At 48.8% G+C, this 133,827-nt stretch overlaps 2 protein-coding genes across 3 annotated transcripts; one reads left to right on the forward strand and one right to left on the reverse strand.

The window, feature by feature from the left end:
* Positions 1-10,902: 10,902 nt before the first annotated feature.
* DTL (denticleless E3 ubiquitin protein ligase homolog) lies at positions 10,903-41,278 on the reverse strand. Of its 2 annotated transcripts, none has more exons than XM_037495631.2 (16): positions 41,136-41,278; positions 36,453-36,578; positions 35,645-35,743; positions 34,668-34,729; positions 34,462-34,582; positions 30,311-30,376; positions 29,122-29,234; positions 28,149-28,222; positions 26,775-26,878; positions 26,366-26,470; positions 23,982-24,094; positions 18,872-18,961; positions 16,522-16,654; positions 13,358-14,190; positions 11,984-12,094; positions 10,903-11,889 (listed from the first exon to the last, which is right to left on the reverse strand). In XM_037495631.2, the coding sequence occupies exons 1-15, from the start codon at positions 41,221-41,223 to the stop codon at positions 11,996-11,998; spliced, it is 2,226 nt and encodes a 741-aa protein (XP_037351528.1). In that variant the 5' UTR covers positions 41,224-41,278; the 3' UTR covers positions 10,903-11,889; positions 11,984-11,995. The 2 variants fall into 2 exon arrangements, with proteins under 2 accessions (XP_037351528.1, XP_054545977.1); XM_054690002.1 differs by lacking the exon at positions 41,136-41,278 and adding an exon at positions 37,731-37,799.
* A 265-nt stretch (positions 41,279-41,543) lies between these two features.
* On the forward strand, positions 41,544-85,333 carry INTS7 (integrator complex subunit 7). The gene is made up of 20 exons (XM_037497571.2): positions 41,544-41,729; positions 43,096-43,225; positions 43,995-44,141; positions 48,770-48,907; positions 50,382-50,428; positions 50,603-50,802; positions 51,459-51,581; positions 58,162-58,279; positions 63,439-63,573; positions 64,988-65,085; positions 66,216-66,455; positions 67,982-68,119; positions 68,823-69,029; positions 72,301-72,495; positions 73,044-73,147; positions 73,577-73,645; positions 74,625-74,757; positions 76,824-76,922; positions 79,292-79,477; positions 82,077-85,333. The coding sequence occupies exons 1-20, from the start codon at positions 41,636-41,638 to the stop codon at positions 82,359-82,361; spliced, it is 2,886 nt and encodes a 961-aa protein (XP_037353468.1). The 5' UTR covers positions 41,544-41,635; the 3' UTR covers positions 82,362-85,333.
* Positions 85,334-133,827: the final 48,494 nt, after the last annotated feature.

Genomic DNA, 133,827 nt, shown 5'->3' on the forward strand with positions numbered 1-133,827 from the left:
CGAGGGTCCCACATGGGGCGCAGACCTCTCCTGCCGCCCGCTGCTCCCCTCAGCAGTGTGCTTCGGTCCTTCTGCCTGTTCTGCTCCCCGCTCTGACTCTGGTGAATTCTCTCACCCTCCCGCGCTGCTGACTGTACCCAGTGCACGTATAAATAAATAAATCTTAAAAAAAAAAAAAAGAAGAAGAAGAAAGCAAATTCCCTCCCGATGGACTTGCTACTCCGAGTGCTTGGAGCTCCCCAGGGAGAGCATTCTGCTGGCCCAGGAAGGCTGAGGAAGCCCCACTGGGCAGTCAGCAAGGCAGGCCTGGAGTCATATTTATTCATGGAGACTGGCATAGCTGGGCTGGTGATAGGCAGCAGGTAGTGGTCCTGGCGCCGGGGTGCAGCAATCTCTTCCCAGCCGCAGCCCTCTGCTTCCTTCCAGGAAAATTGATTGATTGGTTTTTCATTCTGACTCAAAGGCTAGAGGCCCAAGTGGGGCCTAAGCAGGACCCGGCCCTGCGGGAATTCTGCTCCCATCTTGGGAAGGACTCACTCCATGAAGTACGTGGGCCCTGAAACATATTGCTTGAGGAGGACAGGGCTGTGGTGGCCACCCGGCCCTCGGGACGCCTATCTTTGTGGGGCCTCCCCCATTAAAAATACTTAAAAGGTGGGTACAATCCAGGCTGGGTTTATTACTATGTATCCATTAATATGATGTTCTTTTTGTCTTTCTGGCTTTAGAAGAAATTGAAATTAGAACGTTGCCGCCGGTCCCTCAAATATTATGGGCCCTCAGCACTGTCTGTGGTAGCAATGGATACGTGACCCGTATCCATTTTTGAGGCCATTTTTGAGCCTGTAAGCGCATGCGTTGCATGTGTGAGCATTAGATCTAGGACATGATTTGCAATCAATCCTGTTATGGACTCGGATATGATTGAGGCGACCGCAGAAATCCAGGTGAGCTGAAGGAATAAGGTTTAAGGAACTAGGCCCCTCTTTTGATAGTTACCTGCACCCTTTCCTTCTACCGACCCGGATGAATGTCCAGCTGCGATGTGTGTCCACCTTGTCAGAGGCCCGTTATCCAGCTTCTGGATCTTGATGCCTTGGCCCTCTGGAGGCAGTGCGGGTATGCAAACAGGTGACGAGGAGGGACACGACCTGGACTGGGACTGACCTGGACTTCCCATCTGTACCGGGCCCGGGCCTGGCTGGCATTATCGCACAGCAACACACATCCTTCTGCTGGGGACTCCCCAAAACATTTGTCAGTGGGAGCAGAACTATTTGTAGTTTTAAGCACAAAACATTTCATCTTCCCACTAACCTTGCACTCAGCTGCCTTCTCTATCGAGGAGAGTTGTGTCCATTTTCCGAAGTCCAGGAAGCATCTGTTGAGTCATTTTAGCCGGAGGGGCTGGCAGACTCGCGGTAAAGTGCCAGGTGGTACATATTTTAAGCTTTGCAGGTGTCGGGTGCAAAAGAGAGCAGCATCCTGTTACCCCTCTGGGTTTTTCTTGGGCTGGACACGTCATCAAAATAGCATCAACTGGGTTAGCAAAGGGAAAACAGTCAATTTAATCATATCCATACAGAGAACTCACAGGGTGTAAGTTCTATTTTTTTTTTTTTTATAGAGGCATGTTTTATTTATTTATTTGTTTGTTTTTTGTTTATAAAAGCACTGGGTACAGTCAGAAGCGCAGGAGGGTGAGAGAATTCACCAGAGCCAGAGCGGGGAGCAGAGCAGGCAGAAGGACCGAAGCACACTGCTGAGGGGAGCAGCGGGCGCTACAGGAGAGGTCTGCGCGCCATGTGGGACCCTCCTCCGGTGGCCGGGGAGCAGCCGGGGATGGAACCGGCGCTGCAGAGGCCACGGGCAGCTTCGCAACCCAGCGCTCAACCGCTGCGCCACTGGGGAGGCCAGGGTGTAAGTTCTAAGAACAATGGAGTAGAATAGGAATAGTCTGTGTTTTGAGACCTGGAGTATGGAAGACAGAGGGGGAGACTTCATGTGACAGACACGGAGGGGGTGACCTCATCCAACACTCATGAAAGTAAAGATGAGATTTGCAGAGAGGACACATTCACTGATCAACTTGGACCTGGGTGCTTCTAGGTTATTAAAGGGTGGTCAGTGGCCGCCTGGACTAGGAAAAGGGCCAAAAAGCTCAGGATTTCTACTTCGACTAGGGGAGAGGGGAAGGACTTAGGCAAGTACAAAAGCTACTCCTAGCCTTCAAGGGCTTCCCTGCTCTCACCCCAAAATCACCTGCATTCTTTAAGTAACGGGGACAGACCTCCTGAGGCCATGACTGACCGCCAGTCTCCATACCAAGATGACAAAGTCCTACTGAGGAAACACACCTGGGCTATGCCAGTAAGTAAAATTTTCCACAAAATGAAACATGCAATCTGAGTGCTGATAAACTGTGGCGGCACCCCAAAGCCACACTTCCCCTGGTCACCTCCTCCCAAGTCCTCTGCTACACAGACTCTGGGGGTGGAAGGGCAGCTCCCTTACACAATGAGGTATCAGCCAACCCCGGCAAGTAGACAGTGCCTGTGCTCTGGGACTCAGCTTCCTGGATGTCCCCTTGGGGAACTCTGCTGCCCTGGTGGAAGAAGCCCAGGCTCAACTGCTGGAGAGAGGCCGAGAATGAGATGCCACAGGGAGAGGGTGCCAGAGGGCCTTGGGGCTCCAGCCTCCTTGTAGTGTGTCAGACCCTCTTGGGTGGTCCCCTCACCATGGAGCCCGGATGCAGCCCATCCAGCCAGCCAGCCTGCAGCCAGCGGAGCCGCCCTACCGATGGGCCCAGGCTAGAGTCGTGAGCAAAGAAGTAGTTGTTTGAAGTCACTAAGCCGTGGCTGTGGTTCGCAACGCAACGCTGGATACTGACAAACACACTAATTACAATGTGGACTTGTGCGCGCACGTACACGGAATCCAGCTGAGAAGCCACGTGACGGTGCCTGCAGATCAAAGACTCACACCAGCAAACGATGCCCAAAGAGGAGAGCAGGCCAGGTGGAATGAAACCATCACGGATGTGGTCAGCCCGAGCGCAGGCAGGATTTGCGCGTGTGAAAAGGAGAAAGCTGAGCAAGGGCTCGCCTGCCAGTCTCTTGGGCCCACTTGTCTTGACAGAAGACTCTGCGGGCTGCACACCCCCTGCTGACTGACAGGCGATGGGCCTCCAGGACCAGGGACGTCTGCAGCATCCTGGCATGTGGCTGCGACACCCCCACTCCTCTCAGAACACACATGGAGGTGGACCTGCTCCACAGGCTCCGAGCCAGCCTTGATGGGAAGACTATTATTATCACTTTGGGGAGCATCTCAGTCCAGATCATTGGGTCGCTGGCAGGAGCTTCGCTATAGGAGGAATGGGCAGGGACAGCTGGGCCCGGACTTTTCACTTTATAAACTGGCCAAGTGCTGAGGCTCAGGGTCCTCTTATCTACCCTAGCCTCTCTTGTTTACTGACATGGTCTGTTTCTCCTTTCTCCACTATCTCATCTTCTCCATTTCTGCTTTTTGTTTCCCTGATGGCAACACTGTCGGCTAATCCAGCACTGAGAATAACCACATAAGACTGCTACTGACTGTCCATGCTCCTGCAATCCCCACCAGAGTGTGAGATGCCCGCAGCAAAGATTGCTTCTGTTCAGCGCTGTGTCCTCAGTGCTGGCATAGTGGCCGGGGGCACAGAATGGGATGAGTGAAAGTGCAATGACCTAGAGACCCAGGAACACGCCGGTCACAAGCCCAGGCAGAGTTGAAAATGATTGGCCCAACTCTCCCCCACATTCTGTGCTGACCACCATGCTCGTACATAGTCCACATAATACGTGTTAACATACTTCCATGTGTTCCAGATATTACTTATACTTGAATGAGTTCCATGTGATTCCTCTCCACCCCTGCTCATAAAATGTGCACACAACATGGGGATCAAGACCATGACCCTAGAGTCAGAGTCTTATGCTCTACCCACAGAGCTAGCAGGGCGACACATTCCAAGGGGCTTGCTGAGTCTCTAAGTAAAGATGAGTGAATTCACAATTGAAGAGGCATTTTCCCCCAAGATGTTAAAATGTCCATATTACCCAAGATAATTTACAGATTCAATGTAATCACTATCAAAATTTCAATGGCATTTTTCAAAGAAATAGGAAAAAAACCCTGAAATTTGTACATAACCACAAAAGATCCTGACTAGCAAAAGGAATGTTGAGAAAGAACAATGCTGGTAGCATTACATGTCCTAACATTAAACTATATGACAAAGGTATAGTAATCCAAACAGTATGGTACTGTCATAAAACCACACAATAGACCAATGGAACAGAATAGAAAGCCTAGAAGTAAACTCGCACCTTTATGGTTAACTAGTGCACCACAAGAGCCTAGAATATACAATGGAAAAATAGCCACTTCAATCAGTGATGTTGGGAAAACTGAAAAGCCACATGCAAAACAATGATGCTAGACCACTATCTTACACCATACACAAAAAATTTACTCAAAATGGATGAAAGACTCAACTCAAAAGTGAGACATGAAGCCATATTCCTCCTAGAAGACATGGGAGCTCCTCATGGAGCTTGGTCTTGGCAATGACTTTTTTGGATTTCACACTAAAAGCAAACATGACGACAATAAAAAACATTTGGGGCTACAACAAACTAAAAAGCAGGAGAAGGAGCAGACCATGGTCATCCTGGCCCAGAGGTGACTTTTGCTCTCCCAGGACGGAGTTCCAGGCATGGTAAAGTCAGGACAGGAAGAGGCCTACAGGTGAGTGAAAGGGGGTAAGATAGTGGGAGAAAGAGGACAAGGAACAGGAGTGAGCACGTGGGGATATGCAGAGTAGAGTCAGAATAGGGCCTGGAGGTACTTAAAAGCTGGTTCTGCCTGCAGTGATTATGGGACCTTAGAGCAAACACCCCTGTAACCAACCAACCAGATCAGGAAATCTTTGTGTTCTTTCCCAGATGTCTTCTAAGTAGTCACCTTTGGCCTTTTGCCCCTGTGGATATGTCCTGCAACCTTAGTTCAATATGACCTGTTTTTCCAACTCTCGCTGTGCATGGCATCACACTGCTGCATTCCTCTGCTGCTTTTGCTTGACATTCTGGTCTCTTCCCCTGTCCTTTGGAACCAGGTCATTCCTTTCATTTCAGGTTGCATAGTGTTTTGAGTGTCTTGGGTTATCCATCCTACAGTGGATGGACACTGTCTATCTCAGCCTGTGGCTAGTGTAAACTCTGCTGATCTGGACCTGTACCCATGCCCAGGTCCCTCCAGTGTTCCTGGGGGCCAGGGTGGCCTTTTAGAGTCCGAGATGCTTCCAGATCTCCAATCTGTATGGGCCAGACGTTCCTCCTATGCCTTTATTCTTGCTTCTCTAACTTTAGATCATGTTTGTCATTCTTGTGTTCCTGTAAGCGTATCAGTGCTATCCCTAACATCTAGCCCTGCATACCACAGGGCAGGCATATTTTAGTCATGTTTTTGCATATCCTTATGATTCACAATACTCTGGCAGGGTTTCCAGGAGGGACAAGGATCAGACAGCTCTCTAGAGGAGGGTGGCCATAAGTATGTCTCAGCTCCCATGAGGTGACGTGGCATTGGTCTTGAGGAGTTGCACCTGCAGTCAAGTAGCTCTGACTCTGGAGAGTGAGCTGCCTAAGCCAAGAAGTACAGTACCATATCTGGTGACACACAGGGAGCCTGCAGGATAGGAGGATCAGAAGCTGGGGTTTTGAAGACTAGGCATGGTTTCTAGTCCAGCAGCCCCTCCTGTACTGTAAGCCACTCTTCCACTCCCACCCTATCAATGTGTTTCACTTGTCTGCTTATCAACTCCTTGGCGAAGACTTGGTTTCTGGAGTCCTGGCCTCTCCCTCCCATGCAACGCTATGTGCACCCAATGAGGCTTCCGAGGAAGCAGAAATTTCCAAGCCGACATTAACTGGTGGGCCGAAGGCCACTCCAGCATAGATGTACCATGTTCACTGGCTTTGAACTTTCAGTCACACTTAGTGTAATTATCTTCTTTTCAAATCATTCTTAGAAAATTGTACTGTAGATGATGGGGAAATGGCGGAAGAGAAACTAGTTAGAGCGGAGCTGGACAGCCACCCAGTGACGCAGCCAGCAGCATGTGCTAACTTCAGGTAACACTGTGAGGCCATGTGGCTTACTGGTAATTGGTTATCTCAGTAACATGTCTGGTAAATAGTGCTAGCTAGAGGGAAGGGCTCACCTGCATGACTTTTAGGCCCTGAAAAGTAAGGCTGTTAACGAAGCCCTTGCTATCTTTGCTTGAATTAGTAACTTTGGCATCAGCCCACGTGGGCGGCAGGGTGGGGCTGGCCGAGCAGAGGTGTGATGCCAGCTCCTTGTGAGAGAAGGCCACACTGGCTACGTACCCACGAACAGGAGAGCAGGGTCTGAAAAGGACTGCAGCATAATTCGGTGCCCAGAGGTCAGCTGAAACCTCAGTGTCGGTCCTTCCACAAGTTTCAAAACTCATGGCTGGAATGTTGGCAACCACGTGACAACGGCAACAAGTATTATGCACGAAAAGGAGTCTGGGGAGGACACATCAAGTGAGGATGCTAGAGCTACACAACCTCCTCTACCTGATGCTGGAATCTTGCATCCTGCAATATCAGAGCTACGGAGAGCAAGGGGGCCGGTGATGTGTGCTTTTATCTGCCTGCTCCCTGGACAGCGAAACCACTAGCCTAACAAGTGACCAGATGTGGCTTGAAAAGCAGCCAGCAGCAGCTTCCTCCCAGGAGAGTCCCTCAGACAACGTGCAACGTTGGTGGCTGTGGCCAGGAAAGGGGAGGGTTGGCTTTGCCCAGGATCAGGTTGCCCAAGGTTAGTCTCTCCAGTGGCTGAGGCCACGTGGAGTGATTTCCACATGTGTAGCAGAGACCTGGATCTAAACACCTGGGGAGATGAGGCTTTTTCCAGAAGGTGGCCTTTAAGGACCACCACTCTCGTGGAGTGGGAAGTTGACTTCAGCCTTCCTGCTGTTAGCAAATACAGCTGCTAACCTCTGCCTCCCATCTTGAGAATCCCAGCTAGCAGTGGTTGTTCAGTAAACATTAACTGTCACATGTCAGGCACTGTCCTAAGAACTATAGGCCTGCAGCACAGGTGAGCAAATGCATTCGGAGAAGTTAAGGCACTTGCTTAAGGACACACAGGCAGTAGGCTCTGGAGATCGTTTTCAACTATTTTTAAGACTTGTGGGAACCAGAATACATGCACAAGGACGTGTTCTACCCCTAGAAGCTAAAGGCGTTCTCGGAGGCCAGTGGGAAGTCCGTGTCTCCATGCGCAACAGCTGCTCGGTGGCCTCAGCAATCCGGCCCTTGTGGTTCCCTCTAATGCTGCTGTTAGCCTGCTCCAGGGCCACAGGGTGTCTCCCGGCACGGAAAGAAAGGGCGAGCTCTGCCAACCACGTGCCTCCCGCAGGGCGTGGCACACTGGTGAACCCCATACCCTCCAAAGGCATTTTAAAACATGCTATCATATTCCACCAGTGGTTTGAACACAAACGCAGTTAGGATGTCAAAACAGAGAAGGGTATGTGGCAAGTCAGGGGGATTACAGTCAAATGGGGGATAAATGGGACATTAAACCTTTGAAGTTCAAACTAGAGACCCTGGTTATTTATTCTGGAGATCTTCCCTGGCTAAGCAGGCAAGTGGGAGGATGAGTGGGGGTGGACATCTAAGCTGTGATACAGCCCCTCACCTGTGTGTACCTGCTGGGATGGGGTACGCATCCTGATCCCAACAAGCTGCTGATGTGCACAGGTAAATTTTTTTAAGGGCTGAATCTACCTTGCCTCTTTCCTACAAGCCCACACTTCTGAGCATGTGCTTGGGAATGAAAGGCCTCCCCATTGCAGCGAGCAGAATGGGCCCTGTAAGCTAGTTTGCACTCCTGGGCAACAGATACAACGACGAGTTACGCTCACCCATGTGCACAGCCTGGGGCTTCCAACCGGAGTTGAGGAACACATGCTCAGCTTCTGTCACTCCCGAGAACTTAGGGAGGAGCTGGCTTCTTTGTGACCTGGGCCACCCAAACCCAAGCAGGAAAAGCCTCTCAGAGGAGCGGCTCAGCTCCTGACCGAATGCTGAGGAGCCCACCACAGCCCTTGGGTGGCATTCAGGGCAGAAGCCCCCAGAGCTTCAACCTTTCTCCAGCCTCCTCACCGGCCTCCCTCTAACACTCAGCAGTTATGCACCTGCAGCTCCTTTGGCTCTGGGCGGGTGCTGTGAGACCTCTGGCTTCCTTAAAGCAGCTTGATGGAAGCAGAACAAAGGACCTAAGAGCAGCGGTTGTTGCTGCGGAGGATCTGAGAAGCCACTGACTGCAGAACTGATACGTGACCTCCAGAACTGACAAGTGACCTCCAGAAGGTCATGGCCAAGGTTTTTTTTCCCCATTGCCCAGAACATTTTATTTCTGTACATTACCAGTTGTGACGTTTTGTCACCAGCTATGATGTAAATGCTGCTAGTACTGTTATCCAAATGGCATGACCAACTCCTGTCCACAACTCACTTCTATAATCGCAATAGAATTTTCATGATTTACACAGATGTCAGGTTTAACAGTGAGATGTTGTCAAGCATCCTTAATACCCATTTTTCAGCTAGCAATGCAGATGTGAAAAGTTTAGAACTTCTAAGTCTCCAAAGGAAGTTTACAAACGTACTTATAAAAACTGTTTCAGTGAGATTTTTCAGAAACATCTTCCATGTCCACATTTCGTCTTCTTCTTCTTCTTCTTTTTTTTTTTAAAGATTTATTTATTTATACAAGCACTGGGTACAGTCAGAAGCACCGGAGGGTGACAGAATTCACCAGAGTCAGAGTGGAGAGCCAAACAGGCAGACTGACCAAACACACTGCTGAGGGGAGCAGCGGGCGGCAGGAGAGGTCTGCACGCCATGTGGGACCCTCACCAGGCAGACAGGGATCGAACCGGTGCTGCAGAGGCTGCAGGCAGCTTCGCAACCCAGTGCTGAACCGCTGCGCCACCAGGGAGGCCCCACATTTCTTCTTCCAGCTGCTTCCTTTATCTCCCAGAGAGGCCCAGGGAAGATGGATGTTTGGCTTGACCTCTTTGATGTCCTAAACTTTCTGTAGTTCATTCTTCAACCTGTCCATTATAAATTTAGGGTGGCATCATTTCGATCTCTCCCACTCTCTTCATTGTATCAACAGCTTAATTCCATAGCTCTCGCTGCTATTTGACAGTTTCATTTCTGTTTTGCAAATTCCAACGAACTGTCCAGCTCTTTACTAGCTGCCCCCGGAATGCTTTGGTGCACCTGACTGTGCCTCTTTTTAAAGTTCTTGACACTTGGATTTAAAGAATCTGAACACTCAGCAATTGTTGAGGATGAACACCACACCATGGCTAGGAGAGGTAGCCCCCAAACAGGAGTAACACTTCTCAGTATGCGCACTGAACCCGCGTGCGTATGTCCAGCCAAATGCTGAGTGAGACAAAATTCAAGGGCTAATGGACCCCCACTACATGGTTAAAGGTTTTAAGAATGCTCCCTACCGAGTTTCAGGGAGGTTTCAAGCCACTAAGGCGCCTTCCGCCACACCGACAGGGGCAGCTACACATGGTGGCTTATCATTAAACATGCAGCCCCGATTTAAAAAGGCTAATTAGTCAACCCTCACAGAAGTAAATTAAGTGCCAGTGTTGAAATAGTCAAAAGGAAACTTTAATACAGCATCACAGCAAAAGTGCCTGGAGTGTATTCAAATGCAGAAACTTGGGCTGGAGATACTTGTTCAGAAAAAGAACGACACACCCTCCGCTCTTTCCTCCTCCCCAGCCAGCAGTCCCAGTCTTCTCAAATGCTTGGGGTCTGGCTAAATATTTTATTAAAACCTCTCAGCTTGAACTGGATCATACTCCAGGGGGCAAACATTTGATTCAATGAACGGAAGGAGTCTTGGACTCTGTAACCCCCTGCCGGGTTGCTTTAACAGTGTAGAGTAGACCTCGGAGACGATAAAGGCTTTATTGCGCAGGATCAGTGCCCAGTTAGATGCTGACACAAGCACAGATGATCACTACATTTGGCCTTCGGCACTCATTTGAGTCCCAGTTTTTCAGGCAATGCAAGCCACACCCAGAAGGCTCTTGCCACCGTCACCCCAATTTCACTTATTAGCACTGTCTGGGGACAGGCAGGAAGCAAAGAATAAGACCAGCCACTCCATCAGTCTGTTCCTTTCCCAAGACTCCCCTACAGACTCTCAAGGCAGGAGCGAGACCTAAGCGCGGTTGCAGGTCAGACTTCCCTCCTCCCCTGCAACACCCAGCACTGCGCTAGGCAGGGCCCCGCTGCTCAGCTAATGCTGAGCCACACCTGCCCGCCTGCCGCTGCTCTTCTTTCTTGGATAAACCACGACCAGCCAGGTCTCAGCAACCGTGCATGCAGTTCTGGTCTCAGCTTGACGTTTTAAAAACCAGGATGTGAAGAATCATCATTAAGAACAGATTTTAAAGGGCCTCCCCGGTGGCACAGCGGTTGAACGCTGGGTTGCGAGGCTGCCCGCAGCCTGTGCAGCACCGGTTCCATCCCCGGTTGCTCCCCGGCCACCAGAGGAGGGTCCCGCATGGCATGCCAACCTTTCCTGCCGCCCGCTGCTCCCCTCAGCAGTGTACTTTGGTCCTTCTGCCTGCTTTGCTCCCCACTCTGGCTCTGGTGAATTCTCTCACCCTCCTGCGCTTCTGACTGTACCCAGTGCTTGTATAAATAAGTAAATAAGTAAATAAATAAATAAATCTTAAAAAAAAAAAAAAAAGAACAGATTTTAAAATCATGACAAAAATGGGAACAAAGCCCACAGCCCTCAAGGGTGGGAAGGCAGTCACGCCTCATGACTGGCAGCGTACCCCATTGGGGGCAGCACAGGAGCGCGGGTCCTCGAGGTTGCAAAGAAAAAGCACAGAAGGGATGTGTCATCCCAGATGAGCGGCAGCCTGGGTTACCCTAGGCCAGCATACATGCTATTAACCGGCCAGAGAGTGCCTGGCTCAGGCGCCCCCAGAAGGCACTGCTTTATAATACATGTGAAGAAACTGCAAAAGTCGTTAAGAAAGCCAAGATTTATTTTTAATTCAGAGCTATCTTCTTTTGTAAAAACAGTAAGGGTTATTACTTTTTCTTAATACCTTACAACTTACTTTTTAAGAAAGCCACAGCCCGGAGACCGGAGAGCTGGGACAGACCCAGCGCAGCGTGAGAGGACCAACCTTACCCACGCGCCTCCGGGAACCGGCCAAAACCAGCCTCCTGGAGAAGACCTGCTGGGTGGTGATGGCGATCAGCTTGGTAAAAGCCCCACACAGGAAAGAGATTTTGGGGAAAGAAGACAAAGCTGTACGCTGTTGTTCTCCTTTCTCCAAAAAGTTGACATTTTTCACTGATCTTAAAATAAAGATGATTTTAACTTAAGAGATCGTACTTTAACACTGAATCAATATAAATGTATTTATCTGAACATCCCATTTTTACACACTTAACCCCCTCCCCCCACAAAGGCGTAGTGACAAAACTATATATTCGAAGTGAAGCCATACGTGTCTGAGGCAGGAACGCCCAGGGCATCTGCGCCTGGCTCCCAGCTGCTGGCCTCGCGGCGGGCCTCCGGCAGAAGCTTCTCATTGTGTAGTGTTGAGCGACAGGGCCAAGCCTTGTTTTCTGCCTCTGTGAGCTGGGATGTTGTCAGTGTAGAGAAGCCACACACACGCACGCACGCAGGCATGCACGTGTGCGCAAGCACCATAGGAGACCCAGACCAGGTGGATTTCAGACAGGACTTTCTCTGAAATAAAAAAAGTGTAGCTCTTAAAGACCAGAGTCACAAAGTCACTGTATTTCCCATCTTGTTTTAACGGAGCGAAGTTGAAGCAACTCACTCAGGTCAGAAGCTATAGCTCTGTGGACTGCTCCGGGCTGCAGTACTCTTCCTGGGACTTCCTGTGAAAGTACGTGCAGATTTTCCGCATGGAGCTGGGCGTGATGGTGACCTGGGAGGAGACAGCGTAGATGTCAGAGGAGGAGCCTACTCAGCTGTAACTTGGCAGGTTGTCACTGAAGGGTCCTACACTTCAGTCGTCACTGAAGGGACGCAGCACAAGACCCTGGCTCTCAATGCAAACATGTTGACAGCCACACTGCAGCCCGTGTGTACCGAACACAGCAAAACCCAGAGGCCAGCACGCCTGAGGGGATCATGACCTTTCCATGGGAACAGAACACACCTACCACTTAAACCTCCTGACAGGAACCATAAAGGTTACAACACTAGGGCAGGGGCATACGGGGACTGTGGTTAGGGGCTCAGAGCAGAGACAGTGGTCCTCTGAGGAGAAATAAAGACTCCACAGAGCTTACACAGCGCTCCACAGTAGAGTCTTGGTGGAAGCTTGTATTCTGAGTAACCTTTGAAGTATTTCTAGCTTCTTTTTGCTAAAAGTGTGGGACAGGTTCCATAACAACGGTGCGGGGGGACAGATGACACACATAAGCATCCATGAAGCAAGACTGGGTCTCTGGGTTCCCTTCCTGCCTCTTCAGGGGACAGCTGACCATGACTGTCCTACCACCTTCTTAACTCAGATCAACAGCTATGACAGCCGCAGATGTCCCCAGGACCTGCCACACCTAACTTGCTGCCAGTCACCAGGGTGCTTGAAAGCCCCTAACCGGACCCCATGCTCAGAGTGACTCTCCCTCCACAAACCCATTTTGCCAGCAAGATCTGGTTTTGAAATTACCTGAAATATTGGGGGGGGGGGAGGGTGGGGGCAGGGGGATGGGGGACAGGACTCAAAGTCTACAAGGAGCCTGCATGTCATTGCTCTGTGTCTAATCCACCTTACTACACATGGGCCACATTCAATGAGGTAGAGCTTTATCTCAAGGGAGAGGAATCTACATGTAGTGATTACCAGAGGATGTGGGGGAGGAGGAATTCTGACTGGCAGGGGAGAGGGAAGGTACTTCTGAACTGACATCCTAGAAGATGGGGCCGGTTTTCATGAACCAGGCACCAGGGCTGAGGAGCCTGGACCTTGGTGGAAGGGAGGGACATTCCTGGGCATAAATAGGGTCGCCAGACAAAAAGCACAGCACACAGCCAGCTATGCTGCGTGGCAGACAGACGGGTCACCTTCCAGCGCTGCCGTGTGCCTGCCGGCCCAGGGTGAATAGCAAGCAACATTCTAGCTTCAGGAGAGACCGGTGTCGGCCCATCAAGCCAGGTGGGGTCCCCCCACCATGCGACTTACCGGGCTCGGGGAAGTCTTCCCACTTTGTCGCCTGGCACCGGGGGTCTGGGATGATGGACTTCGCGGCGATGAATTCTCAGCCTTCCGCTTGGCTGCCATGGCCAGTAACCAGTTCTTGTTCTCTGGGGAGCTGTTCTCTTTGCCCACCACTTCAGACCCTTCTCCACAGGACCCCAAGGGGAGAGGGAGTGCCCCGCAGCCCTCTGCGGCATAAGGGCTGGCAGGAGAGGGCGGCTCGGAGAGGCTCATGCTGGTGGCTTCCATAGGGCTGGCCTTGGGAGGGACGAGGGAATCCTTGCCCAGGTCCTCCTGGGGCCCCGCCAGGCAGCACAGATCCAAGTGCAGCGCCCCCACCGGGTCATCCAGCTCAGTCACACAGCTGCAGCTCTTCGCGCACTTCTGCTTCACGCCCTCCAAACAGCTGGGATCGAGCCGCCGCTTCACCCTGTTTCTGGACTCGGAGCCAGCCACCGTCTGGGAGGATTTCAGGCTCACGGGAATGAGGGCTTTTCTCGGGGACATGAGCTTGGTCTCAGAGGCAGGGGGGGTGATGGGCGGGGATGAAGAAGGGGTTCGAGTCATCCAGTTTCTGATGGACATCTTGAAAGACGAAGGCGGCTTGGGTGAGCCGGAGGACACGGAGCCTCTGCGGCCGCCAGGGGAGCGGGCCTTGGCTGGGGGGGTTTTCAGAGAGAAGGTGGGCGTGTTGGAAGGCAGAGGCAGGTCCCCGGCACAGCTTGGAGCACATGCTGCTGATGACGGGGAGGACGTGGACGGGCTGCTCCTCACTCTGGGCGCCTTGGCGGGTGTGCTCTGGCTGCTGGCAGCTTGCGCTGAAAAAGAGGAGGGCCCCACACATCAGAGGTGTTCTGCATTCACTCCGAGGGATGCGGTCACTAGTTCGCTACTTGTCCAGGAGGTGACTTCCCTGGGTGCAGGCCTGCATGTGGCACCTCCTCTTTCCTTTTCATAACTACCAGTCCCCCAACCCACCCTGTTATAAAAATCTAGAAAATTCAGAACACAAAGAAAAAACGAGTGACACTGAGTTCTTTTCCTCTAGTTGCGCATGGGATAGAGAACAGAGACCTCAATGTTTTCTTGCACAGACTTGAGACCAAAAACAGCATTCATACGATTTAGCGCCGTGTTTCTTATGTATTGTGAACACTCCCCACACGAACACAGACTTCTATTTTCAAACTGAACAACTACAAGATGTCCTAAGCAGTGGTCAGAGACAGGAACACTGTTATCCCGGGGTAACTCAAGTCGCTGTTCGCGTTGCACACACCTGAGCACGCTGGGGAGAGGGGCACCCATAGACCATAAGCCACAGTCACTTACTGTGGGACCCAGTCACTGTGTTCTGCCTGCATTGCCTCAGTTTTCCTATCTGCTAAACAGGCAACTTTGGACAGCCACAGGTTGTTCCTTCAGTCACTTCTTAGGTTACCAGTCTATGTGACTTCCCACCTTCACCGACAAACAGCTATTTTCCACAAGCCAGAGAATGCCAAAGAATAGTCCAGAAGCTGCCTGCTTGCTCTCTGCCAAGCAAATCAAGTAACAGAACTCTTTCCCTGGGGTCCTATACCTTGCTTATAGGTACAGGTGAGCACTCCATGTACTTCATGCTTCTTCCCTCTCAGGCCCACAATACATAAACACCCTGTTTTCTCACTTTCTTTCTCAGCTTTCTAGATTTCTGAAATAGTGTTCCCATCTGCAAACAAGCTATCCACTTATTTTAGTCATAAAGTTCCTGACACTTAATTTAGTTTCGCCACTGACCTGCATTTATATTAACTGAACTTTGGATGGGGGCTGACATAAAAATTCAATCTCCCTTTCAGTCAGAGGAAAGATGTATAAGCACCAATTGCAGTCACTTAGTTACATCTTACCCCTGTTTTCACTCCTCAATGGGTCTTGCCTAGAGTCAGAGAAATTCTATAAGTCAACTTTTGCCTCCATGTTTCTCATCAAACATGCCTGTAAACAGTCAGCAGTGCTGCTCCTTCAGTGAGGATCACTACTGGGACCCTCTGGTCACAGGCGCTGGAGCAGGGGGTCGCCAACTGGGCCTGGTCCATGAGGTCCTCTCAGAGCTTGACTCCAGTTAGGACTTCAGGAGGAAAGAAGCTGGATCCACTTCACTCCTTAGGGAGGCCAGCAGTCACTGCATGGCCCCCACAGCCACTAGTCTTAAGAGTGCTGACATGGGTGCTCAGGGCAGAAAGGGCTCAGTCAGCATGGGCCTGATGACATGCAGGCTCAAAGACAGGTTGGGGAGAAGGAAAAGCTGGGTCAGGGTCACCCCAGCACAATATGTTGATTCTTAAAAAAACATCCAGAATTTAAAGATCTCTTGTCACTTATTGGGTTACCATAGTCACCACCACTAAAATTAACTTCCTTTCCTCTGACCTCCTCAACATAGGAACAAGAACAACCAATTCCAGAAAAGTCAGATCAAGATAGTTCTCTATGCAATGCCAACCGATGCCTCCTGTCTGTCATAATAAAAGCCCAAAATGCACAAGGTCCTCTCTGGGCACCACTACTGTCCTTTGCCAGCTCCAACCACATTAGCCTCCTTGAGGACAGGAAAGAAGCCAGGCGTGCTCCTGCTCCAGGCCCCTGCACGTGCCGCCTCACCTGTCTGGATGCTGTGACAGGTCACACCATACTGCTTCGCTTCCTCTGTGCAAATGCTGCCTTTGCGTTTAGGCCTCCCTGGCCCCGATACCTGTGTGTCCACAGACTGCTCTGCCTACTCCCTGCCCCACTTCCTGTTACTCAATAGACACTAACCTGGTCTCCTTCTTCAACCTATTTACGGCCTCGAAAGCTTCAGCTAAGTCCTTGGGACTCGTGAAACTCCTATTTGTTGCTAAATTCCCAGTAGCTAAGAACTATGTACCCAGCATATAGTAGGTACTTGATATACATTTAAAAAACAAGTCCACCACAGCACTCTTGTACCTTACTCAGATGACAATATGCCCAGAAAATGGTGACTTAAAAGAACACAAGTCAAGAAGATGGTGCCTGCCTTTAAAAACATACCAAGGCAAGATGAAATGTAGCCACTCAGTCTGCGCCACAGAACTGAGCCAACCAAACCACACAGGGCTGAGGAAAGTGCACAGGACTCTTACCTAGATCAACCCTTGCCTCTTTTTTCTTCTGCGAGGCCCAGCCCACTAAGGCATGTTTATCTGTGGGTTTCTCCTCCAAGGCCCTATTCAGGCGCCAGATCTTCAGTGTATTGTCGTCAGAGCAGGTAGCAATCTGAGGGGGAGAACCAGGAAGGGAGTCAAACAGCTTCAATCAAGGCTGACAGCAAAGTAAAAAGTCTGCGACCTTAAGGGCTCAGTACCAAGAATTATTCTGTCTGATGTAAGTGGGCAGAGAGGGGTACCTCACAGACCTCAAACTTCTACACCTTACTTTCATACTCCTTCCGGATTCCCAAGTAGCTAAGCTTTCCAAACTAAGTTCTTTATCGTACATGTTCTGCTACTATAGCTGTAGTTACCATTTTTCACTAACCTATAGCTCTACTCTAAAACCAGGCTCGTTTCACTTTATCTTTGAGATGCGGGCAAGCATGTTCACTGCCTTTGGTATCACTCTGAAACAGTGACCAAGACAGCCCTGTGCCGCCCCACCCTCTCAAATGTTCCACCACTGCACGTCACTGCCATGCCTCTGAATTCTGCAGGTCCTGTCTTATTACTGAAGTGGTGGGTTCAACTCCAAGATGGGGCTTAGCCATGAGTGTGGCTGGCTGTGATGGGGGAGTGGAGCCGCTCCTGAGTCTGTCTTTCTCAGATAGATGAAGGTGCAAACTGGGAAGACATCAGGTTCACCAGGCTGGAAGAAGTTAAAAATAACCTTTGCCCCTTTAAAAATATCTTCCCATTCCTGATCTTGGTCCCAAACCTTTTATGGCAGAGAGCACCCAGCCTAGAGCATTTGTGGCAAATGGCCACTGGTAGCAGAGCTGTTCCCCAGCACTTGTTTATATAATTTCGCTATTTCAGTCACTAAAGAGAGAGAAAAAAAGAACACACGTTCTCGTAAGTCTTGGCCCCCAAGAGACTGGCAGCTTTTTCCTTTCCTTACTGGGAGGTCAAAAGAAGATACACTTACTTAACTGCTCCACAGAAATGCCTGGACAAGCCTGTGACTTTACGTCAACAAGAGCTCGTATTTACAGAACACCCACTGTGTCCAGTAATTTACATGCTTTATCTTATTTAATTCTTCAATATAGAGAGTCTTGTACTCAAATAACCTTGCCTACAAAATGAAAGTTATCTGCCCAATGTCACCACAATTAAGAGGAAGAGCTATAATTTCAATCCAAGCTTTTCCAATTTTCAAGGTTAGCTCTTTTTTTTTGGTGAAATTATAGTTGCGCCTCCTAACTCTAAGGAGAGAACATGAAAGAACCTTTCACAAAAAGGCAGCCATTAGATTAGCACTGGCCAACAATGCCGTCAGGAACTGTGAGGCTGTCCTGTGAATGAAAAAGGGTAATGTGATGATTAAAAAAAAGACATAACTAGCAAAGTTAAAAAAAAAAATCACCTTAGTAAGACACAAAACTCCATGTTAAAAGCAGATTTTCACTGGAAGATACATGGAGTCTCAGAGGAAAATGTTTTTAAATGTAATTACTGATGATTAAAGCAATAATTTTCAAAAAGCAGTCTGCATGCAGCTGACCATAGAAATGATCACACAAGAATTCAAACATAGAAAGAAATTCATAGTAACCCTAGAGAGCTGTTGGCTATGCCATGAAGAGTTTCTGGCAGACAAGATAAGAGATGGGACTAGGAACAAACCCCAAGTGGCATCGTGACAGAAGAGAGAGACTGCCACAGAAGTGAGATCTCCTGGGGAACTTGGAAGCCCCGGAAGGCCAGAGGCAGCAAAGGCTGGGAGACTGACTTAACTCGGGTTAGCAGGGAATGAACAGCCTTGGCCCAGCCAGCCTGCATTTTGTCTTTGCGAATCACTGTTCAAGATTTTTTTTTAAGCGAGCAAGTTTTTTTTTCCCTCCCAGAGTGACCAAAACTTTTAAGCCACTTCTTACGTAGGTTTAGCCACAGGTAATCTACACATCAAGACCTGCAGTGAACACTTTCCAGGCACATGAAAACCCACACTGGACTGTGAAGAATCAAGGTGTCATCTTTCAAGTGCCACGTTGATGACTCGCTGAACGAAAGACCAGTTATCACCATAGGCTTTCTTACTTTAAAATCAAATTAAAGTAAAAAATTTAATTCCACATTTAGAAAAGGAAAGACTCTCCTGGTGAACACTCTCTATTGGTAGAGAAAGCAGAAAATGTTTGATTGATGCTGGTGGAGAAACCGTGTGGCTCTTAAATCTCTAACAGGAAAATCTACACAACTCTTAAGCCAACCTTAGGGAAAACTGACAAGGTTGTCATCCACATTTTGAACTCACTCCAGACATCTGTTTACAAACCTTTGTGAAGTCTGACGGACACCAGCACACAGATGTGACCTCCTGAGTGTGTCCCTGGAGCACAGTGGGCGGCTGCCAGGGCATGGAGACCTGTGGCGCAGAGAGAGACAGAGTCAGCAGAGCCAGATAGGGCCCCATCCCTGTGCCTTCGAGAGCTACAAGGCTATTACCAACAGGCACTAGATGTGTCTACTTAGAGCTAAGAAACAGCCAGTTTGTCACTGAGCTGAGAAAACTGAATGAAAATAACCCAACAAGTAAATAAGCTGAGCTCAGAGGGACAGGGCTAATTCAGCTGAGGCTGCCCACGACTCAGGACAGGTGCCGTCCCTCCCAGCCAATCAACCTTCTGAAGGACGAGGCTCAGCTGGAGGCAGCACTCTAGGACAGTCCTGCTTTACCCGTTCAGCGTGGCTCCCGGCGGTTATTTCCAGGAACACTAAGTTGACTACTTCCTGGTCCCAAAGGTATGTGGGAGGTGCTGCCAGCTCTTTGGGGACAAGAGGACAGTTTTTCTTCTAAAACTCACTGACTTCAACTCAAAGTCCAAAGCCATATTCCTTTACTTTGAACTTGTTACAGAAACCTCAACTTTTCAAGTAAGCCTTCTCATGGACAAAGAAGGGCCAGTGTGCCGTGTGACACATGTGCTGAAGACTCATGCCCCTCCGGTCACTGGTGACATGGATTTGACAGCTGACTCATTCCAGAGCTGTCAAGCCCTGGCAGAGGCCATGGATATTAATCAGCACAATATGGAGGATACAACTCACATCACTATTATTAGCATGTGTGCCTGAAAAAGAAATGATTTTATTTTCATTTTCCTGAGGCTCTGAATCATTGTTCATTTGTATGAAGCTAAAGCAGAGGTGACTCTGGAAAGAATAGTCGTGAAAATGACTAAGCAAACTTAATAGACTCCTATTAAGCAAACTTAATAACTACTCAGATTGTAGTTAGGAAATTCGACACACTGATTCACAAGCTTATGCAACTCAATTATTCCTCCTCCTCCTCTTTCAGCTAAGTGGCACATGTATAATGACTCAAAAAGTGAAAGAAGGTAAGAGCAGGGTCTAATTTGTGTGGCGGGTTAATGAAAGTGTAACAGAAAAAGATGCTTTTCCCCAAGTATTATCTGGAAAGATCTCACTTACTCCTACAACGTCATGAGAACAGTAACTCATTCTCTCACCAAGGAGCATGTTTTAGAAAAGACTTTGGAAATAGTCTCTATCTCAGAACCATAGAAACTCTCCTCTCCCTCCTCCATGGGGGATGGCTGCCGCCTACTATGGCTCTCTTCATGCCGAGTCCATACAGAACTGCTACTAACAGGCTAAGAGGGGTGGAATCCTTGCGTGCTCTGGACCATCCCTGGTGGGACAGTGGAGCACGCCACTAGCTCTTAGTTCATGACAGGACCTTGCTCAAGCTCCCAGGCAGCCCACTAAGCAGGAGAACCTAGGTGTACACAAAAGGCTAACAGAATTTTCAAGAACTAATCATACGCCAGATGTACATACATGTCTATATTTAGCTCTAAGAGAAAAAAGAAAGACCTGACTCCTCGGAGAGACTCTTCACTATGGGACCAACAGGCAGGGATGCAATGGCCACAAGAGTCTGCACGTTCTGGACAGACACGCAAGGCAGCATTTTACACAGCGCAGAAAGCAGAGGGGGTGGTTCCTTGAAAGTTAACAGAACCATGACCTTGTGACCCAACAAGTCCACTCCTAGGTCCCTAGTGCCCGGAGAGCTGGAAACCTACGTCCAAAAGGAGACCTTTCACGTGCATGTTCACAGACGCTTTATCATAAAGCCAAAAAGTAGGTTCCAAAGTCCACCTACAGAGAAGCAGATAAACAAAATGTGTGTCCATGCCACGGGGGTCTTCTTCATCCCACGGGACCAAGAACAACACTGCGGGATGGCCCCCGAGAACGTCAGGTCACGCGCCAGGCAGACCCCACGCGAAGGCTAACTCTATTTCTGGGAAATGCCCAGAGGAGGCAAATCTAAAGACAGAACGTGGGAGATGGTGGCAGGGGCTGGGGGCAGGAAGGGAGGGATTCTGAGAGGATACAGGGTTTCTTCCTGATGAGAAGAAAATCATGGCATGTGCGCACTGTAACTACCTAAGTGAAGAATTTTACATTACATCAATTCTACCTCAACCAGAAAAGACAAGCAGAAGGAGATGTTGTGATGAAAACTAACGTCCAACATCGACGCCAGTAACCAGTGCTCTCAGGATGCAGATGGTGCCAGCATGAGTCAGTATACTCACTGCCTCTACCAGAGCTCAAGTGGCTTCTTAATCCTCCATTTCTATTCAAAAGTTTTGATTTGCTGTCATGTCGTTATTATAAACACTCCATGTTACATGAATTCATTTTTTAAAAAGTTTTTCTCCCCTTATGACTGAAGTTTGGGAGATGCCGTCATCTATGCATCCCGGGGATGGTCAAAACACAGAAAAACACCCTCTTACACATTCAACCGGTTCAAGAGTAAAGACCTTAACCCAATGCAGGAAGAAGGCATCCCCAGAACTAGAGAGGCACTTGAAGAACCTGGCTCTCACTCACAGACCTCAGCAAATGATTTCTAGAGTGAAACATGGGCTGAAGATGAGTTTCCTCAAAACTCTGCTTGGCAGCTGCACCCAGACCGTGCCTTATTTCCTCCATGAGCCCCTCCCACTTCCTCAGTGTCAGGCATGGAGTGTTGCTGGGCAGCCAGGATGACAGTGCCAGTTTATTTATAACCACCCCAGTACTAGCAGCATCTGCATCTGAAATGAACCAGGCAAGAGGGGTAGTGGTGGGGTGGGACAAAGGGTAGGAAATTAAAAAGAAAAAATGTAGTATGAAATCTTTACTTTGAAGTCTTAGGCCTCAGGCTGAGACTAATATATCAATTTCTCCTATCATGCTGAGGATTAAAAGGCCACTTTTTTTCTGTTTTAAGATTTAAAACTCCTTTGAATCTGTCTCTTGTGCTCATGACATTTTAGCACAGAAAAAAATCCCAACACTTGAGAATTCTAATCTTTTGAAAATGTAGCAGTTTTTAAGACAACCTAACAGCATGACACTTGGCTTACATGGAACTGCTTTTAAACTACAATCCCCGTCCACACTCCGTTTATATCATGGAAAAGAGAAACTGAGCTGCTTCACTAGGCAAATTCAATTTTAGGTGCGGTAAGCTTGCCAGGGTCTCAAGTATCAGAGCCTGCACACTGAGTTATGTGTGGACAGGCAGGAGAACATCACCTCTGAGCCACGTCATTCAGCACTGACATGTGACCCAGCCAAGGAAGTCAGAAAGGGTCACCCAAGTAATGAGAGCCACTGATTGGAGGTCTGAATATGGGTTACGAACAGCAGCCGAGTATCTTACTGTATGTCTTTTAAGAGGAGTGTCCCTCAACCTTTACCCCTGAAACAAAAAGGCCTTTGTACTAGAGAAGACCCCCCAAACATACTATGTGGCGATTAAGCATAATCACACGGAATTACATGTATGGGTAATATGACAATTACTTTAAATGATTAGATGACTAAAAAAGAATAATCAGTACTCAAGTATTTTTTGCACAATTCCTTGTTAAGCTTTTTGATATGTCTGAAATTTACATTTTTTAAGAAAAAAGAAACAAAAAGACAGACTTTGGTAGGATTAAGATTCTCAGCTATGTCGGGAGTGAAAGCAGCACAAGACCAAAATTGAAACCCGAAAGACAAAAGACAGAGGCACACACTGTTGGCACACACTGTTGAAGTTTGAAGTTGAAGCTGAAAGGCTCTTACAGACAGGAGCTAGGCAAAAACTCTTATCACATGACAGGGACTCAAGTGTACACTTTATAAGCAAATTTACATTTAAAAATACAGCTGACAGAAGGAAACGTCCTTCAGAGAGAGAAGACAAGTCCAACACAAGAGAACTAGAAAGAACAATTCTACCTTGTGACCATCTAGGATATTGTCATGAAAAACCTTTAACAAAGTAGTTGTTGCGTTTCTGCAACTCTAGGTCTACAGAAAAAAGAAATCACTTTTTAGTATTTCCCCCAGAATTGAACAAAATTAAGTTGAAGATTTATACTTTGTACCACACAGGTACTATCCCAGTACTCAGATTAACAGTTAAGGATGTGACTTTTAGGATGACGTGATTTTTCCAGAGAAGACCTGATGATACTACCTGGCACCTGGTCTACCAGGGTTAGACATTTATGACTCAAAAATACAAAATGGATGGATTCCAATCAGTCAGTTCACCAATGTCAAGGCCACTTGTGTGACTGCAGGGCGATCTAGAAGACACTAACTTCTAGCCCTAGAAGAATAATTCCTCAGTGATCTTTGTTTTCCACCTGCACAGACATTTCTGTAATGGATTGTTCCTGTAAGAGTTGTTTCTCCCGATCAGTAAGTGCTACTTGTGTAATATTTCAACTTTCTCCACTGGACTTCAAAAGGCCAGGATTAATTTTTCTGGCATAGTCATTTTAGAATCACTGTTTTTAAAAAGGAAAAACCATGAATCTGTGTAAAAGAAATGGGAAATCTGTAAAGGTTTTGAAAAACCATGTAAAAAAACTGATAAAGCGGCCACACCTTTGTAACAGCCTGAAAGACCAACAACTTACAGGAAAGTAGAAAACACAATCACACAAATGCTGTGAGTGGCACCTGTGCCGGGCTCTGAGGGCGACAGGCACAGAACCTGTGGGTCAGAACACTGTGTTCTGCAGGGGGCTTTGGAAATACGGGACAGGAGACAGCACAGCCTATTTTTCCCCAGGAAACAGGACAAAGTAACTAAGGCCTCTGAGCTCTGAATTTCCTGACAACCTGCGAAGCTGAGAGGACATGGACTGCCCATTTCCGGGATGCGCTGGCCATACAAGTGTCATTGATTCTGTAGCCATCAGCGTGAGCTTTTGGTTATACAAAGAGGCAAGAAGCAACTTTTGCTGACCCTTTGACGTAGAAAATTCATGATATGTGATGACACGAAGCTTGTCTCATTTTGCACAGAAGTGTCTGCAAGGACACGTCAGCCTCACTCTGTGGGGCTGGCAACTTACCTTCCAGATGTAGGCAGCTTCATCACTTGAGCCACTGACTAGAAACTGGTCATCTGGGCTAAGGCTGGATTTGACATAAAAGGTGGAATTCTGATGTCCATTGAAGACAGCCACTGCCAGAGGAAAAAAATCAAATTACTCGGTTCTTGTCAAATTACAGAAGACTGAAGCAGATGGTCAAGCTGCATTCACCAAATAAAAGGGAACTGGACACATGAAGGAAACCCCAGCAAGAGGCTTTAGATTTGACCCAATCTCATGATCTCAGCCAGAGACTTTGTATGAAGCTGGCGACAGAGAAGCATGTGATGAAACACATTCTTACAGGGTAAGAACAGAGCCCACACCCAGTCCTTGAGCGAGGCCTTCACCATCCCAACCCCAGGAGAGGGCGCTTCCCTCGTATAACACATCAGCTTTTCTTCCTTTCAGAGTTTAAATCTAGATAAATTTCCTATCTTACTCCTTTCTGATTAGACAGCACAGCACACCAAACAAAGTATAGATAAAGTTCAGGGAAAGGAGTTAAGACTTAGGGATCGATTCTCAGGGATGTGGGAATCTCTTCAATCTAGCACTGAAGAAGGACTGAACAGCAGCAGCCGCTTGCAGGGCAGGGAGCCGGCTGACATCAAGCTACTCTGGCTCAGGTCTGGTGTTCACTCTCACTATCCACAGCAAAAGGACAGTGGTCCAATTTGCCACAGTGCACCATGCTACAGGCCTTTCCATCCCAAGGGACCCAAACCCGAGGCCTCTGGCATCAAAACGCCACTGGGAAAGGAGGAAAATCTCAGCCACTGGGGAAACGTAAGGATACATTTGTTAGGAAAAACTGCACTCTCATCTTCTGGCAGAGGGAAAGAAGAACTATTAAGGGACTCAAAAGTTTTCCGTCAGTGCTCACAAAGCTTTCCCTCCCTTCTTCTAGAATAAAATTGGAAAAAACCACTAAAAAGTTATAGCTTTTCAAGAAAATGCATACCTAGCAAGTATTCTTCACATCACTTACTATGAAAGTAAAGCAGGACATAAATTAGACACAAATTATAGACCTACTATGCTAGATAATTCCCCAAGAGACATAGGCCCCTTCATTCTGAATATAGCTCCAGGACTCTAATTGCTCATCTTTCTCAACTTCAAACTATGAATGAAAAAGAAACGCCCAAATTTCCCATGAAATGTGCAACTACTTACTGCCCCCTGCTGGTGAAAAGCAGAGTGGTACAAAGTCATTAGTGCCTCTCAAACCATGTGATAAATCTTTCCGAAGCCAGTGCTGGCTCTACTTAGCTACATTTCGCCTTTCTTTGTCTTTTAAAGTGCTTCAGAGTCCTCTTTATTCAGTTAACTGTGAATTGAAAGTAGGGGAGACCCCACTATGGAGGTCAGGACCTTTGGGAAGTTTTGAAAAACAAAAGTATCTTCTCTCACACACACATTTGCCATTCAACGTAAGGGACATTCCACCCCCCCACCTCCCCAACTAATCAAATAACTAGGCGTGACTGATGGTGATGGCCCCTTCAGTGGCTCACTGCAACGACAGAGAAAGCTCTCTTACACACATGGGACTAGAACTAGGATTAGGCTTTTATCCTTTGGAGAAAGATTTTGAAAGGTCTGTGCTACATGATTAAACTGGAGCTGTTCAAGTTGCAATTCTATTCAGAAAAATAGGAAAATAAACTTAAAACCACTTCCCTTTTCTAAATATTCTTGCTCTTAGATGACAAACCTCGCCCAGGGTATGGAGAACGCCAATTCTGGTATGGAGAACGCCAATTCTGGGGCTGCTACAGAAACCACGGCCCTAATAATGGCTTGGAGGTGGCCTGTGGAGACTTTTGGAAGAGCCCATTGAGTTCTGGACTCTTTTGAGATCCCCTGCTCATCAGAAATCTTACTTTTGGGAAAACTGGATTGTTCCAGGGATGGGTTATAGAATCCAGCCAGTTTCTAAAACCCGAGGAAGAACTAAGCTACTAACACAGCTTAAGTAAATGTTAATGTTCTTAAAAATAATGTAACCCAAATAACCTGTCAGCGCATACATGGAAACTTAAAAACTCTGCCACCTAATTTTAACCAACATCCCAAACAGGACAGAAGCGAAGCAGAACAGCCTTCTCTAGCCCATAAACATCGAGAGCCAAAGGGGCATGATCTCCGGAAAGACCACAAATGAAAGCAGTGATGATATGAAGTGTGACTGTTTATCTATGGCAGATGAAAGAAAGCACACCTGTGAAACGGTCACTGGGACTAAGCAAAGACCCCACAGTCTCCATATTGTCCTAACATGCTGGGTTTAGGGAAAGAACACATGAAATTGTCATATCACACAGGTTCCTGGCAGGAGGTGGGTGCCGTGGTCTTACCCGGCGAAGTCTTCAGGCCAGTCATGTTGAACATGTAGATGTTGTCATCTGTGCAGTTGGCAAACAAAGTAGAGCCCGTGGAGTCCAAAACCAGACTTGAGTACCCTGGGGAAAGCCAAGCTTGTAAGTGTCCTGCTAACAGTGAGCGGACAGACCTGAGTGTGAAAATGTAGGCACCAGATCATTCCCCAAGGAGAATCAGTGGAGTTCTTTCCCCCAAATATGCACAAGCCAATAACGTTCTTCTGAGATTTTACCTTTCAAACTTCAGAAAGATGCAACTACATATTATGAGTTTTCCAAGTCTTTGTTGAGTTAGCCTGATATTTTCTTTTAATACCTCTTGTAGTTACTTTACAATATATCCCCTCCCTGCCAAGTCCTACAGTCTCCACAAAGGCTTACCTACCTAGTTTTCGAGTGCTGCTACCTGGGTACAGGAAGAACTTGGTTGCTATGGGTTCCTGCCGGTAAGCAGTGTAATTCTTACGTAAATCCCATATTTTGATTACCCTAGAAAACAAGGTAAAGAAATAGTTACTTTGCAGCCTCTCATCTGCAACAAGCTTCAACTCCAACTACACTGACTGGGACTGACTTTTAATCTGACGCCTCTGGCACATGCACCAGGTACGGTGAGGACTGAACTGTCTCGTGCTGCTATCTCCAGCGTTAGGCTCATGATTCTAGCAGAAAGGAAACAGATGTGATCTGACCCAGGGATGGGTTACTGCCTTGAGTTTACTCCAAGGGAGCGGAAAAGGAAGCTGAAGGTGGGGTGCTGATAGTCATCGTTTCATTGTTTTTGCTTCCTAAGCCTTTAACACACTGCATGTAACTGCTGACATCACAAGTAACAAGCTCTGCTTCTATGGCTCTGGCTCTCTATATAATTTCCTAGATAATCTACTCTAAACAAGTTTTCCTGTGAAACAAAGAAAAATATTTTTTTCATTTCATCTACTGGGATAATAACCTTAATCCTCTGTAGGCAACTTAAAAACATGAGCTTGCTATGAAAGGACAGACTTTTTGGTAACAAGTAGGGCAAGCTTTCACACCATGCACACACACAACTAGTCATCTTTAGATAATACTTCATTGGTGCCTAAGAATTTGGTCCACAGTAGAGTTTTAGTGTTCAGAAGACAGTGTGGAAATGCTAGTTTAAACAATCATCTTTTTATATTCAAATTTTTGAGAGAGTGATATTCTGGGAGATACAGCGGGCAGATAAGGGATCTAGGAGGGTGAGAAAAGAAAGATCCCCTATCCCCAATTCTAACAAAGCCACCAGACAAGCACCACGCACTGATTTGGAAGCCACAATTTCAGACCAGGAGAATCGCGGACAGCAGGCACATGAAAGTCACCAGCCCTTACTATTAAGCCAATTATTCTCAGAAATGCCAATTACATGCTTAGAATCCAATTGCTTCTTTTAGGATATTACAAAGCCTCATATAAAAATTAATGGAAACGTCACCCTCACAGTAAGAATCACTAAGTTTTATTGCACAGCACAGCGTTTCCCTCACAGTGGCAGCAGCCAACACTGCTCCCATATACCAGATGATGTGCTGCGTGTGACATGTGGATCAGCTCATTTGGGCCAGAGCACTAACTAGATATTTCCAGTGTGATCTGTAGTTCTTTTCCACTGGGGTACTAACCATGTTGCAAGTGAAAGGCACATGTGTTCTATTGTAATAGGACTAGGAGACTTCTCTCTGTAACAACTCATGAAAGAAATGGCATCAAAAGAAGCAAAAAATACTCTTACCCATCCACAGCTCCTGCTGAGACTAACGTATTCTCATCTTGAAAGAGGACCACGGTCACACTCTGTTGGAAATCCTAACAGCATGAGGAGGAAAAAGAGAAGAAGGAAATCGTACTTTGGGTTTCACAATCTTAACCATCAAGAGACCAAGGTGCTAAAACACTGGCTCCCCCCCAACACTAAGTCAGACTACACCCTTTCTCTCCAATAATCTGAATCAGGGATGTGTGCTGAGCAGGAAATATTTTTAACAAGGGAATGACCAAAATATCATTAAGTAATAGTAAAGAGTGTTACCACTGTGACAAGCACTCTAGAGACAAATTGGTAATTAAAAGTGTTTAACAGTCTCGGCTTCCAGCTTGCCTTGGAATTACCCCAATAATAAACTTGGCGTCCGAAGGAGATCTTGCCCATGCCTGTTTTATCTGTGAGTGTCACCGACTTACATTACCACATGGGAATGTATAATGAATTATGGATGAAAGACGAGGTTACAAGTTCTGAAAAACTTACTTCTGAAAAACTCAATGGAGTTCTACCTCCTAATTGCTGTGAAAAAGTTTTCTTGGCTCAGAATTTGATAAAATGTGTGAAAGCTTACTCATTTTAACTTCATCTGGCCTCTAAAGACCACGCACCAACTCTGTAGGTCCCTTTCAGGCCTATGTCCTGTTCATGACATGCAATTTTAAATCCTCATGCTTAGCAACCACACTTCTCCAAACAATCTGGATTCTGCAGCTCAGAGGATGATGTTTAAATGCTCTTTGCAGGTGACTGGTGTAACAAGAGCATGAGACACACTACCAGAACCACTGAGGAAACATTAAGAAATAAACCATCGATAACAAAAGGAACTGAGAGTCCCATTCATCTACAGCTCCTATTTCATATGCAAAGTCCCCTAGAATGAGACGCTACCTACCCTAAGATCTGCACGCACGGACGCTGCTATAATATAAACCCTTACCACAGAAGGAGCGAGTCCTTTTGAGTTCTGTTTCTTCTTAGGTTTTGAAGGGGTTTGCTTGTCTAAGGTATTGTGAGCACCACTGATTTGATTCACTTGTCTATAAAATCCATCTGAAAGAGATTTCAAGGAAACTGATTTAGTTCTTACAACTGCACTGCCATACGGACTGTAACATTTGTACATAGACCTCAAAATTAATTATAGTCCTTATTACATTAGCGAACGAGAAGCCAGCAGGCGACTGCACTGTTCTGTAATAAATGATAATGCATGAAAAGGGAGCACATGCCTGTTATAGCACTTTTACCTATAACTGCCCAAACTCGAAACAACCAACACGTGCTTCCATAGGAAAGTAGTGAGACTGTGGTACATCCAGGCAGCGGAAAGTCATTCAGGAATATGAGCTACCAAGCCACAAAGGCTTGGAATAAACCTGACTGTGGATCACTAAGTGAGAGACAGGCTGATCTAAAAAGGCAATGGGCTATGATTCCAAGTACAGGTCATTCTGGGAAAGGCAGAAGCAAGGAGACAGGGAAAGGCTCAGTGGTGGCCAGGGCTGGGAGGAGGGAGGGACGAATGGGCAGAGAGCAGAGAACCTGCTCTGCGTGATAGTCTACTGGTGGGTACACATCACCGCATTTGTCACAACAGAATGTGGGCGCCAAGTAGGAACGCCAGTGCAGGCTACAGACAAATGCTGGCCGATAATGATGTGTCAATGGAGGCTCATCAAATGTAACAAATATCACTATCATGGGATGTTGATAACCGGGGATGCTGTGTGGGGATGGGAGGTGTATGAGAACTTTCTGTATTTTCTCAACAATTTTTGCTATGAATCTAAAGCTGCTCTAAAAAAGTGTATTAAAAAGCCAACAAGCAGGGAGATGATCACTGCTTTCTGCTTAACTGCATTGTAAGCATATTTACATATAATACAATTCAGTTCTTTAAAGCCCAAAAACCCAAGTATTAATAACTTCATTCCATTAAGAACTATTCACAGGGTAATACTTGGCAATAATCACTAATTGTGAGAAGAACTGGGAGGAGGAGCAGAAAAGGACTTGCGAACAGGTGCCCTCTGGTGGTAATCAGATGAAATCTCTAACCCTTTCATTCAAATTATGAGATCCTCTCCACATTTGTCAAAAATAAAGTTAAAATGGAAATAGACTACCTTTTTTGTTGCACCTGGTGTCCCAGACCATAATGTTGCCATCTCTTCCACCTGTGCAGAAGACAGCTATGGGGAAAGTTTATCAAAAAGTTAATAAAACCAGCCAATGACACATTTCAATTTAAGTTGTCCAAAATACGTTATATGCTAGATACTAAAGTTGGCACTAGAGATTAAAAATGAAAAACTACATGCATCAGCAACAAGCAAGAGAAAATAAATCTGTGAAGGAGAAGGACTACAAAGAGCTCAAGGTGATTATGTTGAGCGAAAGTCTGGTACATTTCGTTGTGCAAATTTTCTTAAAACATACTACATCAAGTTATAGGAAGAATGGGATAAACAGAAATAGCCAAAATATACTGAGTGCTTATTCAGCATGACCCTACGCTAACTATCCCAAGCGCTTTACATGAATCACCTCAATTCTTGTTCTTCATCCTGTCAGGGAGATACGATTCCCACCTCAGAGATGAGGAAAGTAAGGCACAGAAAGGATGAGCTGCATGTAAAGCCAGTCCTGGCACTCTGGCTTCGGGGCCCACACCTCTAAGCTGTGTGGTCTCAGTAAGGATATTGGGCCAGGCACAAACTTGAGACAGGGGTTGCTCTGGGATGTGAAAAGAACACTGGATTGAGACAGGAACACTGGGGACACTAGCTGACACTCTGGACCAAACAGAAACCCCACCCACTGGACGGCTTTATAGAGAATTAACAAAAGCAGGTAATTTGGGGATGGAGTCAACTCCTTATTTGGGGTACATTGCTGGTTTTGTGGTTTTACCCAAGGGCAGCCACACTGTATCAACACCAGGCAACTAAAATGCCAACAGGAAAACCCTGTCGCCTTTTAAGTCAGAGCAACTAGGAAGAGGAGAGACCAGGCAGTGAGAGGTGCCAGGGTGAGGGAGGATCCTAATTCTGTTTAAACTTCATGCAACTCTTTGGCCTGAACCGTGTGTGCAAGGGAAAACTGAAGGCAGCCTGTAGCTAAAGCATAAATGAAAGACTGCATCAGGACTGAACGCTGCCCTCCTGCAGTCTGAGTCTGAGCTAAAAAACAAACACCAACTCTTTTCAGAGCAATATAAGAATAGAATCCAGAGTTCAACCCACCACTCCTGAAGCTCAGGGTATAATCCTTGGTGATCTGGCCTTCAAAGAGCCAGGAAAGTGAGTCATTCTTACAGAAAAAGAAATTGACAGAGGTTGACTTTGACAAGACCAAGATGTTTGGTTTTTATCAAGGAAGGGCTTAAAGAAGATGTAACTATGTTAAGTAGAGAAATAGATATTCATAAACTGCAAAAAAACCTCAGCAGAGAGAGAAGCATGATTTCTGAAATGAAAAAATCTACTGGGCAGGCTTTAAACGTAGAATGGAGAGAACAGAGAAAATTCAGTGAACCCGAAGGCAGATCAACAGAAGTCATTTAACCTGAAGAAAGGGAAAATAAGCCTGCACGTTACGCTACATGTTTACATGAAGGCACAGAACAGGCACATCCAGAGACAGAGTAGTGCAGAGGTCATGCACAGCTGGGAGCAGGCAGAAAGCGCTGCTAACAGGTTCTGGTTTCTTTCGGGCTGAAAAAAATGTTCCAAAAGTAGACTGTAGTGAAGGTTGCGTAACTCTGCAAGTGCATTTAAATATACTCTGACAAATGGGTGGATTTTATGGTATGTTGTTAATATCACAAATATTAAGAAAATTGGAAAAAATAACCACCAAAGTCTCTGGAGTCCCAGAGAGAGGGGAGAAAACATTGGGTAGAAAAAATATTTCAAGAAATAACGGCAGAAAAAAACCCAGAGTCAGTGGAACACATTTGTGAATTTACAAATTCTAGAAGTCTGCAGGCCTCACAGGAGAAATGAGCTAGGAGCCAGCCTTCACTGCATCACAATCCGACTGTGGAAACCAGACAACCCTAAAGGCAGTCAGGAGGCTGGCATTACGGGGGTGATGGTGGGGGTGTGAATGCCAGAGCTCTCGACAGAAACCAGGGCAGACAGTGAACAACATGTCCAAATACTGAAAGAAAAAATCAACAAACCCAGAATTTTATATTCAACAAAAAGAGCCCTGAAGAATGAGGATAAAATACACCTTGAGGGAAAACAAAGGGGGTCTCTGACCATACCGTGCACTGCAGGAGAAGCGATGGAGTCCTGCCCTGAGGAGAAACGTGGTCAAAGGGCAGGGCAAGAGGCTGCTGCAGGGGAACCTGAGCTCAGAAGCGCTCTCGGGCGGTGAAAGCAGGAAAGAGAAATCTTGTTCCATACAAGTGGAGCGAAGAACACATCGAAATTGGGATAAAACAGTCCCGGGAGAGGGCACAGACCAAAAGGACAAGACAAGCAACCATCAATCCTGGGCTAGGCTAGCATCAAGCTAGCAAGGAAGTGCAGACACAGAGTAGCTGGGAAGGAGGAAGCGGAAAGACGGAGACCTGAAAGGGACAGAATCACAGCTTCGGGGAAGAAATGCATTTTTATCTCAAATATTGTCAAATACTGCACAACTACAAGAAAGGCCTGAGAAGTTTCACTGCTTTTAACAATTAGATAGTGAATGACCTTGGCAAGAGAGACTTCAGGAAGGGTCGGGAGTAGACACCAGAAGAAGCAAATCTAGTCAGCTGTGACCCACCTCAAGCAACCAAGGAGAGACATGAGGAGTGACAGGTGAAGGAGAACACAAGGTCAGGATGTTGGGGGTAGGCCACAGATATGCTGGGGTGACGGGGAAAGAGCTGACAGAGAGCAGAGCTAGGGACATAAATGATGGAGGAGGTCAGGGTGGGGGATCAAGGTTTCTCAACCTTTAGAAACATGGCATATGGGAATTCCTGGAGGACCTTTAAAGATCACACCTGGTCCAATTCCCAGACATGCACGTTTAACTAATAATTTAAAAACCTCCCCAGGGGCCTAGTATACAGCCAGGCCGAGAGCCCATGCTTGGGGGAAGGTCTATCCTTACAATGAAGAAAGGAGAGAAAGTGTAGGAGCAAATATAGGCAGATTTGTAGGAGGGGCTGAAATATATTCATACTCATTTTTGGTGATCCTAGAAGTTCTCCTTATGTGAGTCAATTTTCCTTGCTTCCAGGCAGCCATGCAGGGCAGGCAGACTCCCTGTTACTGGTATGTGTACCAGGCCTATGAAGGCTGAGAAATTTAGATCAACATTTCCATGGCACTTACATGTGTAATACACCATTCTGCCATGTATTTACATACACGTCTCACCTCAATTTTACATTTCTAGTATTTCTGTGAGTTTAAGAGGACAGGCATTAATCTCAGTAACTTAGGAAATGAAGGTCCAGGTGGTTAAAATGACTTTGCGAGAGTTCAGTGGCCTGAAACACAGTATAAAGCACAGGGCCTCTAGGGAAGGCTGCAGCCCACACAGGGTGCAACAAAAGCCAACTGCCCTAGCATCTAACTCGGCACCTTCCCACAAACAGATACTTAATGTTTGGAAAAAGGAATCAAAAGATATGATCTTCCCTTTTCTAATGCCCTGTAAGTAAATTTACCTTTAGTTATTTGTGATCTTCAATTGTTTATAAACTCAGGGTCAACTCTTGCACAAATACAACTGCAACAGAGGCATTATTGGAGTTATGCAGAGACAGAAAGCATGCCACACAGTTCCTCTTTATGGCTCCATTCTCAACAGCTATCACAGCAGATTGAAACTGACATTTTTGATATCAAACCAGCACAGCAACTATATTGAACATTGCCAAGTGGTCAGTTGAATAAATGAAAATATTCCCTTTTAAAGCAGATGAAAAAGGAAACCACATTGTTTGTCACTATTATTCAAGAGTAAAGTCACCTTAATTCAATCATTTCTTTGTGATGAATGTTAGTCTGCTTGTAAAAAAAAAAAATTAGTGAGAAACAAATGGAAGAGAAAAGGAACAACAACAACAAAAAAAAAAAAACAGAAAAGAGCTCATCCAGACACCCCTAAATTTCCCTTAGCTGCTACTACACTGTTGTGTAGTCTCTGTCTTCAACTTCTCCTCCTCTGTGGAATAGTGAAATACAGGAATATCGACAGTGAGTATAAATAAGAGTTGAAAATAGATCTATCTGGCAAGTTTCCAGAAGAGGAGATGCAAACCCACCTTTCTCAAACTTAGAAAAGGCAACCGACTTCAGGCTGCACTGGTGTCCTTTGCACGTGCCTACCAGCTCACCAGCTTTCACATCCCAGAACTTGGCTGTCTGATCACCCGCTGCAGTAACCTTTCAAAAATCAGATATCACAATTTAATAGAGCAATTCTGTACCAGTATCTGCCCAGGTCCCAACACAATACAAGTTTACTTACAAGTTTAAATTCCCCAGGGACCCAGGCCAGATCGAAAACAGCATTCCAGTGCGCCATCCATTCTAAACAAAGCAAATGGTGATGTCAAAGTCCAGACTGGTCTATGGCAGCCGCAGAACAGCAGCATATAACAGCCTCCGAATGCCTTGCAGTGAAGAGAGCAGAGTCCACCACCCTGACCCATAGGCCAAGAGAATCTGTGGACTCACAGACACCACACGCTCCCCATGACCACAAGGGGACCCACCATCTGAGAACAAATGCCTTTCCTGAGCCGACTATTCTCTAAAAGGGAATCTTTCTGAAACATTCTCCAGTTGAAACATCTTCAGGATGCTTGCTAAATGGGGTCTCCAACAGTCGGCCACGCAGCCCTCTATGTATGTGGAGGACTTTTCTCTCAGGCCCCATATATTTTACTCAGCCCACTGGAGCATTCCCTCTTTCCTATATGGCCTCTGCCTTCCTATCCTAAGCCTCCTGAGTGCACCACTCCCTACCTCGACCACCGGACCCAAACTCCCTTGGGGTAGAGGCCACAGTTCAACTCGAGCAGCCTGGCCTTCATGAAGTTTCCCCGTCAACCTTATGACATGAGTTTCTCTGATGCTTACAGTGTATTCTTCACTGCTATATCCTCTGCATCTTTTACTTCAGTTATTTCGACAATTTTCAGTTCCAAATTACCAGCTTAAGAGCAGAACTTTGGCTGATCTACAGGACACGCTTGGTTGATACAAACATTACAGTGATGCTCCCCCAAACCACGTAAGTGTTAAAGATTTAACATTTTAAAAATGATTTTTAATCCTAAAATGTCTTTTGCATAACTTTTAGTAAAGGCATTGGCATAGCTAAGTGACTGATGGCCTGGCCCCTCAGTGAAGCTCATCACAAGGGAATGTAATTGGGGATGTCCTCAAATAATAATCGACTTGAAGTTCTTTTAACTAAAAATATGCTGAATCACAGCTTACCTTTGACACATTTCTTTTTAGTGGTGTTTGACCCAGTGTCATACAATCTCACGAAGCCTTCTTCATTGGCGACTGCTAGTATGTGCTCCATGTTAGGAGCTGAGTAAGAAATAAAAATGAGATGTATAAACCGTGAAACAGACATTTCAGAGCTGAGTATAAAGCCATGTAATCCATAAGTAGAGAGTAACTGGAAGCGACAAGATAACCACAAAGCATGTATTTGAAAGAAAGGAAGATGATTCTATCCAAGTGGCACCAGCTATGGCAGGGAGGTAATCTGAATGAAAGATAGCTTAAAATTTGTCTAATTTGTCACTTAGAGCCACCAAAGTTCCTTCCTGATACTGTTACTTACTTCCAGAAAGAGTGGTTCTGCTCACAGCAAATACAGGCCCACGGTCCTGGCCCCCGGTGGGCTCAGTCTGTTAGGTTTAACTTGTCTTCACAGTGTTCTACCTTTCCTCTTTTAAACTATAAACAGCGGGGAGGAGTGCTTCTACTTCTGCTCCTATATTCCCCGATGCATTCCAGAAATACTTGATCAGATCCTTCTGGGCAAAACAGTTTTCCTGACAGCTGATCCTTCTCCTTGCCAGTCAGGACAAGAAAATGGTACTGTGACAGTCACATTCTTTAGCGGAATTGCGTACTTCTGCTGGAGATTTAAGAAAAGTCTATTTCATAAACCAGGAGAAAACAGCTGTTAGAAAAGCTGTATGATTTATCTAACTTACTGTTTCTTGAAAGGGAGACTCCCTAGTGTATTTTAGATCACCTAAGTCTCGCCAGGTTGCAATTCTCTTACCAGAAGAAAAGGTGCATCCAAAGGGCGGAACTGGGACCCCCGTTTCTCCATAGGAAGTGTGTTCATCATTGCAGTCGCACTGGTAGCCCGCAAGAAGGGACTGCAGAGGGTACTGGGAAGACCACCCTGAAAAAAGACACATTCTCAGAGATCCCCAAGTTCTTTCAGTACTTCCGACAAACGCACAGAAAAGCTCTACACGGTCCTCTAGAATACAGTTTCTTATGAGTTCTCAGAAGAAGAACGCGCACCCCCAACTTCTGGTGTGGTAGTTCTGGGCTTACTATCTTAAATGGAGACTTGTGCCAAATACTTCAAGAAATAAGCGGCCTTTGTATGTTAAAAAAGATTTCTCCACCCAAGAGACAACCACAAAAGCACTGCCACTACAATAACCACCTTTTCAATTGTTTTCAATTTCTAAATCAACATTCCTACAGATCTCTAGTTCCGAGCTGCATCAGACATAATTCAGTGGTCAAAGAGTTAAAGGAATCGATGTGCATCAAGGTGCAGCTCCAGTCACTGACATACAAACAAATAATTTCACTCCTCCTTCCTTTGCAGCGCTGAAATGCTAGGATTTGAAAGTGTTAATAGCAGTAAGTCATAGTATCTTAAAGTCTACTAGAGCAATCTTACAGCAGTGCAAAAACTGTATGTATGAAAAGTCATGTACTCATTGCAGAGCACAATCACTTTGGGCAGCAAATACTAGTATGGGGTGGGGTGGGGGGCTTGAGAAGAGGGGAAATAAACATAAGCTTGAGAGATGAATTGATGCTCACTGAATGTCCAAGACAAGAAGAGATCCAGGGAGGAAGAAACGTTCATTCTATTTGAGTCAGACCTAAACTTTATTGTTCCAAACAGTAAACTGTCTTCAAAGATTTGTTTTATCACTGATATGTGGGTTAACACATTTTAAATATGGAAATGAAACATTTATTATTCCCGAGAACCACTTAAAAAAAAATTTGTTTATTTATGCATCTAAAAACTGGGGTGTAAACCAGAGGTGTGGGGGTGGGGTGAGAGGCTTTACCAGAGAGTGGGGAGCAGAACAGGCAGATCTACTGAAACACACTGCTAAGGGGAGCAGTGGGTAAGACAGGAGAGATCTGCTGAGCCATGTGGGGTTGCTCCCTGGCCAGCCTGGGGATCGAACTCGTGCTGCAGTGTCTGGCAACAGCTTGACAGCACTGTGCTTTTTTTCAAGCAAAAGGAACAAGGAATTTACAATCTACTGAGCACTGTCAAAACACTTGGGAAACTCACATTTTGAAGGGGGGAGGCAGTACTGGCAATTCCCATTTTTCACCAAAAATATTTGGAGAAGACATCTTAGGCTAAAATAAATTTAGAAAAATGTAGTTTGGGATGGGCATGGAGATAACCTGAAGGAATCAGTAAAAAAGAAATTGCATTCAGCTTTAGTAATCATTCCTGGGAGGCCATGACCTCAAGGTCAGATATCTTTGTGAACAAATAATTAAAGAATACCAAAAGAACTCACTAGTTTTGTTGTAGCAGACTATTCACAAACATTCACCTAAAGAATAAATTTCATGAAAAGCCTCTTTTCTAAGTGTACATAAATGTACACTGTGTTTGGGATCCAAAGAAAAATCTTGACTGGCAACACCCACATTCAAAAACACCAAATCACCAACAATTTAGGTGGGACTGAAGCTGATATGCTCTGGAAACCAAATTTTTTACAATTAAACAGTGATACCCTCAACATCGCCTCACTGCCTACAAACTAATACCCAAATGCCAACAAAAGGCACAGTTAATGGGCCTAGTACCGAGTCCCTCACTACCCCGTGTTTACGCGCCCCTCTTCATGAACCAGTCTCAAATGGCTTCCAGATCCTTATATCTGGACCTGTAATGCTTTTCCACACAACACTCTTTTGGAGAGGTCCTTCCTTTCCTCAGTGTACACCTTAAGCCCAGCTAACATGCAGACTTTTCAAGGAGTGTATGAGGACATGAGCTTTCAGATTTAATTTTCGGACACGAGATTTTCATATGTGTACATGTCTAAAATGATCAGAGACGTTGAGGCCTTCCTTTTCCTCTCTACCTTCATTAGTGCCTCTTGGCTACTTTTCAAAAGTCATGTGCATACTAAATCTTATACTTTGCGTTGACCCAAGGTATTAAAACAACTGGAAAATTCCTTTAGTAAAAGCATCATAATCACCTAAATCCATCTTTTTTGAAAGACATACTTAACAACAAAATTTTGCTTTTGCTTAATGACTATCAAAATCAGTAATCTATATTGTTCTGGTCAATTTTGTACTATTAGTAATCGTAAGGGTAATTTAACCAAAAAAAACTTTAACATTTAGTCTTACGATTACAACAAACATCAATTTAAACTTTTTTTTACATAGAGGAATATGACAAGATACTGGATAAAATAACATTTCAGAATATGACAAGATAATGGATAAAATAACTTTTTGAGCTTAAAGTCAAGTTATGTAAGGATAAACTGCCAGAGAAATGAAGTGGAAATAAATTCAAGGGGTAAAGCAACCGTGTAGACCACCTAGCATCTGAATGTGTTCGTATTTTACAGAAATGAATGTGATTATGAAATTACTGTAGTGATTATGTTCTATTAGCTACAACTTAAAATTGACGTAGCATTTCAATTTCAAAATGTCAATATTCACATATGGTCTAAAATATCTGTTTAAGGTTATGATAAAAACTTTTAGCTACCAATTTAAAGATACACAGATGAGTAATCAGATTTCCATTTTAGGGAGTTCACTGGCAACAAAGTGGACAATAGACAGGAGAGCGAAACTGGGGAGATTTGTTACAGGCCAGACAAGAAGGCATTAGGGCCTTACCCGGGGAAAGGGTAAGCACCAACCAGACAGAGTAGGGCAGCTAGATCAGTGGCGACCAAGGGGAGGGGCACATTCAAGGAATTTTAAGGGAACCTTCTGAATGTGTACCTTGAGGAAGATGGAGGACTCAGGTTTCTGGCTGTCAAAAGCGCATTTGAAACAATGGGGATACTACTTAAAACAGGTCAATATAGTAGGTATGGGGAAAGTCTGGTTCTGAGCATTTGAGTTTAGGATGCCTGGGGGACTGAGACTCTGGGTGAAAACACTCCTTCAGGTTTTATAGTAATAAATCTGAAGTACCGAGAACAGAGGGTTGTAGGTGGTGGAAGGAGACCTACTTAGGTTTAGGATCATCCATGCGCGGAAGGGGAGTAGAAGATCAGAGGAGCCAAGAATATAACGTCAAGGGTGGGGGGAGGGGAAGAGAGCTGATTCTATAAATTTTAGTGCATAATATATAAAAATGAGGGAATTTCGATGCCTAACACATAATATTAATGAATGAAAAAATTACTAGACACATGGGTTGGAGCTTCAGCAGAAAATCTGCCATAAAAGCAAATTTGCTTTGGGGGGGGCACACCCATAGGAAGGAGGGGAGCAGGAATTAAAACTGAGGCAGTAGAACTCCAAAGACAGGGCTGTCAACCATTATCCTGTGCACTCACGACACAGGATACAGCAGCTCCTCAAATCTTAGGAGACCGAAAGAGAGGCATTTCGACTATAACTAAAAAGATTAATTAAGAGGAAGGAGGAAAGGACGGCATAACAGTTTAGACGGGTGGCAGGAAGTATTAGAACTCCTTCGCATTCTCCTCAAGACCCATTTTCCTAGACCAATGCTTTAAATATAAAAAGTTCCCTTCTCAAATTCTTTTCCTTTTGTTCTCCACATGGCCTCATGACGGGAAAAAGACCTAATCCACGTTCAAGTGAATGAGATTTCATTTCTACCAAGCTCAGACACAAAAAGTTCCCTGCTCAAATTCTTTTCTTTTTGTTCTCCACATGGCTTCGGGGGGAAGAAGACCATTTTTGATGAATGAGATCTCATTTCCACCCAAGTTGGTCTGGGCGGTAACCCCCTTATCAGAAACTTATCAAAAAGTAAAGTTTCAACGTGCTGACATCCCCCCTACGTTCAAAATTCTCACTTCCAATATTTGAGCCTCAGAAACCTCAGGAACCGGGGAGAAGTTGGCTTTCTACGCACGGAGACAGTAAACCTCTAACCTACACCGCTAAACCGAAAAATACGACCGTGTGCCCCCGTGAAAAAATAGGCTCGGGCTCTCTGGGGGTACTGTAAATGCCGATCCGCCCGACTTTGAGCGCCGAGAAGTCCCGGGGAGCCCCCTCCTTCGATCCGCGAAGCGCGGCCGACTCGGGGGGAGAAGGATCTGGGCATTTTCGCTGCTCGATCTCCAGGATTTCTAGGAACATGTCGCCATCAGGGGGAACTTTTTTTCTCGGGCCATGCTGGAAGCAGATGTTTTGTCTCCTCCGCCCGCCGCGTTCCTGAGGCGCGGGTGGGCGGATTCCCGGGGCTCGTCGCGAACGGCGAGCCCCCACGAGCGGATCGGCCCCGACGCGGCGTGGACGGGCCCCCCGCGGGCGAGGCCGCCCCACCGCCCCGCAGGCCCGTCCAACGCCCGCCCCGCCCCGCTGCGCGGCGAGGGCGCCCAGGACGAGCGCGGCCCGAGGCCGGGAGAGGGCGCCGGCCAGGCCTCGGGCCGCGGGGGCGCGCGGCGGGGCGGCGGCTTCGGCCGAGGAGGGGCCGCGGCTGAAGGCCGCTACTCACCGCGCCTCGGGGCGCCCAGCCGGGGCTGGCGGAGCAGCGAGTGGAAGAGCATCTGCGCGGAGGGCGGGCGCCACGGAGGGAAGAGCATCGACGGACGCGGTCTGCCGAACGCACGGCTCGCGCCCTCAGAACGCGGCGGGCGGCCGCCTCCAACTCCCGCCACCGTAAGCCCCGGCCACCAAACTCCCCGCCAAACTGACGTCACGCGCGCCAATTGGCGGGCGCCGGCGCGTCGGGCGCCGCGGAGGCACGTTGCCCCGCCGGCCCCGCCTCCTTGCCGCCTCGCCGCGGGCCTCCGGCCGCCTCGAGCGCTCAGAGCGCCTGCGCTGTGGGCTGCCCGGGCGCCGGCGGGCGGGGGAGCCGGCCAGGGCGCATGCGCAGCGCGGCGGTGGCCGCGCGGAGCCGAGGGCGGGGACCAGGCGGTGGCGGAAGATGGCGGTGAGGGGCCGCGTGGGCCCGCTTTCTGATTAGGGGGAATCGAGTCGCCGACGCTCCCAATCATGGCGTCAAACTCGACCAAATCGTTTCTCGCCGATGCCGGCTATGGCGAGCAGGAGCTGGATGCCAACTCCGCCTTGATGGAGTTAGACAAAGGTGAGGGCACGAGCGGGCTCGCGGGCGCGACGCGGCGGACGGGAGGGGCCTGGCGAGGCCGGCGCATGCGCGTGGCGCGGGGGTGGGGACGCGGGGCCGCAGGGGCGGGAGGGGGCGGAAGGGGGCTGAGGGGGCGGAAGGGGGCTGGGCGGGCGGCGTCGGCCGGTTGCGTTTTGGGCGGCGCCATCGGCCTGCTGGTCGCCAGCCTGTGGCCTTGAGTCGGTGAAAGCGTTTTCTAGCGCGGAGTCCTGGTGGCCGGAGTGCGGCGTCAGCTGTCCACGCCGACGTGACCGCGAGCACGGGGTTCCTGCGACCCTGGCACCCCCGAAGCGAACAAATTCCGCGCCTCCCACGTCCTTGCGGCCCGGGCCGCTTGTGTAGCCAGGGGAGTGTTGGCCGCCCACCGAGTGCAGTCCAGGCCTCCCGTTAGGGCCGTCGATTAGGCAGGTGGCCGCCGGCCTGTTTTCTGGCCTGCACAGTGGGCACAGCCCCAGGCAACTGGCAGGATGGGCATAAATGCTAACCCATTTGTGGTGTGAGAGAGCAGTCTTAATCTGCCCGAGACACAGGTCATCCTTCCTCAGGTGCCGAAACCCGGCAGCAGGGATTTTCACTGTCTGGGGCAAACTCTTGGTCACCGCTACTCCATCAGTTACACTTGGCCAGTGTATCGTGGATTACGGAAATAGCCGCTAGAACGGGCTTTTAAGTGTGCAGCCATTTCATCCTTTACCTGCTAAGGTATTTCCCTATTTGAGCCACAGCAGGGGTTAGAAGGCTAAGTTCCAAATGACTTTTAGTTCGGAAACTTCCAGACCAGAGTTTCTCAGAGTGCACGCCCAAGACTCACTCCTGGTAGCTGGGCCACTTGTCCCTGCAGTCCCTGGAGGCTCTAACCAGACCTGGACGAGGCTTTGGGACTGTGTTGATTACAACCCCCAGCCCGCATTTATGCCACATTGCAGGGGGCACTGTCAGGATGCCCTGCTCATAAACATCCCTGCAGGGCCAGGTTTTCAAAACTTGTTCCTGAATAGGCAGGTTGAGCTACCACGAGCAAGTCCCCGCCGACTTGTCAACATCTATGCAAGTGGCTGCTTTTTCATTCATGACTCTCAGTCCCCCCATCTCAGTTGTCTCCACCTCGTATTGGTCAGATCAATGCCATGGTAGTCCACCATTTTATTTTTAAGCACGTACTGTGTTAACAGTTGATTTTTTCCTGGTCGCCAAGGGTGGCTGTCATTTTACTGTGTAAATAGTTTTGTCATATACCTTTTTTATTGAGTACCATGGGAATATTTAGTGGTTTTGCCCTTGTGGCCACGCATCGTGAACCTTCCTTCCCTTTTTATGCTTTTCCCAGGGCTGCGATCTGGAAAACTGGGTGAGCAGTGCGAGGCGGTGGTTCGCTTTCCCAGGCTCTTCCAGAAATACCCATTTCCTATTCTCATCAACTCTGCATTCCTGAAGTTAGCCGATGTTTTCAGAGTTGGGTAAGTCTTTTAAAAGCCGCAGTTTCCTGAAGCCCTTTGTTCATGTTTCTTTGTTTTACATTTTGCTCTTTATTCTTCTTGCCTGTGGTACTTCCACACGGTGGTTCCCGTGTTACTCTCCGTACATGGCAGCATGCAGCACTCTCTGGTGTGTGGTTCATTTAATGATGTTTTGAGCAAAAATGAGTATAAACTAGAGAGTACTTAGCTCTTCAGGGTACAGGAGAAAGCAATGAAGACAACCTTAATATATTACCTCAGGTTTTGGAAGTATCTGTGGCTTTGTATAGACTGTTTGGAGAAGTTGCTGATTTCATTTAGTTAATTTTATGACGTGAAATTCTGTGTTACCGTAATATGCCTGCAGCATGGAAGCACGAAGTAAAAACCTTTCTTTTTTCCTCCCTACCAGTTCCCGTCCCTCTCTCACCATTCTGCGGGCTCTATGTGCTCATCCACCCCGCAATGAGACTTGAAGGAGAAAAGTGTAGAACTGGCTTGGGAGGAGAGGAACTGACCCCTGGCATAGCTAAAGCATGATGGAGAGGATGTAGCTCAGCTCCCAGGCTTCTCCTTGTCACTGCTCTGGCACAGGCGCTGCTCTCCGCTTGTTTCGTGCCCGCCGGAAGCACTGGCTTCAGCTCTTCTAGCGAAGAGACAAGATTGGCGAACCTCGGCTTGTTGCTGAGATGTGCTGGCACTTGCTTTGCTTTGATTCCTGATTAAGACTTTGCTGAGTTGTCTCATACTTGTCTCTGCTTTTTCATAGAAACAACTTCCTGAGGCTCTGTGTTCTTAAAGTTACTCAACAAAGTGAGAAACATTTGGAGAAGATTCTGAATGTGGATGAATTTGTGAAGAGAATTTTCTCTGTGATCCACAGCAATGACCCTGTGGCACGAGCCATTACCCTGCGGTAGGTTGCGCTGTGGAATATTCTGCACATGTGCCTTCCCCCTCCCCCCACAAGGGCTGTGTATGTACTTTTTCCATTTTGAATATTGAGATTTTGTTTTTGTTTGTTCAACTGAGGCTCATTGCTGAACTATGACAGCCCTCCAAATCTGTAACTGCTTTCCACTTAGTATCCGTGATGCTGTTTTGGTTATAAATTACCCCCTAACTTTTTGTAGGGAGGCCCTATCCTCAAGTGAGGCAGCACTGGTAGAGGTTAGCCCCACCATACTTTGAACTTGCACTTCTTGACCTTTGTCTTACTGTTTCAGGTCAGGTTTCTGTATTCTGCCTCAGGTTATGTGCTCCTGTTTGTATATGTGATGATTTACATTCCAAATCTTTGGAAAAGACCCCATGCAACCACTGTAGTTCCTTCAGCCTTTTATTTTTTTTGGCATTGAAAATAATCTTTATTTTGTTAAAGTTTCATTGTTTACATCCTCCATCCAAAGTGGAAAGATCTTGTCTTTGTAGCTTCACTTTGTGTGGAGCTGTATGTGTCATCTTTGGGTTTTCAAATTCATTTTCCTAAATTATAGGGCTCATTTCTGATGTTCCTGCCAAGACTGTTCTCTTTAGCCATGGAGTCTAAGATGTCATTTTTTCCCTGAGGTTTCCATGTTTTTATACCAGGCTCAGTTCTTCCCTCGTCTTGAGAATTTAGTGCTTCTGTGATTCCTCTGTCTTTTGAGTGATTAAATTGTGAGCAGAGTATAATATTTTATAGCCTACTGATGTTCTCTTTGAAAATTTACATTTAATAGAACAGAATTTATGACATTCTTACCCATTGAGTCAGTAAGTTATAGCACTTGTTTTTCTATTAGACATTTTTAAAAGTTAGTAAATGTATGTGTGCAGATGATCACAGTTTCATTTTTGAAAAAGGTGAAAAATTGTATGGAAATAGTTAATATGTGAACTACAGTATGATATTTAAAGAATGCATTTTCTGTGACCTAGAGATGCTGAGTTTAAAGAAAGTGGTCATTGATACTCATTTTATAAATTTCTCGCTTAGACAGCTCTGTAAGAATATATAGTGTGAATAGTGGTCATGGGTTAAGAATCACAAGGTACTTTTTCATGTACTCTTATAATGTTAGAATTGTTTTCTACAACATAGGTTATTCTGATTGGGAGACAGCAGTAAATATCCCAGTCATTTTGCCTGCTCCCCACTTTCCCAAGTCACGGCAGTTAAGTTTTGCCTTCTTTCTTCCTGTAAGAACTGTTGCTTTCGAAAAACCTAGAGATTTTCTGGGGGAAAATGCTTTATAAAAAATAAAATTAGATTGAAATTGGAATTCTCAGCGGTAGCACTTGATGTACAAAGTAATAAAGGAAATCTAAGCTAAGAATTTTATATCCAGCCCAGTCGCCATTTAAAGTAGTGTGGTGAAGAGATGCTTAGACACACAGGGCTGTAGGAGTTGGCCCCGATAGGGGGCTGCATCGAAGCAGCTGGAAGTGCATACTAAGTAGGAAGAGAAAAAGGCTGGAGTAGGAGATGACTGAATCGCTTTATAAAGTTTGTAATTTGTAAAGTGTATCAAAAGTAAAAGTGTATTTTTAACAACCCCAAACTAATAGTCTGAACAGTGTCAGCTCAGTATGAGAGTATTAGACTCCCTTGATAATACATTTTGAGTAGCCTTAGAGGTTTTTCCACAATTTCATAATTTCTTGTGTTATTAATAAAAATGACTTAAAACAAAATACAATTTTGCTTTAAATTTACCATGTTAAACATTGTATTATAAAGTCTATAAAATACAATCTTTAAGAACTTATAGAGAAAACTTAAAATGTGTGTTAAGCAAATGACAAACATAATTTACTATTTTAATTAAGAAAAATTATGTCTTGTTAACAAACCTTTTTTATTTTACTTTTAAAAAAAGATTTATTTATTTGTTTGTTTGTTTATTTATTTATTTATACGAGCACTGGGTACAGTCAGAAGCGAGGGAGGGTGAGAGAATTCACCAGAGCCAGAGAGGGGAACAGAACAGGCAGATTGACAAAATACACTGCAGAGGGGAGCAGTAGGCGCAGCAGGAGAGGTCTGCGCGCCATGTGGGACCCTCACCGGCAGCCGGGGATTGAACAGGTGCTGCAGAGGCTGCGGCCAGCCCAGAGCTCAACGGCTGTGCCACCAGGGGAGACCCAACAAACCTTTTTAAATGACATGTTTGACTTAGAACTAAAGTTATTAAATGTAGATTAAAATTGTTTCCAACATTTTATCAAAAAATTGTAACAGTTGAACAAAGTTGAAAGTACATTGCAGTGAACACTTGAATTATCTACCACTGGATTCTACTGCTGCTCTCTTAATAAACTTGGTTTATCACATATTTGTTCATCTGTCTATACGTTTGTCCCTCTATTTTTAATGTATTTCATAATAAATTGAAGATAGTATATTTCCTATTTATTTCAGCGTGTGTATCAATTAGAGTTAAGTTTGTTTACGGTGTTGTGTATTTCATTTTACGCAATATGCAAATGTTATATACAATATGAAACTGTGAAATTCCAATTGAAATACACAGTGAAGTAAGTGAAGTGAAACACGAAAATGTTAAGTTGCTTTTTCTAAGTATTGACAAATGGCTCAAGTAGCCCCAACCCCAATATAGAGAAAGAACTTAGCCATCACTACAGAAAGTTCCTTCAGTCGCCTAGTCACTTCTCTCATCTACCTCCCCAAAGGCCTCCACTGTTCTCATAGCCAACTTCTGGAACTTCACAAAAGTGGAATCATACAGATTTAAAGTATTTAATTACACTTTTATATAAGGCTTCTTTCACTCAGTATTTCTGAAATGAGTCCATGTTTTCTGTCAGTAATTCAGTCTTTCTGATTGCTGTAATAAATAATGGTGCTACAAACAATCTTGTGCAAGACTTTTTGTGAATATGCTTTCCTTTCTTGCAAATAAATACCTCAAATTCAGTAAAATTACTGACTCATAGGATGGGTGTATATACATTTAACTGTATGACAAATGCCAGCCCTTAAATGGATTCACCATTTATATTCCTACCAACTGCATGTGAGTTCTGGTGGCTTCACACCTTTGCCAAGGGTCTTAGTCATTTTAAATGGGTTCACAGTGGTTTCCATAGACATTTCCTTGAAGTTGAGCACTTTTTAATGTGCTTTGGGGCCATTCATATGCCTTGTAAGAAGGGTTTCTCCAAGTGTTTTGCCCATTTCCTTTTGTTAGATGGTTAAGATTTTCTTTTTTCTTTTAAAGATTTTATTTATGCATGCATGCAAGAACTGGGGCACAGGCCAGAGGTGCAGGGGGTGAGAGGACTCATCAGAGACAGAGTGGGGAACAGAACAGGTAGATCTACTGAAATACACTGCTGAGGGGAGCAGTGGGCGAGTCGGGAGAGGTCTGCTGCGCCATGTGGGTAGCTCCCTGGCCGGCTGGGGATCGAACTGATGCTGCAGAGACTGTGGATAGCTTCAAAGTGCTGTGTTTAACTCTTTGCGCCACCAGGGAGGCCCGATTGTTTAGATTTTCTTAAATGCTATTTGTCTTTTTTACAGAGTTGTAGGAGTTCTCTATGTATTTTGCATGCCTTCCTTTGTCAGTCATGTTTTATTATCACATAAAAAAACACGAAACCATGGGCCCTGAAAACCACGAATGGAGTTACTGCCAGTTTTATGCCCTTCGTTAACTTGCTTTAGTTTCAGCTTCGTTAACTTGCTTTAGTTTCAGCATCGTTGTTTCTTATTTTACCTGTCTTTAGCTGTTAAGTGCTGGGTGCCTCAGGATCCAAGTAGATGCGTGTGTGCACACCAGCTGTCCCGAGGCTGGCAGAGTGCCGCTGCATGACGGGGCATGAGTGTGCCTCTAACGGCGGTGCTCCTGCTTCTGGTTGGTACTGCCACGTCCTCACGTGTTCTGCTTTACAGAGGGAAAAATTGTCATATTTTGAGTCCCCGATGGGGAAGCAAGGCCTAGTGGCCCAAAGTCCACCTGGTGTGTATTAAGGGAGCTGACACTTGCATGAGATTTGTGAATCGCTACCCTTCATGGGAAATGAGCCTGCAGGACTGGCTGACTTTCTTGAGTGTAAAAGGCCAAGATACGCGAAACACAAAGTCTAAAAATCACCATAGAAATAGAAAGAACCTGGCAATTAAAATATATCTTTGAAAAGCTATCGGGCCTATAAGTGATTACATTTTCATTTCTTCTGTGAAATATTTGATGATGCCATTTTTTTCATAAGGAAGATTGATAAAGCATTTAATATTTGAAAGGCATCTGATTTTTTCACTCAGGCATATTTTCATAGAACCAGCTTCTATCAAGGAGGAAAGGGAGTCTGAAGAGAGAATAGGGTGATAGGTGAACATGGAGTGCTCCTGGAGTGCCTACTGAGTAAAAAGTTGGGGGTAGCATGTTTAAGGGAGATGAAGTGAGCTAAATTCAGGGAACTTTTTAGAAGAACGGTAACAAGAAATAAGCAAGTGAAAAGAAGCAAGAATAACCTAGCGTCTTCCTTTTCTGCCCTCGGACTTAACTGTATTTCCGTTCTGGGTTTCTGTGTCCCCAGGATGCTGGGCAGTCTGGCGTCAATCATCCCTGAGAGGAAGAATGCTCATCACAGTATTCGCCAGAGTCTGGACTCCCACGATAATGTGGAAGTTGAAGCTGCTGTTTTTGCTGCTGCCAATTTCTCTGCACAGTCCAAGTAAGCACAGGCCTCCCCCTCGCCTGCCTCCGGGGAAGAGCTGTGGGGGGACCACAGCACAGGCGTGCAGACCCAGGGGACACAACAGTGTGTGAATGGTGAGGGATGTTTCCCAAGAGGGTGTCCATTGTGTGGGGGAAACAAAACTTAAGTATGTAAAACAGAGATGTTAAGTGCAAACATTGGTGTTAACTGAGGAAAATAGAGTTTCCACAAGAACGGGATCAGCAGAGAGTAGTCACTGGAGAAGACTTCAGGGGAGCAGAAGCTCCATCCACGGAGGCCGATTCTTAGCCCTAAACCACCACTCTCCTCAGAGCTGTGGAGGAGGAGGGGAGGGTTTTTAAAGGCTTTATATATGTCAATAATTGGTGGTGTTTTTACTTGATACTAAACCAAAAGTAGGCAATTAAGGGGTCATTGTTAAGGGGTAATCACATTGGGAACCCTAACATCTTATCAGTTTGAAGTTCATCGGAATCTCACCTGCTTATGGTTGTATAACTTCTATACTGATCTTTGATCAACCCCGATTCCTGACGTTCTGCTTGTCTCCTCAGAGCTGGCTCATTTCATTGTGTAGTGACTATGGTCACATTTGTTGCTGTCACCACTGATCTTTTTAGGAAAGTCTTTAAATAGTTAACTGTCAAGCTGATGGTGACAGAGGAAAATTTCTTTAAATTTCAATTTCTGCTCAGGTCGGCAACAAATAGTGCCAGGTTTCCTTGAAGTTCCGAGTTTATATTCCTCTTTTGAGAAGTGGTCTGCAAAGAGCCACGCCTGAATGCCCCTGGCATTTCATGAGACTGGACCAGCTCGTCTCACTACCTGACCACTGGCTGGGCATGTCTCTGGACACAGCTGCTGAGTGTTTCATGGCTGCCCCTCCTACAGCGTATTATGGAGACAGCTGCTCAGGCCTTGGCAGTTAGTGGTGGTAGAAGTTGCCTGCTTTCTCAAGGCTGAAGGGCCACTGCGCTATTACCCATGCAGGGCAGGGTTAAGGCATGTGTCACCTCTTGAACTTCTCAGTAGGGGCCTCAGTACTGATCCTCAAGCTTTGGCACCAAAGGTGAAGACGTCAGCACCACTGTTGGAGGATAAACCTGAGCTCAGGTGAAAACTGCAGCATGAATCATGTGTGTTGCCAAGATTTCCCATAAGATGTTCCATGTCCACCTGGTGCTGACGAGATGGTGGCCTAGATGCTCAAGACCACAACACCCAGCCATGCAGAGAACAGCCACGCTCCTGGCCCAGTGACCCTCCAGGAGCATGCCTGAGTGGGACAGGAGCCCACCTGGTGGCCACGGTGCGGTTCTGTACCCCACCCCCGGGTTCATCTTTGGAATTCTGGTTATGGTTTGGGGTGTTGGTTTCTCTTGTGCCGATTGTGCTGTTTAAGTCTTTAGAAAACTTCAGCAAAATTATTTTTTTGGTTTTAACATTTTGCTTTTCTGTCTTCCCATAGGGATTTTGCTGTGGGAATCTGTAATAAGATCAGTGAGATGATTCAAGGTATGTGGGGACCGTTTGGCATTATGAAGTGATGCAAGACTTACGCTAATGGTGGTTGCTAGTGGTTACTGTGTGCTCTGCTGCGTGCTTGTCACCTTCGTTGTAGGACCTTTTGGATGTGAGCCATTAACTGAGGAATGATGATCAGCAGTCGCAGGGAAACTCTGTTTATAGGTCTGGCCACGCCAGTGGACTTGAAGCTGAGGTTGATCCCGATCCTGCAGCACATGCACCATGACGCCATCTTGGCCTCCAGTGCCCGGCAGCTTCTGCAGCAGCTCGTCACAGCCTACCCTTCCACCAAGATGGTGATCGTGTCTTTGCACACGTTTACTCTGCTCGCAGCTTCATCTTTGGTTGATACGCCCAAGCAGGTAATTTTAGTTTTCTTTCCTTTTTTGTGTGTAGAAAAACTGGGGTATAGGCCAGAGGTATGGGGGGAGTGAGCGGATTCTCCTGGGACAGAGTGGGGAGTAGACAGGCAGATCTACTGAAATCCACTGATGAGGGGAGCAGCAGGTGGGACAGGAGAGGTCTCCTGCGTGATGTGGGTCAGCTCCCTGGCTGGGGATCAAACTCAGGCTGTAGCGGTGATAGCACTAAGACTCAACCACTAGGCCACTGGGGAGGCATAGTTTTTCAGTTTCCTTTTAAACTGCCTTTTCTTTAGTGAACTTGGCATATTAAACATAGAATAAAGCAATTAGCGGCTCATAGACTCCTGTCCCTAATTGAGGTCAGTTCAACTTCCCATTGCTTGCTTTGTCCCCCCCTTCCGCACGGTTCTCTTGTTCGGGAGACCTAGGGGAAATGATGGGTGGGGGCTCACACAGATCTTGGAGTTGGCGATTAAGGAAAGAAAGGGTTGGGTGTGGGAGGCATGTCCCTTGTGGGAACCTGGAGGACTGTATTGTTTCTCATGTGGGGAAGGAGCCTCTCATAGGCAGCCCAGCTGTGAGGGCAAGGCTGCCCTAGCTTGCGGTGTGTCCGTTGCTGTGCAGTGTCATCCATGGACCTCCTTCCTTTATAGATCCAGCTTCTGCTGCAGTATTTGAAGAATGACCCCAGAAAAGCAGTAAAGAGACTGGCTATTCAAGACCTGAAGTTGCTGGCCACTAAAACGCCACATACCTGGAGTAGAGAGAACATTCAGGTGCGTAGACCTGAGGCACGGGAGAGAGCAAGGTCCAGAGTCAGTTGTTTTACTTTGCATTTTTAGTCACATTTGGATATGAAACATTTCTTTTTTTTTTAGGATTTTATTTATTTTTACATAGAAGAACTGGGCTACAGGCCAGAGGTATGGGGAGGTGAGAGAATTCACCAGAGACAGAGTGGGGAGCAGAACAGGCAGATCCACTGGAATCCATTGCTGAGGGGAGCAGCGGGGAGACAGGAGAGGTCTGTTGTGCCATGTGGGTCAGCTCCCTGGCTGGGGATGGAACTTGTGCTGCAATGGCTGCTGATAGCTGAGACTTAACCCCTTGTGCTACCAGGGAGGCTCCAGATATGAAATATTTTAAAGAGCACTGTTGATTATTTGTGAGAGAAGTTATTTTATAAGTAACAAAATCAGTACATGAAACTTCTCTCTATTAATGTTTACGTTTGTTTTAGTGAACGAGACGTGCCTCTCATTTTCTTGGTACTTTTCCCATAGCAGCGGTAGGGCTGATTGAGAAGCACAAATTTAATTGCTTATTTTGTTCCTCCCTCCTCAAGATGATCTAGGGAGAACATTTTTCTCATTAACTGTGATTTACTAGGGAGAAGGTGCATGCTGGGTGGGTAACTTGACAAAGTATATTTCTTTGTGGAGAGCAAAAGGCTTTCATAAGTTTTCTTTGGTAAATACGAGAGCAGATCTCAGTCTCCATTTACGTGTGGATGAACATTTGGATCATTTCCAGTTTTTAGGTGTTGTAAAACTATTCTCCTACAAGTTTTTGTAAGACATTTCTTGGGTAAATACCTAGGAGAGAATTGCTGTGTTGGGTTATAAATGTATGTTTAACTTTATTAGAAGCTGCCTAACTATTCCATGATGACTGTGCATTTTCCAGACCTGCTGGCATGTGCAAGAGCTCACCCTCTGTGTCCTGGCTGGCACGTGTTATGGTGTGTGTGTAGTGTTAGCCATTTTAGTGAGTGTGTAGACATGTCTGATCAGGGTTTCCACTTGCATTCCCCTTATGACCAGTGACAGAGCATCTTACAGCCTCATCCATGTTTCTTTGGCGAGTGGCCTGTTCTGATCTTATATGCATTTTTCAGATTGCCTTGTTACTGAGTTCTTTATATCTTCTGCATACAAATATTTTTGCCAGATATGTTTTGCAAATATATTCTCTGCATGCGTATTGTAAATATTTCCTCCCTGCCTTTAATATATAGTGGCTTTTGAAGAATAGTTTTTGTTTTTGTTTTTTTTTATTAAAAAAATGAAATTCAGCTTAGCAGTGTTTTTCATTTTTGGGTTGTGTTTCTGTGTTTAGGAAATCTTTTTTTAAGATTTATTTATTTATGCATACAGAACTGGGGTACAGGCCAGAGGTATGGGGGGATGAGAGGACTCACCAGAGACAGAGTGGGGAACAGATCAAACAAAATGACTGAAATACAATGCTGAGGGGAGCAGCGGGCAAAACAGGAGAGGTCTGCTGTGCCATGTGGGTAGCTCCCTGGCCAGGGATTGAACTTGTGCTGTGTGGCAACAGATAGCTTCATAGGTTGCATTTTAACCCCTTGTGCCACCAGGGAGACCCTATCTCGGAAATCTTTGCCTAACTCGAGGTCATAAGGATTTTCTCAGATGTCTTCTTCTAGAACTTTTACAGCTTTAGATTCAATGTTTGGCTTTGTGTAACCCATTTTGCGTTGACTTTGTATATGGTACAAGGTAGGGATTGAAGAGCATTTGGATAGCCAATTGTTCTAGCACCCCTTCTGAAAAAACTGTTCTTTCTCCGTAGAATTACCTTAGCACCTTGGTTGAAAGTCAGTGGGCCATATTTTTGGTTTTGTTCTGACCCACTGGTCTGAGTAATCTCCTTAGCTCATGCTACACTGTCCCACGTGGTGATTGGATAGTGCATCTCAGAAGCAGGCAGCGGATTTCTTTCTCAGAATTGTTTTGGATATTCTAGGTCCTTTGCATTTCTGTCTGAAATTTTGAGTCAATACATCAATTTCTGCAAAACCCTACTAAGATTTTGAATGGTATCTGCATCTGTAGATGGGTGTGGAAAAGAATTAATATCTTGAGTTTTCTTGATTCATGAACATGGCCTCTCCATTTATTTAGAGCTTTCTCAGTTTTTCACCAAAAGTTTTTAGTTTTCAATTACAGATCTTATATATGTTCTGTGAGATTTATTCCTGCTTCATGGTTTTGGGTCCTACTGTAAATTATCTTCACCTTGATATGAGGAAAAATGGCAGGTCAAGCCTGAGAAGTAGTTCTTTTTCACAACCTTATTCTTTGCAGTCAGTACAGTGGAGACAGAAATTTGGAGGGGCCATGTTTCTGGTAGGGTAATTTTAAACATAACATTTTTCCTTCCTTTAAAAGATTGTACACTTTTAGCCGTGCTTTTCTGGAACACATCCCTAGAGGCCAGTCCTGTTCGAGGTAGAGGAGAAGCCCCATTTGAGGACCTGCCCCAGAAAACAGCCATTCAGGGCGGCACCTCCTGGAGCACAGACGTGCAGCCAGGAAAGCCATGGCAAGCAAGGATGTGCCTCCTGCCAGCCCTCGGCTCATCCCTTTGTTGGCGGGAAGATGATCATATATGGGGCAGCGTCATTGGAGCAAACTGGACCTGAGTTCATCATGAGATACACTCCCTCCGGACGTGCTGTTAAGCTCACTAGTTGCAATTAGTGGCCCTTTCAGTCAGGCTGCGCGAGGGGCAGGAGTGAGGAAGTCATGCCGAGAGTCCTGAGGTCTTCTATGATAGCAGTTTGTTCAGTTTTTCAAATGGTAAAACTCTTCTGGCTTTCTTTAAAATTGATGTCATTATCATCTTATATGAAATGTATCACCTTGATTAAACCCAAAGGCTGTGTTTGTGCAATACTGGATGTGCAGAAGCTGATTCTGAGTGTGTCTGGTAGGTGCAGGGCGCGGCCTACCGGCCTGGGTTTGTTTGTTTGGCTGAAGATAAGCACAAGCGGGTTCGGGGTTCCAGGCAGAACAGTTGAAGCCATCAAAAATGGATGAATGGAAATGGCTGTGAGGTATTTAAAAAAATAATGAAAAATACGGGAATGCCTGACCACAACCACTTTTTGAAAAATGCTTGCTTTAAGCTTCTGAGCCAACATCTATCTGTATCTGCGTTTCTTCCTTTGCCCCTGCTCTGGTGTCAGTATGCCTGCGTTCAGACCCGTTTCCTCATTTCTCTCTAGCACTGAAAAGGTCACCATGTTCTTCGTGTCAAATGAGAGGCTGCTTCTGCCCACGTTGTCTTTCTTCGTTAGTACATTTGACACTGAATTTACCCATTTTCTGGACCCGTTGGTCCCTTAGCTGTCCTTACTTTCCCTTCCTGCTCTCATAGCTGTGCTTTCCTGGTAGTCTTTGCTGCCCCTTTCCTCAGAGTTGGTTCTTGTGCCTTCCAAGCCCCCAGCTTGCTTCTGTTTCTTCTTTGCCATAAAAATGGAATGTGCATTTGCCAACCACCGGTTCTTCTGCCTGAGCTGCTCAGCTGCTCTCAGCACAGAGGCTTGTGTAGTTTGCCAAGCACTTGGAAGAGCTTTAGTCTTACTAACAACAGGTATCACCCCCACTTACATTATTTTTGGCTTTAATTCATTTCTTTTCACAGCAATACATTCACGCAGTCAAAATTCAGAAGCTTCAAAAGGGTATTAAGTACTTTCTACTCACTTGTCTCAGACCCACTCAGCCCCTTTGCCCAGTGGCAACCACGTCTGAGTGCCTGTATATTTTTCCAGAGATATTTTATATGAAAACAACAGTTTTGTATAAATCTTTGCCCCCGTTTTGTAGACAAAGAAGTTGAGACTCAGAGATTTCAGTAGTTGGCTCAGATCCTGGAGATGGTAAGTGGCAGAGATGGAGTTCTCACCTGAGCCTCTGCTGAGTAATCTGTTGCATCTCAGCTCCCAGTGTCTGGCGGCTGTTTCTCCTTGGATTTCATATTTTCTGTCCCGTAAAATTCACTTGACCTCTTAAGTTCCCAGTTTGCATAATGGAATCCGCAACCTTGGGTCACTAGGTGTGAAGTTTTGTAATAATTCTCAACTCCTTGTTCATTTTCTCCTCTATAATTACTCTCAACACGTCTCACACTCGGCTCCTGCTCTCCATTCGGGCGCCAATCGAGGCCTCCTTGCCCATCAGGATTACCACTCCGGATGGAGGTTGGCCCCTGAGCTCACTGCTCTGTTAATGTGTTCTGTGGCTGCTGCTGGAAGTAGCATCTGTGGTGCTTCAGTGACTGCCTCCTCTTCACGGCCTCCTTTTCCTTTCTTGTTAAGTTTAAGTCTCTGCCTGGCTTCAGCCCCTCTGTCATCTCCTTGATCCTCCCTAGTCAGGGTCCCTCTCTCGGATGTTTTGTCCTTTTGGCCGTGTCTCCTCTTAGTCTGTAAGTCAGCACTCCACGTTCTCTCCTGGTTGCTGTGTTCTCCCTTGCAAGGCCGCTTTTGGGTTGTCTCCCCCCATCATCTGGAACCTCTGCCAGCTCTCAGCTCCATTTCTTTCTGGGACAATTTCCAGGGTTGCTGTTCTTTGGTTGCAGCTGAAGTGTACCCCTAAAGGATGAAAGTTCTGAGTTGAAAGGTGCAGGCATCCTCTGTGGGGCAACCCCAGTCCCCAGTCCCCAGGCCCTGGCGTCACCTTCCTGCGTCTGTGCGTCTTGCGCTAGTATGCCTGTGTGCCCTCCCCTTACTAGCGGAAATATACTAAATGCAAGTCTGAGCCTTTACCCCTTAGCAGTGCCTCTTGGGGCATCTCATGTTAGTGGTGATTGCTGCTGGCTTTTGTGTCTCAGCCCCCACTGGTGGAGGAGGGCCCTTCCCAGTGCTGCTGCTGTTCACACTACTCATGCACCAGCTTGTCTGTAAGAAATCTCTGTTGTGAACGTCAATTTCTAAGAGAGGAATTTTGGGGTCCAATTAGATACATTTAAAATTTTGAGATCTAATGCCAGCTATCCCCGGTGAGATTTTTACCATTTCACCCTCTGTCACAGTGTGGGCGGGTACCCCCACCCTCTGCCTTTGCTTCGAGGTGGTACTGTCACACTTGAGTCTTGACTGTTCTGATGGGTGAAAAGCGGTTCTTACAACTTTCAAATTGTGGGTTCTTTTAATAGCTTGCATTTAAAATCCATTTGTGTGAGTTTTATCTGTGAACTACTGAATTTTTCTGTTGGGTTATTTGTCTTTTTATTAGCAAGAACTTTTTTATCTGTTAAGGTTTTTGGGCCTTTATTAACTTTACACGATATAAATATTTTTTTCTAGTTTTATCAATTACTGTCTTGCTTTTTATTTTCCCATGTTAACTCTTAGTACTTTTTATGGCTTTGTGTTTTATTTTCCATCAAAAGAAACAGGAATCTTAGTTTTATTTTACACAGATGACTGGCCAGTTGTCCTTAAACTTACTAAAAGCTCTTCATTTGTCATACTGGTATATGTTGAATTCAAATGTGTATTTGAATCCATTTCTGGGTTCAGTACTCTCAGTTGATTATCCATGAACAGGAAAAACTGTTTACTTCTATCAGTGGCCCCTTATTTGCTGGAATTTTTCTGAATACTCTGATTTTTATTTTTCCATATAATTTTTTAAAGCAGATTACCTAAATCCCTCCCTCTCCCCCTAAGATTTTGTCAGCATTTTTATTTGGGTCATATTAAATTTATTGTTCCATTTCATACTTTCTGAATTTTTCATATTCCCCTAGTCTTAAGTTTGGCTCATTCTCTGAACCTTTTATCTTTGTTGAAGAGCAGGAAGGATTTTAATTGGATAAGGCCGCTGTCTGGCCACTTGGGTGACATGCTGTCCTGTCCTTCAGTCCTCATGAGACACCCAGGGCAGAGCAGGAGGCCCCACAGTCCACTGCCTTGAAGACAGTGAGGCTCTGGTTCTATGTGAGGGGCTGAGTGAATGCCTGAAATTGGCGGGGTGGACTCACGCACTGCTGGCGGTGCAGCTAGGTGCCCGAGTGTGTGTGTGAACTGTTGTCCTCTCAGGTAAGCAAGGCAGAGTGGAGATGTTGCTTATAAGGACTAAAGTACATGATTCACAATAAACAGAAATTCATTCATGATAAAAAATAAAATTAACTTTATCTTTTAGAATAACTGTGGGCTTGTAGACAGAGGAGTTATTTTCAGTAAAATATCTACCAGATATTTTCTATCAGGAAAATTGAGACAATCAGAGCAGGGGATCTCCCCATTCTCACACCCGTGCCCGGCCTTGATAGTCTGCATTGGCGGGCACGTTTGCTCCATTCCTGAGCCGGTATCAGGACTTGGGTTGTTTCACCTGTGGCCCCTTCCTGTCCTGGGACTGTCCCAGGATGTTGCGCTGTATCGGCTAGCACGCCTGAGGCTCTTCTGGGCTGTGGCAGGTGACTGGGGTTTGTAATATGGCTAAAAGACTGTAATTTTCCCCAAAACTAAAAAACCTAAAATGGCAGTCTTGCAGTCTGTTGCCGCTGACTTCTGTGTCCTTTCCCCCGGCCCCTCAGGCACTCTGTGAGTGTGCCCTGCAGACGCCCTACGACAGTCTGAAGCTGGGGATGCTGTCGGTCCTTTCCGTGCTGTCGGGCACCATTGCCATCAAACACTACTTCAGCGTCGCCTCGGGTAAGGAGGGGAGCAAGTAGCTCCCTGCACTGGGGTGTTTGCCGGAGCCCCCTCTCGAAAGCTGCAGGCATCTCATCCTCTTGCTAGAGATTTACTTGAAATGGCTCCTTGGCCAGCACTGGGTTAGTGAGTACTTGCACCCTGATCTTAACTCAAAAATGTAGTTTTTCAGGTTGCCCTTTTCTGAATTCTTTGTGTGTGAAGCAATAGTTTTGAGAATGCTTAGTTCAGCAGATTCACTGCTTTATGTCTCTCACTCAGTGTCCTTTGAATTTAAGTACTTCTTTTTTAAAGATTTATTTATGCATGCAAGAACTGGGGTACAGGCCAGAGGTATGGGGGGTTGAGAGGATTCACCAGAGACAGAGTTGGGAACAGAACAGGCAGATTGACTGAAATGCACTGCTGAGAGGAGCAGTGGGGAGACAGGAAAGGTCTGCTGTGCAATGTGGATATCTCCCTGGCCGGTCGGGGATCGAACTCGTGCTGCAGAACCTGCGGATAGCTTCACAGTGCTGTGCTTTAACCCCTTGCACCACCAGGGATGCCCTGAATTTAAGTACTTTTCAAAGGCCAGGTGGTGGTGACTTTTAAAAGCAAATGCCACGTGCTGCCTGTAGGTGAATGTCATCCCACTGGAGAACGAGGCAAGAACACTTTCCCTGAGTCCATGTGCTTTCCTCGATGCCTATTCAAGACGATTGAACCCCCAAGCCCTGTGGCTGTCCAGCGAGCAGCTTGCTCACCTGATGGGCTGAGGCTCGTGTTTTTGTTGACTCATGTCAATGCACATTTTGTGCAATCTCTGTTGCTTCTGTTTTAGTCAGGTCATTGGGTTGAACTGAGACTGTAATGTGCATCATGTTCGCGGATTCTTGACATTTGAGACAGCAACCTGAGTGGGCGTGGATGGGAGGCCCACAACCCACACAGAGTGCCTGTTAGCTTTAAAAAATACATGTGTGCTGTCCAGTGAGTGTCACCGACATGGGGAGGGGTTTCCCACCCTGGGGTCTTGATCTGAAGCTGGAAAGACCTGGTAACCTGTTGCCCCGCCCTGGCCAGCGAGGGTGCGCACGGTTGTGACTTGGACTCAACTCGCCATCTCCAGACCATGGCCTGAACCAAGAGCCGGCGGCAAGACTCAGGGGTGGGTGGGCGTGTACAGACGATGGAGCATCGACCACAGCGACCTCCGTGTTGGGCCCCTAGCCATGGCCTTTCTCTGCTGGTTCCTTCAGCAGTGGTGTGTGCTGTGATCCCAGGGACAGTGACAGTGGGCACGATCTTCACTGAGCAGAGCCACGTGTGGTTTGGGTTGTGATTTTGTGGGCCTTAAGACTTGCCTTCTTCCTGCCCACTTTTTGAGTTTTTCCAGCTTCACAGTAATTCTTTGAGCTACTTTCCTCAGTGTCCTATCATTACGTAATAAATCATCTTGAAACTGGTGACTTAACACCATTACCATTTCATTTGCTGGGATTCTGCAAATCGGCAGTTTTGACTGGCCCAGTTCTGCTGATCTCTCCTGGGCTCACTCACAAGACTGCAGGCACCTGGCACCTGACAGGACTGGAGGGTCTGAGATGGCCTCATTCACCAGCAGAGGCCCACAGGCTGCAGCGGCAGCACCCTCTTCTTCACCACGTGGCACGCAGGCCAGCACCAGCTCGTTGACATCATGACCTTGTTGACAGCATGGCCTGGGGCAGAAAGAGCAAGCCAGCAGCACACAGGCACTTCTCAGCTCTTTGCTACACCCATTCTTCATGTCTTATTGGCCAAAGCAAGTCACATGATGCCACCCAGAGAGGTGAAAATGCCCCCTCTGGAGGCTCGGAATAGGGCAGTGCATTGCAAGGGGCATCCCTGCAAGGAGTGGAGGGATCATCACTATCTCTAGCCCCGTTCCCAGAGTGAGCTCCGGAAACTCCTTTCTGCATCCATCAGCCCATCTCTGTCCTCAGCATGCACATGGTATCTGTGACTAATGTCACACTTGGAACGAGCAGCAGTGTACGTAGGAGTAATAGTATTTTCTCATGCAGAGAACCACCCCCCCATCCCACCCCAGCTCTCCCTACTTCTGTGCAGGTCACCTTCCAGGTGAGGCCCATGGAGGGGCTCACACCCATGGAACCCAGGTCATGGTCTCGATGGTGCGTCTGGAGGCACAACTGTGGTGCGCTGGGCTCCTCTCACTCCCACCCAACCAGGGTGCAGGTGGCCTGCCTTGTCTTTAGTTTTGTTTTTTTTTTAAATATTTATTTATGTATGCAAAAGCTGGGGTACAGGCCAGAGGTGCAGGGGGTGAGAGGGTTTACCAGAGACAGAATGGGGAACAGAATAGGCAGATCCACTGAAATCCACTGCTGAGGGGAGCAGTGGGGAGACAGGAGAGGTCTGCTGCACCATGTGGGCAGCTCCCTGGCCGGGGATTGAACTCGTGCTGCAGAGGCTGCGGACAGCTTCATATGTTGTGGACAGCTTCATATGTTGTGTCTTAACTGGTTGCGCCACCAGGGAGGCCCTGTTTTTTATTTTCAAAAACATCAGTAAGCTTGATTATAATCATCAAGCGCTTTTCAGGTTAGAAAATTTATTTGTCCTTTTATCAAATTTGGGGGTTTTATTAAGTTGCAGTTTGTATGTGGAATTAGGCAGAGGCTTGATAGCCAGACTTGGTAGTAATGCTCACAAGAAATAAAAGTCAAGGATTTTCCAAAGCAAGTTTATTCCCATGGGCAATAGAAAATGTTTAAGTGTCTTCCTAATTAGGTTGTTCACTGAGACCAGGAAGAATGGCTTGTGAAACAGTTGCATGTGTCTAAGTTATTGCTAGCAGACAGCTCTGAGTGATGCAAGGTGCTCAATATCACACAATTGGGAAAAATGCAAACAAAAAATACTCTGAAACACTTTGTCTGTCAGAAGTTTGACAGCATGCCTTGTGGACTGGGGCGTCACTGCTGACGGGAGTGTGGCTTCCTGGGCCTTAGCACAGGCGATTCAGAAATATAACTCAAGATCTGAATGACCTAGAAGTCCTGCTTCTTGAACCTTCCTACTGACAAATTCACACATGTGAGAAATGACATATGTATGGGACTCGTGGCATCATTCTGTGCCATAGCAACACACTGCTGGCTGTGCAAAGAAAGTCCATTGACGGGGCCGCACAGAAAAAATGGCTGTGCCACGCTACAGAAGGGGCCATGCAGCAGCCCAGGAAGTGCGCAATCCCGCACTTCCCAGAGTGTCTGCGGGACATCACTGTTAGAGGGAAGTGAAACCGTAAAGCAGCGTAAAACAGGGAAGGGGGGGACAGACTGTGCCTGCTGGCTGCATGGCCCCCGGGTGGCCGGGAGCAGGTGTGGCCGCCTGCACAGTCAGGGCCCGGCTGAGCCCAGGAGCTTCCCTTACTGACTTCTTCCCTTTTCTGCCGCTTGTGGAACCTCATGAGCCACATGAGTTATCTTAGTAAGTCATTTATGAAGAAGTAAAATTAGATTGGTAATAATTTTATCCTGAAAAGGTGAACTTAGAAAAGTGCTTAAAGACATACTTTAAAATCAGAATGCTGGTCAGTACTGTTGTGTCCTCTTAAATTCCATTACTGTGCATGTGTGGGAGTAACAAGACTTAGAAGAATTACAGAGGCTGATAATGACGTCAAGTTGGTTTGGGGGGAGTCATGATGCTTTTTTTTCTTTGAGTATTTCTGGTTTTTCCAAGTGTCCTTTGCTTGGTCTTGAGGGACTGGTGGGGAAAACAAGTTGGAAACATGTTTGTAAAAATGCAAATGGGGCTCCGTTGTCCGGTGCATTCAGACAAGCCAGAGGATGGAGAAACACACCTTTCGTGTTCTGGAAAAGTGAGATCTGGCTTCAGCTTTCAGAGGTTTTGCCTCTTGCAAACGCTGAGACTTCCACCCACGGGGGTACTTTTATGTTTAACTGGAAGTCGGTTTAGCCTCCTCTGCTGAAGACCACCATCCTAGTTTGTGTCTGTCATAACTTGTATCAGCGTCTTCTGCACCCTCAAAAAAATGTGGTCACTCCTGCTGTGAGAGACATGGCTGAGCAGGGGAAGGAAGCCAGGAATGAGTGACGCTTCTGAGAAATTGAACAAGTGTTAGTCTCCCGGTGCTTCTTGAAGCTTACTCGCTGACACCCGAGGCCTTCTCTTCTATAAATAAGAACGTTCACAGCGTAAACCTTATAATACAGAATATCAAGTACAGATTTTAGAAGCTGCTGTGATCTGTGGCCCAGAGCTAAGGTACAATCTCGGGAGATTGCAGAACTCACATGTGTCACAACCTTGATGCGAGCTACTTAAAATCTGTGAGCTTCGGTTTCTTTGGTAAAAATGTGATGTTAAATCAGATCCCAAAATTCTTCCAACTCTGAAGTCATGAACTCATACATAAGGGTTTTAAGGTGTAACTATATGCTAGCAATTTGAAGTGGGAAAAGGCAAACTTAAGACTTTTGTTTCTCTTTCCTGTCATGAAGGTCTGGTTTTACTCTGACAAGAAGCCTGTAAGGACTTCCATTTTGATCAGAACCATTTTGGGCCTCCCCAGTGGCGCAGCAGGTTGAGTGCAGTGCTGTGAAGGTGTCTGCAGCCTCCTCAGCACGGGTTCGATTCCCGACCGGCCAGGGAGAAGCCCACATGGTGCAGCACACCTCTCCTGTCTTGCCCGCTGCTCCCCTCAGCAGTATATTTCGGCCCGTCTGCCTGTTCTGCTCTCTGCTCTGTCTCTGGTGAATCCTCTTACCCTCCTCTTCCTCTGACCTGTACCCCAGTTATTGTATAAAAATAAATCTTTAAAAAAAAAAAAAAGAACCATTTCAGTTGCCAAGAAATGACAGTTGTTTTTGCTTTTCTTAGTTTTTATTAATACTTTTATGGGACAGTTCTGATGAATTACAGATCTTAGTCATGCCAAGACTGGGCACAGGGGTATTGTGGGTACCCGGACAGGAGTGAGGACATGATGGTATGTATTGAGGAAAGGAACAGGTAAAAGATTTTGTTAAGGTTTGGTGTTGGAGATTCTCTCTTGAAAATGCAGAAAATGAACCCATAAACTATGCTGGTTTTGCATTATATACATGAATTACAGTTTGTGCTGTTTTTCTTTGCTTGGGCAGGAAATGTGGGTTCTCCCCCTAGATCTTCTGATTTAGTCAAATTGTCCCAAGAGTGCTGTTACCATAACAACAGGGGCATCGCAGCTCATGGTGGGCGAGTCCTAACCAACATCACTGTGTCCTGTCAGGAAAAAGGTAAGTCCCACCAGGACTGGCAGGGCCGGAATCTCCGGAGCCTGTGTCTTAGTCCCTTCTCATTTTGCCCTGTATGCTTTGGCTTACTAAGTTGTCTTCTTCTGAAGTGTTGCGATTAGAGAGCATTTCCTCAAGACTTCTTGTCTTTTGCTAAAACATTTAAATAGTGAGAGCCTTGGGGTTGGAGTTGTGGAATTGAACCGATGTATGGCACGTGGCCCTTTCCACCCTCTGTTCACCTTTGCGTGTTGGGCGTTGTGAGTAGGAATTGCTTTCGGTGTCCTGTGGCATAGGTTGTCTGTCCCCTGTACAAAAACTTAAAAATTGAAAGAAAATATCTTTGGTCATCTAGCATCTTGAGTAGCAGCTTGTTTAACCTGTTAACAGAGTAAGGTGATTGAAATTTTCCTAGAATTGCTCTCAGGGTACCTGTGCGTGGTGCTTACTATGTGACTAAGGAGGCTGCACACAGAAAATAGTGCATGTATGTCATTGTTTTCCTAACGCCTCTGACTTGAAGTCTGTGCTTGTGTTCAGAGCAAGAGATACATTTTTGTGCCCTGTGTCTGCAGTCGCTTTCGCCCATACCAGCTGCATCGCTGCTCATTGCTGGGTCTGTCTTTTCCCAGCGCCCTAGCTGCCACCAGCCCCCACCCTGCGCCCTATGCCAGCACAGGAGACGCTGTTTTAGGTTATGCAGCAATGCTGATTGGAATCACCAAACCTCAGTAAAATACCATTTTTATTTTTGGCATAGTTACTAGCATTCTCTACTCTAGAACGCAAAAAACTGCTATATGTTATTTAAGCTGATGTACATTAATCTAAATTCAGGTAGCTAATACATTCAGAAATTTCTGGAACCTCTAGAGAAATGCTAGAGGTTAGTGGTAAGATGATGTGGTGCAGCTATTGCTTGAGACACCTTAGGGTTTGTCTCTGGTCCAATCTAGAACACGGATAAGGTTGTGTTCAGCCTCGTTACTTCCTGAAAGAGCTTCAGCTTCCATTAGAATCTGAAAATTGTCTCTGCCTGGGTGAACCAGGCCCTCATAGTAGTTTGCCCCTGGTATTTACTAAGCTGGCAACATTCAGTAGTGCTTTGCTTATAACTCTGACTCCCACTCTTGACTCGTGAGCCTGAGTTCCCATCCTCGTGGAGCTGCGGCCACACAGCAGGCTGCAGCGGCCTTGACGGAGCAGAGCCACGCCATGCTGCTTTCCGGGAAGGTTCATTGTCTGCATTAAGTGTTTCCTAGATCTTTGACTTCTTAAAGTTTATTCTGTGTGTGTGTGTGTGTGTGTGTGTGTGTGTGTGTGTGTGTGTGTGTGTGTGTGTGTGAGAGAGAGAGAGAGAGAGAGAGAGAGAGATGGATTCTCTACTTGGCCACTATAACCCAGTGTGTTTTTCTAGATCTTTTGGCCCTGGAGCAAGATGCTGTCTTTGGCCTGGAATCCCTTCTGGTGCTTTGTAGTCAAGACAACACTCCCGGTGCTCAAGCCACTTTGAAGGTGAAAGGTCACTTAACTTTAATATGATGCTGCTTTCATTCCCTGAACCTGGGCTGGCGTTCTCTGTAAAGGATCAGCTAGTGAATGTCTCGGGGCTTACAAGCTGTGCTCTCTGTCTCTGCTCTGTTTTTGGTCTAGATTGGACCAAAAACAGCCTTGGACAATATATGCAAAAAAAGGGGCAGGGTTGACTGTGTTCCAGTTGCGCTTTCTTTATAAGAACAGGCAGGGGGTGGGATTAGGTCTGAGGGCAATAGCTTGTCAGCACCTGACCTGAACAAATGTCAGCCCTGATCTTCACTTCCAAACTGGCTTTTATTATTTCAAGAGATAGAGGCCAGTGAAACCTGAGCTTTGGCTGCTTTGCCAGCAGCAGGCACCAGGGTGGGCACACAGCGGCCCTCGGCAGCCAGAGGTGTAAAGAGGGTCAGTAGGCTGGTCAGTGGGCAGGGCTCTGCACCAGGGGTCTCATCCGAGGGGGCGGTCAGACCACAACACAATGGACCAGCTCTAGCAGCTCAGAAGTGTGTGTGTTGATTCATTGAGACCCCAGCTTTGAAACCAAATGAGGAAGATGTATAAGCACTTTCATATAATTAGAGAAATCATACTAGAGGGATTTAATATTTTTCAAATGTGAAATGAGACCACTCTTGCTGGAGTAAGACATCAAGTGTGGTTTGTGATGGTCCAGCTGGAGAATTGAGAAGAGCAGGTCAGTGCAGGGGTGGGGCTGACAGCAGACAGTAGACTTTGGCATGGATGAGTTTCTAGCCACGCTGAACAGCAGCTCCTGGAAAGTAGCAGACACGCAGGCAGTGATGGTGGCTTTGGCCTGGCATAGATCTTTGCTTCTTTGGAATTGTTCCTTACGATTTTCATCTGAAGTCTTTTTTAGCAGTAGTCTTAGGTTGAAACAAGTGGTTGGTCCATGGGCCTCTGACTTGTTACTTTAGTTTAACCACAATGAGCGTGCCAGATCCTGACGAGGTAGTACGGCGTGTGTGTCTAGCAGAGACTAGTGCTGTGCTTGCAGTAGCTTCCTCCTTGGCCGCTCCCAGTAACTGGCCAAGGACGTTTCACTTAACACCTTCTAGATCTAACTGGTCTGTGTTCTTTTCGCTCTGCAGATGGCTCTGAATTGCATGGTGAAGCTGGCCCAGGGCAGGCCCCACCTCAGCCAGTCCGTGGTGGAGACCCTGCTGGCCCAGCTGCACAGGGCGCAGGATGCGGCCCGGGTCCTCATGTGCCACTGCCTGGCCGCCATCGCCATGCAGCTGCCCGTGCTGGGCGACGGCATGCTGGGCGACCTCATGGGGCTCTACCAGGCCATTGGCCACTCAGCCTCAGACCAGCAGCAGGAGCTTCTGGTATGGAAGATGGGGCCTGGTCGTGCCTCTGGGAAGTTGATACTGTTTGACTTGACTTAAAAAGCAAACAAACAGGTTAAAGTGATTTTTTATAAGATGAAGTAAGATGAAGAGCTTGCGGAAGTCAAAACAGAATTGGAACCACGAACTTTAGGCAAATTTTCACTTTGATGTAGAAAGCCCTGTGTAGTTCAGATCTAAACCTGCTTTCTTCCTGAGCTCCTCAAGTCAGCTCAGTGGACTCAGCACCTCCAATCTGATGTTTCTGTTTTATTCCAAAGGACAAAAGGAAAGTTTTTTCTTTCTCCAAAACAAATGAATAATGAACTAAACCCTGTTTTATACTTCCAGAAATAAAAGTTTAGAGAGCTAATGATAATGGTTGCCATGAATTCCCCCAAATTACTTTTTCTCAATCCAGGACCTTTATAGCTGTTTAGGACCCAACTTAGTTTTCACATTAAGCCCTGGAGGTGGGTAAAGCACCAGCTTAGACAAAAGCAAGAGCCGTGGGAGCAATGCAGTCCATTGTGGGGGAGAGCTCCGAGACTGCGCGCAGGCAGAGGGGCGCAGGTGGAGCACCCAGCCTCAGTTGGCCTCTCTGTTCTGGGTCTGGTCCCCTGAGTTTAGGGTTGGGAAGAAGAGGGATGAAATTCTGTACTTAAGCTGGGTTTAACTTCATCCTCTAGAGGGCAGTGTGTGAGAGTGCCCCATCTCATTATTGCTCTTGGGAAGGTTCTGGTGGCCAGGGAGCACTGACGTCACACATTTAGCCCAGTCAGCTTTGGGATGCGAAGAGACAGGTAGCCAGGTCAATTTTTTTATTTTAGCAGTATTTCCAACTAATTCTCTTTCATTAGTACTGCTTTGAAGCAGTTTTAAATTATGAAACAATATTCAAAAACATAAGGAACACTGCAGTGAAAACTCTGGCATTAAGAAAATGCATACACTGTGCTAAAATGAAAAATGATGTAAGAATTATATAAAATAAAATATTAAATAAAGTTAACAGTTGTGAGGGGCCTTTGGTCATGAAAAAAAAAGTGCTTAACAATACAGTTTCCTGTGTGCCCTCTGATCCTGGCCCCTCCCAAGGGGCTGCTCTGCTCACCTGCTGTTGACCTGTGCCTCCTGCCTCGGCACATGGCCTGAGTGCTGCACGGAGTCATTTGGATATTCTCACTTTACTTATTGTCACCCTCCATGTGATTTTTTTGTGTTTTGCTTATTTTATGTCAATTGTCTGAAATACTACACTGCACTGTGTAGTGTTTCATTTTGTGATACCATTGTGTATCTGTGTAGATGGGAACTACTTTTAATTATTTGCTATTATAAATAGTTCTGTGAGAAATAGGATATGTTTTGCAGTGACTTCAAAATGAAGTAGTAAATGCCAGTGGAAAACATTTTCATTTTCACTGGCTCTCAATTAGTCTTCCTCCCTTTCGGAGAGGGTAACCAGTGACACCGGGTAGGGCGATATGGTCTTGCTCACTGTCTGTCTTCTTGTTCCATGTTAGGTGAGCTTGGCCACCGTGATTTTTGTAGCCAGTCAGAAAGCTCTGTCTGCTGAAGTAAAGGCCGTCATTAAGCAGCAGCTGGAAAGCATCTCCAATGGTTGGACCGTGTACCGGATCGCCAGGCAGGCGTCCAGAATGGTGCGTCCTGCCCTGGGGGCAGGGGGGTGGGCTGGCGGGCGGGTGTGCGTGTTTCCGCAGGTGAAAGTACTTTCTAGTCATGGGATTAATGAAAGAAAAGACCTGATTTCTGACTTTCCTCGGATGAGGACAGCATATACATTCTTGTCAGTAAAAATGTGTGTCACGGGGACCATCCATGGGAATTCTGCAGTCCTGACTTCTTTCCGGCTGTCCCTTCTTAACATCACTTTCATTTCACCCAGATGATCACATCCACAGCCACCTCCCACCTGTCCTCAGCACCACAATTTTTCCTTCCTTCTCCCTCTCCTGCCTCATCCTTATAAGTGGAACCGGACATGTAATGTCTTGGTTCCTTCTGGGCCGTTCAGAAAACCTAAGCATTTTTATCAATCTGTTTGAGAGGACAAACGAGCTTGGACAGTGTGGTGACACTGGGGACAAGGTCAGGAGGGAAGCCTGAGCCGCAGTGTCCTGCCAGCAGAGGCCTGCCGGCTATTTTGGTGAGAAGCTTGGCATTATGAAAAGTAGCTCAGCACGTTTTCCACTGAGGAAACACTTAGGCCGAATCTCCAAAAATTATATAACGCAAGAAGCTATTGTTAAAGCTTATTTAAGATTCGGGGGGTTTGTTTGGTTTTTGCTGCCACAGCAATGAATCCACAAGTAAGTTGCTTACCGCTGCCCTTATCTCCCCCAGGGCAACCACGACATGGCCCGGGAGCTGTATCAGAGCCTGCTGACACAGGTGGCCTCTGAGCACTTCTACTTCTGGCTGAACGGCCTGAAGGAGTTCTCTCAGGCCGAGCAGTGCCTCACCGGGCTGCAGGAGGGGAAGTACAGTTCAGCACTTTCCTGCATCGCTGAGTCTTTAAAATTCTACCACAAGGGGATTGCCTCCTTAACCGTGAGTCCTTGGAGCCCCCTTCACCGAGGGTGCCTTGGTGTGTGGGTGTGGTCTGCCTCCTGTTGGGTTTTGCTGTTTTAACTACCTTAAAAAATCTGATATGAACGCGTGTGTGGCTGTATCACAGTAATTAGTGATACATGGAACTAAATCTTGAGTCCCTCCCCCCCTCCCACACTCGGCACACAGGGATTGGTGAACATTTATCATTTTGCTTTTATCAAGTTATCGGTGCCACATCTGAAGAGGGGTGATTGGTGAACCCTGTCAGAAAGGACAGGCAGAGTGGATCCCCCCTTTCCAAATGCCTAGTAGTGAGGCCTCTCCTGGGGCAACACCCCCCACAAGCACAGCCCCTTCGTGTCAGCTACTCACTAGAAACTAGTGTTTTCTGCTTCACAGACAAGAAGAAGTGGTCAGGCTACAGCGCCCCACTTCACACCCCACTGTACCCTCCGATTCCATAGCAGCAACCCCCAGGGTCCTCTTCCCATTTCCCAGCCAGGACACTGACAGGCTGGCACAAAACTTGATTCCTGGTCACATACATTTATCACATAATCTAAAACATTTTTGACAGCAGTCCCGCAAGTAGAACAAAGCACAAGTAGATGTCACAGGGAAGACAGTGTCCAGAGTGCTGTGGACCCTGCCCTTTGAAATACACCTCTGGGGGCTGGGACTGGCCCCCAGCTATGTGGTCGCGGCAGCTTCTGCGTCCTGAAGGGTAATGTGGATGCACAGGCCTGTGCTTGCCTCTGTCAGGCTAATATGTGCCTCAGAAATCAAAAGCTACAGTTACTGGTTTTGAGCACTAGAACTTTCATTTTCTGGTTTTTCTAAAGCAGAAATTATCCATTTAGTACAAGAACCATGAGACAGACAGGCTTGCTTTAGGAGACGATAGGGCCCCTCTCCTGAAGTAGTCAGATTCACAGCACACAGTAGGGCGGGCCCACTGAAGCCTGAGCATGCTTGTGGAGTCTCGGTGTGGTGTATGCTTGAACAGTCCACTTAAAAATGGTTAAGATGACAAATAATGTCACAGCTTATTTGTTTTTATTGAGACGTTGTATTTTTACAGCAGATAAAGGTTCACAGTGAAGTTGAGGGGTGGGCATAGTTTCCCTAGAGCTGTCACCCTCCCACACGTGGGCTCCCCTCACCCACACCCCTCAGCAGATGGTCCATTTACCAAAGAGAAAGCAGCCGCTAAAGCCCATAGCCTAAAGGGTGCTGCGCCCTTGGGGGCCGTGTTCCTGCCAGAGCTGCCATGTGTCTACCGTTCCGATGGGACAGCACAACTTCTGTCTCCTGGTGTCGCTTTTTCACGCGGCTTTGGCATGTGGATCCCAGCACGGTGCTGCTCTGACCAGCACCTGGGGAAGCCCCGTCAGTGCGTGTCCAGGCAGTAGAGCAGCAGAGCAAGAGTGAGGATGAGACGGTACAGCTTAGATACAGGGGAAAAGAAACAGTGATTTTAACAGTGGGGCGGGGCTGTTCTCGGTATGGACCCAGGTGAGCCGCAGGAGCCCTGAGTTAGTTCCTCGCCTCACTCTGGGGAAGGAGGGACATAAGTCCTTCCTGAGGAACTTTCAGAGGTGATTTTGATTATACCTGTGGCTTTGCTTTACCTGCAGGCCTTTGGGCTCAGCCTCTGGTCAGGCTTTCCCTGCAGTGTAGAGAAGGGAACTCTTCGATTTCTCGCTTTTAGCATCTGCACTGCTGTGGTGTACGTTTCAGTATTTCCTGTTGTCTGGGAGATCCTCTTTTGCCATCTCGACCTCCATAGCAGGCCTGTCCCTCCTGCGTTCTGGCCAAGCTTGCTCTGCCTGCGCTGCCCCTGTGCGGCCTGCGCGGTGAGGACGTAGTCACTTGCGGGTCACCATCGTCACTCAGTTTTTCTTGCTCACTAAAGATGAAACCCAAACAGCAGCATCTCCCTCGCTGCAACCGTGTCTTGCTTCTCTCAGTTCCAGAGTCGTGTCAGGGCACCTCCCCACGTCTCCTCTTGGGGTGCTCCCTGACCACAGCTTCCGGGACAGCACCCCATGAGCATGCCTGTGTGCCCTCCTGCCAGCCAACCAGCAGCAGACTGAAGACCGCTGTTCCATCCTCGAATCTCAGTACACTGACAACTGATTCAAAAAATTAAAATTAAAAGCAAGAAATAGCAGCTATGGGAGGGTTGGCCATTTTCCTGTAAGAGCAAATCAAACCTTATCTAAGAAATTAGAAACAATTGAAGTGGTTTTTATAATATACTAACTGGTGCTGTCTCATGATCAGATCAAAACACCCCCAAAATTTGAAAACCACAGAATTCAGCTTATTAGTGTGTTCCCTCGGGTTTTACGGCTTTCTGTGGATGTGGCTTACGCAGCACCCAGGGCCTCTGCAGTGCCAGGGACCCTCGAGCAAGTGCCTTTTCTTGGAAGGGACTCAGGGTGTGGCCGCTGTCCTCTTAAATGTCTGTGCTGCCCAGTGACCGTGTGACCCGGGGCCCTGGAAAGGGGCGGAGTGACAGGTGGGTGTGGTGCAGGGCGAGGAGGTTCTAGACCCTATCCTATGTCCAACTCAGAGTCGTGTTGAGAGACAGCAGGGAGGCCTGGAGGGCATCGTGTTCTGGGCAAGTCATCCCCCAGGCTCCCTTCCCAAGCCTGTGGTGGGTCTTGCTGACAACACAGCACCCTGGATCCCACTGGGCAGCTGCACGTCCCGTGCCGGCTCACTGCTCCTTGCCCGCTGTGGGGCTGCTGCTGCCCTCACTGTCCAAGGCTTAGCCCTGCTACCACTCCGTCCTTGAGATGCCCCATGCTCTGCATCCTGGCATTCCTCCCCAGGAATTCAGGCTCAAACCTGCCTGCTGGCGGTGGGCAGGCAGCAGGACTTCCGGCAGGGACCCTTCAGCGTGTGTCTCCTGCCCAGGTCCTTCCCCTCCCTGCCTTCCCAACTTTAAAAGTTCTGCTAATAATACAGTGATGAGAATCACAGCTTAGAATTTTAGGGGACTGAGGATGTCCTTGCAGCTCCTCTCAGGAGCCTTCTGATGGTGACTGTGTTGGGGGATCTTCATGAACATAGGGAGTGAGGACCTGATGGTCCCAGGACACTTGACGCCAATGCTAATAAGTCCCTTCCTGTTGCTCCCTGTGTGCCCTGTGAGCAGGTGCTTCTCTATCTGCGTTAGAGCCGCTGCTCCCCCTGGACAGGACACTGAGTGCCATGTCATTTTGCTGCTCTCAGATGTCTTACGTCATCTGTTCCCCAGGCTGCCAGCACACCACTGAACCCTTTAAGTTTCCAGTGTGAGTTCGTGAAGCTCAGGATTGACCTCCTGCAAGCCTTCTCTCAGCTCATCTGCACGTGTAACAGCTTGAAGACGAGCCCCCCGCCTGCCATCGCCACCACGATTGCCATGACCTTGGGGAACGACCTTCAGCGCTGTGGTCGCATCTCCAACCAGGTGCGACCGAACTTTCTTTTCTGTGCAGTTTTTCCTTCCATTTTAGAGGTTTTTGAGATTAATTGTGAGATGAAAAATTCTGAAATTTAAAACTCTCCTGTTTGACTCATGGACAGGAAACACCAAAGGCTTATTAAGTCATCTGACTTGTCCAAAATAGGCCGATGCTGTTAGGACAGCAAAATGATCAATGATGTCTCAGTAGATGCTACAGATTTGTGTAACAAGAAAGGACATGCATTGTAGAGAGACTCAGGGATATTTACAGCTCAGCAGTTACTGTCATGCCTCATGAAGCAGCTGAGCATGATGTTCCCATGTGTCGCACACGTGATTATTCTGCGCACACTTACTGGCTCCTTTCCACCTTTGTTAATTTTATCTAACAAGGCTTATAAAAATGAATGTAATGGAAATTTTAAAAGTTGAAATACTTTATGCATTTTTCTGTCTGAAGGTGGAGTTTCTACATGTTGATTTTTGTGTTGCTTGTACTGTAATGATGGCCTGTCTGCTTATCATCATGGACCTTTTTCCTTTGTTCTCAGATGAAACAGTCCATGGAAGAGTTCCGGAACCTTGCTTCCCGATACGGGGATCTTTATCAGGCGTCTTTTGATGCTGACTCTGCAACTTTGAGGAATGTCGAGCTGTATCCTAAGCTTGCCCTGGGACTTCCTGTTCTTTGGAAACAGTCTCTTAAAGTGTGTGCAGTCTCTGGAGGCTCCTGCCCCTCAAGCCTGGCTTGGGAACCTTGGGGCTACCGTCTCTCAGACCATGGTAGCCAATGTTTTTAACTTTTTTCAGTAAAGCCCCTTTATATGCGACAGATCAGATGGCTAACTCCCACACCTGTTACCTAGTCCCTTCCCATGGCTGGGATGTTCCCTGCCTCCAAGGTGCCCTTCCTAAAACAGAGTTTGAGAATCAGTATCACAGACTATATAGACCCCTGGAAGGGAAAGACAGAGCCTGGGACCTTCTGTCTTGATAGTGTGGTGGCTCTCGTTACCACACGACGACCCTCGTTCTCACTCCAGACCAGTTTCTGTTCTCCTGTGTGACCTTAGCCTGAGTCCAGACAGCAGCAGAGCTGCTTGCTGATATCCCACGCAATCGAAGCCCTGATTTTGGATCCAGACTCAGTAAGGTATTTCTAATAATAGTTTGCCTTACAGAACGCTTTCAAATATGTTTTCTACCAACTCAGCACAGCACTGACGTGGAAGCCTGGGCCTGGGGTCACGTAACTGAGGGATAAAATGTTGGTCTTTCTGACCTAGAAATGTTTTGAATTTGAACATTTTCTTCTTGTGTGTTACAGCTGACTTTTATATAAAAATGCTAATGAAGGAATTAAGCTTAAACTTGAAATTTTTATTTCTTGGTTTTCTGAACAAAAAAAACTTTGTTTTGCTTTATTAAAATTATCCCCTCCCCCATTAACTGATGATTCAAAATGTCTTTTAAAAAGTGGTCTGTTTTCCCGTTGGAGTCTTCTGTTTTGTGGCAGCCATCTATAACTATCTTTAGCTTCTGGTGTGGTCAGGCCTGTGCATCCAAAATCATCTTCCTCAGAGAGGACATCGTCTGTGAGAAGCATTTGGTTTTCTCCACCCTGAATCCTGGTTCCAGTCTTCTAGGGGGACACTGGGGTCCTGGCCTTCTGTCTTCAAGGGCCACCTGCCCAGGGCAGGCTGCTTGGCACATTTTCCACCATCTGATCAATCTTAGTATTTTCCCACATGTGAATTTTGACTTTTTTGTTTATCCCACCCTCTGTGTTCATTTGCCCTAGACGTGAAGTGGCTTTATGGACTATTGCCTTTTCAAGTCTCAGGTCTTTTGTCTCAGGGCAAGGACAAGATTTATGCCTCCTGACAACCAGAGTGATTGAGGCTTAGTAATCTGAGGTCAGGTCTGGCTTCAATTCCAGCCTTTCTCTTACTACTTATGTGACAGAAGCCAAGTGACTTTACCTCTCCAGCCTCAGTTTTATCTGTAGAAGAGATGTACAGCTCCTCCTCCATTGTGTTAAGGTTAAACGAGACTGTAGAGTGTGCTTAACACCATTAGACGGTGAAATTCCTGTTTTGATGACTAGATGGGTTGACTGACTTTGGCTTCAGCTTCCAGGAGTGTGGGCCCACTGGAGCCGCCCCCGCCGACAGTGAATATGAGCGGAGAATGATGTCTGTGTACAACCGCATCTTGGAGGAGGTGGAATCTCTCGGCCGGAAGTACAGCCCCGTCTCTTACATGGCAAGTGGTGTTCTGTTATGCTGAGCTTTCACTGCGTGCAGGTGGGCATGTGTGTCTCCATCACTTGGTCAAGCGAGTTCGCCTCTCCTGTCTCCTCTAGTTTTCAAAGCTTCTGGGTGATCCTGCCATGCCCCCATGGCGGAGAACCCTTGCCTGGTGGGAGCAGAGAGAACTCATCCAGCCTCAGCTGCTGCCCACATTGGCGCGCTCTGGCAGAGGCTCGTTCTCCCTCAGTCGCCTCCCAAGGGGCCGGTTGCTCACCTCCCTGCACCCAGAGGCTCTCCCATGCGTCTGGCTATCCCCTGTGTCTGGGTGCACTCAGGACCCCCTAGCAAAACACTTAGTCTGGGCGACATAACCATGGACGTGAGTCCTCACAGCCTTGGAGGCTGGTGGCCCGCAGCTCCTGCCGCCTCACCATGTCCTCACATATTGAAAGAATGGTGACTGGTGGGGAGAGGACAGGTTACGCAAGACTGCGTCATTGTCACGCAGGAGCAAGATGGGGCGTGGATTAAGAGGGCTTGGAATTAGAGGAGAACAGGGGTGCAGGCTGGTGCAACTGCTCGAGGTCAGGGCAGCATTCACTTGTGGAGGCAGGAGAGCGGCTGCTGGGAAAGACAGTCAAGGGCAATACTCGAGGGCTTGGTGGTGGTTTCTTAGAAGCAGCTGTGTAGGGTGGAGATATGGCCTCCAGGTTTTGGGCTGCCTGCCAAACACACGGTAGCTGAGCCTCTGCCCAGAGCAGGGGAGGCTTCAATGACCATGTGGCATCTGGGTAGTGGTGTGGACGAGTGGGGTGCCTGCCTGTGAATCCATCATGAGTGTGGGGGTTCTTCAAGTCTTGGGGGAAGGCAGTTGCCCATGAGGAGCATGGGCTGCCCTGCCCCAAAGGGATTTCAAGGGAGAAGAGTGGAAGTGGGCACAGATGGGCAGAGCTGAAGTCCTCCGATGTGGCCTGACGGGTGTTGGCCTCCTGGCAGGACCCCTGCCCTCCCGTCTCTGACCTGAAGCCAGGAGGAGCAGGTTCTCCTGGTGCTTAGCCTCAGTGCCCGCCGTGGGCATCTGCCTGAGCACAGGCGCCTTGAGGACAGGCCCCACGTGAGGACCTCCTGTGGGCCGCTGGGAGGATGTGGATGAGGAGGGGGTGGCACTGACCACCCCAGGCTCTCAGTGTTCTGATAGCATTTTTGTTGTTTTAGTGGAGAAATAGAACACCCCCGCAGTGAGCGTGAGCTGACAAGGCCCGGCTCCATCCCCATCTGTGCTGAGTCGGCTATGGGGCTTGACTGCTGGTCCTTAGACTTCATGTGGGTTTCTCGGGTGTGGCCTTTTCTCCAAGCTTATCAACTTGTGCTCAGTCCGTATTAGGCCTTTCGTGTATGGGTCTGCCCTTGGCCACGTGGTCTTAAGAAACAAGTAAACCAAGGATCTTTGAACTCTCCAGGCCACGTCCCCCGACTTGAAGGATTCCCTTGCAGCCAGGCAGGCGTTTCCAAAGCTAGTGAAGCGCAGGAACCTGGTTTAGAAATCCGGGGTCTCAATCCCTGGAGTTGGGCGCTGTGGACATGCTTAACCTGATTCCATGACAGGTCCCCGTTGCTCAAGCCACCGCGTGGGGTGGGTGAAAGGAGCAGCCCAGAGCTGGCGGCCCAGGTGGCGTGCGGCTCCGCTCTGGCTTCTCTCCTTCCTCTTTCTCACACTTTGCCATCTGCCTGGGCTGCATGTGAGCACCCCAAGTGCTTACGTAATAATACGTCCGGTAACTGAGCTCTGTAGCAGTGAAAACTGGCCCATTGCTTAGCCTTGAGGAAAGGGAATTTCCTCCCTTCTCTTCCTTACTCTGTATGAACAGTCTTTACCATAAAGTCAGATGCTGTGATTGTGCTCTAGATGCAAATGATTTGGCAAGTGGGCACCACTCTGGGTGCTCTGCCGGTTCCTGTGGTAGGTGCCAAGTTGCAATCATGTGTGAGCTTTTGTCATTCTTAGAGTTCTTGAGAGAACCATTTATTGATGAAATTTGGAGGTTTATTTTCATTTGATTGTGTTTTCTTTTCCCCCAGCACACAGCTTGCCTGTGCAACGCCATCATTGCTTTGTTGAAAGTTCCTCTTTCATTTCAAAGATATTTTTTCCAGAAACTGCAATCTACCAGCATCAAGGTAATATAAGCCCTCTAAGATTAATGTAGATTAAAACTCCATGTCTCCTGAGTCTAGAGGGGGACTGCACTCTGCTTCAGGGTCTTACTTTTGGGTCTTGCTGAGGCTGACAGCACGTAGTTGTGAACTTCCCCTCCCAGTACGAGAGTTTAGTGAGGGAAATGGGACTTGGAGCTCACCCTCCCTCCCTCCTCAGCCAGCTTGGCACACAGGCCATGCAGCACTGGCCTCAGCTCAGGGGCCAGCTACGTAGGCCACAGGCCTCCAAAGCCAAGTCCTTATCTGACTAGCCTGTTCACACCCTACATAGAATCAAAGTGGTCCAGTCCTAGCTCTGAAGAACTTTTGTCTTTAATGCTGAGGAGCTAACTGAAGAGGAGTTATTGCTGTTGGAAAAGTCATGACGCGTTTTTTGCAACACACGGCACTAGTTAGTTCATTTTTGGAAGTCCTGGGGCCATCCACACTTATGTTATTGCTGCTCACTTGACAGTTGACACTTCTGGTTTCGTTCTAAATAAAAATTGAGGGATTTGGTTGTGTTTTGGAGATTCTACAGTTGAAGATGGAAGCCCAAACTGCACTTTCACCATATTTTACTCTTACTTCTGGAAAGGGAAGACTGTGCATCAAGCTTGTGAAAACTGCGCAGTTTGCTACAGTGGTGGTTCACAAAACTCATGCTCCTCAGAGACACTCCTCGGTCGGGGAGACCCACTGAGGTCAATGATGACAAAATAAAGGCCTAGATCGAGTCAAACCCACATTACCCTGTACAAGAGATTGCAGAAACATTGACCATCCGTCACCCAAGTGTTCATGACCCCCTGAAATAGCTGGGGTGTGTAAGCAAGCTTGATATTTGGGTTCCTCGTGAACTCATAGTTCACTTGGCGGCACCTGCAGTATACTCACTAAATGTGAGGAAAATGCTCCTTTCTTGAAACAACTGATAACTGGTGATAAGGCGTGGGTTGTTCACAACACTGGTGCGCAAACCGTCTTGGTCCCAACCTGATAGTTCCCCTCAAACGACATCGAAAGCAGACGTTCCTCAGAGGAAGGTCATGCTCTCACTGTGGTGGGATTCTAAAGGTGCTGTGGTTTTCTAGCTCCTGCCAAGGAACCAAGTAATTCGGATGTGGACTGTTGACAGTTGCATAGTTTGAACGATTCCATCATCCAGAAACATCCAGAGCTTGTTAATCACAAAGAAGTTATGTTCCAGCATGACATGACGAGACCACACACAAGTCTGATCACCTGTCCGAAGCTACTGGAGTTTGGGTGGGACGTATTGCCACCTCCCCGATGCTCGCCTGACCTTGGCTGCCAGCCTGCCCCTTGTTTCACTCTCTTCAGAACTCCTTGCGCAGTATAACGTTCAGTTAAGATGAGGCTGTAAATCAGCACCTCGTTCAGTTTTTTGCCGATTAAGATGGGCCCTTCTATGAATGAGGAATGATGGAGCACACTGAGAGATGGCAAAAGGTTACTGAACAAAATGGGCACTGTATTATTATTGATCTTGTTCTTCATATAACTAAGTGACCTTTGAAAACCAACAAACACGTCATGACTTTTCCAACAACCCCATATTTCAAAATGTTATGCCACTCAAAAGTCAGAAGCTACTTTTAGAATTATGGGGATGGGAGGTTGTCACTTTGGACGTCTCTGGAGAGTCCCTGACATAGGTGTCTGCCTGCTCTGTTGCATCCCACTTAAATGCTTCAGGTCGCAAAGAGCAAAGCATTTCATTTCTTAGGGCCACAGAGGACTGGCCGTCTGGACACACAGGCCTGGAGTGGGAAGTCTTCAGAGCTGACAGTCCAGTGACTTGCCATTATCAGCACGACCCAGCTGCTTCCATGTTCTGTTTAGGAAGACTGGAGTTTTCTGAAATGGGGATTATTTGGGATTTTTAATACCTTAAAAGGAAAACCAGTAAGAGGTTAAAAATGTTACGTGGTTCATTTGTGGACATGAAGTTATATGCATTCCTGGCATTTAAAGTTTATTTGCACGTGACTTTAATCTATTTAAAATTACCTATGATCAGAGAAACAGCAGTTGGACGTGAGCATTTACATAGTGTGTTTCCCTGCTGGATGGAGGGTGGGGGAGGGGGGCCATGTCAGACACTCCCCCCCAGCCCCACAGCTGGGAGAGCGTGTCTTTGCTTTTAGAGGTATGGGAGTATTAAAAGGTCCGTGTGTGGCATGTGGGTGTCTGTGGAGGGGCATGGGGGCTGGGGGGGCACGTGAGCGTGATGTGACATCAGCCTGTAAGCAGTGGTCAGCTCAGCCATGATTGTTGGCAGGAGGCCTGTCCCAGCTATCAGCATTTATGTTCCTGTCACTTTCCAGCTTGCACTGTCCCCATCCCCCCGGAACCCGGCTGAGCCCATCGCTGTCCAGAACAACCAGCAGCTGGCACTAAAGGTGGAGGGCGTGGTTCAACATGGCGCCAAACCTGGGCTCTTCCGCAGAATCCAGTCTGTCTGCCTGAATGTTTCTTCCACTCTGCAGAGTAAATGTGGACCAGACTACAAGGTGGGTCAAGACAGGCAGGCTGTGCCACCAAGTACCGGCTCCCTGATGGGCATTTTCTGGGCTGAGTATGTTGCACTACCCCTTCCCAGGGAGCGGATGGACACCTGTTAGAAGCACACACTGGAATTGGGGGGCTGATACACACCATTGGCTTAACCCTGCCTGAACCACTGGCGGTGGGGACAGGCAGCCTCCACTCCGGTGCCATTGCACGTTGGGTGAGAGGGAAGGCCAGCCAGGTCCCTGGCCTTGAACCTCTAAATTGAACTTTGCCTCCCTGCCGCAGCTCGTGTACGCAGAACCTACCATGGCAGCTGGTGGAGGGAGGAGCCCCCAATGCTCCCTGGGCCGGGCCCTCTTCTAGCCCTGAAATTCACCAACCAGTAGGATTCTCTTCCCCCTAGGGATCGCCTAGAGGGACACGTCAGGAGTGGGGGATCAACGTCTCCCCAGCCCCTTGCCCCTAAATCACACGTCTTAATTTATTCTGTTTTAGGTAAATTTTAGCATTTTCCAAAAGTCCATAGTGTTAACACACTGTGGTCAAGTAGAGTAAAACCCTTCCTGAGGGTAGAGGTTTGCTGCTCTGAGATGACGTGGGGTGCCCAGACTTAAGCACCCTTCTTTGCCCAGAAGCAGCCTCTAGATCGTGTCCTTGAGCCCCCAGAGCGCAGACAGAGGAGTCTCTCTCCTTCCGCCGTCTCTCCTGATGGTTTGTTCACAGTGGAGGCAACAGAGGAGCATGGACAGAGTTGCGTGGACAGTTGGTCAGATGTCCAGACTGGTTCTGTCCAGGTGTAACGTGGGCAGCGGGGGCTGAGGTCTGCAGCGAGGAAAGGGGTGTCATGGAGGACATAACACAGGGGTGCGACTTTCGCTGGCTCAGCTAATAGCCAGGGCAGTTGTGCATCAGTCTTTGTTAATTCCTTTACCTCCTGACGCTCTGGCCCTCTCGCCCACTCTCAGGGATGCGCCTTCTCTCTTCTCCCCTCCCATGACGCATGTGCAGTGCCATCTGTGGCCCCAGTGAGCAGCTGGGGATGGTTGTGAGATTCATCTGCCATGGCGGTGACATCTGGCCTGTCTCCATGTCCCGGGAGACGGCAGCTCCTTGCTCCTCACCTGGCGCATGAGAGAACGTGGCCGGGGTCCTCTTGGCCCCTCGGCTTCATGATTCCCATTTTCTGGGGCTTTCAGATGGAGCCACCTGGGCTTGCCTCTCCTGAGGCTGTGACTCGGGTCCAGAAACCACCAGAGTAGGTCACGTGGCCTGGCTGTTCAATGGGTGGCACAGCGCATCTCAGCTGCACATTGGTCAGGCGGCCTTGGCTTGCGGCTCCTCCTCCCAAGGTAGCTGTTGTTGGTGAGACGTGTTCTTGGGGGAATAAAGCCCTGCAGAGGCTGAGCACGCAGACACACCTGAGAAAGGTCTGTAGTCGGATCCCAAGCTGGTGGGGCTTCGTGTTGCAGGTGGATATCTCGGAGGGGGGCTGCCGGGAAGTTGACGACTAGCAGAGGGTCCATTTCCCTGATTGGACCCCTGATTGGAGGCCCCTGTGCTCTGCAGCCTCCCTTCTGACATGTAACCTGGGCCCGGGTGAGGGGTGCTGGCAGCCTTCACTCTGCTCCGTGGAGGACAGAGGCCCTAGTGTCCTGCAGGATAAATGGGTGGAGCCGCCAGTCTGTACCACAAACATGCTGTGTGCTGGCCTTGACGGGGTGCGGGCTGCGCTTGGGGTGCTCTGGAGTCTGCTTGTCAGGGAGGAGTGTCCGCATGTGACATGATGCAAAGTCGGACTGGCACACTGGAAGAAGTCCGTCTTAGGTTGCTTGGTGCGGTGTTCCTTTTTCAATCTCCTAGATTTTAAACTGCCTGTAACAGACAGTTTCTTCTGAATTTCTCTACACAGATGTGAGAGAGAGGCAGGGTTGGTGTTAGTGCCCAGGAAGCAGTAGGGAAGGCAGTATTTCTCTGCCCCTGGGCCTGAGGTTGCACTGATACTGAGGCACGTTGATAGAGTAAGTGTGGATGCATCAAAATTGCAGGCAGACTGGAGAGGTGGCCAGGGCAGCAGCTTGTGGCTTTGACACAAAGGGTCACTTTGTGAGGAAATGAGGAGACAGGTCAGGGCTCTGGGGAAGTGAGCAGGGGGTGGTGGGGAGACCCGTGGGTGAGCAGCTGTTTGCAGGGGTCATCTCAGTGCCCATCCCTGGCTCAGGTGAGAGGGAAGACCCCTCTTCCTGGGAAATTGTGTGGCCTACTTTAGGGGAAGGGAGAGCCAGACCCTCCTGCATCTGCTCTTTCTCAAGTGCCTTTAGCTCAAAATAATTGTGCCACAGCAGCATACTTGGGAGTGGGGGTGCCTCCTTCATGGGGGGAAAGGTGGTAGGTGAAGGGGTGAGGAAGTGTGGGGCAACCTGGCTTGGTGACCGGTGGTCTGGGCCCTGGAAATCCACCTGGCTCAGCTTCCAGTTCCGCCTCCTGCCAGCTGCGTGACCACCTTTACACCTCCTCTCCTCATCTGTAAGGAAAGGGTAGGAAGCACTGCCTCAGGGTCAGCATGCAGCCCCAGCTGACCAGCCTTGTCACGACCCACAGATGCCCCTCGACAATGTGGCCAACGAGATGGAGCAGAGGGTGGAGCCCCACAACGACTACTTCAGCACTCAGTTTCTGCTCAACTTTGCTGTCCTTGGGACGCATGCCGTCACGGTGGAATCCTCTGTGAGAGACGCCAACGGTACCATCTGGAAGACCGGCCCCAGGACCACCGTCTTTGTGAAGTCGCTGGAGGACCCCTACTCCCAGCAGCTCCGCCTGCAGCAGCAGCAGGCCCAGCAGCCCGCGCAGCCGCAGCCGCGCACTGCCTACACTCGCTTCTAGCCACCATGTTCTCTGGTTCCTGTGGGGTGATGGGCTGGGAAACGGGGCTCTCTTGGTAATTTATTTTGAGAAATAGCTGGGTTCCTAGCAGAAATGTTTGTTTCCTTGTTCTTAAACCCAGCTCACTGGCCTTGCGTACCCGGCATTTCTGTGGTCATGTTGTTCCTGCTGAGTCTTTCCATTCGAGGAACCTCACAGACTTGGGAATGCCCAGCGGAGCTCTGTCTGCTGCTCCACCTGCCAGAGCCTCTTGCCTCCTGACACAGGCCTCTGGCCACAGCGCCCCTTGGATTCCACCTGGGGGGCACAGAGCTGCCGTGGCCTCCTAGGCCCGAGCTTGGGGTCTGGTAGGGTGGAGACACCCACAGTGCTGCTTGGACCACTTACCTGTCTCTTCTGCACCAGCTTCGTTTATTGTTTTAGTATTTAATTGACCTGAAAGGCAGCTAATAGTTCCATGGACAGGTTAGACGTTAATCATCTGTTTTCCCTACTGTGTGAGTGACTGTGTGTAATGCAGACTTTACATTGTTTCTAAGGGTGAAAAAAATTCACTCCTGTCTAATGTTTCGCTTGTGTTTTGACCCAGGACAGCAGGCCTTTCCCTTGGCAGCTCTGGTTTGGCATGTTATGTAATGCGGGCTGCTTTGTCTGGAAACAGCAGCCCTAGGCACAGCCTTGCTATTGGGGTGCTCAGGATAGACATTTCCCGGTTGACCAGAAACCCCTTCTAGACCTGGGTGCTGGTGAAGTCATCGCATGGTATCGGTGACGGCGCTCGCTGGCCTCACACGTTCCCTGGATGGGACTTCATGGCACTCCTGCTTTGGGCCCCTCTCAGCTGTGGCCACACGTCTCATATCCGAGGGCAGAGACCCACAGACCCTGAGGCGACTGGGGCAGGAGCAGCTCCTCACAGAAGACAGTAGTCTCCAGAAGTTTCCTTTTGAAATAAATGTTTCTTTGTCAATGTTTTGCCACTTTCTCTTCAAAGTTGACATGGGCACAAAGGGGTGGTAGAGTTTAGAGGAGAAACATTTTTTTCTTCCCATGTGACTTCTAGTGAGGAGTGGCAGGCAACTGGGGCCCTACAGGTTTGCTTGTCTTCATGTGCTCTCCTCAGCACTGCACCATCTCCTACCAGCAACCAGAACACCCTCCACGCCCGGGGACATCTCGGACACAGCCTGTGTGTGCCCTGTCCTCCCGGGTGTGCCCATCCTGCTGGCGTCTGGGCATGCGTGCTCCCGGAGGATTGTCAGTGAGTCCTCGACCCCTTGGCCAGGCATGGAAAGAGCTAAGTCAGGCCTTGAGGTCCACTGTGGTGCTGATGGGTTGGCCCCGGACCTGGGGCTTCTCTGCCCTCACTCCTCTGTCTGTTAAGTGACCAGACCAGACTGAACGAGGGCTCATGCTGCTGAGTAATTGTCTGGTGACTGAAAGACAAAAGACCAAAAGGTTCTCAGGGACCTGGAGAGACTTTCTTAATTGACTGTTTTCAGAATGAAATCTTGTGCAAATGTCCGGTTTCTGGGGCTATTTCAAGGTAGAATTCTCCAGAAAAGAAACATGTCTCGTAGCTTCCAGTTCCCCTAATTACCTTCGAGACCTTTCCAAGTTTTATGTTCTTCACACGCAGGCTGCTGCTCTGGGGTTGTAAGCCCTGCCTTGGTGGCACTAGCGTCCTTGGTGCCTTCTTGGAAAGGATGACTCCAGTGCAAACAGCTGAGGAGTTCAAGCATGAACCAGCTCTGAAGTGAAACAGCATTTCACTGCATTCTTTCTGCTCCACCCAGGGTCAGAGCGCTGACATTTGGTGTAAGGCCTCCATTTCGGGCCTCCACTCTTAAATAATTATTTCAGTGTCTGTGTTTATAATTTCAACTTGGATGCGTGAAAAGAAAATACAGTACTAGTCAAGGAAGGATGCAAGGAAGAAACATACTGACATGAACTGAGCGTGTCCCCCGACAGTGGAGGGCTCAGCCTTGCTAGAAGACGCGGCAATTTCTGGGTGTAGTCACCGGAGAGCAGGTGGCCCGGCACCTGTGGCCACGCTGCCTGGCTGTGGCCGTGGGCAGGCTCCTTACTCTTGCTGTCTTAGTGCTTGGGGCAGGGGCTTAGGTGAGTTAATATGCAGTCAGCATGTGCAAGGCCCTTGGACTCACTTACAGCGACAGTTGATTGCTCGCCTTGGTGGTTGTGCTGTTCCTGGGGGTGATGGGGTGTCTCTGGGGGTGAAGGAAGCTGAGAGCCTGGAAGGGTCTCTGAGCAAGTACATCTGGACTCTGTCCTGGGCAACTCATACCCCCGCCCCATGCTGGCCTGGAGGCTCAGCTGACCCCACAGGCTCTGAACCCCATCAGCAGCATTTGCGTGGGCAGAAATCAGGGAACCCGCACAGATTTCTGGGGCCCTGGCCCATGGCACCGCTAGTGAGGGCACAATTTTAAAAACAGGTGACCTTTATATTCCTGCACAGCTATTTGGTAAACACACAGCGTGCTGGCTATGGGCACACGGGCATGGATGGGGATGGACACGCTGCTCAACCCACAGCCACCCCTTGTTTGGCACAGACCCGGAAGGGGAGCCTTGGACCAATCCCCCAACCTTGAGTGCTAGGGGGGACTGAGCTTCCTTGGTGCTTTCCCTGTGAGGAAAGGCACGGGCTTGGGTAGTACCGGCTAGGACAGCCAGCACTGTGAGGCCTTTGGGACGGGCCTGAGCACCGCCCATCACTGCAGCACGCTTTTCCTCATCTCCCTCCTTAGCCCGCTTGGAGATCGGGACCTCCTGCTTGAGCCCTTGGGCAGGGGCTCCCATCAAAACACTGGCCCAGACCCGACACGTGGGCGCCGATGCCTACCAGCCTGCCCTGCACCATCCATGCCGACCTGCCATGATTGTGCCGCATGAGTACCCAACTCACCTGTGACCCTCAGACTTGGCACGGGGTGCTGCAGTCACCATGTCCCATTAGTGGGGACGCACAGCCCCCTCGGCTGCGCCCACATCGCCCCCAGCTGGACCCTGGGTCTTGGTTTCCCCATCTATGCCGCGGGGCCGCCCCCGTCCTGTCAAAGCACGAAGATGAACTAGAACAGCCGACCTAGGCCTGCTGTGGGCCAGGGGCCTCCCAGATGTCAGCAGCCGTCTGCCTCGGAGTGGCCAGGTGGGCTGCAGCCCAGGACAGCAGGGAAGAAACGTGATCCTCAAGAAACTGATATCAGGTCACCTCCACTTTGAAAATGTGATTTGAGATGCTAAAGGGACAGAAATTTCTGGGGGTTAGCAGGGGAGATTTCTGACTCTCAGGCCTTAGTCCCAGGCTTGAGCCCCTGAGGGAGAAGGTGGCTCAGTGTGGGGAGCCCCAGCCCTGGCTTCCCTGTCCGCCTTCTGAGCTGTGACGGTGCCACCTGTGGGCCCACATCCCCAGTGATTCAGAGGCCCTCCTGACAAGGGCTTGGGGAGTTGCTCTCCCCCTCAACATGAACATGCAGCAAGGAGACTGCAAAGTGCTGGAGAAGTTGAGGCTGGGTGTGAGGAAGGACTCTGACAGCTGTGAGAATCAAGTGCCAGAGAAAGGAGGTGTCGGCTGTGGAAACGCCTCTGGCCTCTACTGGTGAGGGTCAGCCACGGGAGGTGAGGGCGGGCGTGGGCCTCAGCGCCCCAGCCAGGGCTCTGCTGGGAGATAGGGTGTGGCCCTCTTCCCTATCAAACACCCTCAGAGAGAGAACTGGGTGGTGCAGCTGTGGATATAAATAACTCCTGCATGACTGTGCCAGCAAGTGCCCACAACCAGGCCAGCAGGGAGGCGACCGAAGGGGGTGCCTCCAGGGCACCCCCAGCAGGGCCAGCAGCAGCTGAGAAAGTGGGAAGTGACAAGGTTAGGTCTTCTCTCACCTCCCCTGCGCCTGGCGTGTGAGACAGTGTCAGGCGGGGCGAGGAGCTGGCCTGCTTTTGAGGAAGGAGGCCTGTCTTCCGATGCTTCCTCCTCTGGTCCCACCCATCACCCTAATACAGGGCAGCAAGGGGCACTAAAACGGGCCAAGGACATGCCCAAATAGTTTGCCATTCACTGAGTTCTTCACCTGTGCGCACAATTACAAGACCACTCAGGCTCAGGGGACAACAACGATGGGATTTATTTAACAAGCCAGGGGAAAAAAGTTACTGAGGCTAAAAATGGCCTTTACCTCACCCGAAGCAGTGTCCAGTGTTTTTCAGTCCTAAAACTAAAGGAGCTAAGATGGCATCTTCCCGCCACTGTGGACACATGGCAACCAGACTATAGGCCAGGTTCTGACTCATGCAGACAGCAGAAGACGCAACAGGAGATGTTCCCGGAGCTGCTGGGATGCCCCAGTGCAGCACCAGACAAATGACACTCAAGACAGCAGCTGCAGCGGCTGAACAACCCAACAGATGGCCACACCTCAGGCAGCTCAGCGTAGCCCCAGCTCTGGGTCTTCACCTTCCCTGCCAGGCTGTACCAGCAGTGAGACCAAAAACAGTTTCAGTCACTTGGCCACTTGCAAAGCCTCTGAACTTGCCATCTCTGAGGTTGGCTGCTGGAGGCCTCTTCACGTTCAAAGGCCCCCAACAGCCTTCTGGAAGATGGGTGTGGTGGGGGCCGAAATCCACCGACCCCAAATGCTGAAGATGGAAAACCTCTGAATCGAGAAAACTAAATAAATCAGCTCCCCCTTCTGCAGGCCCTTATATTACTTATCCGCAGCGCCATTCCCAAAAATGCGATACTTTTTAGCATTTTCTCTGGGGCTATCTATCCTCCCCAACAACCCACTCTAGGGGGCACCACCTGCAACAGTCTATGGCTTCAGCACAGCCACCTCTGTCTTCCTGGAAGATCCTGTTTTCCCAAGTTACCCCTCAGGGCCCAAACTGTTACTCCCACTGGGTTCAGCCTGAATTCACCCCATTGACAAGATGCTGTGCAGTGATCAGATGCCGGCCTGGCAGTCCCATTGTACCTCCCAGCAGACCCCGCTGGAGGTGGCCCCAGCATTCTGGGCACTCTCCGACAGACAAGAGGCAGCATGTCCCCGACTCCTCCTGGCTTTCCAGGCGTGTGCATCAGCCCCCACCCCATATGCCACACCATGGGGACCCACTGGGTTGCCTGGCCCCAGGGTCAGCACAAAGGTGGGTATGTTGTGGCTAGTATCCCTCTCCTATGAAGAGAAGAACCCTGCAGCCCACCCAATAGCCTCTGCGCGCTGACTGCCACCTAGTCCTGTCCCTTTGGGGAGCCCACTGACCACCGCTCACCTTGGGGATAGCAAGTCGTGCCCCTCTGCTCATCCTGAGCATGATGGTGGCCCTGTCCAAGGCTGGCCTCTGAGCATTGCGCAGGTGGTGGGGCCAGGGACCAGGGCTCTTGAGAAAGTGACCAGAGGAATGCCCGCCGTGGACTCTGCAGTCCCGGAGCCACCATGGGCTGGGGCTTGAGCAGAACGAGGCACTTTCTTCCCACTGCTGGAGGAGGCCCCTGCAGCACTGCTAGATGACACTGTGGGCAGCTGGGGTGGGAAGCAGGAGACCAAGAGTGGTATAGCGGAGAGGGGCCAGCTGCAGGCCAGACCCACGGGTGGCCACCCCAGGCGGGTCATTGGCTAAGCCATTTGGATGTGGCTCTCCCCTATGGCCCCCAGTCCAAGCTTCAGGCCAAGAGACTGTCCTATGGGTGGCTAGGCCAGCACAGGTGACCACAGGGGCCACCCATGGTCATGTTTTTGCCACACTTAAAAGAAGACGAGTCCCCTGAATGGCCGGGGTGCCTATAGTGCAGGGAGGTTAGCCTGGCTTGCCTTTGGGGCATCCCTGCTACATATTCTGTCCTTGGTCACCCACCCGGGGAGAAAAGGTTTGGGTCATAAGGCAGACAGAAAACAACCTCCCCATCAAGATACTGAGAATAAAAAGGAATGGGTTCTGGCTATAAAAATAGCAGCAAGGTAGAACAGTGAGTGGGTGTCATGGCCACTTTTGACCGTTCTCATTGTTCCCCAAATCCCAGGACAGTCATCCCTGGGTCACAAGTCCTCTCCCAAGGGATCTCCTGGAAACCCAGAGCACCTCCTGGTCCACCCAGCCACTTCTGTCACCCTGCTCATCTGTCTGTCTCCTCGCTGGACGTGAGCATCAAAGGGGGACTGGAGCTGATCTGTGTGTTCCCGGTGTCCTGCCTGATGGCTGGCACACAGTAGGCCATCCATCAAGTACATAGTAGGCCATCCACCAAGTGTAATGACTTTATGCCAAACTCAGTTTCCAATGATCTGGCATTAATGTGGCCTGGCCCTGGGAGCCTCGCCTCTGAGCACCGGATATAAACTCCGAACTGCGTGTTTCCAGTTCTCGTCCTCTGGCATTCGCTCGCTGCTCTGGGGAGCATGGGCTGCAAAAGGCCCGGCAGTCCCGGCCATTCCCTAGCAGCAGAGGGTGCGCCCCAGACCAGAGGCCAAGGTCAAGCAAGCCCTGCTGCCTCTGAGGAGTTGGCCCTGGGTCGGGCTCCTTGGTGGCCAAGGTGAGCCCGGCATCCTGGCAGGCTCCGGCGGCTCCCTAGGGCCTGGGGTGTGGGTCTGATTAGACAGCTCTGGGAGATTCCTGAAAGGCCCACTATTGTGCAGCAGCATGAAGGGTGTGATGTCACAGCGGCGGAAGAGAACAGCAAATAACCCAGCGAGGAATAATAAGGCACTTATTCCCAGAAGCACATTGATTTAAACCACAAAAGCTCCTTGGAACAGGCTGGAGAGTTGTAAAAGCCTGAGCCACGACAGCCCCCGTGGGAGGGGAGCCCAGCCAGGCTGTCCTGGAGAGGCAGCCGTGCCGGGGCTGGCTGGGGCCCTTGGGCGCGAGCTTCCTGCCGCGGTGAGCCCCACCGCTGGGCTGGGTTCTGGGAGAAACTGCCGTCACCCCACATCCCCTGGCAGGAGAAGCCCAGAACTGGCTTTGGCACTTTTTGTTCTCCAGGTGGTGACAGCGGGCCGCTAGTGTATGGGTGCTTCTCCCCACTCTTCTACAATCCGCAGAGCAAAGCAGCCCGGGTCTCCCCTTTACCCAGCCCCTGCTCTGTGTTCAGCAACTGGGAAAGTCACCTGGACAGCCCAGTCTGAGAAGCGGTCACCTTAACAAGCGGGTCATCCTGGCGGGAAGGAATGCCTGCTAGGTCGCCCCCAAGTCGAGAACTTCTGAGAGAAAGAAAATACCAGAAGTCAAGCTACAGATGAAAAGAACAAATTGTAAGGGTATTTTCAGCATCTCTAACAGAATTGCAAGTACTGTATTTCATTTCTCTCGGTCCTCAAAAATCATTAATACCAGAAGCCCAACAGAAGATGGGGCGAGCTGCAGAGACCCACACACAGCAGTGAACAGCCTTTTAAGAATGTAATAAGGAAATGCATGCAATGAAAGTCTCCATATTTGAACATGAGATTTTCGGTTTTTACTACGTAGGTCAACGAAGACTTGGATTTTTAATGACGTGTGGTGGGTGCATCTTTTGCGATCCCCCCGGGGAACCTACAGGGGCTGGCTCTTCAGCCCTACAATGCAGTCTCTGATTTCTCCTAAGGAAACCTGTGCCTCTGGCTCAAGGAGACCATACACAGGAGACATTTCAGAAATAAGTGAGCATGGACTACTTCAGGTGACTTTGTTGAATTCATTCTCAAAGGAATCTGGAGGACCCTGCACTCATCCCACATCATGAGAATACACTGAAAGCAAAGGCATGGAAAGAGATGCTTCGTGCAAGTAGAACCGACAGTTAAGCTGGACTGTCAAACTAAGACACGTGAGGTCTGTAACATTCTATTTGTAAGAGCAAACACGGGCAGACACCGCTGCTGCTGGTGTAAACTGGTGTGAATTGGTGCGACTTGTCTAGGCGTCAAAAATCTGTGCCAAAATCACTTAAAGATTATAATTCTAAGAAGTTTCCCCAAGACATTCACCAGACAAGAGAGATATTATAAAAGGACATTTGTCGGGCATGGCTTATTAAGACAGAAACTGGAAACCATAGAAAGCTTTAACCACAGGAGTTAAGCAAACTATAACGAATTCCAGTAAATGGAGTACTACGCAGCCATGAAGAGAATGCTCAGGTATCTCCCATAGCACCTGTGCTTGTGTGTTCCCATATATTCGTGAGTTCAAAAAAGAAAAAGAGATTATGAAATAGGGTGGTGTGAAGTGATCTCATGTTTTTTAAAACTATGTATTTCCATGTATAGGCACAATAATGAAGTCTAGAAAGTCTATCGAATTTTGAATAAGTTGGCTCTTTCTAAATGGCCTCTGTATTAAGTAATAAAATAATCAAGATTTTTTTTTTCAAATTTTAATAAGCCCATAGTAGGGGAAAAAAAAAAAAAACCCTTCACCTCAGCCACTTACTTTCCAGCATATGTCATAGGCATGAGGAAAGGAATGGATTTTCTTTTTTTTTTTTTTTAAAGATTTATTTATGTATACAAGAGCTGGGGTACAGGCCAGAGATGTGGGGGGTGAGAGGACCCACCAGAGAAAGAGTGGGGAACAGAACAGGCAGACTGACTGAAATACACTGCTGAGGGGAGCAGCGGGCGAGATAGGAGAGGTCTGCCTTGCTATGTGTGTTGCTCCCTGGCTGGCCGGGGATCGAATTTGTGTTGCAGAGCCTGCGTATTGCTTCATAGTGCGGTGCTTAACCCCTTGCACCATCAGGGAGGCCCAGGAATGGATTTTCTTGTCACTGAAATCCTGAAACTTGAATGAAACCCAGTGGAGGCCTGTCTGTTTTGTATACCAAGCTCAGCGTGGCCATCACAGCCACAGGCTGCAGGACCCGTCCCTCCGCAGTGTAAGCCGTGGGAGGTGATCCCTGCAGGGGGGGCCTGCAAGGATCCTTCAACTGCATCCACATGGCCCTGGTGGACCCCGCAGCTGTGACCCTGGGACTGCCCCCCAGCCCCCGCCCCGGAGGGCCTCTCTCGCTCTACCGCTGCTTGTGCGCCGTCATGCCAAGGCCACTGCCTCAAGGATGCTTTTGGGGGCCTTCAGCCAGGAGGCTGCGTCCCCGCAAATGAACTCGGAAGATGTCTCGTCAGGGTGCAGCCGAGCCCTCTGTAACCGCCACGTAGGTCCGGGGTTCTGGCTCCTCTCGGCTCTCCCCCGAGCCTCTCAGCTCTCTGTGCAACAAACTGGCTTTAAGATCCCAGAGGTGGCCAGGGCCCGGGGAAGCCTGCTCAGCCCTGTGCCCACGAGGGCAGCCCCCACAGCCCACTGCTCCCCTTCCTGACTATGGGTCCTGCTGTGCGCACACCTGGCTGACAGGGCCAGGATGGCTAACCTTGGGTTCTAGGGCCTGGCAGCATCCACATAGCCCAGACTCCCAGAGGAGCTATCAGGGTGGGAATTACCATGTGGACACCACCAAACAGGAGGCAGAACAATGGAAGCCGTGTGACTGCAGTGGCACTGGGCGATAAGAAGGGCACCCGTGGCCACCGTACACAGCTGAGTGCAGATGGTTCAGCTGCTCTCAAATCCACAGCACAAAAGGGGAAAAAAAAACATTATCTACCTTTCCTTTTTTCTTTTTTTTTCTGAAGCTTGTATTCACAGACACAGTTTATCAGCAAATGACCAAAGCAGAAGGGAACTAAGCTTGAGCGAAACCCCAAAGCCAACTGAATCCAGGAGGCTGTGAATGTTGTGGGCGATGGGCCCCAGATGGAGAACCCCAGTTACTGATGAACCAACAGCCCCTCCACGCGTCTCCACCATGAGCTGCCCCATGACTAGCCCCCAAGCTTTGGCCAGGCCTACGTTTCTTTGCCCTGAAGCCCAGTCCTTAGCCAGTACAATTCTCCTTTCTTTACCTTTTTTTTTTTTTTTAAAGATTTATTTATTTATTTATTTACACAAGCACTGGGTACAGTCAGATGCATGGGAGGGTGAGAGAATTCACCAGAGCCAGAGTGGGGAACAGAACAGGCAGACTGACGAAGTACACTGCTGAGGGGAGCAGCGGGCGCGGCAGGAGAGGTCTGCGCCCCATGTGGGACCCTCGCTGGCAGCCGGGGATCGAACTGGTGCTGCAGAGGCTGTGGGCAGCTTTGCAGCCCAGCACTCAACCCCTGCGCCACTAGGGGAGGCCCTCAACTCCTTTCTTTTCAACCCTGGTCACTAGAACCTATGTGACCTCACTCCCTTTGCTAGCTGGGGAGAAAGCGAGTCTACCTCCTGGCCCCTGGCCAATCATTTGGCCAAAAAGCTTCCTTCTCTTTCCAGCCTGACTTCGTGGCCTCAGCCTCTGCATGTCGGGCTGTGAGCCCATGGCTCCATGAGGACCGACAAGATCCGGAACCATCCAGTGAGCGTCGATGAAAGACAGACTGGCGGCATCTGGGTGGCCTCTGAGGCCTTCTGCTGGTGACGACGCTGACTTCAGCTCGGTGGAGAGAGGTGCAGACGGCTGGGATATTCCTGGGAAGAAAACAGGGTTTGGGGTCACCACAAAGGGTCTGGGTGATTAGAGATCCCTCAGCTGTGATTAGAGACAACACATCAGGGTCCAGACTTGCTGGGATGCTGAGCTGTTAACTCAAGCGTGAGGTAGGAGCCCACACCCAGCACCTCTCACATATCGCTTCTTCCTGATTGTGATGAATTCTTCTTCCTCTGGCATGTTCCAAGGCCTCCAGTCCTCCCCTGATTAGACTTTGCTTTCATGTCTCTCGTCAAACGGGGTGGCCTTGTGTCAGTTGGGGTGCCTCATTCTAGAAGAAGGAAATTCTGCTGTTAGGTACTTGACCTAACTCTTGGATGGAACCTTACAGAGGCCTGAGGCATTGCCCCAGCTGTTCCTGCTCCGAGAGGAGACGGGGGGCTTTGAGCAGGGCCAAGCGGAACTAGAGGGGCTGGGTGGAAGCAAGCAAGGGTCAGCACCCTGACCTGGAGACACCCTCAGTAGCCTCAGAGGCTTCCTCTAAGCCTGCCATGCCATGACTTTTAAATCTGCTTACTTTATTGATCCCAAGAGCCCAGCCAAGGTCCAGAGGCTGGCTGACTCAACCCTGGCCGGCACTGGGCAGGGGCTGCCTGGGGTAGCAGCTCTGGCCTTTGAGCCTCAGTATGGAGCTGGAGGGGAACTTGGGCTGGTGTGGTGGAAATGCCAGCCCCGCACGCGGCTTTCCTGGGACCTGCTCATGCCTCTTGGGCTTTCAAAAAGTCCTTGATAATTCTCAATTCAATGCAGTGTCTGTTATGTGCATTCATTTAACAAAATATTTCTCTGGCACACTGTGGCAACACGCAGCACGCACGAATTTCTCTTTGAGTGTGTTTATTTCTCTCTTGAGTGACATTTCCTAATTGGAAGTCAGGCGTGGGAGGCCGGGCAGGGCCTCTGGGCACCCGCCTCTGCGTGCCGGTCTGAGCTGCAGCTCCAGGCTGCCTGCCAGACACAGTCTTGTGATTGGAATGAGAGTGGCACAGAGCGAGAGGAGCAAGGCAGAGGTCAGCGCCCAGCCTGAGCTGGGCAACAGCATATGGGAGCGGGGAGCGGGCAGGCACCCCAGCACTCATGGGGGACCAGGAAGGATGGCGTGTGGGCAGGAAGCACAGAAAGGAAGCAGGAAGTCGCCTGTCAGGTCCACCCAATACCAACTGTATTAGTCAGTGTTGAATTGGAGGAGTGCCACCAGGGCCATGAAGAAGGGGTGTATTATGAGGGCCTGCCACAGTATAGGAGGAGCTGGGGGGAGGGGGCCTGGGGTGAGGCCTGCTTCCTGCGCCTCCTGCGCCTCCTCCAGCTCCTGTCATCCCCAGCCCCAGAGTCTGGTGGCCACTGCCTCACGGCCTCCCACGTCCCAAGCAGCTTCCCTCTCAGCCAGCTCTGACTGGATGGTCCAGGGAAGGGGCCCCCAGGAAGCAGCTCCCCCCTGACCAAGGTGACTGCCTCACATTGCAGTGCTCGTATCTAGGAGGCAGCCACACTCAGTTCCCAGACACCCCAAGCCACACATTTATAACGTTTCAGAACCGTACCTGGTAAGGAGGAGGCCTGGCCTGTCCCTCCGGCTACAGCAACACTAATTCTCAACCAAACTCAGATAAACTGGGAAAGATGTCAGGGTAGCTCAGATTGTCGAGCAGGGCGGGCAGCTTAACAGTGCAGGCTGACGAGAACCTGTCCCCTCCTTCCTGCGCCTCCTCCACCCCCCAAACTCTGGCTGTCCTATGGGGCAGCTCCTTGACCAGGAAGAAACGATCATTTGGAAAAATCTCTGGTCCTGGGATGAATCCCCAGGCCAACTGCTGTGACCAGGACATCGGGGTGCTGTTATAGATAAGCCAGGGCTGCCTGTCTACCCTGGGCCCAGAAGGGGGCGATCAGCCATCTAGAACCACCAGGCAGAAGGCGGACGGTCCCCCAAAGAAGGAACTCTGTGCCCCGAAGAGGGGAGGGCACCGGCGGGGAGGAGCACACAGGCCAGAGGTGTCTCAGGGGATGAGCGAACTGACCCTCAAGCCCATCCTCCTCCTCGCAGCCGCTCTCTGTAAAGCTGTGACCACCATGCCCATTTCCAGCCACACTGAGGGTGGGGTGGGCCTACCACCAGCACGGGGTCCTGGCAGGGCAGTGGTGATGACGCCCCAGCCCTGGAGTGACTGAGCAGCCTGCTTGGGTGAGGCCATCTTCACAGTGCAGGGAGAGCAGGCCGGCCGGCTTGCAAGACAGCCTGTGGGAACTTGGGCTGCAAGAACCCATATTCTGGGGCCTAATCAGATGTTTTCTTGGACCCAAGAGAACCGGTGAGGGCCAGAGGGATTATTCAGGGGTCAAAGAATACAAGCAGAGCTTGGCACCTGGCGCATGGAGGGGTGGAGATGGTTCACTGTGGGCTGTCAGGCGGGAGAAATGTCCTGGCTGTGAACCCCTTCCTAGGAGAAGACAGGGAGAGTGGGCTGGGTTCTCTGAAGAAGGCAGCCTTGGGTGGATGCTTCGTCTTCCACCTTTAAAGTGGGCAAATGACCTAAGACCTCTATTTCGAGGTCTTAGTGTGATTTCACAAATCACGGTGTAATTTGTTCCCACCAGTTTCAAGCTCCATGGAGGATTCCAGTGCCTTCCGGGCAGGATGGAGCAGCCCCCATGGTGCCAGGTGCCCTCCATCTTCAGGGCTTGTGCTGCTGTGTCCTGACTGACCCCCACGGCGCTGGGAATGGGCCAGGTGGGGAGGCCAAGGACACAGCAGGCAGGTGGGACTTCATGGCCAGACACCTGTAAGGGGTGGGGCAGACGGCTGGGCCCGGTCCTTTTGCCCCTGTGCTAGTTGGAAAAGGCACATGGGTTTGGGCTGATCCCCGGAGGGACAGCACTTTGGCGGTCCATCATCAGCCAGGTGAGCACCAGCAGGCACAGGCCCCCAAGATGACCTCCAGGCGCCCGCTCCTGCTCTGCTCGTCCTGCTGTGTGCCCTTTGGCAGGCTGCTTAGCCTCTCTGTTTCCTGGCGTCCCTGTCTCCATGAGGGTGTTGAGCTGGGGCCGCTTTGCCCTGATGCTGGGTGGGAACATGATTGATGGCGGGGCTCACTGAGCCTCTGTTCTCACGTCTGTACTGTCCACCACATAAAGCCTCGCGTCTTGCAACATGGCGTCAAGGAAATCTTAAAACGTGCTGGTCCTGGGGAAGGCGCGTGATGACTAGCTCTTGTGGGTAAAAGATGATGGAGATTGACAGCAGGGTGGAGGGGGCAGGCAGCAAGGACACTGCGGGCCCACAAGGAGCAGAGAATGCCTTGTGGTGCCCTGGGGGTTGGAGGTAACAAAAGAAAGGGGCACCAACAGCAAATATGCTGCTCATGAGGGCGGGCGCACCAGAGGGAGGATGACTTGGTGAGACTGTGAACCCTGCCGCCTCACTGCTGCCCATCCCTTCTGGATAGCCTTAAGGTCCTTTCCCCCAGATTTTCCATCTTGAGTGCAGTAAGCATGTGATACACACGCATGTCCTCAATGAGGGAGCACAGTCTGGCCCTGGCCCAGCCCAGCCACACGTGCTGGAAGAGGAACCCAGAGCTAAGTGGGGAGTCAAAGAGACGCCTGCCCCGAGAACGGTGCCAGGCAGGCGCAGGACCGCAGAGAGGGGCTTGCCAAGCACAGCCAGCCAGGGCAGTGAAAAGGCCCTTTGGGTCATGTTCCGAGCAAGAAGAGGTGCTGGCACAACAAAGGACAAAGAGCCTGAGCGGCGTCCAGGGCCTCAAGCCAGTGCGCCCTCCCAGGAACCATGGCGAGCCTGAACACCCGCACGCACGGCCAGCCTTGGAGCAGGAGCCCAAGAGCTTGGCCAGTGGGGGAAGATCGAGTCGGGGTGGGGGGAGCTCTCCCAGCCCAGGGCAGCTGAAAGGTCCTGGGAGGTCTGTGCTGCCCATTTGGTCCAAACAAGCAGCAAAGGGTCCTCTGGGACATGTTCCCTGGAGACAGGCCGGTGTGGGTGTGGGTGACGCATGCTGGGCCGGGGCCACCCTCTGGTAGCCAGGGTAGCGGGCCAGAGGGGAGATTTGAACAGCTGAGTGGTCGGGAACAGCCCCAGAGGGTAGGTCCCACACCTTGGGGGCTCAGCCCCAAGCCCCACTCCAGAGGCGGCCTAGGGCCCCTGAGCTGTTGCAGGTGGGGGTGAGCGACTGGCTGAGGAAGGATGTGTGGGCGCAATGAAGCAGCCCCGGGGGCGGCTGACCCAGCCTCCTGTTTTAGGGCAAGAGCAAAGCAGGGATGAGGCCGGAGCTGGCCAGGGCTGAGGGCAACGTCCCGCAGATGGCTGGCGTGGTGGCCACGAGGGACTGTCTGGTTGGGAAGAGCACAGAGAGGGCATGGGGTCATGGAGGATGGTCAGAAGGCAGAGCTGTGGGCTCCATTTCTGGAGATTCTGTTACTGGGAGAGGGGGGGATTGGCGGGGTTGGTGGATAGCAAGCTGGGGACAGCACCAGGAGGCCCACACTGGGGACTAGGGCAGACCTGGGACTTTCCAAGCTCAAGTGGATGCCAAGTCTGGGGGTTGGCAGAGACACATCCTGCCTGGGGCAGTGCCTGAGCCGAGCTCCTGGCTCCAGTGGGTGTCCGAGGCTGTGTAGGGTGGAGCAGACACCTGGCCGTTGACACGGGAGCTTAGCCTTATCCTGGCTAGAGGTCAAGGCCGGAATAAGGAGTTCTGGCGATTCCTTGTATAAGCCTGTAAGTGGACAAGGCCCTCCCTTGCTGTGAGCCCAGAGGAAGCAGCCCGCACCATCAAGTGTGCCCTGGACGTGGGTGACCGCCTAGAATCAAGATGAGGCCTCGGCCCACAGGTTTAAAGTTTAATAGAGAAGAAAGACCTGCCGTCGCCCCGTGGACTTTGCGCTCCTGAACACTGCCACTGCACAAGAGCTGTGTGTTCTGGAGTCAGCTTTCTAGAGCTCCGAGTAACAGTTGAGCCCCCGTCACGTGGATTCTCAGGCCCACGTCTTCCCGGCCTTTCCCCTCATGCTACAGTGGACACAGTTCAGCCAGGGCTCTCACTCAACACGAGTGACCTTTGGCCGGACACCAGCAGGCAGGACTCGTGCCAACACCAGAGGCAGAGGCGTCCATCCCAGGCTCGTTCCTCCCTTTCCCAGGTGCCTGAGCAGAGCAGACAAGAGCGAAGATAGGCCAGGCCCTGCCATCCTGCGGGCCCCCCTTGCCCACCTGTACTCACCCAGCAGGGCGGCTCCTCCAGGCTAGTACTGTCCACTGCGATGCCGGACAGTGGCCTCACGTGGGATGGGTGCAGGCAGTGGATGGGGCTGCGGCGGAGGGCGGTGGGGAGGGCTGCCAGCCCGGGAGGCGGCTCTGGCTCCATCGGCCGCTCCACCACGAGTGCGGGCACCGCTCCCCAGAAGGGCAGCCTCGTGTTGCCAGGCAACCCTGGACGCTGCCTGGTGCAGCCGCCTCCCTGGGGCTCTCCGGGCAGCCACAGGCCCCACTGCGTCTCACACCGCCTCCTTGTAGGTAGCCAAAGGAGCCAAAGGTAGCTCCCCTGCAGGGGAGCGAGGGACAAGGGGACCCCGGGGCGGGCTGAGAGTCCAGTGCCAGCCGGCCAGGTCCGTGCTGGCCTCCTGCCTGTTTTCTCAGTTAGGAGCTTGTCTCTGGATGTTCAGAGATCTTAAATGAGCAGTCACTAGTCCTGCCTGGTTAATTTCCTTTCCCTCTTTCTGGCCTGCTAGGCCTTGTTTCAATCCTCAGTGTCCCCTGTTTCAGCAAGATGCTTGTGACGCTGGCCTCTTCACAGAGGACAGCCTGAGCATGAGCCTGTGGTTCTGGTCTTCAACGGGCCTTGGACCTCCCAGTCACTATCCCATTCTCTTTGTATTCTCTGAGCTGCCAAGTGGCTGGAGGCTTGAGACTGGACACTGGGGGCTGAGCTCACTCTGGTTGCGCCCGGATCTGCTCCTGCCTTTACCCTGCCACACCCCCCAGCCCTCCTCACCATCAGACGCAGACAAGTCCCCAAGGGAATGTGAGCACAAGTGCCACGCGGACATCCAGGCCCTGCCCTCAGCCCTGGTGTGGCCCCCAGGCCATCCCCCTTCCTACAGTCCCATGTCCCACAACCAGATGCGACCCCCATGGACTGTGTGGACACCCTCAAGGGCCAGGGATAGAGCCCAACAAGATGGAAGAAAGCTGGACGCCTGATGTCCAGAGCTGTCGTGTGGCCAGCACCCAGGCTGGCCTGTTGGGACAGCTCGGCTCCCAGCTCCCGGAAGGGTAGGGGCCATGGTTATTCCTCTGTCAGAGCTGCGCAGTCAGACCCTATCTTGAGTAGACATTGGTACCCAAAGCAAGGCACTGCCTCTCCAACATACCGTGGAGGCCGCATCAGCTCCCAGCAGGGAAATGGATGAGGTGGACCGGAAGGCCAGGTCCTGGCTACGCTGATGCCGAAACCTCTGGCGAGATGGCCTCCAGAGAACTAGAGGGACAGGCCACTTGCCTCCCAGCTCTAAAGGAAGTGGTTGATAAAACCACACACTGGCGTGTGCTCTATGCCCCTCCCACTTCTCTGAGATATTACAGCATGTGGGCAGGTGCTGGCCTGTGGCAAGACGTCCAGAAATGTGAGTCTTACAGAGCTGGAAACACCAGGGGCTTCTCCAGCTAAAGCAAGAAGACCTAAGTGTTGCTTGTACCATTTTCAAAGGCCTGTGAAAACGCCTCAGCCAAACCAAAGCCTGGCCTGTTTCAAAGGCTGGACTAAGGACCAAGATCAGCACAAAGCCTGCACTTTCAGACAGCTCGAGGAGGCGCCGTCAAGACTGGAAATGGAAGGGCCTCCCTGGGGGTGAAGGGGTGAAGTCTCAGCACGATGAAGGTGTATCCACAGCCACTGCAGCACGAGTTCGATCCCCGGCCAGGGAGCTACCCACATGGTGCAGCAGACCTCTCCTGACTCACCCACTGCTCCCCTCACCAGTGGATTTCAGTCAGTCTGCTTGTTGTGCTCCCCACTCTGTCTCTGGTGAATCCTCTCACCCCCACACCTCTGGCCTGTGCCCCAGTTCTTGTATGTATGAATAATAATAAAAAAAAACTCATCCCCTCAGCCTTTCTGTGCCTCCACACATCACTGAGGCCCAAGGCAAGGCTTCTGAGGGACAAGGCCACGCCAGGTAACACACCTGGGCCCAAAAGCATCCCGGAGAATGTCTCCACTCTCTCCTGCCGTGTCTGTTATTAGTCAGGCAACTTTTCTCCAAAGCCCCTTGGCAGATCTGCCCTCACCTCTTGCCCAGAGCTGTGGGCAATGATGTGACCCCAAGAGGGTGAGAGACTGGGGAGAAACATAAATATATCCACATCTTGTGAGCAGCTGTGTGGTATGTCAATGGCATTAGAGTTTCACAGAGTGGGGGAGCCAGCGAATGTCTTCTTGGGGGATAACGATGAGAGGAACATCACCTCTCACATATGGGTGGGTGTGTCCTGACCCAGACTGGAGGCTCATAGGGAAACAGCCGTGCTGGAATCTTCCCAGACACTGGAAGGAGGCAGGAGGTGCAGGACACCCCAGCAGCGGAGGACACCCCGGGGCAGCAGTGACGGCTTGTGGACGCCTTCGTGCTTGCCCTGTAGGGGACTCATCGGCAGAGCACACTATCTCGTCAACCGAAACCCGCATGTCTCATTTTCTCCTGCACCTCCCTCCGGCACCCAGCTGTGACCACGAACTTGCAAACCGTATAGTCTTCCTTTTCTCTGTATCTCCAGTCTCATTGGAATATGTTTTCAACAGAAAAAACAAAAATCATGCAAAGACCCGGCACAAATCCTTGTCGGGGGGCCCCTCCCAGTCCTGGTGGCCTGCTCACACAGGTGCTTGCTCGCGCAAGCTCGGGAGCCCATGCATCAGCAGCCCAGCTCCCCTGGCGTCCACTCCGCAAGGGAATCCAAGAACAGCCTGATAGGCTGAACCAGTATGTCCCCCAGTCACACCTGGGCCTGGGACAAGGTGCTCCCTGCATCCTTCTGAGCCCCTCGGCTCTTGACAGCACACCCTGCACTGAGCCAGGCATACTGGGGTCCTCTCCCCTGTGGACACAGCGCACCCTGAGAAAGAGGGGAAGGAAAGAAACCACTGCCAGGCTGCTGGCACTGTCTGACATTTGCTGGAATTGAAAGGACTCACGGTTGCCACCAGAGCCTGAGCTCGGCGCTTTCTTTCTGGCAACTTTGTCAACAGGTGGTGGAACTTCCTACTTCAGAACAAAAGCATCTTCTCTTCTGCTCCTGGGGTGGGGTCTGGAGGGACTGTGCTTGCAGCCAGGAGGGCTGCAGCTTCCTTCACCTCCATCTCAGGAGGCCTTTTTAGATGTGGGTGGGACAAGGTATCCCAGGAGGTGGTAGGAGGCACAGCAACAGCAGGCCTGGGAGCTGCAGAAAGGAGCAAGAGAGGGTGGCTCGGCTCAGGGTCTGCATGGAGTCAGGTTCTGTGGCCCTGCCTGCAACTGCCCATTGGCTGAAAGGGGCAGTTGGTGTTTGGTTTGGTCATGGCATTTACACATGCTCCTCCTCTGTGGAATTTCTTCTCTCCATGCCATGTGATTCTGGAAGGACCAGGAGTCACTGGCCCCTACACGCTCCGGGAGGCATGGAAGCCAGAGCTGGCCTATCAGAGATACCCTTGGCTTGAAATGCTGAGACTGGAGAAGGAAGCCTCTTCCCGCCGGGCCACTAATCAGAAATTCAACATCAAGATTTTGCAGCTAATAGCGCCACTCATATGGAGGAGGTTCATGGAAAGTAGAAAATGAAAGTAATCAGAGAAAGAAGCAGAGTTGAGGGGTGTGTGTGTGCATGTAGATAAAGAGGGACGTCTCTATATAGTTCCATCTCCAGCCAGCCAGCCATTATCCATCTATCTATCCACTTATCATCCATTTGTCTTTCTACCCATCCATCCACCTACCCACCCATTATCCATCCATCCACCATCCATCCACCCATTATCCATCCATCCACCATCCATCCACCCACCCATGTATTTAGGAGATAGGTAGAAAGAAAGAGATCTGAAAGTAATTTAACCTCCAGATCAAGTCATAATGTAAACTAGTAATACCGCTGTATATTAATTCTTTGTGTGTGTCTGTGTGTGCAAGTTTGAGTTGGGTTTTCAACCTTAAAACAGAGAATCCTAAGGGGCAGCTGCCATCAGTGCAGCGATTGCAGGAAGGAGTCAAGGCTTAGAGGATGAACTTGTCCAGATGTCAGTCAGTTGCTGGTGAGTCAAGATTCATTCCAGTTCTCTACCAAGCAACCCCCAAAGGTGGATAAGCCTGGCCCTGCCCCAAGGTGGCCACATCTGTGGGGACAGTCGGGCCTGCATAGCGTGAAGCATGAGACAGGCCCAGCCCCACACTTGAGAACACAGCTGTGCCCCAGGCCAGCCCAGCCCAGCTTTGGGAAGCTCGCAAAGCCTCACTCAGTTGCCCAAGGAAACCCCTCAGTGCCGGGTCTCCCCAAGTCTGGGGGCTCCAAAGCTCAGCCCTTCCTCAGGGGCAGCAGCAGTTGCGCCTGAGCGGGAGCTCCTGGCACTGAGTGTAGCTGCTCGGGGAGCGGGCAGTTGGTGACTGTCACTCATATTTACAGTGGCCCTGAAACCTTTGCTCCGGGAGCCCCGCCCATGCTGTGCCGGAGACCTCGGTCCTGTCAGTCGGTGGGACCCACTGCTTCCTGCTGCAGCCGGAGCCAGAGCCAGGAGGGAAGAGGTAAGTGTGGGCATCCGTGTTTCAGGCAGCCCCACGAGATGGCTCCGCTCGCCCCACAAGCTGTTTGCAAGTGCCGGCCTCCGTTGTTCTAGAATCTGATCAGTGGCCGCCAGCTTTTCTCTTTTCCCCTGAAGCTTACCTGAATCTCACCTGAAGCTCACCTGAAGGTGCCTGCTGGCCTCTCACCCATCCTCTCGTGGGCAGTGCTGGGCAGTAGCTCTGAGGCACTGCTGGGGGGCTATGGGGAAGCATACTGGGGTGGAGGGGCGGTTTGTTAGCAATCAGGACATAAGTGGTTCCTATTCAGATGAATGCATAATTGGCTTTAGGCAGAATTGCTGAAAAATTAAGGGCCAAAAATACAGCTGAAGTTAATTTCAGCACTGGTTGCACTAAGGTTAACAAAACAAATTGCAACAAACAGGTTATGAGGAAGTTGAGTTTAATTGAAAGCAAGAAGAGCAGCAGTTGAAGACTGTGTGTGTGTGTGTGTGTGTGTGTGTGCACGCATGCATGCATGCATGCAAGCAGGGGCGTGCACACCCATGGTAAACTAATGACAGAGCACTGGTCCAGAGCATATGCAGCGAGGGGGGTGGGCAAGGCTCCTGAGAGCAACTGGGTGGACTCTTGAATTTGAATCCTCACTCTAAATTAGCAGCTCATTGGCTTTGACTTATGGATTCTTAATTGGATTAAGCTCCCGGACTCCCTGTCAGAGGTAGGTCATAGGGTGCATGTGAAGGACTCTGGGTCTGTGAACAGCTCAGCCCAAAGGCCAAAGACACTTACCCAGTTGAGTTAGCTGGAGGCCCAGAGAGTGGACGTCGGGTAGCTTTGGAGAATCACCAGTGGGAGGGTCTGGAACACAGCTGATCGGTTCCTCTCGGCAGCCTGAGGCCCAGGAAGTCCTGAGAGTCAGGGCCCCGGCTCAGCTCTCTTGCTCCTGTGCAGAGTCCACTGGGAAGTGGTCTTCGGCCCCGACACTTGGGCTCGCTCAGCTCAGAGGTCAAAGTGATATGGAAGGTTCTCACACTTGTTTACAAAAGTAGCCTCTCAAAGCAGGAAGGATGGCTGAGGGTGGCTAGCAGACGAATTTTGGCGCTTTACTGGTAGCCAAAAAGGGCATGAGGACAGAGCAGGAAGTAGGGCCGGACAGCCTAATTGGTCCTGTCTCTGGCAAGGGCAGCGCCTGGGGCTTCTCCCTTGGAAAAGGACACTGACCTTTGCATGACACTGTTGACTCTTTAGAACACATTCATACTGTGACCCCAAATGTCCCACGAGGAGGGGTGACTGCAGGAACCTGGAGGACTCTTCCTGGGCTCACATCCCTCCAACTCGATCCTTTCTGCCTCTTTCTGTCCAGCGCCCCAACTGTGCTTTGGGAAGCCATGCAGGTCTCGCTTCGTTCTGGAACCAAACCTGCAGGACTTCGCGGGGTGACTTGGAGTTAGAGGTGTTGGGTCCATTTATAAAAAAATCAGACCTCTCGGCTTCCCACACGGGTCAGGCTGAGCCCTGCAGGCGCAGCCTGTGCTCCTGGGACATCCTGGGCTGGGTCTTGGCCTCACAGAGTCATTCCAAATCAGCTTCCCTGACTGTGAGCCATTTGGGGATTCATTTGGGGAGCATTATCCCTACCCTCCAACTCACCCCAGCCCCCATTGCATGTGGGCAGCAGGAGCTGGGGCCGGTCAAGGCAGTCAGTTTAAAGTGGGGCACTGGGGTGGCTCTAAGTCTAACATGGCCTATGTCTTTGTTCCAAGAGGGAGTTTGGACGCAGAGTCAGACACTGATGGGGGAGGACATGAACACAAGGAGAGGGTCCCCACACGCCAAGGGGACAGGTCAGTTGGGGTCCTGCCCTCAGGGCCCTCAGGAGGAGTGAGCCCTACACCTCAATCTGGGCCCTCTGGCCTCTGGACCGTGACATGCACCCCTATATTTCCACCACTCGCTTAGGGGCAACCTAGCTAACTAGGCCACAGCCCAGGAGAGTCATTTTCCCCGTCCCCTCACAGGACTGTTTTGAGAATTAAATGAGCTAATAGGTATAAACACACTTTGCAAAACAGTTCAAGGTTCAGTGCTGGTGAAGAGGCTGGTGTTACTGTGAGCACACACCTCAGCTGCCTTGCTTAGATATGTCCCGACGCCCCACTGCTCAAGGGTCAACTGTATACACGAACCCAGTCAATACATTCTGCGATTTCAACTCATGTAACCTCGCCTGTGGGTTACAGGTTAACTACAATGGGAAAAGATATTGTAAAGTGAACAAGCAGCTCGCCATGGCGACCTGTGGCCAAGCTTGCTCTGGGTAGTAGGCAGTGCCAGTGCTGAACGGGGAGTAGCAGGGGACAGTGAGCCCATAGTGGGTGGCCTCTTGGGCTTGGAACAAAAAAATAAAGTTAAATCAATAAATCAGAGCAGAGACATGCAAAGCCGCTTTAAGGATCAAAACCGAAAGCATAGAACAGGAGTCCCAGCTGGGAGTATATCCAGGTAGCTAAGCAGAACAGGGGTCCCTGGGACTGGGGTGGGCAGTGGGACCCCAACTCTGGTAGGACAGGAGAATGGAGAGCTTTGTCAGCTTAGCCAAGAAGGGATGAGGGAACCAGACTTTTGGGGAGGGGTGCATCTGTGATGGAAGTGAACCCCAGGCATGGGGCTTCGCTGAGATGGGAGTTAGGCTTAGGAGCAGATAGGGGAGATTAGCTTCCTGCAGTTGCTTCTCTGCCTCCCCCACTAGCATTGCTAAGTTTGAGAGTGTCAGGCGCCGCTGAGGGCCCTGGCTGAGACATGCTGTGGGGCCTTTGAACCTTGTCCACACTACCCTTCCTGCTGTTGGGCTCAGCGCTGCCTGTCGGGTCCAGAAACAAACTACCCCAAGGCCTCCTAGAACACTGAGTCCAGGGACTCCCCATTATCCATTTTTTAAAAAGATTTATTTATTTATGCATACAAGAACTGGGGTGCAGACCAGGGGTGCAGGGGGTGAGAGGATTCACCAGAGACAGAATGGGGAGCAGAACAGGTAGACTCCACTGCTGAGGGGAGCAGCGGGGATAAAGGAGGTCTGCTGTGCCCTGTCGGTAGCTCCCTGGCCAGGGATTGAACTTGTGCTGCAGTGGCTGGCAAGAGCTTGATGGCACTGTCTTTAACCCCTGCACCAAGGAGGCCCTCCTTAGTTTTCATTGAGCCAAATAGTCCACACCTTTTCAAGTCTGGGGTTGAAGTAGATGGAGAGAGTATATGACATTCCACTGTCCAACTGGTCAAAAGGGAATCTTCTAAAATGTTTTGGAAGTGCTTTCAAGGGTTCACCACCAAATTAGCAACATGCCCCTTCCCCATTTTATGATTCTGCTCAATGATGCCCCTTGAAATTCTTCCTCTCAGACAAGGCAAAACACTGCTGCTTCAAAGCTGAGGACTGGTTTCCCTGCTCTCAGAAAGTCAAGTATTTCAGTGCAGTAGGTTATTTTGGGGTTTCTGGGAACACTCAAATTTTTTTTCCATATAAATTAATGGTGACAGTGTTTCCAGACCCCAAAACAACTGATCAAATCAGCCCAAAAGGGAACATGACCCTTTCTGGAGCAGGAGCCTGTGATGGCTCCCTCTGGGGCTCTGCATGCTTTGTGCGCTCCAGTTATCAGTGATGTAAGCCACGGCCGGGAGCGTCACTCAGGCAGGCAAACCAAACCTATAAAGCAACTTTAGCTCCGTTCCCCGATGGGGCTTCATTTTCCTACTTGGAAAATGCGGAGATGTACCTTCCCCCATCGTTTGCATTTGCTGCAGCTTCATGGTGAGCGCCTGAGTCACAATGACTGGAAGCAGGACCGAGGCACATTGGAACACACACTGTGGCTGCGGCTGCGAAAAGCATCACGACCTGCAGCAACTTAAAGCAACAAGCGGCGTTCTCCTGGTCTCTTCAAATCAGGGATCCAGAGCTTGGTGGCTGGCTCCTCCTGGGGTCTCACGGGTGTTGCCGGCGTCGAAGGGGCTGAATGTGAACATGACTGAGTCACGTTCACACTCAGCCTGGCCTGCTGCTTGGCCATCCACTGGCTGCCCACAGGCGCCCACCATACACAGCACATGGAGGGATGTGGGCCCAGCTCCCTACCCTGGTAACGGGTGGCAGCCACTGTTAGTCCCGACGTCAGGGCATCCACTGTCTGGGGCTCTGAGCTGAAGGTGGGTGTGCCTTTCTGGGTAAGACTTTTATTTGAAGAAATCGCACCCTCATGCTGGACTGGACATGAACACAGCTGAGAACAAGTAGATGAAACCCAGACCTCATGCAGGGGCGTCCTTCGGCCCCAAGCAAAGTGGTTCCTTTGTTACAGGGCAGGGAGAGGGGCAGCCCAAACCCCGCAAACCTGCCTATTCTATATAGGGTTCTGCCATCCGCCACATTAACACAAAACATGAGACTTTAATGGGAAGGAACTTTAATACAATTAGGAAACAATACAGGAAAGGCAAAGAATCTAGTTTCTAAATCAAGCACCCAAAGTAACCCGTTCCCTCATGGGTAAAACTCCCTCCAAATGGGATTGGCCCAGAGCAAGGCCCCAAAGCCTGCCACAAGTCTAAAGCATCTTCCCGTGGGGACCCACAGAAAAAAGTTAGAAACAACCAGACAAGCCCGGAAGGAAAAGAGCAAAATCAAAATCAAGATAAAAGCTGCCATTGTTACCTCCCCATGGGTCTCACCCACATCTGTGTCACCCCATCCACGACCAAAAGACAAGCGCAGTTTCTTCACTTGTCTCTAGGCTCCATGTGCCTCCTCCTGGTCTCCTTCTGGCTCCATCCTGCTTCCCTCCTTCTCAGTCTCTTCTCCAGCTTCTTCTCTCCCTGCTCAGCTCTACCCTCCCTTGGGTGGAGCAGGGAACCTGGAACCTCCCCCTTTCCTGGGCACCACCCTGTTACAATCCCCCCTTTTAATTTTTATTCCACCATATCTATGGTGGCACAATGTCAGAGTGTAGTCTTAGGAGACCGTCTTTTTTCAGGGTTACAATCTGTGTAAGAGAAGCAAGAATTAGTCAGCAGCATTGTCCATGAATGTCCAGTATGACAGTTTTCCATTACTGGAAAATAGTCCATTATCCAAGCCAAAAGAAAAAAAAATCTGGAGCATTAGCTAAAACAAGACAGCAAATATATCAAAATCACAGGGATAAAAAAATCTTAAAATTGGTTGAACTTATGTAAAAAAAAAAACAAGTTCTCTCAACTTTGATCCCAAATTGTTTCAACAGCATAGCAAAAGTTCGCAAACTAAATCTACTTTTAAACCATTTTACCTATTTTTGCATAAAATCACAGGGCAGAATAACTAAACAGCAATTTTAGCTGGCTTTGTTGGAATACTCCATATAGGATCAGAGCGAACCATTGGCATCCGGTCCATCTAGGCTTCAGGAACAAAGTTGGTCTCATCAGACTCCACCTGGGCTTTCCTCTTCTCGAGGGTACCAGGACTTTTTCATTGGCTGGGTTGTCCAGTCCTGCCAACGGAGGCAAGCTTCCTCACCTTCTTTGGAGGTCTCTGGAACCCTACCAACAAAGCAAACAGGTTCTCCTCTTTTTGGTTCAGCTCTGTTTCAACTTTCTGGAAGAACTCCACTCAAAGCCACACAATGAAACTCATGTCCAATTTTTGTTTAAGCAGACAAAATCCCTATGGAAGTTATGCAAAAACAGACTCTGAGGTAAGTAGTAAAAGATTACTACCACTATTTTTATGCTGTGTTGGTATCAAGGGGAGAGAAAATGCAAACACAAGTTAGCTTTGCTGGAGAAAAAAAAAATTGCAACCTTGCTGCAGATCCTGGTCATCAAAACAAGAAAACTTTGTGGATTCAGAATAAAATGCAAAAAAATTACCAGTATTATGTCAAACAAAAACTTAGTAAATATCAGGTGTATTTCCAAGGTCTACTCAGTTCTTTGTAGGAAAGTTTTACTCTCAACAGTTCCATCAATAGGAATCTGTTGAGACCTTTTCTCCCTGTATTTCCAGAAACAATTTCTGTAGATATTAAACAATTGAAGTTACAAGGCGACAATCACCATAGACAATTTACATACATATCAGGTACTGAGAGGTTTTATACACATTTTAGAAAACCACTGTTAACATTTCTGTATATGCCAAAGTTTTACCATTTTCCCAAGTGACAATGCTTCCCTTCCAGTTTTACTTCATCAGGTAAAAGCCAAATAGAACAAATTCATCCAATGCCTCCCAGGAGGAAAGAGAGAAATTTTGTGGAGTGTCTCAGGAGCTCTACAGAGGTTCCACAAAATTTCCTTGCATCAGCCAAATGACAGGCTACCAAATTTGTACTTGAATTTAGATTTCTGGGAAGTTTTGCCGTAAATATCAGAAAAACAACAGAAACAACAATATTCAATCTCTATGAAGGCACCGGCTTAGTTCAGTAGTACAATGTTGACAATCAAACCATAACCTTTAGTTTTTCTCATAACTGGAGACTTTTTTTTCCACCAGTGTCTATAGGCACCATGTATACCAATTTTTTCCAACCTCTAGAGGCCAAGACAGACACAAGGACGAACAGACATAAAACATATAGACAAAAACAGTTTTTTTTATCTCTGTAACAATGCCACGTGGAATATGTTATGTAACTGCAGTTTTACTCCATAGACTCAGAAAAAAGGTCAAAGTCCAAAAAAAATGTGGAGTGTTGCTGGCAGAAAACAGTTTCCAGTTGTCATCCTGCAAACCTAAGACTTTGGAAATAGGAGGGAAAAGTTTTATTAATCACAAGAGTTACATGACCTTGTTTATCACTTTAGGGTTTTTAGTGTTTAAGCCTTTTTATTGGAAGGCAATCCTGGGATATCCTGTACAGCAGCTGAAAGAGCAAAAGTAACAGTTAACTTTTAAGTAAAAGGAGTCATCTCTTGTTAGCCACCAAGCAGGCACTCCTTGGGTTTCCTGGAATAGAACCTGAAAAAGCAAAATAAAAATATCAGTAATTAACTTTCAATTAAAAGGAGTCATCTCCTTACTTCTGTTAGCCACTCTGGGACAGAAGCTGAAAGAGCAGAGTCAACATCAAAGCATAGATTACAACCCCCCCCCCCACACACACACTAGGGTTGGACAGCAACAACACAGGTATGAAAACCTGGTACAGTTACATGATGCACCCTAAAGAGTGCTTTCCACAACAGACCTTCCTCAGTAGGAAGCAGAAACTTAGAATTTTGTCTTGCACAAGCAATTAAATCCAGAATTCAAATGGCAAACATGCCCAAAACAAATTGTGCAGACAAAATTAAGAGTAGCAAATGCTTTCAGACTCAGACAAAATCTTTTTAATTTTTCTGATCCAGACTTTGCAAAAATTAAAGTTATCTCCAAGAATCCATTAAGGCTACCAGCAATTACCAATTAGTGCTTAAGGCTACTCTTTCCTTAACACCCAGGCATACATTTGCTAATTGAACACCATTGCTCCACAGTTGGCTTGCAAAATCCCTCAGGCAGAGGTCAGGAAGTAGCCAAAGACAAAGCAACATATCACTGAAGAATTATTATTGCCTTTAGAAATGCTAATGAGACAGCAGAGATTACAAAAAGACAGAAAAAAAGTTCCAAAGTTCTAGCAACAAGAACCTCTGAATTTTACAAGAGCCCGCCAAGTGGCCTCAGACGCCATCTTTGATCTGGCCACCTGGTCCAATGTACTGCCTAATCTTTTGAGTAAAACTGTTTTACAGAACAATTTCCACAAAATCAAATGTCTTAGCAAGTCACTACAAACAAAATACATATAGACACACAGATCTTCACAAAGCCCAAGCCAGTTTTTGAACAGCAAATCTACATATGAAACAAACACACCAGAGAAACCAAAAATCACATTTGTGCTTATGGTAGTCAGTGCCATAGGGAAGCCCAATTTCCCCATGGGGCTGACTAACCACAGATGGTTCTGTACTAAATCATGTTGGGTGCCAAATCTGTTACAGGGCAGGGAGAGGGGCAGCCCAAACCCCACAAACCTGCCTATTCTATATAGGGTTCTGCCATCTGCCACATTAACACAAAACATGAGACTTTAATGGGAAGGAACTTTAATACAATTAGGAAACAATACAGGAAAGGCAAAGAATCTAGTTTCTAAATCAAGCACCCAAAGTTACCCGTTCCCTCATGGGTAAAAGTCCCTCCAAATGGGATTGGCCCAGAGCAAGGCCCCAAAGCCTGCCACAAGTCTAAAGCATCTTCCCATGGGGACCCACAGAAAAAAGTTAGAAACAACCAGACAAGCCCGGAAGGAAAAGAGCAAAATCAAAATCAAGATAAAAGCTGCCATTGTCACCTCTCCATGGGTCTCACCCACATCTGTGTCACCCCGTCCATGACCAAAAGACAAGAACGGTTTCTTCACTTGTCTCTAGGCTCCATGTGCCTCCTCCTGGTCTCCTTCTGGCTCCATCCTGCTTCCCTCCTTCTCAGTCTCTTCTCCAGCTTCTTCTCTCCCTGCTCAGCTCTACCCTCCCTTGGGTGGAGCAGGGAACCTGGAACCTCCCCCTTTCCTGGGGACCACCCTGTTACACCTTGTTCTCCCCATCTCAGCTGTGCCTATCTTGGGAGTATTTCTCATTTTTGGTTCCACATGATGGGGGGCAGGCATGGACCTGCCTGGACTCCTCCTTTCCCCCACAGAGACCTCAAGCTGAGCGAGGTGAGAAGGCCAAGGAGGCCCACAGTGCAGTGAGCCAACAGTTCAGACTTTGGGGCCCAGCCACCTGGGGGGAGTCCCAGGACGTGTGTCATAGTGTTTTCCACCTCGGTTTCTTCCTTTGTAAAGTGGAAATGGTAGATGCACAGAACTTACAGGCTTATTCCAGAGAAATGAGTTCCCTCGTTTAGAGGAGTGTCGCCTATGGCAGTGAGGACTCAGAGGTCAGTTATTACACTGCCTGTCACGCTCAACCCTGTCTGCGTTCTGATTAATCGGGAAGATTCAAAAAATACTGACACTCAGAGCCCCCTCTAGACCTGACTTTTGGGGCCTCTCAGATGGGACACTGTGACGTTTGTGGGGTGTGTGGAGCATGACTGTCTTGGGCATTGCGGGGTATTAGTAGTCACTGGTCTTTACCTGTAGATGCCCATAGCAACCCCCCTCCACCCACCGTCCTCAGAGTGACACGTCTCCAGACATTGCCAAGAACCCTGGGTGGGGCGCTCTTGGCAGACCTCCTGCCCAGTCTTGGGAGATGGCTTGGGCATGGGTCTCTCCATGGCAGATAAAGGCCTGGCAGGGCTGGAAGCTTCTAAAATCTGAAGGGTCCATCTTTTTTTTTTTTAAAGATTTATTTATTTATGCATACAAGAGCTGGGGTACAGGCCAAAGGTGTGGGGGGTGAGAGGATTCACCAGAGACAGAGTGGGATACAGAACAGGGAGACTGACTGAAATCCACTGCTGAGGGGAGCAGCAGGAAGACAGGAGAGGTCTGCTGTGCCATGTGGGTCAGTTCCCTGGCTAGGGATTGAACTCGTGCTGCAGAAGCTGCAGATAGCTTCACAGCGCTATGCTTAACCCCTTGAGCCTCCAGGGAGGCCCTGAAGGGTCTGTCTTTTAGAAAAACAATACAAGCTACCAGTTGAGGTCTAAAGTGAATATTCCTTTAAGATGTATGAAAAAGCCACAGCCAGCCCTGGTGATGCGGAGCATATCCTGGTCACCGGAGTCTCTGTGGCAATTACCAGCACAAGTTCCTGGGATACCCTGGTTCACTCTCCACCTAAAGCTCCAGGGTCCTGAGCAGCTTATGGGTGATTTGCCTCTGGGTTCGTCCTGCAGCACTCACAGCTTTGGGCAGAAGCCCAGCCTGGCAGAGCTAGGCAACTCACGAGGCCCAGTCACCTTAATCACAATTTCAGGAAACTTAGCGCCAGAGGCAGCTGGAGACAGGCAGGGAGCACAGAGGTAGCTGGAGACAGGCAGGGGGTGGTGTTGCAGCCCAAACCTGCAACCCGGGGCCAAACTGGTCAAAACTCAGGAGTCCGGGTGGTGGGGATGAGCAGCGAGAAGAGCTGGGGCCTCCCAGGCTGGCCCTGCCTTTCCGGGAAACTGAGTTCCAGGCCACCAGGCACCCGGCAGCCATGGCTCGGGCCCCGCCCCAGAGCTCTGATTTAAGCCCTTCTCAACTCTGTGAGGGGAGCTGCGGGGAGAGCCCAAAGTCAGCACTGGGCTCTGCTGGAGACAGAACGTGCACCCCAAGTCCATGTATACATGCCCTCGCCTCCGGTGTGAGGGTGTGGGGTCTTCAGGGCTGATCTTCCAGCAATGAGCACCCTTAGAAAGGGGACCCCAGAGAAAGTCTGCCCTGCCCAGTGTAGAAGACCAGCAAGGAAATAGTGTCTGCTGTGAGCAAGGCGTCCAGCAGCACCTGGCTTGGCCTTCTCAGCCTCTGGAGTGACGAGAAGCCGAGTACTGTCACCAGCCACTCAGCCACAGCACCTGGGACGACTGGCTATGAGGAGGAGCTGGTGGGACGGGAGTGGCTGTGAGTGCTAAGCCCAAGGGAACAGTGGGCTGGACGTCCAGGCTCCTGGGCCCTGCGGTGGAGAAGCAAGGCGTTGAGTTGAGGTTGCCCAGGAGCAGCTGCTGAGGTTAAGGGATGACATTGGGGGTTTCTAGACTCTTGGAGCCAATGGAGCTGAGCCCTGAAATCACCCCACAGCTTGGGTGGACCAGATGCTCACTTTTAAGAAGGGGGGATGAAGGTGTAAAGCCAGCCCCCAAAACCACCAAGCTCCGCATGTGGGGTGGGGAACCAACATCACTTCCACTGGAAAAAAGACCTGGGGCAAGGACACTTGACTCTGAACTTTGCTCCTCAAGACTCCAGGGACGTGTCCAGGGCCACATAGGCTGCTTCTGTGGGTCATCACCTTCCATGCCTGCAGCAAGAGTGTCCATATCACCAACATAACGCTGGTCACTGCAGTCACTGTGGTCACCATGAGCCTCAGTGAGTGTGGGGCCTTTATTCTGAGAAGATTCCCATTCACTGGGAACAACCTGGGTGTAGAGTTTGGGTGAGGTTTTCAGGGCAATTAGGTGGCCACGTGTGTGGGCCTGAGGGACAGCTGTACTCAGCGCCTTACCTTGCCCGTCCAGCGGTCCATGGTCTGGCTACAGGGCCCATTCTCCTCCCACAAGCCTTCAGGGAAGAGGCCAACCACAGGTCAAGGGTTTTGTTCCCGACGCCTTGGAGTGCAGGTCAGCAAGCAGAGCCCGCCCCGGGGCCGCGTGTCTCTGACACAGGGCTCGGGCCACTCGGTGAACCTGAAACACTCAGTGTGGTCAGCGACTCCATGTCCTGTAGTGGACTGGTGGGTCCTCTGATGAGCCCCTCTCCGTCCCTTGCTCACTCATGTGGCCCATGATCCTTACCTGGCCCATGAAGGCGTCGAGAGCAGAGGAACGAGAAAGGAGGAACGAGAAAGGTGCAGCTGGGAGTGTCATCAGAGCAGTGACCCCTCCCTCCATTAACAGGCCCATGTTCCAGCGCCAGAGGCCTGTCTGCTTCTCCCTCCACAGGAGCCATGTCTCCTGCACAGCCTGTGCTCCGGGAGCTGTTGTTCCTGTGGGGAGTCATGGTTCTGGGCCTTCAGGAGGTGGTTTGCAAAGGCTGCTCTCAGGCCTCTCAGCTCTCAAGTCTCAGGACATTCATCCTCTAATGCCCGCAGTTTCTCTGCTTTGTCCTCTAGCCTCTGTAAACATTAGAGGCCCAGGATTCACTCAGAGCCCCCCACCCCCAGCAAGCTGCTCTCCCCACAGGATTCCGAGGAAGGTGCCAAAGGCCTAGAGCGCGGGTATGGCCCGTGAGAGCTTTCTAGCGGGACTGTATTGGATCTGATTGCAAGTCTCAGGCTTGTGAGATGCCAATGTCCACTCTGTCTACTCTTTCCACCACCTGTTCCCGGGGCGGGGTGGGGGGGCGGGGGGAAAGGAGGGAGATCAAAGGTGAAGAAGGAAGAGGATGAAAAAGAGACAGAAGCTAAAAGTGGTTTGCTTTTGAGGGAATTCAATATCAGTTTTTCATACTTTTGAATGTAATTCTCCATTAAGATCTTATTAATAATTAATAAGGTAATATCCTATAAATACCCTTAATAGCTACCTCAAGGATTGCTGTAAGGCTGCTATTAATATTTAATAAGGTCAGATACCCTGTTAATACTTAGGTATTATTTAAATCTACCTCACAGAGTCACAGCGAGGAATAGAAAGTGGCTGACACATCAGTGATATTTATTAAATAGTAATTATTACATACACGCCCCGCCTCTGGAGTCAGACAGACCTGAGCTTGTGTGACCTTAAACAAGTCACGTCAGGCCCCAGAACCTCACTTTCCCATGTGTAAAGGGGAGGAGGTAGGGCCAGGCCCACAGGTAACGGTGAAGGTCAAAGGGGACACAGTGACTCTGCATCCTCTGGCCACGCAGCAGCAGCTGGGGCGACAGTGTCACGTTGATGGCCCCACAGTCCACATACAATTGTGTGGTTTCTTCCACGGACTCATGAACCATCCCACGTGCCTTTTCCTTTTTCCTATTGGAATGTTGGATATTTTTGAAATTCTGGAATCACACTGGAAGATTTTAGGACACTAGTTGAATTTAGGACTCTCTCAATGCTCAGCCCACTATCTAAAACCAGCACATCTTCTGACTGGAAACCTTTGTGCTATAGCAGTCACCCGCTGTTCTTGGGCTCACTAGGACCAGCCATCACCTTTATGCGCCTCAGCTGTGCTTGGCACTGGGTCCAGGGCTGTACCTTGTGAGGGAAATAAATTTGAATTGTCAACAGGCTTTTGACAGAAATACTTTATGTCACAAGGAAATGGAATACCGTATTCAAGATACCTAAGAAAGGAAAATGTAAGCCTGGGATTTTGCGCATCAGTGCACTGATTATCAAATTTGAGGAAAGCCAAACGTTACTGTGTTTAAGAACTGAGGGAATATTTCTGAGGAATGTACTAGAGAACAAGCTTCAGACACTCTAAAAGACTAGAAAGATATCAACAGAAAGAAGATGGGTAGTTGCTGTAGGACTAAATATGTGTGTGTGTGTGTGTGTGTGTGTGTGTGTGTGTGTGTGAGAGAGAGAGAGAGAGAGAATAATATATAATGGTTAAGTGTACAGGATATGGTACAACTTCAAAAGTGGGATTAGGTAGGAATAAAGAGTATATGGGTCAAAAAATATTTTTAAAATCTGTCCTCAGTAATTATAATTATAGTGCAGCACTTGTGTCCTGACACCGCGTAAGCCACGTTGAATAGAGCACGTGAATAATGAAATTTTTTTATTTTTATTTTTTAAAGATTTATTTATTTATTTATTTATTTATTTATTTATTTATTTATTTATTTATACAAGCACTGGGTACAGTCAGAAGCGCGGGAGGGTGAGAGAATTCACCAGAGCCAGAGCGGGGAGCAGAACAGGCAGAAGGACTGGAGTTCACTGCTGAGGGAAGCAGCGGGCGGCAGGAGAGGTCTGCGCCATGTGGGACCCTCCTCCGGTGGCCGGGGAGCAGCCGGGGATCGAACCGGCACTGCAGAGGCTGTGGGCAGCTTCGCAACCCAGCGCTCAGCCACTGCGCCACCAGGGAGGCCCAATGATGACATTTTTTAATTCTAGAGTCTCATGTGTCCTTAAGAATCTCAAGAGAAATTTGAGAATATGTTAAATATGATAATTAATTTAATATTTAAATATTAAAACCATACATAAATATTCAACATATGAGAATTAAAATGCAATTTATTTAAATGTATGAGATGCAAAGAAAGGGTGAGCAAAATACATACCTACTGTCAGAACTAGTCAAGGACGTGGCCAGGGAAAAATAAATCATAGACCAAGATCTCTCACGAACGTAGATGTACAAATCCTCAACAAATTACCAGCAAATTGAATCCAACAATGTACAGAAAGAATTATACACCATTACCAAGTAGAATTTATCCTCAGTGTACAGGGTGAGTTAACACTTGAAAATCAGTTAAAGAATTCCACCATATTAACAAGCTAAAGAAGAAAAATCATGACCATATCACTAGATGCAGAAAAAAACTTGACAAAATCCAATGCCCATTCATATAAAAATTTAGTAGCCTAGAAATACAGAGCAACTTCCTCAACTTAGTAAAGAATATGTCCAAGAAGTCTATAGCTAATATCCATATTGGTGAGAAACTTGGACTTTATCCATCATGACCAAGAAGAGGCAAGGATGTCCCCACCCATCACTGCTTTTCAGCATCATGTTGGACACCCTGGCTAATCCAATAAGATAAGAAAAAAATCTATTCAAAGTCTTAACAAGTTATTTGTGGAAATCAGCAAATTTATTTTAAAGTTTTTACGTAAAGGAAAATGACCCAGAATAGCTGACTCCATATTAAAGGAAAACAAGATGAGAGGAGTGACATTACTAGAAAGCCATAGCAATCGGAATAGTGGGGTATTGGCAAAAGAAGAGACAGATCAATGAAATAGGACATGTAGCTTAGAAACAGGCCCACATAAATCTAACTTCTGATCTCTAACAGAGGAGCAAAGATAATACATTGGTGCAAAGACAGACTTTTCACAAGTGGTGGTAAGACAAGACATTCATATGCAGAAAAAAAAATCCAGACAGAGACCTTACACCCTTCACAGAAATTAATTCAAAATGCATCGTAGGGTCTCCCTGGTGGCGCAGGCGATTGAGCGCAGCGCTGTGAAGCGGTCTGCAGCCTCTGCAGCAGTCCCAGCTGGCGGGGGAGATACCCACATGGCGTGGCAGACCTGTCCTGTCTTGCCTGCTTTTCCCCTCAGCAGTGTTTCTGGTCCATCTGCCTGTTTGACTCCCCACTGTGTCTCTGATGAATCCTCTCACCCTCCTGCTCTCTGGCCTGTACCCCGGTTCTTGTATTCATGAATAAATAAATCTTTTAAAAATGCATCGTAGACCTAAATGTAAAACACAAGACTAGGAGATAAAAACACAACTCCTAGGAGATAACAAGGAAGAAATTTAGGTGGGTTTGGGAATGACTTTTTAGATACAGCATGAAAGGCACAATCTATGAAGGGATAGTTGATAAGTTTCATTCACTAAGATTAAAAGCTTCTGCTTTGGGAAAGATAATGTCAAGAAAATGAGAAGACAAGCCACAGACTGGGAGGAAATATTTGTGAGAGATACATCTGATAAAGGACTGTTACCCAAAATATACAAAGAGCTCTTGAAATTCAACAATAAAATTCAACAATAAAAAACACAACTCAATTTAAAAATGAACAAAAGACCCGAACAGATATCTCACCAAAGAAGTGCAGATGGCAAACAAGCATGTGTAAAGTTGTCCGGTATCATACAGTATCAGGTATGCAAGTGAAAACTACAGTGCCTTCCCACCACACACCTGCCAGAATGGCTAAACCTGGTGTAGTGCCTAAATGTTTTTCAGGCTTTTGTGCCCTCTCACCATTAGGATTGCCCTGCCTGACCATTAGGGGCACCTGCAGTTGTTACATTGTTGCAAACTGTTTTGTTTACTTACTTCTCTGGGCTATGGGAGGAGTATTGAGATGGTCACCAAGAGAAGCAGAAGCAGGAGAGAGGCAGAAGCAAGAAGGGGAGAAAGAAAGCCAGGAGAGAGAGAAGCCCAGAGTGAAGACTTGTGGGGTGAGGGGGGGGCTTGGAGTCCTACTGGCCTCCTGGCCCCCTGGCACCCCTACCGGCCATGTACCTGTTTGCCACACTACATGTAAAGCTCAGTAAAAGCCTGAGAAAGCTACCGAGGGCTCCAGGACTCCTCCTTTACCTGGGTTGGCAGGAATCATAAAGAACCTACCCTGTGCCCATCCTACTCCTATACCTGGGGTGCGGACAACACCAAGTGCTGGAAAGAGGAGGAGCCACTACTGGTGAGGATGCAAAATGGTACAATCACTTTGGAAGACAGTTGGGCAGTTTCTTGCAAAACTAAACATACTTTTACCAAATGATCTATCAGTTACACTTCTTGGTATTCAAGCAAAGGAGTTAAAATTTTATGTCCACATATAAACCCACCAACAGCTATTTATAGCACCTTTGATGTTGTTCAGATGGTGAGTGAGTAAATAAACCATGAAATAGCTAGACAGTGAAATAGTACTTAACACTGAAAAGAAATGAGTTATGAGCCATGGAAAAGACACAGACAAAAGGTAAACACATAATACTTAGTGAAAGAAACCAATCTGCAAGGCTATGTGCTCTGTGATTCTAACTATAAAACATTCTGGAAAAGGCAAAACTATAGAGACAGTTAAAAAATTAGTAGCACCAGGGAAGGAGTGAATGGAGATGGGGGAAGTCCAGAGAATTTGGGGGCAGTAAAACTGCTCTGTATGATACTATAATGTCATTTGACACATGGCCAAACTCAGAGAATGTGCTAGAATATACCATTCTGAGAGTGAACTCTAATGTAAAGTATGGATTTTGAATGATAATGATGCGTTAATGTGGGTTCATCAGTCGTAACAACAGCACCCCTTTGGTAAGTGACGTGGATAGTATGGGAAGCTGTGCAGGAGACAGGAGGGATGTGGGAGCTCTCTGGATTTCCTCCTCAACTTTGCTGTGAACCTCAAACAGCTCTAAGAAATAAAGTGGATTCACGCGGAATGTGAGCTAGTCCTTGATATGTCATTGACTTTGCCATCTGTCTCATTTTCCTAATATGTCTTTATTATTGGAACACACACCCTTTCCTTTGGGATCCTAAGGCTAAAAGGTCTTCCTCAAACCAGCGGCAAACTGCAAACACCCTTTCATCTCCTTGACTTTGGGGAGTTTATTCATAATGCTAATGTCAAAATTTAAAGACATCATAGCTCTCCAAGAGCCAAATATAAACCCAAACATTTTTTCAGGAGGAGAAAACATAAATAAATTGTAGAAGTGTTTATCTACCCCCCCGACAATCTTCATATTATTGGTCATGAAAATGTGTTTGAAATGTGTATATTTGGATACTGTGTAGAAGACAAGGTCCATCAGAAATGTTAGGTTTTGAAAACATGCTTAGTGACAATACCAACTTAGCAAACCACATTTATTTCTATTTTTAATAACATTATTTATGCAAAGTATAAAACAGTAATTGTAATCGATGGGAGAGGAGGAAGGGTGGCTGGGACAGAGGGAGAGAATATGGAGACTTCTGCTTTAATTTCAAAGTAGTTTCAAAACAGTCTATTACGAAACTTCTGGTTTTCTCCTGAAGGCCCTGAGGGCTGATACTTCCTCAGCTTCCCTCGCTGTTTTGTAAGCTAATGATTTCCTTTGCCCTGAAGTTTTGAGAGACATGCCTTATGCTGACTTCTGGAATTCGTGAACTTTTCTTTGTCCCCTCTGTCTTTGCCCCTAAAGTTCTGGCAGTGGCGGCCACAGAGTGTGTTTAGACGTCATCAGAACCAATGCTAAAGCCTGGTTCTCTCACTTGCTTGTGGTTTGCTGTCAGTAAGTTGTTGAATTCTGTTGTATGTCTGCAAAGTAGTGGTGACAACGTTCCTTTTGTCTCTGGGGGGCAAGCATGCGGCAGGTGCCCACCAAGCCAGGTGGAGGAGGTGCTGATCACATCCTCAGCCTTTGAGCTATTTAGAGGGTGAATGAATGCCAGAATTCTATAGTCAGCAATGAACGAGGTCTGCTGAAACAGTGGGCTGAGATTCACTTGGCAGTACAAGCAGGAAGGTAATCGACCAGTTAGGGTTCTTAGATAAGTGTGTTTGAGAGATAAAGGAAGAATAAATGAGTACTTTCAAGAACGCCATCAACGGGGAAGTTGGCGTATCATTGCAAAATGTGTGATGCAAGAAAAGAATGAAGTTGTGTCTGCTGACCTCGGACCACCATTGGCAGCATGTACAGGCTAGGGCCTACTAACCACAAGACAAGTCACAGTCCAGAGTTGCTAGGAACAAAATGGGTGGTGGGGGGCAGTGGGAATTTTATACCTTAAACGTGAGAGTGGGTTGTGGTTTGGGGTATAACAGCCACTGTGGCTAATATGTGACCTTCTCGACTATTGAGGTAAAAGATAGTCCCTTAACAAACCGTCTGTTGAAACACAAAATAGGAAAAGTCTCGCTACCTCTTTTCATGATTTTAGGTTCTGAGGTTCTTAGCTCAGAAAGTGGCCAAATGCAGAATATCTCACCGATAAGAAGCAAGAGGCTATCGTGTGTCTCCAGAGGGGCTGCTCTGGAAGGGACACACCAGTTATGTGGGATTCTAGCCAAAAAGGTGTAATCAGATCTATTCACTAGAAAACTTCAGCCAAACCCACAGCAAGGGATGTTCTATAAACCATTGGCTTTTCTTTAAAAAATGTCAATGTCATAAAAAAAACAATAACAACAACAAACCAGACTGTTCCGGGTTGAGGAGACAAAAGGGCTGTCTCACTATGTCCCACATGTGGCCCTGCCTTGGATCCCGCATGGAGGAAAAGTGGCTCAACAGGCATCTTTGAGGCAATTGATAAACAGAATATGGATTGTACATTAGATAAAAATATCTTTCTCTTAAATTTTTTGAATTTAATAACTGAACAGTGATTATGTAATGAGAAGATCTTTATTCTTGGAAAATACACACTGAGGTTCTGAGGAAGAAGAAGGTGTGATGTGCAGCTTTGAAACGATTTAGAAAAAAAATTGCAGAGAGTAGCAACTAGAGAAAGAGAGAAGCAGGTTGATGAAGCAAATGGGGCAACATGTTAAAAATGGGGCATCTTGGTAAAGTTTATTGGAGTTTTTGTGCTCTTTTCCAAAACTTGAATTTATTGCAAAGTAAAAGTTCATTTTTAAAAGTGTCCAGGGAACCCTTGGAACAATCATTGCTAAAGATGCTTATTCATGGAATTGACCACTGACTGTTGAAAGAAATTCTGGAGGCCGAGCCTGGGAATTTTCATGTAGAAAAATCATTCTTGGGCCTCCCTGGTGGTGCAAAGGGTTAAGTCTCAGCTCTGTGAAGCTATTGGCAGCCACTGCAGCACGAGTTCCATCCCCAGCTAGGGAGCTGACCCACAGGGCACAGCAGACCTCTCCTGTATCCCCGCTGCTCCCCTCAGCAGTGGATTTCAGTAGATCCACCTGTTCTGCTCCCCACTCTGTCTCTGGTGAGTCCTCTCACCCCCACACCTCTGGCCTACACCCCACTTCTTGTATGCATAAATAAATAAAATAAATATTTTTTTAAAAGAAAAATCATTCTTGGTTGTTGTTATGCATACTAAACCGCTGGTGTGCTTCAATTAATTTTCCTCGCTTCATCAACTAAACACCTTGGAGAATTGCCTCCTCCTCTTCTTCAGCGAGAACGTGTCAGCATTTGTGACATGGGAAGGCTATTTTACTCAATTCTTGCAAGAATTGCTATGAATGACTGCTCTTTGTACTGATGAGGAAGTAGGGGCACAGAAAGGTTAAGCAAATTGCCACGGTCACATGTGACGAGGGCTGGGGCCAAGATTTTAATCCAAGGATGGGCTGACTCTGGAGCCAGCATCATTTTTTAAAAAATGTCAATGTTATTTGACATTGCTGTGGAGCGGAGCTGAGAAGTCACACATTCCCGTCACAGGCTTCAGCTATTGTAAAAACCAGCATGTCATTAGCATCTTCCAAAGGCAACCCTTAATTGCACATTAAGGAAGGAAGCAGTGCTGTCCTGAAAGCAGTGGGCATGACGATCAGTAGGGCCTCCCTGGCCCTCCTCCCTGCTCACAACAAAGATAAGGCCAGGGCCTGCTTGCTCTTCCTAATAACTGCTTTGGTTTTCCTAGCCATCTCCCTGTGGGGTGGGGTCTGAGCATGCCACCCCCAGAGACAGACCCACCCCTGCGCGGAGTTTTCCCACCATGAGAGGAATGCCCCAATAGCTTGAAACCAGGGGAGGAAATAGGCCTGATGAAAACCAGGAGGGATTTGACTAAGGGGTATTTCCCAAGAGACAGCTTGGTTGATCCTGCCTCCCGTGACGCCTCCCTGCAGTCCTGGTGCCACAGCAGACCTCCTGGAGGAAGTGGGCAGGCCCTGAGCTCACTGCTAATCTAGACAGAGGTGGACAGAAGTCACTTCTGAGCCAGAGGCCAAGGTCTTCCCACTAAGCCCTGCTGCTTTACATGAAAAGCATCAATCCTGGCAGATTTTGTGTTTACATCCATTGAGTTGTGACCTCATGTACAAAGTTTGGTGAGTGCAAGTCTTGAGGTTAAAAACCAACCCTGCTTTTCAGCTACCTCTAGTTGAAGTTTAACATATAAAGAATTATTAATGACTTTGGTTTTGAGACATTCTCCCTGTCTAACTATAAGAACGAAAACTTTGAGCAAAAAAACTCATCACTATTCTGAAAGGATTGGAGGACCACCCCCAGCTCAGCCCCACCCAGGGCAGCTGCCCAGAACCCTTGGGGGCAAGGGAGCAGAGCTTATGTCTAGGAAGTGCTGAGGGGCTCCTGCAGAGAACCTAGTGCAACTAATAACTGAATTCTGCAAAGCTGCAGGATATAAGATTAGTATACGAAAACCATGTTCTATATTCTGGCGAGGAAAAAATTGGAAAATGAAATTTGGAAAACAATTATATTTACAATAGCATCAAAAAGATGAAAAACCTTAGGAATAAATTTAGTAAACACTGCAAAACCTGTACTCTGAGAACTAGGAAATATTGTTGAAAGAAATTAAAGCCACAAACAAAAATACTTAATTTTGTCAAGATAGCAGGGTTCTCTGGAGCTACAGAGGTGGCACCATCCTTATCAAAACCCCAACTGATCTCTTTTCAGTAATTCTTTTTTTTTAAAAAAAGATTTATTTAATTATGCATACAAGTACTGGGGTACAGGCCAGAGGTTTGGGAGGTGAGAGGATTCACCAGAGGCAGAGTGGAAACAGAACAGGCAGATTGACTGAAATACACTGCTGAGGGGAAGCAGTGGGTGAAACAGGAGAGATTTGCTGCACCATGTGGGTCACCTCCCTGGCCTGGGATCCAACTCGTGCTGCAGTGGCTGTGGATAGCTTCACAGTGCTGCTTCTTAACCCCTCGTGCCACCAGGGAGGCCCCCTCTTTTCAGTAATTCTTTTTAGCATTCACATGGAAATTCAAGGTATCCAAAACAATCTTGGGGGGAAAAAAAGAGTAAAGCTGAAGGATCCATACTTGCCAATTTCAAAACTGACTGCAAAGTCACAATGATCTAGACAGCACAATTGTGACAGCAAGACAGTGGTTAGGCAGAGACACGGAGATCAAAAAGAGAAGCAAGAGTCCAGAAATACTCTCTCGGTTACGGCCAGTTGATTCTGGAGTAGGTGCCAAGGTGATCCACTGGGGAAAGAGTGAGCTGGGGCAGCCATGTGTGAAAGGAAGGCGTTAGAATTGAAGCGGAGCTCAGAGTAGAAGCTAAAATGTAATGTCTTAGAAGAAAACATGGATCCCGGAACTTGGACTAAGTGATAGATTCTTAGGTAGGACACCAAAAGCACAGGCAACAACAACAAATAGATAAAATGAACGTCATCAAAATTAGAAATTTGGGGGTTTCACCATTAAGAGAGTGAAAACAAATCCCACAGAATGGGGGGAATTATTTGCAAACTGCGTGTCCTGTAAGGGACTTGTATGGAGACTAGTAAAGGTCTCTTCTAACTCAATAAGGCAGATAACCCAATATAGAAAATATCTGAGCAGGTATTTTCTAAACAAAGTAGGTGAACACCTGATAAGCACATGAAAAGAAGCTCAATATCATTAATCAGAAAAATGCAAATTAAAATCAACTGAGCTGCAGAATGCAGGTTATGTGTCAGGTATCTCACTTCGGTGTTTTAACATTCTCTTGTTTTCAGAAGAAATGCTTGTTTTCCAAAGGCTTGTCAGGTGTGCTCTTGTGCGACAGTGGTGTTTCTCTGAGGAAACACGTACACCTATTAGCGGCTGTAGCCAAAAAAGAGAAAGGTTAAGTGCTGGCAAGCAGGTGGCTAAACTGGGGCCCTGCACATTGCAGGTGAGGATGGAAAACAGTACCGTCATTTTGGAAAACTGTTTGGCAAACCCTCGGAAGGTGACCATAGAGTTATCACCTGACCCGACAATTCCATGTCTGATATTGCCCAAGAGGACAGTGTGTACCTGTGCACACCTGTGGTGGATTCCCAGCAGTGCCGGCCGGAACAGCTCAGGCGTGGAAACAACCCCAACACTCATTAACTACCAAGCTGGTAGGTAAGGTGTGGTGGGTCATATCATCTGGCAATAAAAAGACATGAAGTCCTGTTCACGCTGCAGCATGGATGAACCTGAAAATATAAGTGACAAAAAAGCCAAACACAAAAGGCCATCTTGTGTTATTTCCCTTTATCTGAACTGTCAAAAAAAAATGGGCAAATTCAGAGAGACGGAAAATGGAATAAAGTTTCCTAGGGTTGGAGAACTTGGGAGGTGATGGGAGTGATTGCTAAAGGTGTGGGATTTCTTGTCAGTGATGAAATGTCCTCTCTTGGTCCTGGGGCACAGTCATGACTATATTAGAAACCACTGAACCCCACACTTTTTTTTACAGATTTATTTATGCATGCAAGAAGTGGGGTACAAGAGGCCAAAGGCTCACAGAGGCCAGGACCTCGTCCACCAGCATCATGGGCTCCTGGGCAGGGGCCAGGATGGCACCAAGGCCTGCTCCCTTGCATGTGAGATGTCCAGTTTCACGTTTTAGTCCCTTGGTGTAGGTTAGGTTGGGCCTGACAGAAAAGTACAAGTTCAGCGAGCGAGAGACGAGGTGACACCTTTCTCTTGGCTTCAGACGGCCTCGAGGGACCCAATCTGGTCCGAAATGGTGACTGAGCTCCAGCTGACCCCTCCTTAGTTACCAGGGAAGCCAGGATGTGAAGGAGGACACACCTGTCCTTGATGAGAACTGCTGTTGTCCCAAGCCCACAGCACCTGGGAGCTTCCGTTGTCCCCCGCAGAATGAGAGAAGCAGGTTCTGGGCACAAGCACCTAATATGTAGACATCGATTTTCATGCAAAACAGCCTCATCTGTGCGCAGAGGCCCCAGCCTAGTTAGCCGGGGCATCCTCTGTGAGTCAGTCTGTGCAATGGCAGCCCTGCTCTGTGGCAGTGTCTCTGGCCAGGAGTGCTCAGCAAGTCTCTCTGGCCAGTGCCCCGTGTGAGACTAGCCCAGGCCACCACCATGCTCGCCGGCCTCAGGGTTGGAGGTGGTGGGCGTCCTGTGTGTGGCTGCGTCTGAGTGGCTCTGCGCGCTCACCGAGCCCCGGGCTTGTGGAGATGTGGGTCCTCTCTCGGGGAGCTGGGGGGCCAAGGTGGGCCCCGGCACCCGGGGCATTGGCCGACCACACTGGGGGAGAGGGGAGTGGAGGCCCGGAGTGTTTCAGAGCCTGGGCCTTGGATCTCCTAAAGCCGGGAGTCCTAAGCCCAGGACTCTGTATTTGAACACACACTCCAGGACAGTCTTATACGTCACTGTGGAACTCGGCCCTGGCAGGAACATTGAATTGGGGCAGGCTGCTTCTTGGAAGAATATCACTCCATTCAGTGCAGCGTGGATTTACTGAAACTACCAAAACTTCGCATAAGGACTCAAGCTGCGTAAATGACTTAGATGATGCGGAACTTTAACTGGCCCCTCTGAGAAGGCTGCATTTAGCATCATGCCCTCGTCCCAGCGCCACCCAGCTGGAGAATTACCACAGGAGCTGGGTGCAGAAGGCCTACAGGGGAGCCAGGGATGCGGGCTCATGGCCCCCAGCCTCCGCTGTAACTCAGGAGATGTTCAGTTTGCAAGAACGCAGGCTCAGCTGAGAGACAAGGGGCTGGGGCTCACCCTGGGGAGGCGGAGGGTGGGCTGTGCAGGGGGGATGCCCTGCAGACCCACCCTCCCACCACACTGGGATTCTCCAGGCTGTGGGCTGCTTGCTGCTGCCCATTCCAGTAACTCAGATCCCCACTTGAACTTATGCACTGAAGACACAGCTTCAAGACACAGGATTTGAAAACATGTTGTCTAAAATATTTCTTAAGCACATTCCAGGAGAAAAACACTTGTAAAGAACTTTCCTTAACCTTCCTCTTACTCTCAGTAAGAAGAGCTTGGGTACTTAGGGGGTAGTGCTTGCAACCGGCAAGGTAGGGGGGGGTGTGTGTGTGAGAGAGACAGATAGCAAAGGGCTTTGTTGACAGCTAAGGGCTGTAGAAACGCAAGCTGACATACTTTTCATAACAAGACTCAGTCTCCAGGGTGACAGATGAGCCGTAAGCACATAGTTGGAAGGGAGCAGAGTGAGAATTTCTGCTCAAAACCCTGATTTAAGCGATAAGACCCAGCAGGAGCCCAGCTCAGAGCAGAAGGCTTGGCTAAGAGGAGGAAACTTAACCCAGGTAAGGACAAATAATACCGTGTGAGAAAGCATTAAACACGATATTGCCTCCGAGTGGCCTGCTGACCTCTGAGGTATCAGATCATCAGGAGCAGGTGGAGCAGAGCATAGGAAGGAGAGCAGGGAAGCCCAACGGAGGGAATGCACGGGGACCCAGGAGTCAGGAGACCATGTGGGATCACCAGCCACTTGCCAGGATGGAGGGGTTTCCTAGAACGTGGGACCTTGGGCGTGGAAACAATGCGTCCCCTGAGCAAACCAGTCTGAGTAGGCGGCCCTGGCAGCCAGCACTGCCAGCCACGCTCTGCGTCTCGGTCCCTCCATTCCTTAATGGAATTATCCTGCATTCTTTTCCAACAGGAGGAGTCCTCTCCTTTATCAACCATCACAGAAACGCTGCTCCAGTGGTCTTCTTTTGCTTTTCAATTTTTGCGTAGAAGAGCTGGGGTATAGGCCAGAGATAGAGGGGTGAGAGGACTCTCCAGAGACAGAGTGGGGAGCAGAACAGCCGGATCCACTGAAATCCACTGCTGAGGAAAGCAGCAGGGAGACAGAAGAGGTCTGCTGCACCCTGTGGGTCAGCTCCCTGGCTGGGGATCAAACTGAGGCCACAGCAGTGATAGCCTGAGATTCAACCCTTAGGCCACCAGGGAGGCCCCTGGTTTGTTTGTTTGTTTGTTTATGGAAAAAAACCCAGAAACATCAGATAGTTACAAAGGAACAAGTTCTAGAACAAGTTAGGAGCTTGCTGCCCATGGTTGGACTTGAGGTGGTAAGAATCAGGAGCTCTCCTGAGAGGGACGTGAGGGCAGAGAAAGGGGAGGCAGTCGGGGGCTGTTTCCAGAAGGAGGTCAGCACTGGGAAGTTCCATGAGCCCAACTGGCATCCGCTGGCTTTGGGAGCCCTGGGGAACCCAGGGCCTTGAAGAAAGACCTGCCTTTCCTGAGGGCCTGGAGGGGCTGGAGAAGTGGACATGGTGTCCAGCTTCAGGGTGGACAGTGACCTGAAGCATCCATCTCTGCTGAAGGAGTAGCAGGTCAAGAGGGAGATGGAGGAGCCGGGACCTGTGTGTTTGGCCCAGAGTCCCCAAAATCATGCACCGGAAGCTTCTCAAATGTGCACTGCTAGCTGCTGAGAGCTCCTGGAAGCCAGGTCTGCACTCTGGTTGAGACCAGGTCCGGCCACCACTCTAGCAGGCGTGAGGGGCTGCGTGGAGCCAAGGACAGGTCAAGGCAGTGAGGGCGCCCGGTAGCGTGGCAGTAGCTCAGAGAGGGCCTGGGGTCCCGTACAGGAAGACAGGCTGTGGGTGGGCGGGTGGTCAGCGAGAAGGCTGGCCTTCCAGGCAGGCCAGCGCCAAGGGCAGTGAAGGAATGTGCTGTCTCGAGAGCAGAGGAGGCTGCCAGGAGTCAACAAGCATGACTGGAGCTGACCTCGTGCTCACTAGCTGCTGCAAACTTGGGCCAGAGCAAGCAGCAGCCCAGCAGCACCAGGCCCCCGGGACGGTCATGGAGATGCCAGGGTGGGGGCGCGTCCCTAATAGACTCCAGGATGACAGGGGCAAGTGAGGACCGGGTTCAGGAGGCCCCTGTCAACCAGACATCTGGACTGGATTTGACAGGACATGGAAAACATGACAGGAGAAGGCAACGCTGCAAATGATACTTTAAGAAAAATGTTCTGACCACATTTGTAGGCTGGACTAGGAGTAGGTGAGGGCTTGAGGATGGAGGTGGGAAGTGGTTTTAATAGCAAAGGGATAATATTATATATTGCACTCCGCAGTTCAGCTGAGGTAGGCCCAGGCACTGAATATTATGGACACAACCGTTTTTGAAAGAGGAAATCAGTGGGGAGGCGTCGTGTCGGCAGTGTCACTTCTCCTGCCTCTGGTTAGGATGACGGTGATGTCACCAGCCCAAGTATCCTTCTGTCCACTTAAAAAAATGATACATTATTTAGTCCGAATAATATAAACAGACATCGAATTCAAGAGTCTGTTTAACACACACATGAAACATCAAGTTAGATACCGGGGAAACAATGAGGGAGAAGATGAAGCTACAGAATCCCCAATCTCAGCAGGGAACCCAGGCTGGTGACCAGGACAGAAGCTGAGCTGAGGCAGGGTCGGAAAGGAGGCTCTGACATCTCTGCTGGCCCATGAGGGGTGGATGTGATCGAATAGACACAGAGGCAGAAAAAGCATGAACAAAAAGGCCTGAGCTCGTGTGTGTGTGTGTGTGTGTGTGTGTGTGTGTGTGTGTGTGTAGGTGCACCCAGAGTGTTAGGATCATAGAGTGGGACCAGACAGTGCCAGGGGTGCTGGGGGGAGAGGCAAAGAGGAGGGGGCTGGAACAGCATAGCATCCTCTGGAATGCCCTGACCGCCTTGCGAAGAACAGCTTTTCTCCATCTCTCCCCCAGGCACTGGGGGTGTGGTCAGCGGGATGGGGCTGGAGAAAGCCAGTCCCAGCTGCCCTTTCTAGCTGAGTGATCTCGGACTGATCGCTTCTCTTCCATCAGGGTGACAGTATGGTCCTTTGAAGCTCCTTTTTTCCTTTGATTTCTTTTTCTTTGTCAATCGTGTTACTGAAGTAAAGTTGGTTGACATCATTACATCTGCTTTGGGAATGATAGGTTCAAACCTCTATATTATGTATGTTTTCAAACCCTGCCCACCACCCGTGCCCCAATAATCCCTCTCCCACTCCCACCCTGCACTGCCCCTTCTGGCTGACCCAGTTTTGCAGTTAGATGTCAAGGGATTGTTAGTAGTTTGGATAGTTTGAAATTTTGTTTGGTTTCTCTGTATTTCATATATACGTGAAACTATTTGGTATTTGTCTTTCTCCACGGACTAATTTCACTTAGCATTATCCTATCTAATTCCAACCATGCTGTTGCAAATGGCAAGATTTCATCCTTTTTTAGAGCTGAGTAGTATTCCATCATGTGTCTCTATAGAGCTAAACATTATATCTCTCTCTATACACATTTGTAGATACATATGTGTTTGCACGTGTATGTGTACACACACATTACACTGCATGTTTCTGATCTACTTTCAGTCCTCAGGCACTTAGGTTCCTCCCCATGACTTGGCAATTGTAAACAGCACCAAGGTGCACGCCAGAGTGGGTGCAGCCCTCTTTGAAGGTCTTTGTGAAGACCGAGTGTGAGTGGATACAGCTAAGCACTGAGGGCAGGACCCGGAGTGCTGAACATGATCCGTAAGGTCAACTCTAATTATGTAAACATCATTAAAATCATTCATTGAGCTCTTATGTTAGCAAAATATGAACGCATGGCTCTGTAGGGAACGCCATTGGAAAAACCTGCTGAATGGCATTCTCTGAGAGATCTGGAGAGAACCCTATCTGCTATGGTTCCTGAGAACGTACCCTGGGAAGTGCATTAAGGCTTTGGGGGCTGCAGGGGCCCTTCCTAACATGCTAATGCTTAGGAGGAGGGGCCTGGCTCAGTTAACCTTGCTGGGAGCAATGCCGCATTGGAGAAAGAAGCTTCTCGATGAGTGGATGAGCGCGTTGTGGGTGGGAGGGTCTCGGTGGGCTCATCAGCACCCCTTCAGAAACCAGGCGTCATTTTAGCAGGAAGGAGGGAAATCACTTGGAGAAGGGAGGCACGCAGAGGAGACAGGACTGTTCGCTTCTCGGGACTGTTTTGGGCCAAGCTTCATAATGAAGAGTTGCTGAAATGGCTTCATGCAAGTTGCAGCCAAGTCTTGATTTCACTCCCATCTTGTCTAAAACGTGAAGGCTCTGAGTCCTAGCCCATTTTACATAAAATGATGAGAGACACTGATAGAAGAAAAAGCAGCTCACATCCTGCAGTTTCCTTTTTGTCTGAGGCTGCTCGGCTCTCTCTGGCTCACTTCTGGGCCATTCTGTTCTGAGGTGGGGTCTGTGCCAGCAAGGCACATCCCCAGTACCTCCCAGTGGCGCCCCCAGAGAGGAAGTCGTCCATCAGAGGCCACCGTAGGCAGGTGAAATGTTTTTCTAATTGCCACTAGGAAAAAGCCAGGGCCCAGGGGATTCTCCTGCCCAAGGGAGCCCCTCCCTGGTCTAACCTAATTTGTTGTGTGCATGTGGAACAGACGGGTAGAATTCAACGGTCTGAGGTGTTCCGGTCGGATTGTTTGAAAAATATCTGGGCTCCCGGAAATGTGAGAAGTCTTGTTTCTCTGAGGACCGTCCCCTTGTGGTTCAAACGTGGGTCGCTTTAGAAAGTGAAACTCAGGCCAACAGTGACTGAGTGGGGTCTGTTTTCCTCCCCACATATCGGGGTGCTCAGGAACGGGAAGGCGGGGAAATGCTTGACGTAATGCCTGTTTGTGTTTTGATCAATGTGGCTCTAACGTAGCAGGACAGGGGACAGAAGCTAATTAGCCATCGAAGAAGGTGCTGGCTTTCCAGCCACCCCGAGGAATGGGCCGCCCTGACTTCCTGTGCAGCCGCACACATCATCTGCACACATCATCTGCACATCTGGCTGCAGACAGAGGCCCAGGCCAATCTGGGGAGGCTGCCCGGGGCTGGCGGGGTGGGGGGCAGGGCCAGCGAGCAGGGCAGGAAGAAGAAACTGTAGGTGAGAGCTGTGTTCTGGGGCTTTCTCTCTATACAACAAACTCTGAGATACAAGAAATAAATACAGGCCTCCTCTGAACTTGTGCCCTGGGGACGTTGGCCCAAAAACAGATTCTTACCAGTCGTAGGTCCTGAACAATCTTGAAACGGAATATACTGCTGTGGCCATGAAGACTAGCAAGATAATCTCCCCCACTTCACCCTGGACAAAAAGCAGTGCCTGTGTCCACCTGGAACGCTCTGTGATGTTCTATTTGCTGAGCTTCAAGGAAAGTCAAATGAGGTTGGAGCCAGATGAGAGAACAGTGGAAATAATCAAGGTCCACACTCCTGCATCCTTCCCATGGGGAGCTCCTGAAATGTCAGGTTCCAGAGGAGGAGTGTTGGCCTGAATCGCATGTCCCTTCCAAGTCACCTGTGGGAGCCTAGTCCCCAGGTCCTTGGTATTTGGAGAGAGGAGCATTAGAGGTGACAACGTTAAAATGGGGTCACTAGGCTGGGTCCAAATCCAATGAGACTGCCGGCCTCACAAGCAGGATGAGACACTGACTCAGGACACGGAACCAAGCAGGGAGGCCTCGCGATAAACCAACCCTGATCTTGGACTTTAGCTTGCAGAACTGTCGGAAAATAAATTTCAGGTATTTATGCACCCCTCCCCTGCCCCTCCCCACCTCCAAACCCCCAAGGCTGCGGTATTTGGCTTTGGCAGCCCAAGCAGATGAGTAAAGTTATGACCCATCTGTGATTTCAAGTCAGGGATGGACTCAGAAAGGGTATGAGCGTCTCAGGACGCATCTAGGTCAGACTTCTAGTAAAGTCTGCATGCAACTTATGCAAGAATTCCTGGGATACTTTTCAAAGAGCAGGTCCTGGGGCCCTTCTGGACGGAGAGTGTCGCATTTTCTGGTAGGAGGCCTGAGAATGAATCTTTTGCTCAAACTTCGAGGCCCAGGGGGCGTGGGGGAGTCCAGAGGGCCCCCCGCCCCTTGTCTGGGCCGGAGTGGTTGGAATTAACCACAGCTCAGTGAGGGCTGAAGCTCGGTGGCCCAGGAACTGGCCCCTGCCCCTGTGGGCTTGCTCTCCAGGGACCCCAGTCGGGTTCACCAGCATGTGGGGGACGGTCAGACCAAATGGACTCCTGGGGGCTCTTGATGCTTGGAAGAAACATGTGCTTACCGATCTTCTAAAGGGTATCATGCCATAATCTGAACAATAATCCACAGAACACATGTTCTCTCTCTCATGAGATTTATTTAAAGATGTTATTACCTTGGCACCAAAATCTCAGAGGCCGACAAGGACCGGGAAGGCACCTCCACACCAGCTGAACCCACCTCCATGCCCGCTCTGGGTCAGGGCTGAGCCTCCCCCTGCCCTCGGCAGTTAAAACCTAACATCAGTGATGGAGACAAAAAACATCTACACAAAAGGACGACTTAATGATAATAAGAGGAAGGAGTCTAGTGACCGCAGCCAGGTGCCATGCTTTCATTTATTCTGTCATCTCCAAAGAACAGGGGTGGAAAGTCTTCTCTCCCTTATTATAAGGTGAGCTTCCCTTCCCTCCTTACCAAGACAGCAGAAGTGAAAGAGAAAGGAGTGGGTAAGAGAGGGGTGAGTGAGAAGCCAAGCAGTGAGAAACATTTTCAAAGTAGGCAGGGTCGTGGCTTTCTGCTTAAATAGGACAGTTCACCAGGGACAAGTGAAAACTGCCCCACCCCCTCTTACAAATGTAAGGGATAAAGCAAGATTTCATACGTTTATTGATCTTTTTAAGTGAAATTTAGGCCATTAGAGAAGATTCCCCAGAGCAGTTCACCGGGCCCCCTCTCTACTTTCCAGTGTCCAGCCCTGACCGGTATCCCCCGAGTGACCAGGGGACCTGGGCCGCCCACTTTGAGCCCCGCGGCCCCTGCCTAAGAATCTCCCCTGCTGGGCTGATCAGACCCCTCAGGGCCACCGGAGTCCTGTCTCCCCGGAGGGGGTT

This window comes from Talpa occidentalis, unplaced genomic scaffold (genome assembly GCF_014898055.3).
Source record: "Talpa occidentalis isolate TD23 unplaced genomic scaffold, MPIMG_talOcc4v2.1 talOcc4.8, whole genome shotgun sequence".
In the NCBI taxonomy this organism is placed as follows: Eukaryota; Metazoa; Chordata; class Mammalia; order Eulipotyphla; family Talpidae; genus Talpa; species Talpa occidentalis.

What these genes read in the sequence shown, in the direction of transcription:
- DTL (XM_037495631.2), bottom strand. Translation starts at nt 41,223, where the DNA reads ATGCTCTTCCCTCCGTGGCGCCCGCCCTCCGCGCAGATGCTCTTCCAC. An exon ending in GCTGGGCGCCCCGAGGCGCG is followed by an intron (nt 36,579 to 41,135) that starts GTGAGTAGCGGC and finishes GTCTTTTTTCAG; the next exon opens with GGTGGTCTTCCCAGTACCCT. An exon ending in TAGCAGCACTCGAAAACTAG is followed by an intron (nt 26,471 to 26,774) that starts GTAGGTAAGCCT and finishes GGCTTTCCCCAG; the next exon opens with GGTACTCAAGTCTGGTTTTG.
- INTS7 (XM_037497571.2), top strand. Translation starts at nt 41,636, where the DNA reads ATGGCGTCAAACTCGACCAAATCGTTTCTCGCCGATGCCGGCTATGGC. An exon ending in GGAGTAGAGAGAACATTCAG is followed by an intron (nt 51,582 to 58,161) that starts GTGCGTAGACCT and finishes CCGGCCCCTCAG; the next exon opens with GCACTCTGTGAGTGTGCCCT. An exon ending in ACCAGCAGCAGGAGCTTCTG is followed by an intron (nt 66,456 to 67,981) that starts GTATGGAAGATG and finishes GTTCCATGTTAG; the next exon opens with GTGAGCTTGGCCACCGTGAT.